Here is a 144179-nt window from a genome sequence, read left to right on the forward strand (position 1 = left end):
AAACTCTAGGGAAAGAAAAAGAGAATTTTCCAGTTTAGATCCCAGTGATGTTTCTCGTCTAGAGCTGTATCTAGAAGCCCTTGCACAAGTTCATGAACAAAAGTGAGGAAGCTTGTTGCAGCACTGCCTGAAGAGCACACTCTTCTAAAACAGTCCAACTCTCCACGCCCTGGAATGCAGTATTTCTAAGACATTTTGCTGTAGCAGACATTTCAGTTGGGTTGATTCAACTCTTGCAGCAAGGGGATCACCGTATGACACAATTCTGGCCAATCTTATGTATAAGGAGGTCTACTGGGATGGGGCCATGGGATATGTTCTGGGGGGATTTTTCTTTTCTAATAAAAGGGAACTGGCCCTGGCCGGTTGGCTCAGCGGTAGAGCGTCAGCCTAGCGTGCAGAGGAACCGGGTTCGATTCCCGGCCAGGGCACACAGGAGAAGCGCCCATTTGCTTCTCCACCCCTCCGCCGCGCTTTCCTCTCTGTCTCTCTCTTCCCCTCCCGCAGCCAAGGCTCCATTGGAGCAAAGATGGCCCGGGCGCTGGGGATGGCTCTGTGGCCTCTGCCCCAGGCGCTAGAGTGGCTCTGGTCGCAACATGGCGACGCCCAGGATGGGCAGAGCATCGCCCCCTGGTGGGCAGAGCATCGCCCCCTGGTGGGCAGAGCATCGCCCCTGGTGGGCGTGCCGGGTGGATCCTGGTCGGGTGCATGCGGAAGTCTGTCTGACTGTCTCTCCCTGTTTCCAGCTTCAGAAAAATGAAAAAAAATAAATAAAAAAAAAAAATAAAAGGGAACTGATGTAGTTGGAGCTGCCCTTTCTCTCCTGCGCAGGTCTTCAGGATGGGCTGGACATTCAGAGCTGTGCCCATGAAGTGACAAGCACGGCAACAAAACCAGCACCGAGGATCACAGGCAGAGAAGAGACAGAGGTCCTTAACGGAACCTTTGAACAATTAAATGAATGCGAGCAGCCACCTCCAAGTGCACTTGAAAAACTGGGAGAAAAATCTCCACGTATTTAAATTACTCTGAGTTTTCTATTACTTGCGGCTAAACACACTTTGATTTAAATAACTGTCAAAGGAAAAAATCAAACTGCAGAGCAACTGTGCATATTTTATTTTGTAAGATGAAATTGTATATGTATATATAATAGTTATATATACATCAAAAAATTGGAAGCGCAGTAATAGCTAAGCATTGAGCACCTATCATGTGCCAAGCGCATCTTATCCCTTTAATCCTCCCATCCACTCTATAAGGCAAATATCCAATATTGTACTCCCAATTTACAGGTGAGGAAACCAAGGCTTTGTACAAGTAGCAGATAACTAGCTGTCTGTCCCTAGAGAAAGTGCTTCGACCATCCTATGCAGACCCCCACTCATGTCTATCACCAGTACAGACTCCCACCAGCTGCGAGGGCAGCTATTTCTAGGGATGGGCTGGTTGTGGGGACTTCTGTTTTTTTCTTTACATACTTCTGCACTGTTTTCTTTTCCATAAGCAGATATTACTTCTGTTAAAAAAGTGCAAATCTAGAGAAACTGATAAAAGTAACCTTGATGCTACTAGGCACTGCGCTAGAAATAGAATTTATTTCTTACAAATTTTCATATCCAGTTGGTCACACATGCCTTTTGGAAATAAAAAGCTTCCTTCAAACTTACATGGAAGAACCCTGGCTAAGAGGTCCCAGGGCTGCCGTTACTTTATTATATCACCTACACCCCAGATAAGATATTTGCCAATATGCTTTCTACAAACCACCGGGGAATTGGGTTCTCCAGTAGATGAATGTGAAGAATCCTTCTCAGTCCTTGAATAAGAGGGTTTCATGGATCATTTCTTAGTGGTTGGATTTCTCATCTCCTACTAGTACTAAATGGCTACTTCTTAGGATCTTTAACACAAGGCGCTCACTAGAGAAAGGAGGTATGTATCTCTGGGCTTCCCGGGTCTATTTACAGCTTGCCTGTGGCGGCTTGGCAGCCTGCAGACCAGCCACGACAGAGAGGGATCCTTGAGGGCTTGCCCAGTTACCTCCGTCACGTGGGCCGGCACTTTTCCTTAAAGGTCCTGGGCCAGCCCTGATTCCACGGAGCGACAGCCCTTAGAAATAAGCAAGGCTTTCTGCAGGGAGAAAAGAAGGATTTGAAAAATTACCCGCCACAATGACGGACAGAAGCCCCTTCGAAACAGACATGCTCACGCTGACCCGCTATGTTATGGAAAGGGGGCGTCAGGCAAAAGGGACAGGGGAGCTCACCCAGCTGCTGAACTCGATGCTGACGGCCATCAAAGCCATCTCCTCTGCAGTGCGCAAGGCCGGCCTGGCCAACCTGTGAGTCCCGGGCGCAGGTGCGGGGCACAAGACGCCCTGACACGCGGGGATAGGGCCAAGGTCGGGTGTGGGCAAAGCTGTGGGCACTCGGCAGTAAATCTGGTCAAAGCGCTTTGCCTGCGTGCCCTGCATGAAAGTTGTGTTTAAATTTTCTAACGTGTGTGCTTTGATAAAGGGGACACTGACTTGTTTCAAGAAGGGAACAAAATACTTGGAGACATGATCTGGAGAAAATATATACATATTATTTTTCCAGTTGCCATGTATTATAATGATAACAAGCTCAGAGGCTTGTTACATGAAAACATACTGAATAATCATGTCTTGTATTTGCATTCTCAGCAGCAAAGGAAACAGGCAGGACACTTGAGAGGACTCATTCCACCCTTGACAGACAGGAGCGCTTTATTATCATGATCTTTGCCAGTACATTAGGAGCTAGGAATCATAGACAAAATAACTTCCCGGGATCCCAACCCACATGTCCGTTCTTATCACTAAAAGGAGTCTTTTGCTTTTAAAACAACTTTTTACTTTCTTCTCTGTGACTCTGTTCATCTTGTCCACTTAGTGGGCAGGAAGCTGGGAGGTACTGAGCCTGAGTGGATGGAATGCAGAATGTTCTAGACTTGGTTCTCTTGGGTGCTTTACCCAAGCCCAGAACGAAGCCAAGTTCAGGCTGTGGCCACTGGTCAGCACAGCTACGTGTCCGTTTCAGTTTGTAATAAAAGGGAGCAGTCTTCTTTGGACCTCCCTTTCCCTGTGGAGGTCTTATCAGAAGTTGAAGGAATCTATTGTTATTATTATAATAATGATGCTAATTACTATACTCATAATTATTATCATCATTATTACTCCAAAAATGAAGAAATAACAAAGTCTAATATTGCAAATATTTATTATTAACAATTTAGTGTGTTTAACACAAAAATGCAATAGCATTAAAAGACAAGTTATAATTATCACAAAATAATTACAGAATTATTTATACAAGGTTTTGTGACCCGGTAATGGGATTCAGGCATTAAGCAGCTTTTTCCCCACTCTGTGTCTTGCTATCATTTGGAAATAATGGCTAAGCTCTACTTAAGGACTTTCACAAATGTGAGGTGCAGCCATTTGCCTCTGTCCTGTTCCTGCCAGGTGAGGACACCTGCTGAGTGACACCAACTACTCTGCCACCACTTCCTGTGTGTGGACCCTGCCTTGCTGAGTGCTCTTTCCTGCTGACATCTTAGTGTTATTTACCCAAGTCCATTAACTTCTGCTCTGGGAAGGACACTCGGCTAGGCAGCTGCCGAACTGACTCTGTGGCCATTGACTGTCCAGATGAAGTGGACTCAGAAATTGGATCATTAAAGTGCTCATCTGACTTGGCTTTTCCTTCCATGTGATCATAGGCATGATTTAGTCTCACTAGGACCTCAGGTTCCCCATATATAAAATGAAGAGGACACTAATAGCTTCTAAGCTGTAGGGGCTATTATAAGGATTAATAAGTTTATGTGATGATGATTTCGACAGTGCCAATCCTCAATGCTCTGTAAATACTTTTTATTACCTTAGTTCAAAGCCCAGACCTAGGGAACTTTGCCAGCAGGCTGGCCAATGTTGCAAACTTGCCACTAGGTGGCAGGCACAGCCCATGGAAACAAAACGTCAGCGTTCCACATTTTCTGAAGAGCTGAATTTTCCTTGTTCTGGCCAGGGCTCCACATTCTGCCCATCCAGACAGCATCCATCCCATCTTATCTGTAAAAGACACTTAAAGTGGCAGCAGGAGAAGCCAATTAGTTGGAAATTTTTTCTTTCTAGCAAGATGCTGAGATTATTTTAAGAGTCCCCTGGAATTGTTTCTGAAAGAGCTAAACGTTTGCACTGTCTCTGGGGAATTCTGCTCAAGAGAGTGGAACTTTCAAACGTTCCTGCCACTTCCCATTTAGGGGCCTCAAGTCCCTCATCCTTAGCTTCTTCTTTGTGGGAAGACATTTCTGGGCACAGGCTCTTTAATAATGCAACATAAAGTGATTAGAAATTTTCATGTTTTCCTTGCTATAAGAAGAAAGGAATGCTAGAATGCCTTCCTTGAAAACCTCTCCATGGCTTTTACTGTCCAAATGATTGAACATCCTACTTAAAAATGGTCAGGAAAGCTTTAGTGCTGGTTAAAATGCTAGAAGGTACTGTCCTGTGGATTCTAAAACACCCCTTCACCCGTGTTCTGACTCGAAGCAGCTGTCAGGCAGTTAGGCCTGGAAGCAGGGGAGTGGGTGTGGGTTGACCCAGCAGGATGCCCAGCACCTGGAGAGAGGGTGAGAGGGCCTGTAGAGGGGTAGGTAAGGGTGTGGTTTGTGTGGCACTGGAAGGGGCAGTTTGCAAGCAGAAGACAGAGAACCTGTTTCTCAACCCTGCCTACCACAGGCCTTGGGAACCCGAACTCATCTTTCTCCGAGAATCCACATTTAAACAAGAGGTTGGGTTCGTGGTGCCTTTATATTCCGATGCAAAATAACCTAGCTTTGCTATTGCTGTTGTTTATTTGCTTTATTTTGAACCAGAAGCTATACTTTTTGGGCTCAGGCTACTGGATTTGTTTTCCAAGGCAGCTGGCTCAGCAACATCATATCACAGCAGACATCAAGTGATTGGTGGGGGGCTGCAGGGGCGGGGCGGGGCTGTGAGTCAGGGAAAGGGGTGGGAAGTGACTTGTCCCTGCTGAGGGCAAATCCCAGCTTCTCTGTCCTGGCTACCTGTTAGACCACCTGAGGAGAGTGTTAAAAAGGGGAAAGAAAGAGAAGTTACTGCCTTGCCATCCTTTCATCATTCCGTGAACATGTCCTGAGCATCTCCTGTGTCTCGGGATGCTGGGAAAATAAGTATAGTAGCTGTACTCTTTGCCTCAATGGGCAGATAACCTAGCAAGAAAGACATTCCCGTGAACAAACTGTGAGCTGCTGGGGATGGGGTGGCCGAGGTGTGACTGCTGTGTGGTGGGAATGTGAAGGGGGCTGGGGAAGCTCCCAGAGCAGGTCCGGAGGGCCAGTAAGGAAAAGCTGACCGTGTGCAGGGAGTATTCCTGTGGGGGGAGCACCATGAGTGAAGGTGACAAGGAGAGGAGCTGCTTGCTGGTGTTGGTGGCCACAAGACCTGCGCAGCTGTCTCAGTGCAAAAGGCTCCAGTGGGTAGTAGCCATGTGGCTCTTGGAGGGAAGAGCATGGGGGCAGGGCAGCAAACCCAGGGATTGATCATGAGGCAGGGGTGTGTCTAGTGGGTCCAGAGGCTGAGACTGGCCAAGTGAACGTGAGAAGCATGAGACACGATGCCGGTGTGGAAACAGGCATTGCCAGAGGGGCCTGAAGTGTTCTCCTTCTACTGGGGGGACTTGGGAACTCTGGGTGGATGAGTGATCTGACTCAACTATTAGAAGAATCCCTCCCATGATGGTGGAAGGTGTGAGATTTTTGCATATTAGCACTCTAGAACACAAAGACTCTAGCTCTGGCCAAGGGGCTCAGTTGGTTAGATTGTTGTCCTAATATGCCGAGCTTGCATGTTTGATCCCTAGGTCAGGGCACATAAAAGAATCAACCAATGAGGCCCTGGCCAGTTGCATCAGTGGACAGAAAGCATCAGCCCAGCATGCAGACATCCCAGGTTTGAATCCTGATAAAGGCACACATGAGAAGCAACCATCTGATTTCCTTCCCTTCTTGCTCCCCTTCTTTCTCTCTTCCCCTCTCATAGTCAGTGGCGCGGTTGGTTTGAGCATTGGCCTCAGGCTCTGAGGATAGCTCAGTTGATTTGAGCATCAGCCCCAGATGGGGATTGCCAGGCAGATCCTAGTTGGGGTGCATGTGAGAGTCTGTGTATCTCCTCTCCTCTCACTTAAAAAGAAATCAACTAATGAATGTGTAAATAAACTGGAACAACAAATCAATGTTCCTCTCTCCTTCCTTTCTCTCTAAAAACCAAAAAAAAAAAAAAAAAAAATTAAAACAAAAAGACCCTAGATAGTATTTTATAGTAATGCTCTTTCTGATAATGCTTGAAAAAAGATAGTGAAAACCCCTATTAATTAGTTGAGACTGTCTCCAAATTTTTTTCTTATTCAAGTAACACCATCCTATAGCAAGGCAGTTTTAATTCAGCACAGCAGGCCACTATTTGAGAACATATAACAAATATTGAAATTCTAGGGCTAGGAAGTCATGGTTCTTTACTTTTTTGGGAGTAAAAAATTATAGCATTGACTTTATAATGCTAATTCTTAACCTCCTGGTGCCCAGGGCAGGTTTGTCATTTAGTAAGACTGAATTCTGGTTGGCATGTTTGGAGAACAGGGGGCTGTTCTCCCTGAGATGTAAAGAAACAAAGTTGAGAGTCATTGCTGTGAGACATGACATACTATGTCTGCATTTATAATTTGGAGACTCCGGAGCCATGAAGGGAGATACACTAGTGGTTTGTTAGTGTCTGGACTTATTTGTTGGAGTTCAGGATCCTTTTAGTGGTGTCATTAAACTTTTTTTTTTTTTTTTTTTTTTTTTGGTCTACTTAGGTTTGGAATTGCGGGAAGTGTGAACGTGACCGGGGATGAGGTAAAGAAACTGGACGTGTTATCCAATTCCCTGGTGATCAACATGCTGCAGTCCTCCTACAGCACCTGTGTGCTGGTCTCAGAAGAGAATAAAGAAGCGATCATCACCGCCAAGGACAAGAGGGTGCGTGCGGGAGGCGGGGTGCAGTCCCGCTAATCACCACTAGATGGTGGTACTGGAGTTGAGAAGATGGTTGCCTTCCCTTTCTTTTGTTTCTGGTATTTTCCTCTATTTCTTTAACCTATGCTTTCCGGAAACAATTGCATACTTCTTTAGTTGGATGTCGTATGCTGTATAGTTAAAAAAAAAAAAAAAAAAAAAGACAACTCCATCAGGGCTGTGATTCATTTGGGAAATGAATCAGAATGGTTTACTGAGATGCCTCAGTGGTGGGGTTCCTGGATTTTCAGTTAACGTAACTGTCGGTAATACATGCTGGGACTCTGGTTTCAGAAACCGTTTACTAAAGAGAGGTTTGCTGGTGGCCCCCAAATTCAAACATGTCCAGCTGTGATACAATTATACAAAATACATGCTAGGACTATTGGTCCTTGATTTATACATTGCTTTTGAGGACAAAGTGCCATTTCTTTATGATTAAACAGTAGGATGGAAAAGGTAAAACCAAGTTTATTAAGCACCTACTCTATGCCTGGAGCTGTGCAAAGCACTTTACTCTTCGTGTCTCACATAACTTAGATAAATCCCATTTATTCTTCCCAGCTTTCAATTTCCACTGATGTGACCCTCCATTCTCTCTCCAATCTTATCTATAATATTTCTTCCCTGGCTTGTCTGAGATACACAGGTCCTTATGCTACTTCTTCAGTACTCCTTGCCTGTTCCCATATAAATTCCTTAAATACTTTCCAACACATTCTAGATGCCCAACAAATATCTGTTGAGTGAATATATGAATGGATGAACAGGCTAGGTTAGATTATCCACAGGGAGGATGGCAAATTTCCAAGTTTATGAATTACCCCCTTTTCTGTGCCTTTGCCCCCCCCACCTCTGACCATCCCTGTTGAGCAAGGGGAGGGGAGAAATACAGTAAAGCTCAACTTAAGCATCATCCATCAGAGAGTCAGGGAAAAATAATTTAGTGATAATAGAAGGGACTCCGTTTTACTTCAAGTTTTATCATCATGATTAATTAGCTAGGAGACTCCAGTCCCCATCACTAAGGCTCCCATAGGTCCTTGCACAGAGGAGACTTGTAATGTTGGCTGGAGCTGCCTGTGACAACGGTGTGAGGTGTAAAGGACACAGTATCACAAGACTCCATCTGCTCTGACCTCTAGCCTTCACATCGGACAGGTGGATCAGATGCAGCAAAATGCAGAACAGTATTTTTATTCTTCTGAGCTATATCTGTGCATACTAGCTCTCTTACCCAGAGGCCCTGGAACACTGTTCTGAGATTTTCTGATTTTTTGGAAGGGAGGGAAGAATTTTCCAAAATGATAAAAGCTTTTCTGGGAGAGAATCAGAATCATCAATAAACCCATAACTGACTTTACTGTGGGTGTGGGTGGAATGTCCAAGTTTACCTTCAGCTTCCCTACCTCTTCCCTGCAAGATGCCTGTTTCAGACCTTGTTTCCTCTCACACCCTCAGCAGCTCCAAATCCCCCCCTCCTCCCTGCAAGGGCCCCTGCTAGGAGGGCAGGGTGGAGCCAGAGTAGGCAGGAGGAAAGCTTTTAGGAAGGGGAGGGACTTCTATCACTCTATGTGGTCTCAACTAATCTGTTGTGGGCAAGTTGGCCCTGAACCGCACAATTCATGACGCTGCCCTCATTAAGCAATTGAATTTTTTGATAAGATTATCCCTTTGCTCTCTATCTCTTTTTGGTGTGTTATCTGCCCCTGCCCAACTACTGACACAGACTGTGTTGATCAGAAGTGGTTCTTCTCTCTGTGCATTTAGGGGAAATATGTGGTCTGCTTTGACCCACTGGATGGATCTTCCAACATCGACTGTCTGGCTTCCATTGGAACCATATTTGCCATCTACAGAAAAGTGAGTAGACAGTCTGATCTTTAATGCCTCTTTCCTCTGGTAGTTTCCAGAAAGTTCCTGCCTGGGAGCCACAAGTCTAGCGTCCTAATCTCTGTCCTCTTACTAAGCAGACAGGTCACTGTAGGCAAATCGTGAGCCTCACTCTGCCACGGACTCCTTATTGAAGGAACTGAATTGATCATTTCCCCTGTGCCTGCCTCACTGCACTGGTGGGAAGGGAAAGTGACTGGACCAGATGGGGCGCCTTGTTTTGAAAACCTGGAAGAGACACAAATGTCAGACATGGTGTTAGGTTCCAGGCGGCATCTGTTTCTAATTTTGTATCTCAGATATAACTGCATCACACTTCTCCCAATGCCATAACAATTTACCACACACTGAGAGCTTAAAATGACACTCGCAGACGAGCTCCTGGTTCTCCAGGTCAGAAGTGTGGTGGGCATGGCTGGGTCCTCTGCTTAGGGTCTCCTAAAGCCAAAATTTGGGGGTCGGCCAGCCGGCCTCCTCTTGAGAGGCAGGGCTATGTGTGTAGAATTAGCTTGCAGGCTCATTTAGGTTGCTGGCAGAATTCAGTTCCATTCTGTTGTGGGGTGGAGGTCCCTGCTTCTTGGCTGGCCAATGCTTGGGATCATTCTCAGTTTCTATAGGCTTCCTGCATTCTCTGGCTGGTGACTCTTATGTCCTTACAGCCAGCAAAGGCAGTACAAGTCATTCTCACACTTCTGGTCTTTGATAACATCCACTTTGCCTCATTGCCCTGCCTCCAGCCACAGGAAGTTCTCTGTGTTGAAGGGTTAATCTAATTAGATTTGGGCTCACTGGATAATCCAGGATAAACTGCTTATTCTAAATACATCTAATTACATCTACAAAGTCCTTTTTGCCATGTAATGCTAAATAGTCACAGATTTTGGGGGTTAAGGTACCTTGGGATAATTTCATGTACCCCACATACCTAACAATAGACAGGATCACATGGTTTGGTTTGTGACCATTCAGAAACTTCATGACAAACCAGATAATCCACACCAATTTTTAAGGCCCATCTCTGGCTCCACAGTACACACTCCTCCCACTAAACTACTTATGATCAAACAAATATGGAGGAAGATTGGATATTCCTGTGTCTCTAATATGCTGTCTATAGATATTGATAATGGAATAGGTATTTCTGCTTGGCTGAAATCTATTCCATTATCAAAAAAGGAGGGGCAAGAGTTTGATTTTCAGAGCAAAAGCTTAGCAGAAAACTAAACTTAGCAGAATATATGTATTAGCTTAAACCTTCTTTCTGAGAAGAAAAGCAAGAAGCAAATAAGTGGTCTATTCCCCCCATCCTGGAGAACAAAATGGAAGCCACGCCGGCTTGGGCTAGAGGAGACTTCTGAGGATGTTGCTTTCCCAGTTGGTGTGTATCCCCACTTTTTTTCTGAAGAGAGATGAGACAATTTTGTTGAGGGAGCAGGAAAGAAGGCCACAAAGCACTTTCTCTGGTATCTGAGAAAGTTAAAGACTAAAATGATGCTTCAAATTTAAGCCAAAATGAGCTATGTGAGTAAAGGATCTTTGTTTCTCCTACTGAGGTACAGCTTACAGATACAGCTGGGCTGGAGCCCTGCCCAGTTAGCTCAGTGGTAGAGCATCAACCCAGTGTGTGGATGTCCTAAGTTCAATTCCTGGTCAGGGCACACAGGGAAAGTGCCTATCTGCTTCTCCACCCCTCCCCCTCTCGCTTCTCTCTCTCTCTTCCCTTCATGCAGTCATGGCTCAATTGGAGCAAGTTGGCCCCTGGCACTGAGGATGGCTCCATGGCTTCCGCCTCAGGCACTAAGAAGAGCTCGGTTGCTGAGCAACAGAGCAATGCCCCAGATAGACAGACCATCACCCCCTAGTGGTCTTGCCAAGTGGATCCCAGTTGGGGCACAGGAGGAATCTGTCTCTGCCTCTCCTCCTCTCACTGAATGAAAAAGAGAGAGAGAGAGAGCTGAAGTGACATTAATGAGATTCTGAAAAAAGACACCTAGTTGTATCTTTGAGGTGATTAATATTGGTGTTTTCATCATGCTATTGTTCTTGACTGCTGAGAACAAGTCAGCTGTCACTCTACACATCCACCAGCACAGAGCTCCTGGGTCTGTCCTCACCTCAGCCCCCAAGACAGGTACACATGCTATAGTCACTTATTTTTTTACTAGTGAACAAATTGATACTCAGAGAAGGTACAAGGATTCAAATGGGCATCCTGACTTCACCATCACAGCTCTGAATGACTCCCTTTTTCTAGTTTTTGTGAAGTATAATTGACATATAACATTGTATTCATTTTAGGTGTGCAACATAACGATTTGGTATATCTATATACAGGGGGTCCTTGGGTTATGACATAGTTTCGTTCCTATGACAGTGACATAACCCAAATTTTGGTGTAAGTCGAAACACACCCTAGCCTAAGTCAATTACCTATCCTAACACAGTTGTAAAATTATAATCTAGAACATAAAAACACAACTAAGTCACAGAAAAAGGAAAATGACATAAATATACTGTACTGTACACTGTACTGTATTAACAGAAAAAGGGACAAAAAATGAGTATAAAAAAAGTCCTTACCTTTATTCCTGCGGTTGGCTTGCACACTGGAAGGGGCATTGCAAGATGGGAGAGAGTGACCTATTGGGAGGAGGAAGCTGGAGAGGCAGGAGAACCTGTAGAAGGTTCTGGAGATACTGGGTCAGGTGAATCAGGATTGCCTAAGGAACATGCAAGAGATGCTGGAGATGATTCTACCTGTACTACAGGTGTTTCATCTCAAGAAGCAGCTGATGTAGAGGGTACAGGGTCTGTTGCAGGCCTCTCTCCCTTCTTAAAGAATTGTTCCAGGCTAGTCTGGAAGGTTGATGATCTCTCTTCCAAAATCTGCCTATAGCATTGCAAAGCATCCATACCAGCTCTGTAGATCTTACTGAATCTGTCATCGCTGGGGTCCTCAACCTGAAATTTTGCCAACCCATCCTCTACCATAGGAAAACCTTCTGCCAAACCCTTGGTAGTAAATCTCTTGGGTTCTGGGGTTCCTATCTCTTCCTCTTCAATCAGCCACTTCTCCAGCTGAATGAGGTCCTCAGCAGACAGCTCCTCTCCATGTGACGCCAGTAGCTCTGTGACATCCTCAGCCTCCACCTACAAATTAAGCTGTTTACCCATGGCAACAACCTTCTCTGTTACAGCCTCCATTGATTCCTCAAAGCCATGGAAGTCATACACAAATTGGGTACACAGTTTTTCCACACACCATTTAAGTTTGTTTGCCTCATTTCATCCCAGGCAAAAGCAATATTCACCAAACTAGTTCACCCACGTAATCCATAAATACAATGCCAATGGCGTAAACCAGTGGTAGTCAACCTGGTTCTACTGCCCACTAGTGGGCATTCCAGCTTTCATGGTGGGCGGTAGCAGAGCAACCAAAGTATAAATAAAAAGATAGATTTAACTATAGTAAGTTGTTTTATATAGATTTATTCTGCCAAACTTAGCAAAAACCCGACATAAAGTACTTGGTAAGTAATTATTATTATATGTTTTAACTTGCTGTAACTCTGCTTTATAAATTTTATAAAGTAAAGTTACTTTCCTACTGTATAAATCACCATTACTGTGGAACCAGTGGGTGGTTAGAAAATTTTAGTACTAACAGAGATACAAAAGTGGGTGGTAGGTATATAAAGGTTGACTACCTCATAAACTGAAAAACTCACGTCTCAATTTTTAAAAGTTTTTATGGGAATGAATGTTGTAAACTCAAAGCTTCGTAGGTCAAGATGGTCATAACCTGAGGATTTCCTGTATTGATATGATCATGTGATTTTTATCCATTTTTTATGTGCTGAGTCATGTTTATTGATTTGCAAGTATACTAGCCTTGCCTCCCGAGAATAATCCTATTTAATCATGGTGTATGATCCTTTTTTTCTTTCTTTTTCTTTTTTAGGTTAGAGGAGGAGAGATAGTTGAGGCAGACTCCTGCATGTGCCCTGACCAGGATCCACCCAGAACCCCATCTGGGGCCAATTCTCAAACACCAAGCTCTTTTTTAGTGCCTGAGGCTGATGCGCTCCAAGGGAGCTATCCTCAGCGCCCGGGACCACCCTTGAACCAATTGAGCTACTGGCTGTAGGAGGAGAAGAGGTAGAGAAGGGGGTGGGGGGAGAAGCAGATGGTCCCCTCTCTTGTGTGCCCTGACCAGGAATCAAACCTGGGACGTTATTTGTCAGGCCAAAGCTCTATCCACTGAGCCACTGGCCAGGGCAGTGTATTATCTTTTTAATGTATTGCTGGATGTAGTTTGCTAATATTTTATTGAGAATTTTTGCATGTTTGTTCATCAGGGATATCAACCTATAGTTTTCTATCTTTGTAGTGTCTTTACCTGGTTTTGGAATTAAGAAAATGCATGCCTTGTAAAATGAGCTTGGATGTGTTCCCTCCTCTTGAATTTTTTGAAATAGCTTGAGAAGGGTAAGTGTTACTTCTTTGAATGTTTGGTAAAATTCACCTGTGAAGCCATCTGGTCCAGGACTTCTGTTTGCTGGAAGTTTTTCAATAACTGTTTCCATTTCATTTGTTGTAACCGATCTGCTCAGGTTTTCTGATTCTTCCAGATTCAGTTTTGGAAGGTTGTATGTTTATCCATTTCACCCAGGTTGTCCAATTTTTGGCATATAGTTCTTCATAGTATATTTTTATAATGCTTGTATTTCTGTGATGTCAGTTGTTATTTCTTCTCTTTTACTTCTAATTTTATTTACAGTCATACCTCAGTTTTCATTGACTTCTGTTATAGTAGGTTTAGGTTTTTGTCAATTTTTTCTGCAAAAAATTTGTCACAGATTTTGTTGGCATGCCCACGTGACATCACTGCTAATTTTGCAAAAACAAAGGGTGACCCACATGTTCTCCTGCTCAGTGTGGCATTGTTTCTCGTGTGAGCATCACCCCGCACATCTAGCCAAACAATTCCATTGCTTTCCAGTGTTTTTGTGCTTTCTTTTATTGATTGCAGGTGCTAATACTATAATTACATATAAGCGATTACTGTGTACAGTAATTAAACTTACATTGACTCATATGGAAATAATTGCCTCAGTTTTTATGGGTTTCAGATTTCATCAATTGTTTTCGAATGGATTATCTATGAAAGCTGAGGTATCACTGTATTTCGGTTCTCTCTCTTTTTTTCTTGATGAATCTGGTTAAAGGCTCATCAATTTTGTTTACCTTTTCAAAGAACCAACTCTTGGTTTTATTGATCTTTTTATTGTTTTTTAGCTTCTATGTCATTTATTTATTGATCTTTTTATTGTTTTTTAGCTTCTATGTCTTTATTATTCCCTTCCTTCTACTTCTTCTGGGCTTTGTTTGTTGTTCTTTTTCTAGCTGTTTTAGTGCAGGACTAGGTTGTTTATTTAAGATTTTTCTTGCTTATTGAGGTATGCCTGTAATGTTATGAACTTCCCTCTCAGTACTGCTTTGGCTGTGTTCCATAGATTTGGGGTTGTTGTATGTTTATTTTAATTTCAAGAAAATTTTTTATTTCTTCCTTGATATAATTGTTAATTCATTTGTTATTTAATAACATGCTATTTAGCTTGCAGGTGTTTGAATGTTTTCCAGTTTTTCTATTGTAGTTGATTTCTAGTTTTATGCCATTGTGGTCAGAGATAATGCTTGATGTGATTTCAATCTTCTTAAATTTATTGAGACTTGTTTTGTGTCCTAACATGTGGTCTATCCTAAAAAATGTACCATGTGCACTTGGAAAAATTATATATTTTGCTGCTTTGGGATGAAATGTTCTGAAGATATCAGTTAAATCCAGTTGATCTAGTGTTTTTTTTTTTTTTGTTTTTTTTTTGTGTTTTTTTTTACAGAGAGAGAGTCAGAGAGAGAGATAGATAGGGACAGACAGACAGGAATGGAGAGAGATGAGAAGCATCAATCATCAATTTTTCATTGTGACACTCTAGTTGTTCACTGATTGCTTTCTCATATGTACCTTGACCATGGGCCTTCAGCAGACTGAGTTACCCCTTGCTTGAGCCAGTGACCTTGGGTCCAAGCTGGTGAGCCTTGCTCAAACCAGATGAGCCCGCGCTTAAGCTGGCGACCTCAGGGGTCTCGAACCTGGGTCCTCCACATCCCAGTCCGATGCTCCATCCACTGTGCCACCGCCTGGTCAGGCTAGTGTGTCATTTAAGGCCACTGTTTCTTGTTAATTTTCTGTCTGGAGGATCTATCCATTGATATTAGTGTATAACTGTATTGCTGTTGATCTCTCCCTTAATGTCCATCAAAATCTGCCTTATATATTCAAGTGTTCCAATGTAGGATGCATAAATATTTACAGTGGTTATATCCTCTTCTTGAGTTGCTCTTTTGATCATTATGTAACCTTTGTTTTAAAGACTATTTTGTCGGATATGAGTATTGTTACCCTAGCATTTTTTTTCATTTCCATTTGCAAGGAGTATCTTTTTTCCATCCCTTTAGTTTATGTAGCTTTTGTTCTGAGGTGGATCTTTTATAGACAGCATATATATGGGTCATGTTTTCTTATCCATTCAACTACCCTGTGTCTTTTGATTGGAGTAATTTATCTACTTACATTTAAGATTATTATTGATATGTACTTATTTATTGCCATTTTATTCTTTAAACCTATAATCTTCTTTATCTCTATTTCCTTCTTCCTCTCTTATAGTAGGCCCTTTAACATTTCTTGCAGCACTGGTTTGGTGGTAATGAACTCCATGAGCCTTTTTTTTTCTTTTGGTCTGGGAAGTGCTTTGTTTTTCACTCAATTTTAAATGACAGCTTTGCTGGATAGAGTAATTTTGGTTGTAGGTTCTTGTTTTGCATCATTTTGAATATTTCTTGCCAAGTCTTTCTGGTCTGAAGTGTTTCTGTTGAGAAGTCAGAATGTCAGACTGATGGGGGCTCCTCTGTAGGTAATTAATTGCTTTTGTCTTGTAGCTTTTAGTATTCTTTCTTTGTCTCTTATCTTTGGCATTTTAATTATGATGTGTCTTGGTGTGGGTCTCTTTAGGTTCATCTCTAATAGGACTCTCTGTGCTTCTTAAACTTTTATAACTTTTTTCTTTATAAATTTAAGGAAGTTTTCAGTTATAATTTCTTCAAATAAGTTCTCTACCCCTTGTCTGTTCTGTTCTCTGAACAGTTCTGTGTTCAGAGGGGATGTGGAGGACCCAGGTTCGAGACCCCTGAGGTTGCCAGCTTAAGCGCGGGCTCATCTGGTTTGAGCAAGGCTCACCAGCTTGGACCCAAGGTCACTGGCTCAAGCAAGGGGTAACTCAGTCTGCTGAAGGCCCATGGTCAAGGCACATATGAGAAAGCAATCAGTGAACAACTAGAGTGTCACAATGAAACTGTTCTGTTCTGTGAATGTTGTTCCACTTTATGTTGTTGCAGAGATCTCTTAGAATTTCCTCAGCCTTCTTGAGCCTCTTTCTGTTTTGCTGCTCTGCTTCTGTGCTTTCATTTATCTTGTTCTCTAAATTGCTGATTCGATCCTCTACTTCTTCCAGCCTGCTGTAGATTCTTTCTACTGCAGGCTTCATTTCAGATATTTTAGTTGCCATTCTCGCTGGTTGGTTTTTTTGTGTGTGTGGTTTCATCGTCCTTTTCAATGCTTCCTATCTCTTTGTTTAAGTTCTCACTGAGTTCATCCATTTCTACTCTTAAGATTCATGAACATCCTAATAACCATTATTTTAAACTCTGCTTCTAGTTAGTTCTATTTCATTTAATTCCTTTTCTGGGGTTTTCTCTTGTTGATAAACTGGGAACAGTTATCAGCAGTTTCTTAGTCTGCCCATTTTGTCTGTGTATTAGGTAGCTCTGCTCTGACTCTCAATTTTGTTGTGATATCTTTAAGAGGAAGGTGGGCTCGGGGGTATAAACCTCCAAGCCACCTGAACTCCTTGCTCTAGGAATGTTTCTTGAAGGTTATATTTACCCTTCTATTGTATGTGGGTCTTGAATACTGTTGGCCCTTTCATGAGTAGAGTTAACTCTCAGGCTGGTTGGCTCTAAGGGTAAACCTTGAACATATATAGACGCTGTATAGTGTCTGTCCTCTGGAGCAGAGTTATTCTCAGCAGGGTCTGGTGCCTGTTGGACTCCTCCTTTGAGTGTGCCACTTGTGTGGTTATTTGAGTCTAGCATTGGTGTGGTCTGCAACCCACTACTGGTTGTGTTGGTTCTGGGTCCTCTAGGCCAGGATTCAGGTACGAGTTGATGTGAGACATTGTTTGTAACTCGCCACAGGCTACCTTTCTGGAGCTACCACTCTGTTCACTGTGTCTGCGTTTTCTGTGCCTGGGTGTGTGTGGGAGGGGCCAACCTGTGTATAAGGATCAACTTCCTCTGGGTTAGAGCTAAACAGCTTCATAAAAGGGCCCAAGTTCCAAGATTTGCCTCCATTTTTTAGGTGCTCCACCTCCTCTTGCAGCTGCCTGGTCTTCCTAGAGTTTTCCTGTAGAAAGACTGTAGAGTGGGCTCAGACTGGCCTCACTCCACCATCCCCTCCACAAATTTCAAGCTTAGTGGGTTAGAGCAACTGAATTGGGGAGTACAACATTAGCGGGACCCCCTACTTGGGGGGTCTTTTGGTCAGGAGCTCAGTATGGGGAAAGTGACCCTTACTTCACAGCCTAATCCCTCAATCACTGCTGGATACTCCAATTCTATTTCTCCCTAGAGAGGTGAGTTGCAGTTTCAGGTTGGGTGGGGCCAACAGTCACCTCTGCAGAAGTTCTTTCAGGTGGGGAGCTCCTAGTCTCAGGGAGGAAGACTGAAAGAGTCTTCCATGGGTGCTGTTTGGGACTTTACCCCCAGGAGGTGGCTAAGCCCCTCAACCTGTCTCAACAACAGACTCCAGTGAACTCAGTCTTTGAATGTCTGATTCTCTAAGCCTCTTTCCCATCCCCCTGTGGAACTTAGCCCAGCAGGTCAGTGTATCCGGGACTTGGGCTGGCTGAGTGTGAAGCTCTACCTCATCAACTGCATGCAGGCAGCTGTGCAGGTGCTAAGCAAAGAAAGTGGAATTTACCTCAGTGGGGTTTGGTGCCTGGCAAGCTCTCCCTTTGGATATGCTGCTAGTGATGTTAGTTGGATCCTTTTCTGATGACTGTAGCTAGCCACTGGATATGTTGGTTCTGGGCCTCTTAGGAGGGCCAGACCAGTGTAAAACACTGATTGTAACTGCCCCTCTGCAACAGTTTTTGAGGTATCCTGAGTTTGTGGCTGCTTCTGCTGGGCTTAGGTGCACATAAAGGACCAAGGTGCACATCTTGGCTCTCTTTTGCCAGCACTGGGCCTGGGGTCAAGTCAGCAAAAGACTCAAGGTTTCCTGAGATTTGCCTTTTGCTGCCTCTGTCTACTAGTTGCTTGTTAGGCTTGGCACCTGAAGCAACCCTGGTAAATTATAGAAATTGGGACTAATGAGGCATCAGGAAAGGTGATGGGTATGGCTCCCAACTCAAGGTCCCAGTTGTCTGTCCTGAATTTTTTCTCAGCCCTCAGTAGGGTGTGGCCACTAAGAGTTCAGTGAGTGTAGCCTCTGAAACCCAGAGATTTGGTCTTCCCACAGTCCAGACAGTATCTACTATATCTCCCATGAGGCAGAACCACCAGTCATGTTCTAGGGAATGTAAAGGGAAAAGCTCTGGCCTCAATGCCAGACAGCTGGGTCACTGTCATACTCCCTGATTTCTGGCTAAGGCTGCTTACTTTCAGCAGGGCCCAATCTCCATAAGGTAGAGCAAGAGAGATTCTCGAGGGTGGGGCAGTTGCCTTCCCCCAGGCTGATGTTGTGTGGAGGGGACTGCTCCACCCAAGAAAGATGGAGACTGTGGTATTGGAGAATGACTCAGCACAGGGGTTCCCTACCATGTCCTTCCCCAGGCTGCCAATTTCACACTCTCCTCATTTGACTTTAGTCATCTCAGCCTTCCCTTTGCAGGAGCCCCCAGGTAAGTGGCTATGAATGAGATTTTCTGCATTAGCCCTTTAAGATGGTACCTGCGTCTCCAAGAGCTCCTGTCTCTTTCTTGCAGACAGCACCCTCACCTCTTTTCACTGCCAAATGCTACATGGGCCCCTCCTTTAGCGTCTGGTGCTCTAGGCTGGGGTGACTGGCCTGGGGCTTAAGACCCCCCACTTCTCGGGGCAAACCTCCCCACAGGTGAGAGTCTCTCCAGACCCTCGGCCACTGCTCACTCCTAAGAGTGGGGCAGCCCTTTCCACATCTCTGCCCTTCCTACCAGTCTAAGTGTGGCTTCCTTGGTTATTGACTTCTCTTCATTTAGCCCTATTTGGGTTTTTCAGGATGATTGTTCTTAAATTTAGTTATAACTCCAGTTTAGTCCTGGCAGGAGGCAAGTGGAACATCTGTCTACCTACCCCACCACCATCTTTGAACGAAGTATCAGAATGTGCCATTTTTAAGTAAATTAACTTGTAGCCCTAAAAAAAAAACTAAAATAATAAAAATATTAAAAGGAAAGTGACATATTTAAGATATCTTTAAAGAAGGATTAGATTTGGTTTTAAAATAAGTTGTTAGGGTCCTGGCCAGTTAGCTCAGTTGGCTAAGAGCGTCAACCCAAAATGACAAGGTTGTGGGTTCGATCCCAGGTCAGGGCACACATGGGAAACAACCAGGGAATGCACGGCTGAGTGGAACAGCAAATAAATGCTTCCCTTCTCCCTCCCCTTTACCTCCTTTCCTCTTTCAGTCTCTCTAAAAACCCACAAAAATTAAGCCTTGGCCAGATAGCTCGGTTGGTTGGAGCGTCATCCCAGAGCACGGAGGTTGCTAGTTCGATTCCCTGGTCAGGGCACATACTGAAGCAGCTCAATGTCTGCGTGCTTGTCTCTCAAAATAATAAATAAATAAATAAATGGTTAGGTTGTTACTAGCAGAGGCCAAAATGGCCCATGTTTCATTAGTTGTTGAGAACGACACTGGCTTAGCCCCAGGAGCCAACTTCATCGCTCACTGACTTCAAAATGTTGTATGAGCACCTTTCTGACCTCTTCTCTTTCAAAAGAGGGTTATAAAGCCTCTCTATTGTTTTACAAAAACATAATGTGAAAGCATCTTGAAAAATATAGAGTCCCATCTCAACACAAATTATTATTTTACCCTTCAAAGTTATTTTTCAGGAGAAACCCACACCTTGGCAGAGGGTCCTCTCCAGAGACGTTAATGCACCATGCTTCTCTCCCCTCTTCCTCAGACCTCAGAGGACGAGCCTTCTGAAAAGGACGCCCTGCAGCCAGGCCGCAGTATCGTGGCAGCGGGCTATGCCCTCTATGGCAGCGCAACCCTGGTGGCTCTTTCCACTGGACAAGGAGTGGACCTCTTCATGCTTGACCCAGTGAGTATCCAGTATGGCAGTATCAGCACTTGGGCCTCCATGAGGCTCTGTACTTCAATTCTATTCCCCTGGGATAACTTCCTGATCATTCTTAATACTAGCTTCTGAGGCCAGAGAGTCTAGTTTAGGGAGCCAGTAGCATCATCAAAAAATATGAAGGACTTTTGTCAAAGTAAGGGAACTTGAGGGCTTCTGCAGGTTCAGTCAACTCAGTCCCTGTCCTTAAAGAGTGTATTCTGGCCCTGGCCAGTTGGCTCAGCGGTAGAGCGTCAGCCTGGCGTGCGGGGGACCCGGGTTCGATTCCCGGCCAGGGCACATAGGAGAAGCGCCCATTTGCTTCTCCACCCCCTCCCCCTCCCTCCTCTCTGTCTCTCTCTTTCCCTCCCGCAGCCAAGGCTCCATTGGAGCAAAGATGGCCAAGGCACTGGGGATGGCTCCTTGGCCTCTGCCCCAGGCGCTAGAGTGGCTCTGGTCGCGGCAGAGCGACGCCCCAGAGGGGCAGAGCATCGCCCTCTGGTGGGCAGAGCATCGCCCCTGGTGGGCGTGCCGGGTGGATCCCGGTCGGGCGCATACGGGAGTCTGTCTGACTGTCTCTCCCCGTTTCCAGCTTCAGAAAAATACCAAAAAAAAAAAAAAGAGTGTATTCCTCTTTGGTTTATAGGAACACCGTGATTTAAGTATCCCAATGCTGCCAATTTCCAGATAGACACATGAACTCTTTAGAGCAGCACGAGCCAACAGAACTTTCTGTGTCGGTGGATATGTTCTGCACTAACATGGTAGCCACTAGCCTCATATGATTATTGAACACTTGTGATGAAGCTAATGAAACAGCCACACATGACTACCCTACTGGACAGCACAGGCTTGGAGGACTTCCCCTAATCTACATGTCCTTCCCAATAGGACAATCAACTGATAGGAAACTGTAATCAGGCTCTGTGCTGTGCTCCATATTTCTCACAATGAGAAAATGCTCAGTAGTAGATAGGGGATGAAGCACAGGGGCTTCAGGGTAGATGAAAAACCTGATATAATTGGATAGGGATGCAAGAGTTCAAAAAATAAAGCTAGTTTTCCTGGCAAATGTACATTAACAATGTTCAGCAGAAATATTGGAAAATATTTGTACCTTACAGAATTTCTCTTTAAAATGCTGGGTGGCTTGCCTGTTACTTGTGAACTACTTTGCCAAATATAATCATGTTTTGTGAAAGTTCAAATAATTCTGACTAAAGGTTATTTCAAAGTTTCTAGTATTCAGTAAGTCAAGAGTACTTGTTCAGTATTTTAATTTAATTTGAACTTACAAATATTTACTGAGCATCTGATATGTCCCAAAGCACCGTTCTAGGTAGAGAACAGCCCCGATCTAGCCGACAAACACTCCAGTCCTGTTGAAGTTTATATGTTGATACATGTGCGTGGAGGGCAGGCAGTCACAAAATTTCAAACCAGAGTTAAACTAAACTTTATAGTATGAAAACTGAATATCTCTTTCTTTTTTTTAATTTATTGAATTTTAGACTTAGAGAGAGAGGAAGGAAGAGAGAAACATTGATGTTTTTTCCCACTTATTTATGCATTCCTTGGTTGATTCTTGTATGTGCCCTGACGAGAGACCAAACCTACAACCTTGGTCATCTGAATGACCAAATATATTTTTTAATTATAAACCACAATATTGCAGCCTGAGTGTAACTCTTGACTCCGGGGCTATGAGTATGACCTTGGGCAAGTTATTTACCTTCTCTGTGCCTCACTTTCCTCATCTGAAAATGGGAATAATAGTAGAACCTACCTTACAGGGCAGCTGTGAGGTGCAAATGCATTCATATATATAAATTGCTTGGAACAGATGTCTGCTCACCACCTAATAAGCACTGAATAACTGTTAGATAACTGTTAGCTATTATTCCAGAACAATTTTAGAAAAGGTATTTTTTTACTTTTTATTTTATTTTATGTTTTGTCTCAGAGTTGTATTTATGAACTTCTAATGGTTTTCAAAATTGAATCATTAAGATAAAATAATTGGACCATAAATTAGTGGTTGAAGTACATCACCCACCTTTATAAATAAAAGCCCATCTGTATAACTTTCTCTGTTTGTTGGTGACCCACGTCTTCCAGAAAACATTAGGAATTAACTGAGGGTGATAACTTGGGGGATCAATACAGCTGGGTTCCTTATAAGTGAGTAGCCTAGCTGACAGTAAAAGTTACAAAGGAAACTTTCCCTCTTCCCTTTGAATTATTTTATCTCCTGTTAAATAACTGATTATGCTTCCTGGGCAGGCTTAATATTGCCACTGTTCTTAATACAACTCATAAAAATGTCACGGGGCAGATTGCCGAAGAACTTGGCAATCCCCAGGGTCCTTCCAGGAGGCCCATATCTTTGAATGTTGTCTGAAGGTTGGGCTGTTGGCTTGTTTCCTGGTATCTCTCTCCTTACTGGTATTTTCCTTCAACTTTCCAGGCTCTTGGTGAATTTGTGCTGGTGGAAAAAGATGTCAAAATTAAAAAGAAAGGAAAGATTTATAGCCTCAATGAGGGTTATGCCAAGTATTTTGATGCTGCCACCACGGAATATGTGCAGAAAAAGAAATTTCCTGAGGTGAGTGAAGAAAGCCTAAGGCAGAACGCAGTCTCAGTGGGTTCCTGTTTTGATGGTGGCTCTGAGGGCTGCCTGAAAGCAGCTGGCGCCACTGCCCGAGGCTCTGATCAGTATGACAGTGGCAGACTCTGCCTTCATGAGCAATCAGTGCCTGGTACAGCTGAAGTTCACCTGCTAAAGACAATACTCCCCAGTTGAGTTTCCCCAGAAGAAATTGTTTATAATGAGCCCACATTGTCAAAATTTGAGTTACTTGTTTTCTGGACTACTACCTGTATAAGCTCTGGTCACTCAGTTATATTTACTGTTAGATGAAATAACTCTATTGGAAAGTCCCACTCATATGCTCTGGTAGTGAAGCCTTGTGTTTAACTCAAGATTTCGGAAGCTCTTGGATTCTCGATGTGATCACCAAGTTCTGGACATCACGTGGCTATTCATACAGCCCAAACAATCCATTAAGCACGCTCACCATACAGAGAGAGCTTTTAGGCAAGAATGGGAACATAATCAAAGAATTTCCAGATCAAGTGTAAAGTTTGTCCTAAATTGGGAATAGGACAAAAGCTGGTTTACAAGTGGGACCCTCTCTCTTTAAACTCGGGTGGGGGGGTGGGGGGGTAAGAGTGGTTCCTCTCCACACAGTGGAAAGGCGTTGGTATGGGATGCTAACCTAGTTGTCCCTGGAAGGTCCTTGTGGGATTCCATGGGACCAGGTGACACTTGGTCAACAGGATGCTGGCACCTCACTTTGCTGCCTCAGAATGAAATGTTAGAGATTTTTCTTCTCTTTTTTGTGTCTGTTTTTTTAAGTGATATTCTCAAAAGTGCAGTTCCCTGGACCTCTCCTCTGTGAGGCAGTGTTTTGCCTACACAAACCCGTCATGTCTCCAGGGCAAAATAACAGAACATAAACTGTGAGGTTGATGAACTCAAACTTATTTACAAGTTCCCAGTCTTAGAGATGGTATCATAGAGATTCCAATTGTAAGCTAAAAAGTGCCTTTAAAAAAAAATTCAGTGCAATGAGGGGAGGCAGAGCCAGACTCCCACATGGCCCAGACCAGGATTAACCTGGCAAACCCACAGATGGGCGATGCTCTGCCCATCTGGGGCATTGCTCTATTGCTTAGCCACCGAGCTTAGCACCTGAGGCAAGGCCATGGAGCCATCGTTAATGCCTGGGGCTAATTCATTCCAATTGAGCCATGGCTATGGGAGGAGAAGGAAGAGGGAGATGGAGAAGCAGATGGGCTCTTCTTCTGTGTGCCTTGAGGGAGAATTGAACCCGAGACATTCACACGCAGGGCCAATGCTCTATCATGGAGCCAACTGGCCACTCTATAAAAAGTGCCTTTTTAGGACATAAGGAAAAATGTTTATTTTACCACCAAAACAATAAAACTTCTAGGCAAAATAAAACAAACAAACAAATAAAACCATAAATCTGCCTGACCAGGCGGTGGCGCAGTGGATAAAGGGTCGGGCTGGGATGTGAAAGACCCAGGTTCAAGACCCCAAGGTCTCCAGCTTGAGCGAGGGCTCATCTGGTTTGAGCAAAAGCTCACCAGCTTGAGCCCAAGATCACTGGCTCAAGCAAGGGCTTACTCGGTATGCTGAAGGCCCATGGTCAAGGCATATATGAGAAAGCAATCAATGAACAACTAAGGTGTTGCAATGCGCAACAAAAAACTAATGATTGATGCTTCTCATCTCTCTGTTCCTGTCTGTCTGTCTGTCCCTGTCTATCCCTCTCTCTGACTCTCTCTCTGTCTCTGTAAAAAAACAAAACAAAAAAAAAAACCCCATAAATCTTTTTGAAGGAAAAATTTTAAACTGAAAAAAAAAATCACCCCATGTATGACCGACAACAGGGAATAGTCTGACTATATGAGGACCCTGTAAATCAGGGGTCCTTAAACTTTTTACACAGGGGGCCAGTTCACTGTCCCTCAGACCGTTGGAGGGCCGGACTATAAAAAAAACTATGAACAAATTCCTATGCACACTGCACATATCTTATTTTAAAGTAAAAAAACAAAACGGGAACAAATACAATATTTAAAATAAAGAACAAGAAAATTTAAATCAACAAACTGACCAATATTTCAATGGGAACTATGCTCCTCTCACTGACTACCAATGAAAGAAGTGCCCTTCCAGAAGTGTGGCGGGGGCCGGATAAATGGCCTCAGGGGGCCGCATGTGGCCCGCAGGGGCCGTAGTTTGGGGACCCCTGCTGTAAATCATAACATAAGGATAAGCAAGCTCCAAATAGTCATAGAAGACACATAAATGTCCAGTCAACAAATGGGAACGTGTTAATAAAAAATGCAAAGTAAAACATGATATCGTTTTTACATATGAGACTGGCAAAGACTTACAAAGATGAATAGTGTTCAGTGATGTGGACAAATAAGCCTCTCATACATTGTTAATGAAAACAAACATCACAGCCCTTCTGGAGGTCAGTCCAGCAATATGGTTTTGAATACTAACTATCTATATAGTTTGACTCAGCAGTTTATCCTAAACTCCCCCAGTAGTTTATTTGAAGAAACTAAAAGAGATAAATGAAAAGAGGTACATACAGAAAGACATCTCATTGCAGCATTGTTCATAACAACAACAAAAGAAATAACCAAAGCATCCGTTCGTTAGGGTGGGTTAATATATTATGGACATGCACAGTATCCTAGTGAATATTTTGTGACACATCTATTCATCCATTAGTAGGTAAGCTATGCTTTATACATTGATGTTGAAATATGTCCACAAAATATTCAGTAAAAGAGATGAGGTATAGAACTAAATACAATTTCTTGTATATAAGCATATATGTGTGTGTACTTATTTTTGCATACAAATACACATAGATAGTATGTATATACTGTGTGTATAAAATGTCTTTAAAGAATGTGCCATTTTGTTAATAGGGTTTTCTGGAAGTTGAGATTATAGGGTTCTGTACTGTGTGATTATGTGCAATAATTATGTGCTACTGAATAGCAATTCTCTCTATAGAAATTATTATAAAACCATGTCATTTGAAGAGGCCAAAGAGTATGTAACCAAAAAAAGTCAAAGGGGATTAACTAGTGTCACCCCAATAAAATTTAGTTTTAAGAAGTTAAAGGGAAAAGGTTTAGCAGATCTTTTGGGGGATTTTATGATGTTTAATATAACTTGATATAATATAATATAGCTTTTAAATATTTGTAATATGTTGTAATTCATTTTTTATTTTAAAATAAATGCTGATAGAACCAGGATTAAAATCTAGACTGCCTGGACTCAGAGCCCATGGTTGCTGTGCAACCCATTAGTGGGATGAGATTAGTGTGCAGAGTTGTGACCAGCATTTATCTTTTTTTTTTTTTTTAAAGATTTTATTTATTGACCTTAGAAAGAAGATGGAGAAAAAGAGAAGGAGTGTAAGGAGTGGGAAGCCCCAACTCAACAGTAGTTGCTTCTTATAGGTGCCTTGACCAGGCAAGCCTGGGGTTTCAAACTGGCAACCTCAGCATTCCAGGGTGAGGCTTTATGCACTGCACCACCAAAGGTCAAGCTTATTTTTAGATGAAATAGAACAGCACAGAACCAAATGAAACAGAATGGAATGAGTAGAATAGAACACAATAAAATTAGTAAATAAAATAATTATTTTTGCAAAATACTTGTTTAATTTCAGCCATGTATATGTGTTTGAGTGCACACTGTATTTTGCCATAAAATGAATTGCTTCTTTTAAAAAAGGTTGAAAACTGCTGTGCTATGTGGCCTCTCCATGACTTTCATCAAAACTGTAACATGTGACTCAGTAGCTCTCTCCACTCTGACTTCTGCCACCATCTGGAGTGGTTTTAGGGTCCATGGGTCCATCCAGTAGCTGGTTTTTATAGCGCCTTTATTCCAGACATATCCATCTCCATTTCAATTCACCTAGCTGGGTCTATGGCTAGATCCTAGGGATCATCAGTTCTTAGGAATTGCTCAATTATGAAACTGTAAACTATGTTTATTCTTCAAACAGGCCCTTAGCCTTTCATACTTCTTACACTGTGTCTTGGTCCATTTGGGTTGCTATAACGGAATACCATTAATGCAGCTTATAAGCAACAGAAGTTCTGGAGGCTAGAAGTTCAAGATCAAGGTGCTGGCAGATCAGGGGTCTGGTGAGAGATATCTTCCTTGTTCACTGATGGCCATCTTCACACTGTGTCCTCACATGGTGGAAGGAGTGAGGGAGCTCTCTGGGGTTTCTTTTAGAAGGAGCTAGTACTGTTCGTGAGGGCTCCACCCTCATGATGTAATCACTTCTCGAAGGCCCACTTCCTATCACTGTAACATTGGGGTTAGGATTTCAACATATGAATTTCGTGGGGGACACAAATGCTTGGTCCATAGCACAGTGTACTGTCCCCAGTTTGATTTGGAGTTTATCATGTCCCTTGATTCTTCCCTTGTTCTTATGTATTGTTTGTGTCTGGTTGTCCCTGTCCTTTGTTCTTCTTCTAACCTCATTGACACCCCAACAGCCTATATCCAGTGGTTAATAGAAACGTCTCTTCCATCTGGATACTCTACTCTTTTACCTCCATCTACACTCTCCTGTCCCTGGGTCTATCTCCGGTTGACCCTCCACTCCAATGCTTGCACCCAAGAGTGCCACCAAGCAGCAGTGGCATTGCAAATGCTGTCACCACGTTTACTGGTCTGTTAGTGCCCCTCAGCATCTTACATCGGACCTTGCTCCTACCTGACAAAGAAAACACCTTCCATCAGCTCTCCCTCTCACACCTGCAGACACAGGACAATCTCTTTCTTTTTAAATAACCTCAGGCCCAAGCTTCATCCTCCCACCTGTGCTCTCAGCCCCACCTTTTGCCCTTGCTCCTTTCTTCTCCTGCATTTTCATCCTGTTGCTCACTACTAGTTATTTCCTTTCAGCCTGTGAACATATGTCTTTTTCATCCAAAAACTCCCCGTCTCACCTAATTTTGCAGCTACAGCCAATGCTCAAACCTTCTCCATTATATTGCATTGAATGTACTCTCACTCTCTCTCCCCCTCTCACACACACACATATACATGAGTCATTCAGTCTCTTTCTTTTTTTCTATCACTCAGTCCTTTGAGATTGGCCTTTTACCCTTACAATTCCATGGAAATTGTTCTTATCAAGGTTACCAATGACTTCCTTATGGCCAAGTCCATTGAAACTTTTCTATGTAGTATTCATTCTTTCTGAACATTTGGAATTATTGCTCACCGCCATTGTCTTCAATCTTCTCTAACTTCTGTGACTCGACTCTTCTCTTTTTTTTTTTTTTGCCTCTCATCTCAGAGATCTTTCTTCATCATTAGTTTCCCACTGTTAAGAATACTTCAAAAGTAAAGTTTGAAGTGTCATTTAGTTTGAAAATGGGAGGCAATAACTCATGCGTGTTGAACTGACCAATGAAAAGTTAAGTTTTCTCAGTAAAAAATATTATCAAGATTTTTTTTGTCAGCTAGACAAGCTGATTTTTATATGGAATAAAAATGAATAAATAAGAATAAGTTGTACAAGAAAATCTTTAAAAAGGGGACAACAGCCCTGGCTGATTGGCTCAGTGGTAGAGCATGGCCCGGCGTGTGGAAGTCCCAGGTTCAATTCCCAGTCAGGGAACACAGGAGAAACACCCATTTGCTTCTCCACCCTTCTTCCTCTCCTTCTTCTCTCTCTCTCTTCCCCACCCACAGGCAAGGCTCCAATGGAGCAAAGTTGGCCTGGGCACTGAGGACAGCTTCATAGCCTCCGCCTCAGGCACTGGAATGGCTCCAGCCAGAGAAGAGCGGCGCCCCAGATGTTCAAAGCATCATCCCCAGTGGGCATTCAGGGTAGATCCCCGTTGGGCACATGAAGGAGTTTGTCTGACTGCCTCCTCACTTCTAACTTAAGAAAAATACAAAGAAAAGGGGGGGACGACAACATGATAGAAATAGAGGTGCTATCAGATGTTACAATCATGTTATAAAGCCTCAATTACAACAACAGGGCACGAGCATGTGACTGGTCAGAGTAATGGGTCAGATGGGAAGTCTGGGAGCAAATACAAATATACAAGGGAATTCGTCTGTGATAAGGAGAGAGCCAAACCAATGGGTGAGGATGGACTGCTCTCAAATTTTTAACATCCCCTTTCTGTATTTTTTATCTCATCCAATTTTTTGTCTTCTTTCCTTGGCCTATAAATACATTTAAGTGTCTCTTATTAAAAATCAGAAAACAAACAATCCTCCCTTTTTTTTCCTGTGTCACCGTAGTTAACCACTCTTTCCTACACTTAGCACCTAAGTTCTCTTGAAAAAATAGTTTTTATACATTATTTCTACTTCTTTCATTTGAAATTTTTTTAACTGTATTGGTTTATTTTTAGTTATAAAAAGACAGTACAGAATAGTATGCATTTTAACAGCCTTTGAAATATGAGAAGAAATAGGTTATAGTTAAATCAGCCACTAGCCACATGGGGATATTGACTATGTGAACTGTGGCTGGTCTGAACGAAAATGTGCTGTAATTTTGAAAGCTTAGTGGAAGAAATGAATGTGAAATAACTCTTGAATTATCTTTCCTATAAATTACACATTGAAATTATAACATTTGGATATGTTATTTTGAATGAAAAATGTCTTTTAAAGCTGTCTAAAATTTTGCCATTGGTAAACACTGCTTGGAGTAAGTGCAAATGTTGTCATTGTTCACGGAGATCTGGATCTCAAAAAGCTAAAAAGGACTCTGAAACTTGGAGTTACAAGGCATTCCCAAGCACTGGTTTGAATTTTAGAGGAGGAAAACTTTTCTCTTTTTCCCTTTTAGGTTATTTGGCTGGCCTAATAATTTAATAGACAAGAGACAGGCTAACAAGGGAAAAACAATTTCATTTTGTAATTATAGGAGCCCCATTAAACACATGAGACTCAAAAGAAGTGACTAAAGTAGGCAGATTTTATAACTTTTAGACAAAGAAATCATAAATGTGAAGAATTGACAAGATGAAGTTATGTCTAGGGATAGTAAATTAGTGAGGAAATAATAAGCTTTGTTGATATAGCCTTCTGAGTCCTAAATTCCCTGTCTCCCAGTCTAGGTAGGTTACCTTTCACCTGGGAGATTTATTTTCTGCTTCCAGGGGAACAGAGGAGGGTAAGAGTGTCCTTCTCGCACCGGCTATTTCTCAAGTAACTTTAATTTAAAATAATCAAAATACTAAAGTGACATAATTGGGGGGCATATTCTGCTCTCCTTCAGTATGTAGGACAGCATACTGCTCTCTTAAGTTTGTTTCAGGCTATAGTATCTTTAAGTAGTCCTACATTTAACAAGTTAATCAGCCTGACCAGGCAGTGGTGCAGTACATAGAGCATCAGCCTGGGTTGCAGAAGACTCAGGTTCAAAACCCCAGGTTGCTGGCTTGAGTGTGGGATCATAGACATGACCCCATGGTCACTGGCTTGGGCACCGGCTTGAAACCCAAGGTTGCTGGCTTGAGCAAGGGGTCACTTGCTTTGCTGTATCTCCCCGGTCAAGGCACATATGAGAAAGCAATCAATGAACAACTAAGGTGCTGCAATGAAGAATTGATGCTTCTCATCTCTCTCCCTTCCTGCCTGTCTGTCCCTGTCTATCCCTCTCTCTGTCTGTCTCTCTCTCTGTGTCTCTTGCTATAAAAAAAAAAAAAAAAAAAAAAAAAAAAAAAAAAGTTAATCACTGGTAGAGATACAGGGGTTCCTAATAAATGAAATGCTTAATTATATAATGTTTTCAATTCCAAAGCTCCTGGGTGGAGGATGAAGGACCTGGAACTCAGAGGCCACAACAACTGGACACATGACCCTGAGCTGGTGCTGGCTAATCGCAGAACTCACTGCATCTTGTCTCTTCCCTCTCTGCTTTATCTAGGACGACAGTGCTCCCTACGGGGCCAGGTACGTGGGCTCCATGGTGGCCGATGTGCACCGCACCCTGGTCTATGGAGGGATTTTCCTATACCCAGCGAACCAGAAAAATCCTAAGGGCAAGGTAATTCTCCTTTGTCCATTGGCTGTGTCCAGTCGGAGTTCCTTTCCTCTTTACACCTGCTTTTCGACTAGTGCCTTGTCCTTGGCATATCTTTCTGTGAATGGGCAGGTAGAAAAGAAATGAGGCATATTTGCCATTAGTGAATCTGGAGGGTATTGTAGATTTGGAGGAGAAAGTTAAAGTTGTTATCGGTGATTTTTCTAGCCCTCCCTTCCTCTGGCCTCAGGCCCGTCCTTCTCCAGGAGTCAGCTGTGTCCATCTCCCAGTTTTCAAATGCTGGGTCTGACTTTTAGTTTCAGCACCAACTGATTGCAGGTCACAGACTCCTTTGAGAATCTATGGATCCTACTTCCCAGAAAAATAAATGCATGTAAACATAGACGATACATACATTCAGGGGATTCACAGATGACCTGAAGGCCATCCACGATCCCCTAGAAAGTTTCCAAACTCCAGAATAAGAACTTCTGCTTGGAACTCATTCAGTATTTCTGGAAATGTAGCTCCTGAAAGATCCTAAGCTATTTTATGACACAAAACTGAAAATATTGGTATTGTCAAGTAAGAATCTTATGACCCAAATGCATCTATCTTGAATAAATCCTTCCATGGAAAAGTGTCTGATTTCTAGCCAACCACAGAAAGCATAGCTAAGTAGGCAAGTCAGAACAAAGAACCGTCTTATTTTTAAGAGAAAACTCTTAAATAGAACTATTCTCCTCACTTACTTAGTTCCAACAAGGAGAACATTAAGACTAGTAATTACTAATTATTAAAATGATTTAAAATTAGTCAGAAAATACCCACATATAATTATATAAACATTATTATAAGGAGGTATAATTCTATACATAGACTTATATTAACAGCACCATAACCACCACCCATATATAAAGTACCACTGGTTTCTGACCTCCATGGTTTAGCTTTCATGATCTCTGTGACCACATCTCTGTGTGGGTGGGGGCAGAGGCGACTTTTCTTCTATGTGTGTTTGTCTCTGTGAAGCATGTAGATTTTAACTACAGGAAAAAAATAGACTACGTGGCCTGCAGGCCAAGGCACCATGAAGACCTGGGTATTGCATTTTAAGATGAGCTTACTACAACAGTGGGATCTTAAGGTTAGAACAAGCCTTGGCCCCAAGACACGCTTTATGTGAGGATACTGTGCTCTTTTTATTTTACTTTTTTTGAAGCAGCTGAATCAACATGGCACAAACAAAGGTCAGTTGGATATAACCTGAGACATTTTTGTCTGGCAGCCCCAACCCCCTGCCCTCACACCTCCAGGGCCTTGGAAAGAGGAACCAAGGTCTACGTATGTGCCCTGATCAGGAATCTGCACTGTGGGACAGTGCTCTAACCAACCAAGCTATCTGGCCAGAGCCACAATCACTTTTTTTAAAAATTGGTCAAAAAGCATAAAAGACCATTCATTGAAACCTTATTCTACTTTTAGGATGTCAGTCTAAGAGAACAGTACAGAACACAAAATTACTTGAACCAAGGGTTTTTTCCAGTTTTAATTTCCAGGTTTTTTCCAGTTTAATTTCCATGTTTGCCAGGTTAGAGTTTACCTGGAGACTTGTCTGGGACATTGTGGCCTCCACTGTCCCTCCTCTGGACAAGCAGGGACCAAACTGGCTGACTCAAGTATGTCCACATGCACCGGGCTTCTTTGTGCCTCGCCCGGCTGCCCATCACTCTAAGGGCAAGAGGTCTAGGGTGAGGGCATTGTACACTGTTTTACCAAAATGGCAAGTAAATGCCCTGGAGTCCTAACTTACTCTCTCCTGGGTGCCTTAGCTCTCCTGCCAAGACCAGAGATCTTTATTCCTCTCCATGCAATAACAACATTTAAAAATCAGCCCCACATATGACTGTTTCTCTAAGTAGTTTTATTATGTCTCCAAAATGCATTTGAAGAAGAAAAAGAAAAAAAGGGCTGCACACAGCTGGGTCAACCACTTTCTGAGCTGACTACAGAAAACAGACTTTAAAAAAAAATACAGATTTTGCACCTATGGGTGAAGGAGAAAATAGTAGGATATTGAGTCAGAATGCAGCTAGAATGTCTGCCACCTTGAATCTAAGGCAATGTAATGTGTGTGAGTGTCTGGGGGGTGGAATCTGGGGACAGATTCACAACATAATCACAGAAGTAGATCCAAAAGGACATTCATTCCAGCCCATCTCAGTTCAATTCACCATACGCATACTCACACGGGGAGGCTGCCTGCTAGTCGCATAGTGCCTTCTGTAAAAGGTATTCCTTGTTCAAAACAGGCTCAGCCCTGGGCCCATGTGCACAGCGTGGCAAGTAGGCATGGGCCAGTTTTAGTCCCCGTTTCTGCCCTCTGCTTGGAGCCCTTGCGCAAGGGACATGGTGGCCGTGTTTGGACACTTTCTTTGTGTCAGGCAGTACTGGGGATGGAGATGCCACAGTGACCAACCAAGGTAGACACTGACCCCGACCTTGAGAGGGAAAGCATATGTTAAATAAACCACACCGCCACAACTGTATGAAAACAGAAGTGCAAGATGCAATGGGAATTGACAGTCTAACGGCAGCGGGGGCGGAGGGAGGGAATTAAATACCTTAAACTACTTAGCCAACTTGACACTTGAGATGTGAACTTCTTTGCCACTATCTGGGACACTAGTCGTCCTGAGAGACCACCTAACTTCACTCCTCACAGACAGAACCCCTACCTAGTCTGCATTTTCAGTTTTCCTCGTTATGAAACCAGCAAGAAAAGGGCACCACGATCTCAACCTCCTAAGCAAGAAGGCAGGTCTCCCAGAAAGGTCACAGGTCAGGCAGCTACTGACCAGAGGCGCATGCAAAGGCAAATGTGGTGTTTCCCCCACTGGTGCTCCCAGCCTCTGGGGGTCTGCATCTTGGGAGCTCCATCTGCCAAGGCACACAGCCTGCTCGCACTAACAGGATAGAAGTTCAGCAGTAGAATTCCTTGCCGAGCTTCAAGGGCATGGTTTGAGATTTTTGGCAACTTGCAAACTCGTCTGCCTGACTCTTTTTCTGCAGCTCCGGCTCCTGTATGAGTGCAATCCCGTGGCCTACATCATTGAGCAGGCAGGAGGCTTGGCGACCACAGGCACCCAGCCCGTGCTGGACGTGAAGCCTGAGAGCCTTCACCAACGAGTCCCCCTTATTCTGGGGTCCCCAGATGATGTGCAAGAATATCTCACCTGTGTACAGAAAACCCAGACAGGCAAGAAGTGAGCTTAACCCTGCAAGCCCTCTTCTTTTTGTTTTGTACCTTGTATTAAGGATTCTAAATGAAAGTTAAGTAGAGACAGTGGTGATGAGTAACAAAAGGCCAATCCATCCAATGACAAACAGCAGGGCAGCAGCAAACTGCTCATGACAGGTCTAGAGACCAGAGGCACTCTGGTTTAAAAATAAAAACCCACATTGAAATGAACAATTTTGATTTGTCTTTTGTCATGAACAGTGGCAAAAAGGGTTGTTATTCTAAGTCTGTCAGCTCAAGCAATCAGCAACTATGTACTTGAGGGCAAAAAAATACAGAGATCTGTTAAGAATTTATCTTGACTGGCTTAAATTAGAACCTAGTGTCTTATCCCAGAGTGATCCATTAATACATATATTGAATATATGCATACTTGATGTATACATTTAAATGGATGATTTGATTTCTTAGCAGAGCTTTTTGTCTTATTTTAGATCAGTTTTAAGTTAGAAACCTCATGGCTATTAAATTCTAAAATTTCAGATTGATTCTTTTTTGGGAACAGTAACTTGGATGACTAGTAACAGTTTGAATGGAAAAATGAGGTCACCTATTGAGAAAACATCTTAAGCAAAGTTAATACTTAAAAATTAGGCCCTGGCCGGTTGGCTCAGCGGTAGAGCGTCGGCCTGGCGTGCAGGGGACCCGGGTTCGATTCCCAGCCAGGGCACATAGGAGAAGCGCCCATTTGCTTCTCCACCCCCGCTCCCCCTCCTTCCTCTCTGTCTCTCTCTTCCCCTCCCGCAGTCAAGGCTCCATTGGAGCAAAGATGGCCCGGGCACTGGGTATGGCTCCTTGGCCTCTGCCCCAGGCGCTAGAGTGGCTCTGGTCGGGGCAGAGCGACCCCCAGGAGAGGCAGAGCATTGCCCCCTGGTGGGCAGAGCGTCGCCCCTGGTGGGTGTGCCAGGTGGATCCCGGTCGGGCGCATGCAGGAGTCTGTCTGACTGTTTCTCCCCGTTTCCAGCTTCAGAAAAATACAAAAAATAAAATTAATTAAATAAATAAAAATTAAAACCTAGTTTTTCCAACCCCTTGACTTTGCAGTTTTGTGTTTTTTAGGAAAAGTATTTTAATCAATACTAGGGCCAGTGTGCACTGAGTAAAGGACTCTCTGTCCAAATTACGTCAACATTGGGATGTGATGGCGATGCATCAGAAATCTAAGCTCATTTTAGGAAGAATTGCTATATATGTGTATGAACTTGGAGGCCAAAACTCCTTAATAGAATATTGACAAATCAAACCCTGAAGTAAAACAAAGATGCATTAGGATGATGTCAGGCTTAACTCAGAAAATCAAGAATGATTTACATTAGAAAATTTATTAAAGTAATGCAATAGGTGAAGGTAAAATGCAGCAGTGTGGAGGTGGGGACCAGGAGAAGCAAGGCTCTTCTTTCCCACTTTAGTTTGGCATGTGTTGCATACAATTCAAAGGCAGATTTCTACTTGACTCTGATTCAAGACTCAACTTTGTTCTTCAGTCCACTATGCAGTGGACTGAATTTGGCTGCAGTAATAGAGGCAGCCAAATTTTAATACGTAAATAAAAAAATTTTATTTTTCTGAAAAGGAACAAAGAATTTCTCTAAAAAAAAAAATCTTGATTCGAATTAATGAGCTGCAAATGCTTTATTAGACACTCCACTCCATTTAAAATGTCTGTCTCAAAGATTCACACTGAAATCTTCACTTTGAAATTTCTCATGAATACGTTGATTTGCTGAGTTTACAGCCCATAGTCTAAGGACTAAGGAGTCAGGAAGAGGTTTTCTTGGAAACAAAGCTAAGAGCACTTTCAGTATGGTAAATGTTTCGCTGAGTGGTAGTGGACATTCAGGGAAACATCTACTCGCCATTCATATGCATCCTTCTTCAATCTGAGACTCTGGGTCCCTTCACATCGAGTCCAAGAACAAGGAACGAGGGAAGAATGTGGGGCTCTCATTCCATTCTCAGAGGCTACAGATCAAAGATGCCAGGACCATGGGGTAATGGCGCCTGGGTGACTGGTGCTTCCACAGACAGGGCCCAGAAAGACCACTGATCGGGCTCTGTGGCGTGAGTTGAGAACCCCCTTGCACTCTCGGTTCCTCATTTCCTCTTGATTGGCTTCTCAGGGGAGATGCATGTGTCTGTCTCATGAAGAAACCCACCATTCTTTCCATTTTTAAGCACTCTCATAAGTACACCATATAGGTGGGTGTATATTCCCCACTTGGGGAAGGTGGGGCCTTTTATCAGTTTCCATTATACTTTGGACAGATAAGCTTTGGCAACAGAGAAGTAGACACATTAACATCTCAAAAGGAGAAAACTCATGTGGTCATTTTAACAGAGGTTTTTTAAAAAATAAGTAGAAAACATGCTGTTTCAAACTAGTGGGGAAAGAATGACTGGTGTTTAAGTAATTAGCTACCATTTGGGGAAAAAAGATAGAACCAGATTCCCCAAAACATGTTACAGATGAATTTCAGAATTAAATATATAAAAAATTATATATATATAATATATGTGTGTACATATATAAATAAGTATATATAATTATATATATATAAAGGTATCACAAAAAGATAAAGGGGATTATATTTATTACTTTAAATGGGATCAAAAGACAAAGCAAAAGGTATAAAGGAAAGATAGATGTGATAACATCAAAACAAAATCACACACCTCAAAGTTAAAAGACAACTGATAGTTTAGGAGAAAATATTTGTAACATATAACAAAAGTGAATATCAAGAATATTATGTATTAAGAATCATACATATTAAGAGGAAAAATATAAATTACCTATAGAGACATAAACTAAAGCTCTAAAACTGCAATCAATTTGCAGAAGAGAAAACACAAATAGTCAATAACCTCTGAGCCACCTGGTCAAGGCATGTATGAGAAGCAATCAATGATCAACTAAAGTGATGCAACTATGAGTTGATACTTTTCATCTTTTTCCCTTCTGTCTGTTCATCTCTTTCTCTGTTTCTCTCACTAAAAACAAATAAATAAAAATAACCTCTGAAAAGGTGGTAGCCTCCTTGGTATCCATTTGAGTTAATTTTTGTGTATGGTGTAAGATAGTGGTAGTGTTTCATTTTTTTGTTGTTGTTGTTTTTGGGTGTCCAGTTTCCCTCTTTCCTTGAAAACAAGTGATTGTAAATGTTTATCACTTCATAGCAACCTCTAGAGTGGTGTTTGACCAAGTAACTGGGCATTATAGCCTAGCCAAGTTGACACTTAAAATTTACCATCTCAGTCTGAAGTACAAACAAGGATAGATGACCAAGCTATAATGGTAGGTGATAAGGGCATTTTGCAAATAGATATGATACAATGCCATTTTTATCAATTTTTTTAAAAGCATATAACAAAACTACATATGTTTGGGGGCAAAGACAAAGAAAAAAAATATTAATATCACTGAATTAGCCTGACAGGTGGGGGCACAATGGCATCAATCTGGAATGCTGAGGACCCAGATTCAAAACCCTGAGATCACCGGCTTGAGCATGGGATCACCAGCTTGAGCATGGGATCACGGACATGATCCTGGGATCACTGGCTTAAGCCCTAAGGTCATTGGTTTGAAGCCCAAGGTCACTGGCTCGGCTGGAGCCACCTAGTCAAGGCAGGTATGAGAAGCAATCAATGATCAACTAAAGTGATGCAACTATAAGTTGATGTTTCTCATCTTTTTCCCTTCTGTCTGTCCATCTCTTTCTCTGTTTCTCTCGCTAAAAATAATAATAATAATAATTAATTAAAAACATTTTTAATTGAAAGAAATAAAAAAATTTTAAATTGCTGAATTAACAATTATGGTTACTTCTTAAGAAAGAGGAATGTGTGTTTGGGAAAGAGAATACTAAAAAGGGTCTATGCTTTATGTTTACCACTTGATTCTTAAAACTATGACAGTTGCCTCACCTGTGGTGGCGCAGTGGATAAGGCGTCTACCTGGAATCTTGAGGTCACCAATTCAAAATCCTGGGCTTGCCTAGTCAAGGCACATATGAGAAGTGAGTACTATGAGTTGATGCTTCCCACTCTTCCTCCACCATTCTCTGTCTCTCCCCCCCCCAATAAAATCTTTAAAAGAAAAACTGTGATAGTATATTCATACATAACTTAGGTGTATCATTTCATTTGAATAGTGGATTTCATTGTATGCCTACTGTTTGCCAGGTCCTGTCCTTAGTGCCAAGGATAGAGAGCTGAATACAACAAAACTCTTTTGATCTCTGAATGTATTCAATGCTAATTGGTGTGCAGAGACACAATAAAAACCCAACAAATAGCCTGAACTGTGGTGGTGCAGTGGATAAAGCATCGACCTGGAATGCTGAGGTTGCTGGTTAGAAACCCTGGGCTTGCCTGGTCAAGGCACATACGGGAAACAACTACTAGGAGTTGATGCTTCCTGCTCCTCACCCCACCTCTCTCTCTATCCTCTCTAAGATCAATAAATAAAATCTTCTTTTAAGAAACCCCAACAAATAAAATGAAATAGTATGTCAGATTATATAAATACTATGGGAAAAATAAAGCAGGGAAGGTGAGAGCTGTGCTAGGAAAAGTTATTAATTTTAGTTCCAGGCAGTGACAGACTTTGTGGAAAGGGTGAAACTCCAGCCACATTCAGATGGGAGGGAGAAGCCTTGTACACACCTGGGAGAAAACCTATAGCAAGGGTCAGGAACCTATGGCTCACGAGCCAGATGTGGCTCTTTTGATGGCTGCATCTGGCTTGCAGACAAATCTTTAATAAAAAAATAATAACGTTAAAAATATAAAACATTCTCATGTATTACAATCCATTCATTTCCTACCACTCATGTTCATGGTTGCAAGTGGCTGGAGCCAATCACAGCTGTTCTCCGGGACAACACCAAATTTTTATTGGATAATGCATAATATACATGGGTTGTTGTGAGGTCAGGAAGTAAACTTCCCTCCTTTTTTTTATTGTTTTATTTTTATTTTTTCAGAAGCCGGAAACGGGGAGAGACAGTCAGACAGCCTCCCGCATGCGCCCGACCGGGATCCACCCGGCACGCACGCCCACCAGGGCGACGCTCTGCCCACCAGGGGGCGATGCTCTGCCCCTCCAGGGCGTCGCTCTGCCGAGACCAGAGCCACTCTAGCGCCAGGGGCAGAGGCCAAGGAGCCATCCCCAGAGCCCAGGCCATCTTTGCTCCAATGGAGCTTTGGCTGCGGGAGGGGAAGAGAGAGACAGAGAGGAAGGAGGGGGTGAGGGAGGAGAAGCAAATGGGTGCTTCTCCTATGTGCCCTGGCCGGGAATCGAACCCAGGTCCCCCGCACGCCAGGCTGACGCTCTACCGCTGAGCCCACCGGCCAGGGCCCTTCCCTCCTTTTAATCAAGTAGTCAGCTAGCTAATTGCAGAAACCCTTTTGACAAAGAAGATGGCTAAAAGAAAAAAAGATGAGGAGGATCATACTTTTCAGTAGGAATGGACAGAGGAATTCGCCTTTGTGGAGAGAGCAGGTTCTGCAGTGTGTCTAATATGCAATGATAAAATTGCATCGATGAAATGGTCAAATATAAAGCGGCACTTCGACACACACCATACTACATTTGCATCAAAATATCCAGTGAGGGACAGCAGGAAGAAAGCATGTCAAGAGCTACTGCACAGAGTGCAAGCTAGTCAGCAGCAACTCCATGTTTGGACCCAATGAGGTGACCAGAATTCAGCTAGCTTTGCTGGTGCTTTAGCAATTGTGAGAAACGGAAAGCCATTCACAGATGGGGAGTATGTCAAAACATTCATACTTGATGTTGCCAATGAACTTTTTGACGACTTTTTAGATAAAGACAAGATGATCAAATGAATAAAAGACATGCCGCCTGACCTATGGTGGCACAGTGGATAAAGCGTTGACCTGAAATGCTGAGGTCGCCGGTTCTAGACCATGGGCTTGCCTGGTCAAGGCACATATGGCAGTTGATGCTTCCTGCTCCTTCTCCCCCTTCTCTTTCTCTATCTCTCATGACTCTTCTCTCTAAAATGAATAAATAAAATCTTTTTTAAAAAAAAGACATGCCTCTGTCGGCAAGAACTGTTCACGATCGTACCATCATGATGGCAAATCAAATTGAGGCAACACAAGTGAAGGACATAAATGCAGCACCATTCTTTTCTCTTACTTTGGATGAGTTAACAGACGTAAGCCATTTATTCCAGTTCTGCATGATTGCAAGGTATGCTGTCAGTGACACACTATGTGAGGAAAGTCTTGCTGTTTTGCCTATGAAAGAGACAACAAGAGGGGAGGATTTATTCAAGTCTTTCACGGAATTTGCTAAAGAAAAAAATCTACCGATGGATAAACTTATTTCGGTGTGTATTGATGGTGCTCTGTGCATGGTGGCGAAAAACAGAGGATTCATAGTGCTTCTTTGTGAACATGAAAAGAGACCCATCCTAAGTTTTCACTGCATCCTACATCAGGAGGCGCTTTGTGCTCAGATGTGTGGTGAGCAGCTTGGTGAGGTGATGTCACTGGTCATTCGGGTGGTCAACTTTATTGTTGCCTGAGCTTTAAATGATCACCAGTTTAAAACACTGCTGGATGAAGTTGGGAATAATTATCCTGGCCTGCTTCTGCACAGCAATGTGCGTTGGATGTCAAGAGCGAAGGTGCTCAGCTGTTTCATGGCTTGTCTGAGTGAAATCCAAACTTTTCTTGAAATGAAAAACATCGAGCATCCTGAGTTCGCTAACACTGAGTGGCTCCTGAAGTTTTACTATCTTGTGGACATGACTGAACATCTAAACTAGCTCAATGTGAAAATGCAAGGTGTTGGAAATACAGTCTTATCCCTTCAAAAAGCAGTGTTTGCATTTGAAAACAAGCTGGAACTCTTCATCACCGACATTGAAACAGGTCGTTTACTACACTTTGAAATACTGGGAGAGTTTAAAGATGCATGCACAGCAAGTGACCCTGCTCAACATCTTGATCTCCAGCAGCTAGCGGGCTTCGCATCTAATCTCCTGTTGTCATTCAAAGCGCGCTTTGGAGAATTTTGTGAGCTCACTCATCTTTTTAAGTTCATCACCCATCCACGAGCATGCAGTGGACAGTGTCAACCTGAGTTACATCCCGGTGTCTCTGTCAGAGATTTTGAGCTACAAGCTGCTGACCTGAAGGCCTCAGACATGTGGGTGAATAAGTTCAAGTCACTGAATGAAGATTTGGAAAGACTTGCATGACAGCAAGCAGAGTTTGCGAGCAAACACTAGTGGGGAGAAATGAAAAAACTTCTATCCGTGGACCAGCTGATTGTCAAAACTTGGAACGCGTTTCCCATCACGTACCACACACTGCAGCATGTGAGTATTGCTGTACTGACAATGTTTGGCTCTACATATGCATGTGAGCAGTCTTTCTCACATCTAAAGAATGTTAAGACCAACCTACGATCACATTTAACGAATGGAATTCTCAACGCCTGCATGAAGCTTAACCTCACCACATATCAACCAGACTACAAAGCCATCAGCAAAACCATGCAGCACCAGAAGTTGCATTAATGGTAAGAAGTACTTTATTCATCATTGATTAGCAACAGCATAACAACGTTATTTAAAAGAATTCAGAGCCCTGGCCGGTTGGCTCAGCGGTAGAGCATCGGCCTGGCGTGCAGAAGTCCCGGGTTCGATTCCCGGCCAGGGCACACAGGAGAAGCGCCCATCTGCTTCTCCACTCCTCCCCCTCTCCTTCGTCTCTGTCTCTCTCTTCCCCTCCCGCAGCCGAGGCTCCACTGGAGCAAAAGATGGCCCGGGCGCTGGGGATGGCTCCTTGGCCTTTGCCCTAGGCGCTAGAGTGGCTCTGGTCACAACAGAGTGACGCCCCGAAGGGGCAGAGCATCACCCCCTAGTAGGCAGAGCGTCGCCCCCTGGTGGGTGTGCCGGGTGGATCTCGGTCGGGTGCATGCAGGAGTCTGTCTGACTGTCTCTCCCCGTTTCCGGCTTCAGAAAAATACAGAAAAAATAAATAAAAAAAATAAAAAAAATAAAAGAATTCAGAGACTTATTGTACTTTAAAAGTGTTGGTCTTACATAAAATGCACACATTTACTTGTATTTAGTGTTAAACATATTGTATGGCTCTCATGGAGTTACATTTTAAAATATGTGGTGTTCATGGCTTTCTGAGCCAAAAAGGTTCCCGACCCCTGGCCTATAGGGAAGGGAACAGAAAACACACACAAAGACAAACTAAGAGAATATTTCAAAACATTAAAAAATTACTGTATCAAGTTTTTAGGCATCCTTATTCCATGATGTCCCTCTCACCACCTCTCAGGACTGGCCTCATCCACATCTGATAGCTGGGAAAGTGAGTGGGAAGAAAAGAAATGAAGGGTCCCAGTAGGGCAATGCTTACCTCTACCAGAGACTGTGTTTCCTGGCCTGCTCCTTAACAAAGGAGTTTCTCGGGCACAAGAGGGCTTTCTGTTGGGAAATGCAGCTCAGTCCAGGAAGCTATCCTTCTTCTTTGGAAGTTAGATTGGCACTCAGGACAGTATGACAATCATGTGACAAAGGCTTCCAAGACTTCCAGGGAGAATGGTGGTGTAAGCTCGGAAGGGCAGACCTGGATTCCTATCTCCCTGCAGTTGAGCTCCGAAAAACCCAAAACTCACTCAGGGGCAGAGCACAAAATCTCAGAGGCAGCGTTTTCAGAAGAGGACTTGTTGTCAGAGGTCAGGACTTCAGTGTCAAAATGACTAGCAATTGCCTTGGCCAGTTTGCTTAGTGGATAGAGCATTAGCCAGGTGTGCGGACATCCCAGGTTTGATTCACCGTCAGGGCACACAAAAGAAGCGACCATCTGCTTCTCTTCCACTCCTCCCCCTTCTTTTCCTCTTTCCTTCCCACAGCCAGTGGCTCAGTTGGTCTGAACATTGGCTCCAGGCGCTGAGGGTAGTTTAGCTGATTTGAGCATTGTCCCCAGACAGGTGGTTGCCAGGTGAATCCCGGTCGGGGTGTATGCGGGAGTCTTTCTGCTTTTCACTTAAGAAAAAAAAAAAGAACAGCAATATTCTCTGTTATGAGGTAGGCTGTCTTGGGTCACAACTGCTTTTTGAGGAGCATATAGAATAAGTTTTATTTCCATCATTTCCCATGTTTCCTTCATATCTTTCTTGTGATCTTTTCTCCCTCACAAAGAAAGAACACATTTGATTGCCATTCAGTGAACGTGGCACCAGAGAGTACAGAACACATGAATTATTATCAAGTTAAATAAAAAAAGAAGGAAGCAAAGTGTGTTTTAAATGCATTTTGATGTGTGAGAATGCTTTTATATAAGATTCCTATGGCCTCTGGTACGGACCCCTGGCCAGTGCTGGATTTAGATGAGAGAAGACATGTGAGGAGGAAAAAGATTCCCAAACCTTCCTGTGGCTTTTCTCTGCTTAGCAAATCCCTAAATTCACTGCTACCAGTGATGCCCATGCTAAACCACACTGAGTCGCTTAAACTTCTTTCTTAGGTAGCTGATTCCTTTGTGGATTGTATAGCATTTTGTGGAGCTCAGCGGAATCCTAAGAAACTAGATGAAAACTTCTGAAAATAAAACTTGGTCTTGCATATAATGAATGAGTGAGACCCATTTAGAGTTGACAGATTTCTTATCTGTCTTGCTTGGATGTTCAGCAAGTCTGACCTGTCTTGCTGGTCTTGACCAGATGGGTCCAGTTATGCCCTCTGGGGTGCTCAGGAGAACATGAGGCTAGTTGTGTAGAACAGGTGAATTAGTACCCCACAGCTGGCATTCCATATTCCTACAAAATTATTCGCTTAATTATCAGTCTGGAGACTAGATTCCAAGCCAGAGTATCTGCTGGGCGATATTCCCCATGAGGGCTGTGGGGGCTGAGTCTTTTGTTGCCTCTTCCAGCTTCTGACAGTGAGTTAATGTTTCAGACAAGACTAGTAGAATTGAAATTTGGGCTTTCAGCTTTATTTCATTTATGTTCATTGGCTTATTATTATTTTTTTTTTTTGTATTTTTTTGAAGTTGGAAACGGGGAGGCAGTCAGACAGACTCTCTCATGCGCCCGACCTGGATCCACCCGGCACGCCCACCAGGAGGCGATGCTCTGCCCATCTGGGGCATCGCTCTGTTGCAACCAGAACCATTCTAGCGTCTGAGGCAGAGGCCACAGAGCCATCCTCAGCACCCGGGCCAACTTTGCTCCAATGGAACTTTGGCTGCGGGAGGGGAAGAGAGAGACAGAGAGGAAGGAGAGGGGGAGGGGTGGAGAAACAGATGGGCGCTTCTCCTGTGTACCCTGGCTGGGAATCGAACCCGGGACTCCTGCACACCAGGCCGACACTCTACCACTGAGCCAACTGGCCAGGGCTCATTGGCTTATTTTTTAAATGATAGCTATGGCTTGGAATTTTTCACAAGCTTAAGATTATTATGTCTTTGAAAGCTACAGAGACTTCTAATACATGTCCAATCGTTTAGAAATCATTTAACTTAAAGCTTTTCCCAAGTTTAAAAATAAATGTCTTTAAAAATTATGAAAACTTCGGCCTAGCGTGCGGAGGACCCGGGTTCGATTCCCGGCCAGGGCACACAGGAGAAGCGCCCATTTGCTTCTCCACCCCTCCGCCGCGCTTTCCTCTCTGTCTCTCTCTTCCCCTCCCGCAGCCAAGGCTCCATTGGAGCAAAGATGGCCCGGGCGCTGGGGATGGCTCTGTGGCCTCTGCCTCAGGCGCTAGAGTGGCTCTGGTCGCAACATGGCGACGCCCAGGATGGGCAGAGCATCGTCCCCTGGTGGGCAGAGCGTCGCCCCTGGTGGGCGTGCCGGGTGGATCCCGGTCGGGCGCATGCGGGAGTCTGTCTCACTGTCTCTCCCTGTTTCCAGCTTCAGAAAAATGCAAAAAAAAAAAAAAAAAAAAAATTATGAAAACTTTTAAAGTGTTTAATCATTTAGACATCTGAGAGCTCTTCACACTTCCGTTCACGTTAGCACCTGGGCAATCTCTCAGCGTCTCTCCCGACTTCCAGGTTCCACGGACAGCAGCCTGAGCAGGCCTGCTATGGTGAAGCAAGGTGACAGTCACAAAGAAATTCTTTCTGTGGATTTTCAAAGGCAAAATGTAAGTTTGCATTTTCCAAAGATGGCCACAACCATATCTTCTGTCACATGCTCTTCCGCTAAGTGACCTTGCCTCTTCTAGTCACAAGGTGGATTCTCAGTTTCCTTCCCTGGAACTGGGCTCTCTCCAGTGATATCCTCCAAATATGATACAGCAGCAGCGATTTCACTGGGGACTAAGATAAGGTCATGGATGCCTCATTATGGCACACTGTCTCTATGGACATTCATCTTAGAGCCAGTCCTCATGCTGTGGGATCCCAAGCCATGGAGGGGCCCAAGCAGGTGTTGTGGTCGGCTGTGCAGGCTGAATTCTCTGTCCACAGTAGCACCTAGGACAGCCATGTGAGCAAGTCCACTCGGACATGAGCCCAGTGACACTGCACCCCCTAGTGGTTCCCCAGTATATCCTAAATGCCCACTTCTAGACCCAGCCTCATGTCCCACATGTCAGCTCACTCAATTCCCACTTTCTCTAAATGTGGTTTCTCCTTTCTCAGGGATTCTGACCTCGAGTCTCTGCTCAGACACCACCTTTTATGCTAATTGACTGGCTCCCCTGGGTGCATGTCAGATTTCTCTGCCTCCTGGTGTTCCCAGCTACCTCCCTCTCCCTAACAGCACCAGCTCCTACCTGAGGGTGGGAGTGTCTCTCCACACGGTGATGGCTGGGACAGTGTATGTGTGTGTCTGGGGGGAGGTACGTCAATCTTAGATGTTTCAGTATAGGTCCAAACTGACAAAACTGATTCCTCTCAGGAGCCACCCAAACCTTCCTGTGGCGACGCTTGATAATACAATCAGAGAACACACTGAACACATTTGTTTTTTTAGGTCAAAAGGTTGTATATTTAAGGACCTATGACAAAAGGCCACGTTGAGGGTGCAGCATGGCACACAGTCCAGGACAGAAGGACTCGACCAGAGGCTGCTGGAGGCTTTGGGGGCAGAGAGCCCAGCTGTGCTACCCTTCACTCCTCATAAGGAATTACAGGGTCTATTAACTTAAATCTTTCACCTCCTCTATTTCCTTGAGATACAACATTAGAATTTTAAACACACAGAATGGAACAATCCACTAAGTCTGGTCCTTTCTCAACTGCAAAGTAGCTACATGGTCTTCATGAGCAGTTAAGAGAAGATGCTTCAGAAACTGGCACTGAGACATTTGTCCTGAAACTCAGCTGGGTTGTAACCATCTTCAGTCAAATGACCATGAACTCTAGGCCCCTTCCTAGGCTGGAAATCCTATGTATGTGTAATCATTTATTTTATGTAAATTTTTCCTTATTAAAATAATTTACCTTTGTCCTTAAGGATCGTTTGTCAAATTTTGTTTCATTCAAGGGTTGGGTCAGGCCCTGGCCATGTAGCTCAGTTGCTTAGATCATCATCCCCATACTCCAAGGTTGTGAGTTCAATCCCCAGGACACATACAAGAATTAATCAATGAATGCATATATATATATAAGTGGGACAACAAATCAATATTTCTCTCTATCTCTTGTCCTTTCTCTCTAAAGTCAATAAAATTTAAAAAACATTATAAAAAGGGTTTGGTCAGATATAGCCAATGGGCAACTAACAGAAGATCTGCATATTTATAAGCAGAAGAGCCATTCTCCCATGAACCACTGGTACATTCAGTTATGTCTTTAGAGCCCAATTACATTTTTCACTATACAAAAAGTGAATGTTTTCAAAACAAAGAGACGTCCACCTCTATTTTGAAATTGTTTTTAAAAGATAAAACTTTATACATCCTTTTAAAATACAAAAACGCAAGTTATTAAACAAGTCAATCATACAAAACTTTATACAATAATTAAAGAAGTATAAAATGTCACACAATTCAAAGCACAGCTTAGATCTTCAGTGACTGAAGTGTTTTATCCTACACAATAAGGTCTAGTCAGTTTTAGGATAGAATTCCTCCTCTGGATATTCTGTCTCTTTCGAGTCTCTCTGTCACTGTCTCACACAATAGGATAGCTGGCCGCGGTGGCGATACCACAGTGGTTGTTCCGGTCTTTGGCCATCTTTATGTAGCCATCCATGCCCCAAGCTGGACCCCAGCTGAAAAGAGAGGGTTTTCCATTTCATACAAGTAATCAAACACATTTCTGTTTATTCACAATAACACCTGATGCTGAAACAGTGCACCTGAGGCCCAGACAGTTTCAGAAAGAATCAGGAGAGTCAGTTGTTCTTGTTCTTGGCTGAGGTCCAAACCTGCCCACAACTTCTATCCACAAATCTTTCACAGAACTTCAAAATTAGAGTTTGAAAAATAAAACTCTTGGGGGGTCACATGTGTTTCAGAATTAAGAACATTTTCAAACTCAGAAATGCAATAACTATCAATGCCTTAGCAAGCTGAGACATTGTCTGAATGTTATAATCAAACATTCATCTCTGTGTGCTCTAAAGTTTGAGGACCTGTATTCAAATACTGATTCCAAAAAGGATTCTCTTTCCAATATTTTTGGCCTTTTTTACCTGTTCTTGACAAGCCAGTATTTATTGTTATCCAATTCTGCTCCTTCAGAGCCGTAACCAACCACCAGAACGCCGTGATCTAGGTCTTTGCTGCTGCAGTCTGGCTCATAATAAATGCCTTGGAAAATAAAAGTCAATGCTGGGGTAAAGACCTCCAAGTAAGACATGACAATAATGCAGCTATCAGTCACAGTAAGGAAGGCATTTCAAAATTCAATTAGATGACATAAATCCAGGTAAAATTTATTGTTTTGTTTTGTTTTCCCCAAAGTTAGAAGCAGGGAGGCAGTCAGACTCCCACATGTGCCCAACCAGGATCTACCCAGCATGCTCAACAGGGGGTGATGCTCTGCCCATCTGGAGCGTTGCTCTGTTGCCACAGGAGCCATTCAAGCAACTGAAGTGGAGGCCATGGAGCCATCCTCAGTGCCTGGGCCAACTTTGCTCCAATGGAGCCTTGTTTGTGGGAGAGAAAGAGAGAGATAGAGAGGAAGGCGAGGGGGAAGGGTGGAGAAGCAGGTGGGCGCTTTTCCTATGTGCACTGACTAGGAATCAAACCCGGGACTTCCACACGCTGGGGTGACGCTCTACCCCTGCGCCAATAGGCCAGGGCCCAGGTAAGATTAAAAAATATGATTTTGTTTTTAAATCTAAACTAATGAGTCAGGCCCTCCTGTAATACTAACAGAAATATAAATTGCCACTATCGCTTTTTTTTTTAATTGATTGATTTCAGCGAGGGAGGGAGGAGAGGAAGGGAGGGAGGGAGGGAGGGAGGGAGGGAGGGAGAGAGAGAGAGAGAGAGAGAGAGGAAGGGGGAGAGAGAGAGAGAGAGAGAGAGAGAGAGGAAAAGAGAGGAAGAGAGAGGAAAAGAGAGAAACATCGAGCTGTTCCTCTACGTGTCCTGATCAGGAATCTGCACTTTGGGACGATGCTCTAACGCTATCTGGCCAAAGCCACAATCACTTTTTTTAAAAATTGGTCAAAAAGCATAAAAGACCACTCGTTGAAACCTTATTCTACTTTTAGGATGTCAGTCTAAGAGAACAGTACAGAACACAAAATTACTTGAACCAAGGGTTTTTTCCAGTTTTAATTTCAGTAGTAAAATTCTCTGAACGTTTTAAAGGTCTAACAAGTTTTAAAAAGTAAATTAAGCTGTATCAATCAAATTCTGTAGCCATCTGATACATTTCCAATGTACTTAAAAGTCATGGTGATACAGTTTAATTAATGTCAAATAGATTACATCTGGCACAAATAGTCTATGTTCAGAGAGCACAAGGATGCTAAATCCACACACCCAGAAATTCTACACTGAATTCCACATACCGAACAGTCAGTCTTGCTGTATGTCAGGGTGGTTTTATAATTTTTCTGCCTAAATGCACAGAAAGACAAATGCTTACCTTTTTTATAGAACTGGAAGGATGCACGGCTTGCATCTATAGCAACAGAAATGGGCCCCACACTTGCCACTGCCTTCATGAGGGACTTTTCCTGCTTACGGATGTCCACAAAACCAGTGTCATTGGCAGCAGAAAACTCGGACTTGTATTTGCAAGATTCATCCTTTTAAAGGTGAAAGGGGAGAGACTTGATTATAACCTACCTTCTCGGGAACATGAGTTCAAGACAGTTTTCAGTTTAAGGATATCTGAGTCAAGTTTTTTATAAAGCATCCCAAGAAGTGAAGTGCTGCTGGTTGCTTTGAAACGGAAGAACTAGCTGGTGTGTCTACTCAATGCAGTACTCCTTGGGTCTACCTGTCCATAAGAAATTTTTTCCTTTGAAAAAATATGTACTATATATAGAATGGTATGTAAATTTCCATGTAACGTAGAAGCAGAAATTGCTCTGTGTTAACCATCTAAACAAGAGAATTGTACAGTTATGATCCTTTGCAGATATAGATTCTACAGTCTAAATGTGAACTCTAAATATGATATCAATATGTATCTGTTTTAAGTGTTCAAAAGCAGAGCCAGAATGATAAGATAACAAGCACCTTTTACCTTTGCATGATAGGGATAAGATTTCTCTGAGTCCAGGCCTCCATTGTCCTCAACATACTGGAAGGCATTATCCATTAGGCCACCATTGCAGCCGTCATTGCCTTGAGGCTGAGAGCAGTCCACCAGGTTCTGCTCACTCAGGGAAACAAGGTTGCCAGTTTTCCGGAACATCTGTCCTTCAAGGGCACCAGTTGCACTAAAAGCCCAACAAGAACCACACTGACCCTGAAAAATTCAAAAGTGCTTAGTCTGCAAAACAAATAGAAGACTTTGACAATAGCCAATATATCTGGAAACTCTTAAAAAAAAATCAGCAACAAACTGCACATTGTTCCATGGTCTACCAATTCACACAGAGCTACTGCTTTATGGCTTTAGTCTTGGAGAGAGACCTGCTGAGTTCTGTCATACCTGATCCTTCACAGGAGTTACATAGCCTTTCTTTCTCCAATCCACAAAACGAGGGATCTCAGCAAAGAGAGGTTCCTGGAACACTTTCCCCTTCCTGTGCTTTTGGTATTGAAGACCGTTCATCACCTGCCTGAATTCTTCATTGGTCTTCAAGGAAAAGAAAAGAGAATGTTGTAAAGCAGTGGTAGTCAACCTGGTCCCTACCGCCCATTAGTGGGCGTTCCAGCTTTCATGGTGGGTGGTAGCAGAGCAACCAAAGTATAAATAAAAGATAGATTTAACTATAGTAAGTTGTTTTATAAAGATTTATTCTGCCAAACTTAGCGAAAATCCAACATAAAGTACTTGGTAAGTAATTGTTATTATATGCTTTAACTTGCTATAACTCTGCTTTATAAATTTCATAAAGTAAAGTTACTTCCCTACTTTATAAATCACCATTACAGTGGAACTGGTGGGCTGTTAGAAAATTTTACTACTAACAGAGATACAAAAGTGGGCAGTAGGTATAAAAAGGTTGACTACCCCTGTTGTAAAGGAAGAGATTATTCTAGTAAAGTACTAGGGAATGAAGCACAAAAGGTGAAGCCTCCCATACCACACTCACCATGTCACCAAAGGCATTCATTGCCATGGTGAAGCTATGTTTCCCTTGGCTGTGTTCCTGATTGTGCAGTTCAATCATTTTCATATTCTTCTCCCACACTGCTCTCCTCCATTCTTCTTCATTCTAGAGGCAAAGAGATAAGTTATGATCTTCTTTATTTCTATTTAAACCAACTCACCTTCACCAGGTGGATTTGCAAACAGAGAGGAAGACAAACCACTGTCAGGGGTGGCTTTACACTTCTGGGAGCTGTTCCCCAGCATCCACACAGCAAGGATGGATGCCCTACACTGTGTCAGTGATGGGGCCAGGAAGTTATGCCTTGGTAAAAGCCAGCCCCAAGAAGCTGCTCTCTGCTATAAACTCCCAACAGCAAGGACCATTTTCGGGGGTGAGGGAGAGGGTTCTGGATAGTTTCAGATGCTATCAACCTCATTATATAGTTTCTTATGCGTTGTCTTCCACAGGTTCCATTGTGCACCTAAACTGTGATCAAGTTTTGGAGCAGCCGAGGCTATTCCCAACCAAAGGGCGGTCAGCAAGAGTAAAGGATTCATGTTTCAAAAACCTAGGAAGAGAAAAAGAAGGAGTCTCTGATTAGAGCAATCATTTCAAAAAGTCATCCTATTTTCTCCCGAGACGTTACAGCCACCGCGGAGTCAACATTCAATTTACCCTCCCAAAGACTGTTGAGAAAAGCTAAGAAAACAACCCCGAGACCCCCATCCCAACGCCGAGACAGGGTCAGGCTCCCAGGGATCAGAGAACCAGAGCGGGGCCAGGCGACGCGGGTGCTGCAGGCCGGACCGGCCGAGGCGCGCCGCCCGCTCCGGCCCCCGCCCGCCGCTCCCGGAGGATGTGGGCGCGCCGCAGGGGGGCGCCCTCGACAGCCCAGCGGTCGGCTCCGTCAGACCTGGGTACTAGGACCCGCGAATCCTCAACTCCCAACTGGCGGCCGCCCTAGTTCCCGGGGTAGTCCGGCCGTGCGGGACCAGACTGGGGCGCAGGGTGCGGAGCTCACCGCGGAGCGCGCGGCTGCACAAACGCTGTCAGCTCCGCGGGTCCAGGGGTTTCCGAGGCCAGGCTCTGCCCCCAGGCTGCCTATCTATAGCTCCGAGGGGGCCCTCCTGGCCCCGCCCCCACCGCCACCCCGCGCCGACATTGGCTGCGCCGGCCTGTGGGCGGGGTCTTCGGGTGCGTGAACTGCTGGTGGGTAACGAGGCTGGGTCCCAACTTGGCTCCGGGCGGGTGGTACCTATCCGAGTGGACACTGGGGGCGCCGAACTGGAGACCTCGGGCAGCGCTGAGGAGGGGCCCGCGCCTCCCTGGGACCTGGAGCAACTCAGTACCCCGAATACATGCGCTTGACGTGTGGTTTACCGGAAAAAATTGACTGGACGCCCCGAGTGGATTTTCCGTGTAACCCTGCCTGTCCTAGAGTTTGGGTTGAAATCTCCGAAACACTGCGAGCATGTAAATCTAGTCTAGTTTATTCAGCAGCAAACTGTGGGGCTGGCCGCAAGAAGGAAGAGTTCTCAGACAGATGTGAGCTCGCTGTTTCCGGGCAGCTGCAGCTGGGCGGAACCTGGAGTGGAACAACAATGCCCAGAACAGGGCGTGATGGTCGAGGCCCAAATCCCTGCAAGGCAAGGGGACAACGTAGGTGGGTGTCCAGGGAGGGCTGGCATTCGTACTGCTCCTTTCCTGTATGCCCCAGGCAGAGAGTCGTTTTCCCTCTTAAGCCATTCTCAAAACCAACAGAGGGAGTTATTTACAGAAAAAATGTAGTTTAATAAAAGGAGGAAAGTAGAAACTTCTTTTACCGCCCCGCTGTCTGCGTTACAGACTATGTCTTCTTCAACATTCTTTTCTTGAGATTTAATTCAAGAAATCTGCTTAAGTGAATTTTACTTCAATGATTTTTTTAAATTTTTATTTAGAAAATTAAATTTAATTGAATGACATTGATCAATAAGAGTACATAGATTCCAGTTAGATTTAATGTCAGGATTTAAATGACAACTTGTGAAAACGTTTTAAATGAAGGAAAAATATATTTATATTGATATATTAAATAGTAATGTACATAATTAAGACTTTAAGGAACACAAACTGGAAACATTGTACATTGTACAAAAAAATTCATTTTTGAAAATTTCTAGAAAAAAATATTACCAGTACCTCATTTCCTTTCCTACTTCACCATTTTCTATGTATTGATATATTTTGAATATTTTGATTAAAATGGTGTCATGTTTCATGTGGACTTGTAAACTAATTCCTACTTAGGACTAAAATGATAAACTTTCCTGAAGCACTGTCAGACGCATAGGTTTCTTTTTTATTTTTTTATTGTCTTGATGTGTATACATAACACAAAAATGTGTGTTTTAACCATTTTTAAGTGTACAGTTAGTGGCATTAAATCCATTCATATTGTTGTGCAACCATCACCACCATCCGTCTTCAGAACTTTTTCATCTTCTCAGACTGAAACTTGGTAACTACTACACAATAACTGCATTTTTCTCTCCCTCAAGCCCCTGGCAACCACTATTCTATCGTTTCAATCTATGAATTTGACAATTCTAGCCACCTCCCACAGGTGGAATCATGTAATTTTTGTCCTTTTGTGCCTGGCTGTTTTCACTTAACATAGCATCTTTAAGGTTCATCCATGTTGTAGCATGTGTCAGAATTTCCCTTTCTGAAAGGTGAATAATAATAGTCTATTGTGTGATAAGGTGAAAAGTATTCTATTGTGTGATTGTACCACCTTTTGTTTCTTCAGTCATCCCTGGATGGACAAGTGGGCTATTTAAAAACAGCTGCTTTACATAGTTGCATAACTGTTTGAGTTCCTGGTTTCAATTTTTAGGGTATATACACAGAGGTAGATTTGCTGAATATGGAAATTCTATGTTTGATTGTTTTCTGTGTTTTCCACAGTAGCTGCACCACTTTACATTTCTTCCAGAATTGTACAGGGAGGGTTACAATCTGATATGATTTGCAAGCATTTTCTCGGATTTTATGAGTTGTTTTTCATTAAGCTGATAGTGTCCTTTGATGCACAAAAGTTTCTAATTTTGAAGTTTGATTTGTCTATTTTTTTCTTTGGCTGCCTGTTCTTTTGTGTGTCATGACCAAAAATTTATCCTAGGCTCAATATTATGATGTTATTTTTTAGCATTTTCATCTAGAGTTTCATAGTTTTAACTTTTATGTTTGGATCTTTGGTCCATTTTGTGTTAATGTTTGTATATGGTATAAGCTGGTAAGGGTCCAACTGTATTCTTTTGAATGTGGAGCCCCCATTTTTCCAGCATCATTTATTGAAATTGCCCATCCTTTCCTTTTGAATTGTCCTGACAATGCCATACAATTTTTAAATTCAATTCATTAAATTTTTTATTTTAAGGCCTTTGAGGAAACAAAAGCTCAAACACAACTGGAGGTTGAAGCTTTTAGATGATTACAAAATTATGTTGTATTGTAAATGACTGGAGGTTAAAAAAGTTTTGTGGGTTTTTTTTGCGAGAAAGAGAAGAAGGGATAGAAATGAGAAGTATCAACTTGTTGTTGCAGCATTTCGTTGTTCATTGATTACTTCTCATATGTGCCTTGACTGGTGGGGAGGCCTTCAGCTGAACCAATGACCCCTTGTTCAAGCCAGTGACGTTGGGCTCAAACCAGTGACCTTGGGCTTCAAGCCAGAGACCATAGGATCATGCCTATGATCCCACACTCAAGCCAGAGACCCCACGCTCAAACTGGCAAGCCTGTGCTCAAGCCAGCAACCTCAGGGTTTCAAAACTGGAACCTCAGTGGACCAGGTTGACACTCTATCCACTGCGCCATCACTGCTCATGTCAAGAATTTTAATACACCATGGAGTTCAACACAATCATTCAAGAAATCTAAGTACATATTCTAATATATGGTTTACACTCACCCTTGGGTCACAGATTGATAAGATTACACAGGTCGGGGAAAACCTGCTACTACAGGAATGCCTGCACCTTAGGCAATAGCCTGACAGGAGACTGTGCTACAGGTGCCGCTCCAAAGAATGGCATCCCTCTATTTCTGGAATGTGATACAATGCACGGGAGAAAGCACGGACTCTTTTCATACCAAATGTGTCCCAAATGTAGGACACCAAGAACTATCTAAATGCCTGAAAAACACAGGAAAAGACCATTTAGGCAAGAAATTGTTATCAACTGTTTATACAAAATCTACTAAGTAGCATTTTACAGAAAGACATGGTAGCTAATCATTCTGTTCTTTTTATTTATTTATTTTTATTGATTGATTTTACAGAGAGAGGAAGGGGAGAGTGAGAAGTATCAACTCATATTTGCATCATTTTAGTGATTCATTGATTGTTTCTCATATGTGCCTTGACCCAGCAAGCCCAGGCTTTTGAACTAGCAATCGACATGCTTTATCCACTGTGCCATCACAGGTCAGGCGAAGTCATTCACTTTGTTCTTATTTTTACTCTTCTATCTATTGTACATTTCTTTGTCAGATAACTTAGATGAGCACTATTATTAAAACGGACACATTTTAGTCAAATGACCAATTCTTAGCTCTGCCTTTGATAAAATGCAGTTGGCAGACTTCCAATTCCTATTTAAAATGTAACATCTGTGAAAGTATATTCTTGCTTGTATCCATCTAGATTTCTTTTGCTTACTAGGAACACAGGACATAATTCTTTACCCATCTCTGGAAGTTTTAAAGTGTAGGTGAATGCATAAATCTAGTGTGGTGGTGTTCAAGAGCCCAAGGCCACTTAACACCTCTTCTCAATATAACACTACCCTCCAATTTGTTTAAATTCATTGAACCAAGAATTACTATTTTTAAGTTATCCATTTGTAAAGTGGTTTATTACCATTTATAATTTTATGGAAAAGAGCCTCGATGTGCCCTGGCTGGAAAGCTCGATTGGTTAGAGCATCATCCCAAAGCACAGAGGTTGCCAGTTTGATTCCTGGTCAGGGTACATACAGGAGCAGCTTGATGTTCCTGTCTCTCTACCTCTCTCAGTTCCTCTCTCACTAAAGTTAATAAATAAATAACTAAATTTTAATTAAAAATAATGGAATCTTGATGTTTGTATGAAGTCACTTATAAAATAACTGACTTTTCTGAGTTATTTACAGAAACATGTGGTTTAATAACAGGAGGAAAGTAGAAACTGCTTTTACCTCCCCACTCTTGAGTTACAGATTATATCTTCCTTAAAGTGCTTTTCTTGAGATTTAATTTAAGAAAATTGCATTAGTGACATTTACGTCAATGATTTTTACTTTAATGTCAGGGTTTAAATGACAGTTCGTGAAGTGTTTTAAATGGAATAAAATATATTTACATATTAAATATTAATGTACCTAATTAAGAATTTAAGGAACACAAACCAGAAACTTTGTACAATTTATCTTTTTTCATTTACAAAAATAAAATTGTACTTTTTCTGTAGGATTGAACAGTCAGCCCATTCATTAAGTAAATCAATCAACAAGACTTAATTAAGCTCTGAGTTGTGCTCATTATCCTCTGCATGGTGTTCTTTCAGTATTCTTTAGAAAACATCTACATGTCCCTTTCTTAATGGTTACTCGGGCTCAGCTTTTCCATTTAAAATCTAAGCTTACCACAGTAATATTGATTTTATAGCAGTGGACACAGAACATTATAGATTTGTGCCATTAAAATCAAGGCAAGCATCTTGGAGCAGTAGGTAACAAGGGAGAGGGAGCCGACCTGTGGCACTTCCCCCACATTCCTCACCCCCACCCCTAAGTCTATAATCCACAAATTCTCCTTTGGAGGCCGGACCATCTCTTCTGCGAATCTGACCTGTGCGTTCTGCTGTCCTCTTGTCTTCTCCTCCCAGAGTGGAGGCCACCATCCGGGCCCAGGATGCTGTTAGTAATGAAGTCCTTTCAGGTAATAGTTGTTGCTTCCTTGGATCAGAACTGTGTCCTATACTGGGCTCTCACATGCTATTTCATCTGGCCGTGTTGGCAGGGACCCAGAAGACAGATCAGATTCCATATTCAGAGGGTGGGTCACTCTCAAAAGTGGAAGTGGAGCCTATGGGTTTGAGGATAACATGTAGATGTGTTTGACCCACAGCCACAGGTCTTCTGTGAGGACAATGAAACCAGGATAGGGAGGCAGCACCACTGGGGGTTATGGGGACACAAAGAACATGAGGGGAAAAAGAAACAAAATTCACCAGAGTAGAAACAGTAAAATTTCAAAGTTTATATTGAGAAGATTTCCTGGTTTTAGTTTTTGAGGTGAACAGGTAGGGAATGGGGATGCTTGTTGATATAGTTCTATTTCCTTTGTGTGTTCTCATATTTTTTAAAAGAATGTTTATATGTGTCTTTAGGATTGGTGGACGAGTGAACCTCATTTTTTATACCTGAGATAGTCATTGAGGCAAAACCACTGGAAGGAGGCTTGCAGTGTGACCTTAAGTGATCACAGGTAAAATGCTGCAGTCTTTGTCTCTGAGAAATGATCAAGCAGGTGCTAACCGCCCTCCTGGAAGCCGGTGATGGTGGGAGGGGGGTGGGGAGACGAGGAGGCCCTGCCCTGTGGCGGCAGCGTGCCTTCTGTGTGGCTCACCTGTCTTCCTCCTTTCAGCATGACGCCAGGACACAGGCATCGAAGTCGAGAGCCTGGCCTTGTGGAGCTTTGGTGCTTTATCTCAGGATGGTCTCAGTGCTCACATTTCATCCCTCCTGGTGCCCTCTAGCACCCAGAGTCCTGCTTTCCAAGTAAGCCCTGTTGGCCTAAAGCACGTGTAAGTTACTTCTTCACTGGAGAGAGGAACCTGGCACCACCCTCGTGTGTTTTTTTTTAAGGCCCCACAGCTAGGACCATCCTGATCTGTAAAATGGGCATACAGGAGTACCCATTTCCTAGGGGTGTGGTTCTCAAAGTGGGCCCCCCAGTAGCACCAGCAACTCTTGGGAACTTGTTAGAAAAGCCAGTTCAGGAACGCTATCCCAGACACTCTGTGGATACAGGTCAGCAATCTCTTCCCATGAGCCTTCCAGTGGTCCTGATGTACCCTCAAGTCTGAGAACTGTGGTCGTAGGGTTGTTGTGGAGAGTAAATGAAGAACCGTGTGTAACGTGCTCAGAATAGTGCCCAGCACCTGAGTGTTATTTAGCTACTAGTATCATCATCATCATCACAGAAATCCTTCTAATATTGCTATAATTTCCATAGTACCAGGTACTATGCCACGGATGGAAATGCCTTCCTCTGGCACACACTTCTGGCACATATACATGCAAGCGCCCTTTCTTAACAGCACAAAGGGCTTTCCTTTGTTGACCATCTGCCATAATAGAGACTGATTTTTACTTTTACCATGCTTCTTACATATATAGAGATATAAAATTATTGTTATTGACATATACTTTACATCACATTAAATTCACCATTTTAAACAAATATTTTAGTGGAGTTTTTTTTTCAGTATTTTATGCAACCATCAGCACTAAGTACAGAACATATCCATAGGTAGGAGACAAAGCTTTTGTCCTCCAAAGAAACCTCGTACTCATTTGTCCCAGTTAGTCCCAATTCTCTCCTGCCTCCATTCCCATAACCCACTTTCTTTCTTTATGGATTAATCCAGGGGTAGTCAACCTTTTTATACCTACCACCCACTTTTGTATCTCTGTTAGTAGTAAAAATTCTAACCGCCCACTGGTTCCACAGTAATGGTGATTTATAAAGTAGGGAAGTAACTTTACTTTATAAAATTTATAAAGCAGAGTTACAGCAAGTTAAAGCATATAATAATAATAACTTACCAAGTACTTTATGTCAGATTTTCGCTAAGTTTGGCAGAATAAATCTTTATAAAACAACTTACTATAGTTAAATCTATCTTTTTATTTATACTTTGGTTGCTCCGCTACCGCCCACCATGAAAGCTGGAACGCCCACTAGTGGGCTGTAGGGACCAGGTTGACTACCACTAGATTAATCTATTCTGATATTTCATATAAATGCAATCATAAAATATGTGACTGTTTCTGTCTGGTTTCTGTCACTTTGCATAATGTCCTCAGGCTTTATTCATATCATAGCACATACCAGTACTTTGTTTCTTTTTATTTCTGAGTAATATTTCAATGCATGAATCACCATTTCTTACTCATTCATTAATTAATGGACATTTGTTTTGCTTCCACTATTTTGGCTAATATAAATAATATTTTGACTACTATGAACATCTGTGTACAAGTTTTTTGCATGAAGGAATGTTTTTATTTCTTTGGGCATAAACATATGCCCAAAGGAATTGGTATGTAGCACTTTGGGAGGAAAAAGCAGAACGGTTTCCACACGGCTACACCATTTGTCAGCACATTACAAGAGTTGTGATTTCTGCACATCCTCACTAATGCATCTTATTGTCCATTTAAAAATTGTGCTTGTGCTAATAGGTAGAAGTGATGTGATAAGGTACCAAAGAATTGCAAAAATTAATATTAATATTTTAGAAGGAAGGGTCAGGTTTCTTGCTCCCTCCTTTCTGAGGAGAATGGAGGGAGAAGAAAGTGGGAGCTTCCTGGCTTACAAGGACGTACTATGTACTGAGATAAGAGATTTAAAAGGCATTTTATGATTTAGGCCAAGCATTCAGAGAGATTTTGTAAATATGATTTTTATACTTGTGTGTGATTTACACCAGCTCAAGATGGCCGATCACATTCATGCTTAGAAAGGGCTATTATATTGTAAATAGAGACATTTTTGTACTAGGTTTTGAATGGAAGGAGGAAGGAGACTGGGACCCCCTCTCTTCCCCACACCTGTGAGGAAGAAGGTAAACAGCTAGCCAGGTGAGGGAGAAGGAAGAAAGATTTAAGTAGCCCTTTCCTCTCCCCTTTCTTTCTCCTTAGGCAATTTAAAAACGCTTATTCTCTGACATCATGCAAGGCCCCTCCTTTTCCCCTAACCTGTTTGTGATCAAGTGTATATAACTAGCTTCAGAGCTATATTCAAGGCTGCACAATTTGGGTCAGCTATACCCCATGTAAGTCATATGCAGCTGGCTTATTAATAAATCTCCTCTTAAAAATTCTTCTGTATCCTGCCTTGGTGTCTCTACATAACCCATAGAATTAAGGTACACTACTTTACAACAGTGACATCTCATTGTGGATTTGATTTGCATTTTCCTAATGAATGATGATGTTGCATACCTTTTCATGTGTTTATTGGCTATGTGTATAAGTCGTTTGGAGAAATATCTATTCAAATAATCTATTTGTAAATTGTGTTATTTGTCCTTTTATTGTTGAGTTGTAAGAGTTCTTTATATATTCTGGATGTTTTATATTTATGAGATATATGATTGCAATTTCCCCCCCACTCTGTTGGTTGGCTTTTCACTCTTTTAGTAGTATTGTTATATAAATTGTGTTGAAATACACAACATAAAATTTACCATTTAACCATTTTAAGTGTACAGTTCAGTGTCAATTACACTCGCATTTTTTTTTGTACCCATCACCACTATCAGTCTCCAGATTTCTTCTCATTTTCCAAAACTGAAACTTTGTACCCCTTAAAGGATAACTCTCCATTCCTTCCTGCCCCCAGCCACTGGCAACCTTTATTCCATGTTCTGTGAATGTACTGAAAACCACTGAATTGCACATTTTAATATGGTGAAATTTCTGATACATGATTCTCAACAAAGAAGAGAGAAGGGGCCTGACCCATGGTGGTGGAATGGATAGTCAAAACCCTGGACTTGCCTGGTCAGGGCACATTTTAGAAGCATCTACAAGTTGATGCTTCCCACTCCTCCCCTATGCCTTTCTCTCTCTCTCTCTCTCCTCTCTATAAAATCAATAAATAAAATCTTTTTTAAAAAAAGGAGAGAGAGGGAGGATTGATTCAAGTCATTGGCTATTCTAGGATGTCTCATAACAGTGCTATAGTCCCACAGGTTGATAACAAATGTCTGACTCTTCACCAAAAAAGACTTCCAGCAAAATTCAGGAGAAAGAGAAAGAGTTGTGGAAAAATGGTAACATGGGGTAAAGACTCAACCAAGTGTCTCATATGGTCATTTCCAAGAGTACCAGCACAACAGAATCACATGGGGTAATAGTCTTGCATTCCCCGCTGTTGAGCACTCTGAGGACCTCAGCATTGCACCCAACAGGCAACAAAACCTTTCTGTAAGTTTTCACACAGTGGGGAGTTGGCACCTCGGCAAGGATAGTTTGGTCATTTTGCCCAATTGATGAAAGGGGAGGAAATGAGTGTGGACAAGGCCTGCTGGGGGTGAGGATGATGGAGACGCAGAGATCCAACTCCAGGGACCAGGTTCAGTGACACATCCGCTTTATTCAGGAAGTAAGCTAGCTTATATACACAAGTTCAGCCTATAGGGTGTTACAGCATGTTCTTTAAAACTAATGGCTAAAAAGATCAGGGAGCTGCCTGGTTGGCGCTGAGTCACTTCCTTATAGCAGGTGAGCTCCCTCCTGGGTGTGCCTAGGAGGGTTTCAGGTGTGGAGTATTCTCACAGCATTGCATCAGCCACAGCTGCTAGGAATGCGCTCTGCACTCCACCCACATTTTCCCCTTCTCTTTTAATTAGGGCCAATTGGACTTGATGAATGATAGCTTACTGCTGTTGTCTCTACAGGCAGGGCAATGCCCAGGTGGGGTCCACCTGCGTCTGGGAGTCAGCAGTCACTATAGCACACACAAGCAGGAACAGAACACCAGGGCCTGGGGGCCCATCAGGGGTCATTCTCTGGGCCCACTCCGCCAAAGCCTCCACATCCCCCCAGGTGATGGGGCATGCATGCCAGCCACGAGGTCTTCTTCTGAAGCACAGAGGACCTCCTCCCCTCAGGCATAGTTGGAGTGGAGGAGGCCAGGGCTGTGGCTTTGGATGGGTGAAGACTGAACCACTTAGTGGGTGCCCAAGAAACTCTGTCAAGCAGGTTGGGGGGTTCCTGGGATCCAAATTGGCTGAAAAACACAAGCATAACCTCTCCCTTGCATTAGAAGAGGGTGTGATCCCTGCCACTATGCCATGGTTGTGTCCTTCCAGCGTCATTTCAGAGAGAGGGGAGGGAGAGAGAGAGAGAGAGAAATATAGAAAAATAGACAAACAAGAGGGGAAAAGAAAAAAGACACATGGGGGTGTATAGGCTGGCCCATGGGTCTACAGTGGGAACATGGGTTAGGTTTATAGTCTGAGGAATTGGGGTGGGGCCTTGAGCCCCAACAGGGACTGCAGAAGTAGCGGCTTCCACTTTCTCAGGTGGCAGAGCTGATGGCGCAGTTAGCAATTCGGTTGGTTTTATTTCTGCATGCTCAGCTGCAATTTTGTCAAACTCGGAGGCTAAACTACTTTCCTCCTCAGTGGAGGGGGGTAAATAGGAAGGTAGGGGCTCCCCAGAGAGGTGGGTAGCCTGTAATATTTTTGGCACCAGTGGAGGGTCCCCAGCAGGAGCACCCATCTGGCAGGCATGTATCGCTAGCAGGGCAGAAATGAGGGCAAGAAGGAAGGTTTGTCTTTCATGTACTTTGGCCGAACGGATGTGCCGGAAAGCTCAGGCCCAAGTATCAGGGTCCCAAAGAGGCGCCTCCTGGAGCCAAGGGTTGAAACCTGAGAGGATTTCCCAGTAGGTACAAAGATCCTTTTCACTAACTTTAACTCACCTACTCTGCAATAGGGCATAGAGGGCTCGAGCCTGCGGGGCTCGGGAGTGAGGGAGAAGGTTTCCCATTTCAGAGGGTCACTCACCCGTCCCTTGGATGTTGGTTGGGTCCCTGTTCAGGTGCCAGAATGTGGACAAGGCCCACCCGGGGGGTGAGGACAATGGTGACACAGAGACCCAACTCCAGGGACCAGGTTCAGTGATGCAGATCCACTTTATTCAGGAAGCAAGTTGGCTTATACACAGGTTCAGCCTATAGGGTATTACAGTGTGTTCTTCAAAACTAATGGCTAAAAAGATCAGGGAGCTGCCTGGTTAGCGCTGAGTTACTTCCTTACAGTGGACGAGCTCCCTCCTGGGTGTGCCTAGGAGGGTTTCAGGAGCTGGAGTATTCTTACAGCATTGCATCAGCCACAGCTGCTAAGAATGTGCTCTGTGCTCTACCCACAAATGAGGGCTTTTCTGAACTGTGAACTGTCATTTCTGTTTCATGTTTTTGGTTTTCCTTTTGGATTGCAGAAGCAGTAAAGATAATGTATGCTTTTTCCCATTTATTTTGATTCAGGTAGAAGAGAGCACTAAAAAACAATTATGTTTTGCTACAATTAAACATGACTACCAAACTTACAGAATACTGAAAGTTTCCATTTAACTTTTTTTCTATGATATTACCGTGTGTGCATTTAAACAGTCAGTGGGAAAATGACAAACCAAGAGATACGATTTTTGTACCTTGACTTCATGCTTTTACCACCCAATTGTGCTGGCTTTGAAATGTATGTATTCAATCTCATGCTTTGTAGGGATAAAGTTTGGGCCAACAACTTACCCTCTTGAAGCCTCAGTTTCACTCACTATAAGTGTGGATAATTAAAATAACCTCATACGGTTGTGTTAAAATTAAGGTAACACCAGTGTTGATAGAACCAGCCATCTCCAGAATTTCTCCCTTGAAAATAGACATGTCCTTGATTAAATGACAATTAATCCAAAGGCAGACTAATATTGCAGGGACTACTGAGGCCATTGAGATATTGCCTACTGACCACATTTATTGCATTTACCATTCATCTAGATTCTAGAATCCAACTGTCAGGCATTAAAGAAGATTTTAAGTTGATTGAGGAAAAGCATCCCTCGATGATCTTAAAACCATGGGAGCAGCATCCCTCCCTTTCAGGATAGTCTTTTGTGGGATTTCTTCTATTGCTTCACCTAATGTCCTAGGAAGGTCTCCCCTGCAGGGATTCTCTTGGACCTCTGAATGGATTTGAAAACTTCTAAGAAGGGCAATGGCATTGTACAATTTCCTTTCGATTCCCTTTAAGGAAAATTGGTGGGTGTGAGACAAAAGGTCTTGTGGAACTTAGGCCTAATTCACACAGCCCTGGCCCTGAGTGCCAGGTCTGAGCCCAAGTGATAGGGGTGACTGGGCCCTGCCCTCCCACCAGCTGTCAGCCACATCTGTGGGGATGGGTTTGCTCCATTTCTTTCTTTGCAAATGATATCCACTCTGTTCCTCTGACAATACTGGGTGAGGCATTGGAGTGGGAAGGGCAGGGGGCTTGGGATAATGACAGCACAATGGCCTGACTCAGGGATTGATGTTTTGCCATTCATTCATTCTACAGATCATTACTGAGTCCCTTTTAAGGCAGACCCTGTGCTGAGGAATCGTTGATGAACTAACACTGATATAGGCCCTATGCTGGGAGCTTACATCCAATGGAGCAATCAGCATGAATCAAATATTCCTTTCGAAGACATGTAGACTAGTGCTTCCTCCTTCCCCACTGACCTAACAGTCTTGGCAGTTTCTCATTTTGGATGTCCCCCAAGTGGTGAGGTTCACATGTAGCCATCCCATCCCCCTGACAAAGGGAGCCTCAGATAATAAGCAGCCTCCTCTTCTTCAGATTTTATCAGGAAACGGAGAAGTCCCGAAGGATATTAAATAAAAGGCATTCCAACCAAGGCTACTTAGTGCCCTTCCTCATGGACCAAACATGCCCCGTTGATTCAGGTTTTTCTGCCCTAATAACAAGTCCAAAGTCTGCTGACTGGCTCTGCTCCAGCTCACCCAGCTGTAACCTGTGTTGGTCTCAATCTTCAAGGGCTTGTCTCACTGCACCATTGACCTTAGTTTCCCCCCACAAATCCCTATGCTGACCTCACCATTACATTTTGCAGGTCCCTTGTGTTAACAGAAAAATCAAAGGCAGATATTCTGATCAGAGAAGTCAGGTACTGGCAGAATGGAGCAGCCTCTGAAGTTTAACCAAAGCACCTTTAACACCTTAGAGTTCTTGCTCAGCGGACAAAATGTTAACTTGAACAGAGTAAGTACAGATCCCATCACCTGTACACCGGCAAATTATTAGCAAACTGTCTAGGATTGTAGCCCTGGCTGGAGGGCTCAGTTGGTTAGAGCATTGCTCTGGTACTCAAAGTTTGCTGAGTACCAGATTTGGTCCCCGATCAGGGCACATACAGGAACAGGTTGATGTTTCTGTCTCACTCTCACTTTGTCTCTCTAAAATCAATCAATAAATTTTTTAAGTGTCTAGGATTATAAATGTCATCAAATAATACAAATTCTTGTATTTAGATCCAACACTAACAATAAACATCTTTCCTTGTCAATACATACAACATTTCATTGTTCAACCATTTCATAATTCCTTTAACATTAACAATCTTCTTTTTACCTACTGATGAATATTTAGATTCTTTTCTTTTTTTACAGAGACAGAGAGAAAGTCAGAGAGAGGGATAGATAGGGATAGACAGACAGGAACAGAGAGAGATGAGAAGCATCAATCATCAGTTTTTCGTTGCGACATCTTATTTGTTCATTGATTGCTTTCTGATATGTGCCTTGACCGGGAGCCTTCAGTAGACTGAGTAACTCCTTGCTCAAGCCAGCGACCTTAGATCCAAGCTGGTGAGTTTTTTGCTAAGCCAGATGAGCCCACGCTCAAGTTGGCAACCTCGGGGTCTCGAACCTGGGTCCTCCGCATCCTAGTCTGACACTCTATTCACTGCGCCACTGCCTAGTCAAGCATATTATGATTTTTTTCATCTGCAGCACTGCAGTGAACATGTTGGTATATGTATCTTTATAAATGTTTATAAACATTATTGTAAAATTAATTCTTGGAAATGGAACTACTTTCTGAAAACGTTACTCAAAATTGTATTCCCACCTCCAGTGAATGGGAATTTTCATTTCTTCACAAACTCATAAATCAACTCATTTTATAGGTAAAATGTGATTTAATTTGCACTTCTTTTGGGTGTCTTCATTTCAAGTGAGTTATTATGAAGCCAAAGTACTATGTTCACCATCATGTTTATCATTGTCATAATCATTACTATAAATAACTGATGTGAACTGTATTTGCCATGTGTTGAGAAGCTATGCACCAACTGTTGGAATCCATGGGAGTCCAAAAGACCAGAGTAACAGGCTTTATTGAAAAAAAGAAAGGAACCCTGCTGGGCACTTCTCCTGGGGGAGAAGAGTGCGGGTTACAGACTAGAGGTGAGTTATATAGTGTTTGGGAGAGCCTGAGGGGATACTTAGGCAAAAGTCCTGGTATGTTCAGAGCCCCTCCTTGGGGCAGCTTCTCACCTTTTTGGAATTCCTTTGTCTCTAGTAAGGGTGAGGTCTGACAGATAAGCGGAACATCAAGAGGGCAGTTTGGAATTTACATATCTATCATTTCTCAACTCTGTGGTTACATATAAAAGAAAGGCAGTTATTAATTTTATAATATATGGTGAGGGGTGATGAGAAAGAGGAGAAAAAATTGGAAAATTATTGCTTCTTCTGGAGAAAACCCAAGAAGGGAATCTTGCCAAGCTGTAAAGCCAGAAGTCAGGGCCAGGGCCAGAATCACAGCAGCCTGGCTCATGCAGGTTCGCATTGGATTCAGACAGTCGGTAAAGAAACAACGGAGCCACAAACTGGTGAGCCATAGTCTTTAATCTAGCTTGCACCCGGCAGGCAAGTAAAAATACACACTGGGCTCCAAAACCCCAGTCACATTCAGTGCTCACAAAGCTACTGATTTATCCGAGTTTCCTAGAATCAAAGGTTTCTAGCTCAACAGCCTTATTCTCCTCAGTTCCCCATTTCCTTCCTTATCCCAGATACAAACTCTACACAAACTGGCATCTCACTCAGCACTGCGCCATCTTGGCTGCTTTCCTGGCCTCCTCCACGGGGCCTCCTTCTGCTCTCTGCTCTGCTCTCTCCTCTAATCATCCTAGGAACCAAGAGCCCAAGCTCCCGCTCCGTCCCCATTTTATACTGTAGCTTCACAACCTCTAATCCAATATACAAAATAGGGAAGTCTCTAATACAAAGTCACTTCTCTGAGGCATGATTGGATTGTACCACCCCACATCAAAAAGGGTGGGAAAGGCTTAATCCCAAAACCAAGCCCCAGGCTACAAGGATTCTCAACACACATTAATATCACCTGGGCGATGGCCTCACGTGGGCAGCACCATTTTTAACAAAGTGAGCATAATACATTTTATCTGCCCAACACAAGCGAAGTCCCTCATCCAGTTAAGGAGGTCGTCAATTTCCGAAATGTGAGGTCTGAACCAGGCGATGTCTCCGAAAACCTGAGTGAGGAAGTAAAAAAATTTTGTGAGGTAATAATTGTTAGTTGCTTGCTGTGAGTGCCAAGTGGACAGAGTGACATGGTGATACATGTTCTCCTGGTTGAGCCTCATGAGACATGCTGGTCTGGTTCCTCTCGAATGGGAGGACGTGTGGAGATTTGTAGAGACAGGGAACCTGTTGGTGTAAGTTTTTAGAAGGACTGATGTTGGGCAGATAAAATGTATTATGCTCACTTTGTTAAAGATAACAGGAGGAGGCTGTCGCCCAGGTGATATTAATGTGTGTTGGGGTGGGCTAAAGGCAGGCAGAATCCTTTAGCCTGGGGCTTGGTTTTGGGATTAAGCCTTTCCTACCCTTTTTGATGTAGGGCGGTACAATCCTATCATGCCTCAGAGGGTGACTTTGTATTAGAGACTTCCCTATTTTGGTATATTGGATTAGAGGTTGTGAAGCTACAGTATAAAATGGGGGCGGAAAGAGAGTTTGAGTCTTGGTTCCTGAGATTAGAGGAGAAAGCAGAGAGGAGAGCAGAGAAAGGCCACGTGGAGGAGGCCAGGAGAAGCAGCCAAGATGGTGGAGTGCTGAGTGAGATGCCAGTTTGTGTAGAGCTTGTATTTGGGATAAGGAAGGAGATGGGGAACTGAGGAGAATAAGGCTGGTGAGCTAGAAACCTTTGATTCTAGGAAACTCGGATAAGTCAGTAGCTTTGTGAGCACTGAATGTGACTGGGTTTTGGAGCCCAGTGTATGTTTTTACTTGCCGGCCGGGTGCAAGCTAGAATTAAAGACTATGGCCCATCAGTTTTTGGCTCCGCTGTTTCTTTGCCGACTGTTCGAATCCAATGCGAACCTGTACTGGCCGGGCTGCTGTGATAGTGGCCGTGGCCGTGGCCGTGGCTCCTGGCTTTACAACTGAATATTAAAAGGAAGGGGGTTTGGAGAACATTCAGGAGGGAACTTCTCGGGCTGAGGGGCGGCTTCTTCCTGCTGTCATCCCTACCTATTTGATATTTCCCTCGTGAAGTTCTCCTGGGGGTATTGGGGATAGGAGTGTAGGAGCATTTGATTGTAGGTAATCCTAGAGATTTCTCTCATCCAGGCCTGTAAGAACTTGATAAAAAAGGGGGCAAGTATTTGGAGATTAGGAATGTAGAGATAAGGAGGGTTATATAGCAGGGGTGAAAGTTTTTCCATGATAAAGAGTTAGAGATATTTTTCCTGGCAGCCCTAGAGAGAGCAGTTAGCTTGAGCTAAAAGAAATGTTTCATGTTCGTTTGTAGGCTCTTTTTCAGCCAAGAAGACCCAGCAATCTTGTCCTCTTACTATGTGAAGGGTAAAAGACTGAAAAGCATTAAGAGGTGAATGCTATTCATTCTAGTTCTTCAAGGATATGGGAGAGCTTTAGGGTTAGGGAACCTGTAGGGGTTGAAAGATAGGATTTAGGAGGTTTGCTGATAGAGGGTTTCAGGTTTTTCTGATTCATGAGGGCAGGTGTTGGTCAAATAAGTTTGTAAATATGATATATATGTTTGCTTGCTTGTGACTTATATTGGGTGTGGGGGACAGGCTATAAGCAGGCCAGGTCGTTGTAGCCTAAGGTTTGGTTTTAGGACTAAGCTTTTCCCCACACCCTTGACTGATTGTATGATCTGGGTGGTGCACTCTCATGAGGAATGCAATTATGCCTTGGATAAGTGACTTTGTATCAGAGACTTCCTTGTTTGTATATTGGATTAAAGGATTTTGGTTTTCTACACTATAAAGTGGGACAGACCAGGAGCTTGCACACACAGTTCCTGCTATCACAATTGCAGGGGCTTCCCTGATCCCTTGCCTGTTGGGCAGATAAAATATATTATGCTCACTTTGTTAAAGACGGCGCTGCCCACGTGGAGGCCGCCGCCCAGGTGATGTTAATGTGTGTCTCTGTAGGCAGGTAGAATCCTTGTAGCCTGGGGCTTGGTTTTGGGATTAGGCCTTTCCCACCCGTTTTGATGTGGGGTGGTACAATCCAATCATGCCTCAGAGAAGTGTCTTTGTATTAGAGACTTCCCTGTTTTGTATATTGGATTAAAGGTTGTGAAGCTACACTATAAAATGGGGGCAGAATGAGAGCTTGCCCTCTTGGTTCCTGGGATGACTAGCATGAGAGAGAGCAGAAAGAGGCCATGTGGCCAGGAGAAGCAGCCAAGATGGCAGAGTGCTGAGTGAGATGCCAGTTTGTGCAGTTTGACGCTGGAGAAGGAAGGAGATGGGGAACAGAGGAGAATAAGGCTGGTGAGCTAGAAACCTTTGATTCTAGGAAACTCAGATAATTCAGTGGCTTTGTGAGCACTGAATGTGAGTGGGCTTTGGAACCCAGTGTGTATTTTTACTTGCCCGCCGGGTGCAAGGTAGAATTAAAGACTATGGCCCACCAGTTTGTGGCTCCGTTGTTTCTTTACCGACTGTCCGAATCCAATGCGAACCTGCATAGGCCGGGCTGCTGTGATGGTGGCCCTGGCCGTGGCCACTGGCTTTACACCTTGCCCTTCATGGGAAAAGCTGGTTTTCTGCTTTTCCCTTGTCTTCTTTTGTGGTTTGCCTGTCTTGGTGAGACACCAATAAATAGGATGGCCCGCCATCCTCCGACTCCGCCATTTCTTTATCATCTGCCTGAATCCAATGGGAACCTGCATGTGAATGGCCACGATGGAGGTTCCTGGCCTTACAGCAGGTTTCAGGGTTGATGTGTAGGGTTAGGTAGATTTTTCCAATTTTCTGATTGGTGAAGATCTGCATGCGGTTCTGTAAGAAACTAGTAAACAAACGTAAGAGGCAGGGTCTAAAAGTTAGAAAAATAAATAGGAGAATGAGTGGACCAATGAAGGGTAATAGTCAAGACACCTAGTTTGTGTGAAACTACTGATTCCATGTATACAAATTCACTAGGCTTCCTAAAGCAACAAGAAGAGAAATTACCTGTATAGCTCATTTGGTCCTTAGATTGATGGATAGTGTATTAGGAACTGGAAGAGGCTCATGGGGTGGGATTAGGTTGATATTTGGGGTGAGACAGATTAGGGTACAGATTTCTGTACAATTAGTAAGGAGATACATATACTCGTGGTCCAACATGAGTAGAAAGCACCTGATTGGGTGAGGCAAGCTGAGAGGTGAATAGAGAACAGAAGGACAAGGGGTCGGTTTTGTTTCTCTGTTTCTGAGCTCCAGATGGTCAGGGCAGAGGAAAGAGTCGCCCCAATAAGTGGGGAGAGTAGAGGATTGGTAGCTAGGGTGACTGATTAAACATTCTTTGAAAACCAGTTTTCTGACTGTACAAATGCTTTTTTCTCGGTACAAACCTCCTACAACCTGCACAAACCTTCTACAACTTACCTAAACCTTCAGCTTTCATGCACTTTCTTATCCAGAAATAACTGGCCTTCATAACAACTTGCTTTTCCTTTTTCTTTCAAAAGTATTTCCATACCTTATACCTTCTATTATCAAAACCATACAATTCCTTTCTAGTCAGAACTGTTGATTTAAAATTTTTTAACCTCTAGTGACAATCAAGCTGACTTTCTTTTTATCCTAGTTTCCCCTTTCCCAAAGCCTGACTAAAGGAGTCTGTTGGGTAGATAAAATGTATTATGCTCACTTTGTAAAAGATAACGCTGCCCACGTGGAGGCCGTTGCCCAGGTGATATTAATGTGTGTTGGGGGCAGGCAGGATCGTTGTAACCTGGGGCTTGGTTTTGGGATTAAGCCTTTCCCACCCTTTTTGATGTGGGGTGGTACAATCCAATCATGCCTCAGAGAAGTGACTTTGTATTAGAGAGTTCCCTATTTTGTATATTGGATTAAAGGTTTGGATTTCTACACTATAAAATAGGGGCAGAATGGGAGCTTGCCCTCTCTTGGTTCCTGGGATGATTAGCATGAGAGAGCAGAGGGAGCAGAGCAGAGAGTAGAAAGAGGCCACGTGGCCAGGAGAAGCAGCCAAGATGGCAGAGTGCTGAGTGAAAGGCCAGTTTGTGTAGAGAGAAAGAAGGAGATGGGGAACTGAGGAGAATAAGGCTGGTGAGCTAGAAACCTTTGATTCTAGGAAACTCGGATAAGTCAGTGGCTTTGTGAGCACTGAATGTGAGTGGGTTTTGGAGCCCAGTGTGTGTTTTTTGCTTGCCCGCCGGGTGCAAGCTTGAATTAAAGAAAATGGCCTATCAGTTTTTGGCTCCGTTGTTTCTTTACTGACTGTTCAAATCCAATGCCAACCTGCATGGGCCAGGCTGCTGTGCCAGTGGCCGTGGCCGTGGATACTGGCTTTACAGAGTCCTTAGTTTTTTCATATATTTGCCATACGTATACCAACCAGCTTCAGGTTTGTGATTGGAGTAAGGCATGCCATTTTTCTACTTTAGCAGCAGTGGGAGTTGTCGGGATCATGATGTGTGGACCTGTCCATGTGAAAGTCAGTCCTTGGGTAATGTACTGCTGGAAGTGCCTCTTGGACAGTCTTTGAACAGTTTGCTGAGTAACCTGTAAATGCTGCAAGTACTTAGGGAAAGGGTGGTTACATTTCTACACTTTGCAGTTAGAGTTTAAGTCCTAGTGACTACTGCTTCTAGCTGGAATTAGCAGGTCCCAGCCTACAATAGGCATGGGCATTGAGACAAGAGGAATAAAGGAGATATTATACATTAAATAAAGTAACAAACTCAGACTGTCAATACCCACAGTAGAGATCTTTGAGGGATAAATAAAACTTAAATATTCAAGCAAGGCATAGTAGATGGCCCTTGTGTTTACAAGAAATGAGACTAGCTTATCTGCTACTTGGAGAAAAACCTTAGGCTCCTGAACGATGTCCTTGGGCCTTCAGTGGCAATTCCCAGCCTGCTGGGCAAAGTCAGGTCACAGGTAGCTGGAGCAGGGCTAGAAGAGACTGAACCCTCCCTCTATAGAGCAAGGGGGCAGCTTACCTTCTCATGTCCCTCTTTCCACAGCACAGGTGTGTCCCTTGATGGGGCCAGGAAGACTAGCAGGCTTCAGTTCAATGACATTTCTTTCCACTCTTGAAGTAGGGCCCTGATAGAATCCTCTGAAACCCTTTAGGGCGCTGGAGCCAAAAGCTGGTATTTCCTGACCTCTTTTGGGCCTTATTTGCCTTTTCTGTTACTTCTTTGGTCATTATAGACCTTAAAAGTCATGCTCAGAAGATCTCACTGAGGGGCTTGACTAAGAGCAAAATTGGGAATTCAGTGTTTAAAGAAGCCTATTAGACCGAGGAAAGAAAAGATTCGAGCTGTGGTGGTAGGTGGTTGGAGACTGTGGAGGGTCTGAGTTTGATCTAGGGTGAGACTTCAGGTGGTGGGGGTTAAGGCGATGTCTAGATAGAGTACAGACTGAGAGTGAAGTTGAGCCTTAGCAGAGAAGACACGATATTACTTCATAGCGAGGAAGTTAAGGATGTGTGTCCTTGAGGCAGGCAGGGAGGGGATGCAGAGGAGTAGGTCATCTACATATTGTAAGAGAGTACTAGTTTTGAGATTGCATGCTGTTAAATCCTGAGCTAGTGCCTGCCGAAACAGGTGTGGGCTGTTTCTGATCCCCTGGGGTAAGACAATCCAGGTAAATTGCTGGGCTGCATTAGTGTCTGGGTAAAGGCAAACAGAAAGTAAGAGTCAGGTTGTAGAGGAATGGTAAAGAAGACATTCTTGAGGTCTAGGACCATGAAGTGAGTGGTGTTTGAGAAAATGTGTGACAGTAACTTGTAGAGATTAGGGACTACTGGATGGAGGGGAATTACTGCCTCATTGATTAGGTGTAAGGCTTGTACAAGGTGATAAACTCCTGAAAGTTCTCGAACAGGAAGGATGGGGGTATTGCAGGAAGAGTCTGTGGGGATGAGTAAACCTGGTTTAAGAGGTGGGTAATTATTGGTTTAAGGTCTTAGAAACAGACAGTTACACATTAAACAAAGATTTACATAAAAGTTATGAATTAAGGAATTTAAATGAGCACGCTTTACTTGTTCCAATTCAAATTATACTAGAGATATTTTCTGACAAAGAGACAAGACAGATTCCTTACTCACATAGCTTAATATAATTCTGCTTTTTAAGTTTTTTGAGATGGCAGAGAGTTGCCAGCATAGAGGGGAGGAAGAGAGAAAGCAGATGGATGGACAGTGTGAGCAGCTGGATGGAAAGAAGGAGGGTCAGAATCTGCAGGAGGAGGAGGAGGAGGAGGTTAAAGTATTGGTGTGATGCCACATGGTCAGAGGAGTCAAAAGGATTTAGAGCTCTGAGGAGAGGGGAGAGGACCAGGAGGAAAGAGGCACAGTCACAGTTTGTAAAGAGGGAGGAGGGGTTGGAGAAGAGACAGACAGAACTGCAGTTTGTAAGGAGGGAAGAGAGGTGTTGGGCGGATAAAATGTATTATGCTCACTTTGTTAAAGTTAACGCTGCCCACGTGGAGGCCGTTGCCCAGGTGATATTAATGTGTGTCTCTGGGCAGGCAGAATCCTTGTAGCCTGGGGCTTGGTTTTGGGATTAAGCCTTTCCCACCCTTTTTTGATGTGGGGTGGTACAATCCAATCATGCCTCAGAGAAGTGACTTTGTATTAGAGACTTCCCTATTTTGTATATTGGATTAAGGGTTTGGATTTCTACACTATAAAATGGGGACGGAGCGGGAGCTTGTGCTCTTGGTTCCTGAGATTATCATTAGAAGAGAGAGCAGAGGAGAGCAGAGAAAGGCCACGTGGAGGAGGCCAGGAGAAGCAGCCAAGATGGCGGAGTGCTGAGTGAGATGCCAGGTTGTACAGAGTTTGTATCTGGGGTAAGGAAGGAGATGGGGAACAGAAGAGAGTAAGTCTGGTGAGCTAGAAACCTTTGATTCTAGGAAACTCGGATAAGTCAGTAGCTTTGTGAGCACTGAATGTGACTGGGTTTTGGAGCCCAGTGTATGTTTTTACTTGCCCGCCGGGTGCAAGCTAGAATTAAAGACTATGGCCCATCAGTTTTTGGCTCCGCTGTTTCTTTGCCGACTGTCCGAATCCAATGCGAACCTGCATGGGCCAGGCTGCTCTGATGGTGGCCCTGGCCCTGGCCCTGGCTCCTGGCTTTACAAGAGGTCAGAGATGAGACAGGCACCACAGCCAGAGCCACAGCTTCTAAGGAGGGGGGAGGGGATGAAGAACACAGTGGAGAAGGGAGAGGCTCCTGGCCAGCAGGGGAGGAGAAAGAGAGACTGGTGAATGAGAAAACAGAATTTAGTGAAGGGAAGGGGTTTTCTGGAGGGAAGAGACTCCAGAAAAAAGATTTGCTGAGGGAGTAGAGAGGGGTCCCGAGAGAGGGGTTCCCTCAGGGGTCAGGCAGGACGGAGAGAGTTGGGAGTCCACGGAGAAGGAAAGATTAGGAGCAGAGGTTTTAGGTGAGGTTTCTTTGGCCAAAAACGGCCTGCATGTAGAACAGAAGGTACAGAAATTAAGGACAGGAGAGAAGGGAGAAGAAAAGCCTGCACATAAGGAATTTCTGATGCCCTCCCCATCCAGTGGCAGAAATTGTCAAGATCTCTTAGGATATTGTTGTAATCGAATGTCTTGTTTTCAGGCCAATGGGAGTCATTGTCTAGTCTGTACTGAGGCCATGCCGTGTTACAGAAGAAGATTAATTTCTTCGGTTTGAGGTCTGAGAGACCAAGTTTGGTGAGGAATTTTATTAAACATCCTAGAGGGGTCTGGTCAGAAGGCTTAAACTCTGAAGAGCCCATAGTAGAGACAGGTGAGCAAGAAGGGGCGTCCCCGCCTTTTGTCACTGTCCCAAGAGGAGAGAATCTCCGTGTGGGGGAGTCGTCCCTGACAGAGGTCGTCACCACCTGTCAGGCAGCTCCGAGGACGAGAAGTCCGAGAGAGTGGAGAGGTTTGGCTAGGCGCCTAGTCTTCCGTGCAGTCCACTGAGACTGAAAGTCAAACCCCTCAAAAATGTGAGGCGTGTCAGAAAACTGTCTGACCAGGAAGGGGTGTTTTTAGAGAGAAATTTAGAAGCCAACCAGGGAAGGGGAAAGGAGAAACTCCTTACTTTTCTGGTCCAGCAGGGGTTCAAGACAGGGTTAGACTGCCAGCCAATCAACCTACAATTACACATCCAAACAGAATCAGGGAGTAAGCCCGGGACGAGCTGCCGCTGCCCATTGCTTCCCTGGTTGTAAGTTTGGACGGCAAAGAGGGATCGTCCAGGCAGTTAGTACCCTGTCCGGGGGTTTCAGCACCAAATGTTGGAATCCATGGGAGTCTGAAAGACAAGAGTAACAGGCTTTGTTGAAAGGAAGAAAGGAACCCTGCCGGGCACTTCTCCTGGGGGAGAGGAGTGCTGGTTACAGACTAGAGGTGAGTTATATAGTGTTTGGGAGAGCCTGAGGGGATACTTAGGCAAAAGTCCTGGTATGTCCAGAGCCCCTCCTTGGGGTGGCTTCTCAGCTTTTTGGAATTCCTTTGTCCAGTAAGGGTGAGGTCTGACTGATAAGCGGAACATCAAGAGGGCAGTTTGGAATTTACATATCTATCACCAACTACTGTACATACAGACATGATTTTTTTTAATTTTTTAAAACTTTATTCTTTTTTTTTTTTTTAATTTTTTATTCATTTTAGAAAGGAGAGAGAAAGAGAAGGGGGGAGGAGCAGGAAGCATCAACTCCCATATGTGCCTTGACCAGGCAAGCCCAGGGGTTTTTTTTGAACCGGTGACCTCAGCACTTCCAGGTCGACGCTTTATCCACTGCGCCACCACAGGTCAGGCCTAAAAATTTATTCATTTTTTTAGAGAGGAGAGGGAGAGAGAGAGAGGAGAGATAGAGAGAGAGAAGGGGGGGAGGAGCTGGAAGCATCAACTCCTATATGTGCCTTGACCAGGCAAGCATACAGACATGATTTAATTTAACTCACTCCTCACAAGAACCCTATGAGGTAGAAATTACTCATTGACTGTACAATCGAAAAACAAAATGTGAGTTTATTGTGTGCCGTTAGGCAAGTAATTTGATTCTCTGTGCTTCCTCATTTCAATAGAAAAATGAAAATAATGTAGATAAGGATGTGCCAAAAAAGTACCATGTATCTGCAAGATATTTTATAAGACCTGTGAATTATTAGAGTGATAACATAAGACATGATACATTTATGACTTAAATGTTCTGAGAAGATGACAAAATAGAAAGGAAACTGAAGGTCACAAGGTCTGGGTGCTTGGATGCAGTTTGACCACCAGCAAGCTGCGAGATTTTCAGTTAAGTCACATAATTGCTTCCTGGGCCCTTTTTCTTCATTTCTAAAAGGTCAAATATAAAAGGAATAAGTTGGACCAGATGGGGCTCAACCCTACCAGTGTTAAACTTGTGGACAAAAAAATTAAAAGATGGAGCCACGAACTAAACCTGACAAGCTCAGATGAGCCCTGCTGCATGGTGACTTTACAAACTCAGGGACCTAAAGTAAACACACAGGATGGTCTAATTTAAATCTTTCTAACTAAAAGCAGTTTGTGGTGGGTAGTCATGCCCTAAGGAGGTAGGCTCTCTAAACAAAGATCAGTGCTTACTTTTACTCACCCCTGTCTTTTGTCTTTTGCCTTTTGCATCTTCGATGTGGTACCTGATAACATGCCTTTGAAATGTAAGGGTCATTTTGTTTCCTCCATCAAGCCAGACATCCCACCAGAGCAAGAACCAACAAACCCCCTCATTGTTATTGTTATGTGAACCATTAGCTGTTAACTGTCTTGTTCCTACCTATGTAAGAGTTTCAACACCTTGCACATTTTCACTTTTTACCCAATCCCAGAGCTCCCCCCCTTTGCTTTCTCCTGCCCCCATAATCTATCACCAATCAATCTCATGTAACCACCTCTTTGATTCTTTTTTTTTTTTTTTTTTTTTTATTTATTTATTCATTTTAGAGAGGAGACAGAGAGGGACAGAGAGAGACAGAGAGAGAGGAGCTGGAAGCATCAACTCCCATATGTGCCTTGACCAGGCAAGCCCAGGGTTTCAAACCAGCGACCTCAGCATTTCCAGGTCGATGCTTTTATCCACTGTGCTACCACAGGTCAGGCCTCTTTGATTCTAATATACAAAATAAGTGGTGAAACCGCCATTCTCTGCACTTTTTCAATCTGCTGAGACTTTGCTTCCCGGCAACTGTCAACGGTTTGGCTCAAATAAACGCATACAAAATTCTTACAGGTTTGGAAGTTGTTTTACATTGACAAACTATTTAGAATTATTAGTTTGCTTAAGTCCACAATTAGGCTTCAAAGTCATTTTTATTGTCAGCTTTATTGCAGTATCCTTTAGATAAAATAGAATTCACTAAGTTTAAGTGTACTTTAAGTGTACAGGCGAGTGAATTCTGAAAAATACACTCAGTGGTGTCACCACCACCGGCACACTCACTTCGACTCTTCACAGAGTCCTCTGCTGCCCCTCTGTAGCCCTGCGCGCCCCCAGGCCTGGCGCCTGGCAATCATCAATCTGCTTTTTGTTACTGTATCTTTGCCTTTATTCTGGACTATGGCAGGGATCCCAGGGGTGATGATCCGCCCAGATCATTTAGGTTTCTAAAAGCTTGCAGGGGAAGAATGCCTTATGGGGAGGCAGCTTCTATTGTCCTTGTGGAAAATTAGTTTCTTAGGAATTGGACACATTGAAAGTATTCTGAGATGAATTGTGTCAGACAGGAACACTGAAAGCCTGACGGTGTGTGATTTTTGTAATGGTATCATCCAATAAAAAGTGCTTGCGGCCCTGGCCGGTTGGCTCAGTGGTAGAGCATCGGCCTGGCATGTGGAAGTCCCAGGTTCGAATCCTGGCCAGAGCACACAGGAGAAGCGCCCATCTGCTTCTCCACCCCTCCCCCTCTCCTTCCTCTCTCTCTCTCTTCCCCTCCCGCAGCGAGGCTTCATTGGAGCAGGGATGGCCCGGGCACTGGGGATGGCTCCTTGGCCTCTGCCCCAGGCGCTAGAGTGGCTCTGGTCGCAACAGAGCGACGCCCCTGGAGGGGCAGAGCATCACCCCATGGTGGGCGTGCCGGGTGGATCCCGGTCGGACGCATGCGGGAGTCTGTCTGACTGTCTCTCCTGTTTCCAGCTTCAGAAAAATACCAAAAAAAAAAAAAAAAAAAAAAAAAAAAAGTGCTTGCAAAAACCTGATGTGTCTGTGGTGGGAGGAGGACCTCCCACACAGCTGTCACACTGAGGGTGTCTCCTTTAACCCTAAATTACTCTCTTGTTTTATTATGAGCCATGTCTTGTTTCAGGAACACAGATCACTACTTTGACTTTTAGTAGTACTGTAGGGGAACTCACGGTAGAGATGCAATATGACTCCAGCAGCAGAGGTGGCTGGGAAGCCCTGTCACTCTCTGCAACCTCACACTGGGCTGACTGCTCAGAACGCTGGGATGCTGCCTTCCGAAGACAAACATCATGTCCCAGGAAGGAGGTGAATGAGTGTACAGAGTGTAACAATGGCCTGGTCTTTTACCTTAGAAATGCGTTGTTCTTTCTGGTGGTCTATGTGACTACTCAGCACATGGTCTTGCTATGAGCCCCCTATAACAAGGGACCCCGTTCTGAGAGGGGTGTGGATTTTACCTGGCCTGCCACCACTGGAGCAGCTGCCTCCCCCATGTATGTAAGTTTCTCCTACTAAAGCTCTTATAAATTTGGGTAAGGCAACATGCCAGTTCTTCAGAATCAATCATGAATTTAGACTTTTGGGGCTTTCCTAAAAAAAAGCACTAATAAAATAGATAGCGATGATAGTTATTACTTTCTGATCACTAACTCAGCATCAGACATTGTTTTAACTGACTGACAGAGATTACTTCAGGAAACATTCCCTAAAAAAAAGAACTAGAGTCAATAACAATCATTATCTACCATTTCACAGAGAAGGAAACAAGTTTACGGGTACGATGTGACCGGTGCACAACCACACAGCCCTTATGGGAAGGAGACCAGGAAGAAGCAGCCACATAAGGTCAACGAGCAATTTAGTAAATTCAGAATTGATTCTGCTTCATTTAGGACAAAATGAGGTCCTAAAATTTATCTATATCATTTTTTGTTTAAATTTTAAACATTTTCCATATACTTGAATGAGTTTTGAAAATTTATACAGATGTATAATCTTTACTGCAATCTAGATTTAGACCTTCCCATCATCCTAAAGGACTTCCTATTTCCCTATTTGGTCAATCTTCCCCAACCCCCAGGAAGCCACTTCTGTTTTTGAACCCTCTAGGTCAGGGGTCAGGAACCTTTTGGGGTGAGAGAGCCATGAATACTACACATTTTAAAATGTAATTCCGTGAGAGCCATACAATATGTTTAACACTAAATTCAAGTAAATGTGTGCATTTTATGCAAGACCAACACTTTTAAAGTACAATAAGTCTCTGAATTCTTTTTAATAACGTTGTTATGCTGTTGCTAACCAATGATGAATAAAGTACTTCTTACCATTAATGTGACTTCTGGTGCTGCATGGTTTTGCTGATGGCTTTGTAGTCTGGTTGATACGTGGTAAGGTTAAACTTCATGCAGGCAATGAGACTTCCATCTGTTAAACGTGATTGTAGGTTGGTTTAACGTTGTTTAGATGTGAGAAAGACTGCTCACATATATTCATAGAGCCAAACATTGTCAGCACAGCAATACTCACACGCAGCAGTGTGTGGTATGTGACGGGAAGCGCATTCCAAGTTTTGACAATCAGCTGGTCCACGGGTTGAAGTTTTTTCATTTCTCCCCACTTGTGTTTGCTCGCCAACTCTGCTTGCTATCATGCAAGTCTTTCCAAATCTTCATTCAGTGACTTGAACTTATTCACTCACATGTCTGGGGTCTTCAGGTCAGCAGCTTGTAGCTCAAAATCTCTGACAGAGACACCGGGGATGTAACTCAGGTCGGCGCTGTCCACTGCACACTTGTGTGGATGGGTGATGAACTTAAACAGACGAATGAGCTCACAAAATTCTCCAAAGCGCACTTTGAATGACTGTAGGAGATTAAATGTGAAGCCTGCTAGCTGCTGGAGATCAAGATGTTGAGCAGGGTCACTTGCTGTACATGCATCTTTAAACTCTCCCAGTATTTCAAAGTGTAGTAAACGACCTGTTTCAATGTCGGCGATGAAGAGTTCCAGCTTGTTTTCAAATGCAAACACTTCTTTTTGAAGGGATAAAACTGTATTTCCAATGCCTTGCATTTTCACATTGAGCTGGTTCAGATGTTCAGTCATGTCCACGAGATAGCAGAACTTCAAGAGCCACTCAGTGTTAGCTAACTCGGGATGCTCGACGTTTTCATTTCAAGAAAAGTCCAGATTTTGCTCAGACAAGCCATGAAATGGCTGAGCACCTTCCCTCTTGACAACCAACGCACATTGCTGTGCAGAAGCAGACCAGGATAATTATTCTCAACTTCATCCAGCAGTGTTTTAAACTGGTGATCATTTAAAGCTCGGGCAACAATAAAGTTGACCACCTGAATGACCAGCGACATCACCTCACCAAGCTGCTCGCCACACATCTGAGCACAAAGAGCACCTCCTGATGTAGGATGCAGTGAAAACTTAGGATGGATCTTTTTATCATGTTCATGAAGAAGCGCTACGAATCCTCTGTTTTTCCCCACCATGCACAGAGCACCATCAATACACACTGAAATAAGTTTATCCATCAGTAGATTTCTTTCTTTAGCGAACTCAGTGAAAGACTTGAATAAATCCTCCCCTCTTGTTGTCTCTTTTATAGGCAAAACAGCAAGACTTTCCTCACATAGTGTGTCCCCAACAGCATACCTTGCAATCACGCTGAACTGGGATAAATGGCTTACGTCTGTTCATTCATCCAAAGTGAGAGAAAAGAATGGTGCTGCATTTATGTCTTTCACTTGTGTTGCCTCAATTTGATTTGCCATCATGATGGTATGATCGTGAACAGTTCTTGCCAACAGAAGCATGTCTTTTATTCGTTTGATTATCTTGCCTTTATCCAAAAAGTCGTCAAAAAGTTCATTGGTAACATCAAGCATGAATGTTTTGGCATACTCCCCATCTGTGAATGGCTTTCCGTTTCTCACAATTGCTAAAGCACCAGCAAAGCTAGCCGAATTCCAGTCACCTTGTTGGGTCCAAACATGGAGTTGCTGCTGACTAGCTTGCACTCTGCACAGTAGCTCTTGACATGCTTTCTTCCTGCTGCCTCCCAGTGGATATTTCTATGCAAATGTAGTATGGCGTGTGTCAAAGTGCCGCTTTATATTTGATCGTTTCATCAATGCAATTTTATCATTGCATATTAGACACACTGCAGAACCTGCTCTCTCCACAAAGGCGAACTTCTCTATACATTCCTGTTGAAAAGCACGATACTCCTCATCTTTTTTTCTTTTAGCCATCTTCTTTGTCAAAAGGGTTTCTGTAATTAGCTAGCTGACTACTTGATTAAAAGGAGGGAAATTTACTTCCTGACCTCACAACTACCCATGTACATTATGCATTATCCAATAAAAATTTGGTGTTGTCCCGGAGAACAGCTGTGATTGGCTCCAGCCACCCACAACCATGAACATGAGTAGTAGGAAATGAATGGATTGTAATACATGAGAATGTTTTATATTTTCAACGTTATTTTTTTTTATTAAAGATTTGTCTGAAAAAAAAAAAAAAAAAAATTTGTCTGTGAGCCAGATGGAGCCATCCAAAGAGCCACATCTGGCTCATGAGTCATAGGTTCCTGACCCCTGCTCTAGATTAGATTTTTCTTTCCTAGAATTTCATATAAGTAGAACACAGAGTTGCACTCTCTTACATCTGGCTTCTTTTTCTCAACATAATGTTATTGAGACTTTTATCAATACTGTTATGTGTGTTAGTAGTTCCTTTTTATTGCTATATGCTACTCCTTTCATGGTTACATAATTTATTCATTTTAGGAGGCTAACATTACCTCTAATAAAACCAGACAAAGATATTACAAGAAATAAAACTCAAGAACAAAACCCCCTGTGATATATACAAAAATTCTCAACCAAATATTAGCAAGTGGAATACAGAAATATATATAAAAAAAGGATCGTACATGGTGACTGAATGAGGCTCATCTGAAGAATTCAAGGCTGATTTAACATTTGAAAATCAATGTGATTCACCACAGTAAGAGATTAAATAAGAAAAAGGATATGATCATCTCAATAGATAAAGAAAAAACATTTGACAGAATTTAATATTCATTCATGATAAAAAATAACTCTCAGCAAACCACAAATAGAAAAGAAAAAAGATTTGACAGAATTCAATATTCATTCATGATAAAAATAACTCTCAGCAAACTACAAATATAACAGAAATCTCTTTAACTTACTCTCATAAATATCGATAGCTAATATCACAGTCCCATAAGATTATTAAATAAGCAAGCAACTCTTACTCAACATTGCACTGGAAGCCCTGGCTAGTATAAGAAGGCAAGAAAAAGGAAAGAAAGATAATCATACAGATTAGAAAGATAACTCTCTATAGACTTAATTGCCTACAGAGAAAACCCCAACACATCTCTGCAAAACAGCTCCTAGAACTAATAAGTTTTTTTCCCGAAATTAGATGACATAGGTACACATACGAAAGTCTACTCTATTTGTATAGAACAGCAATAGACAATTGGAATTTAGAAAGGTCTGCTTATAAGATTGTCCCTTGGCTGGCAACAAATTACCATAGGCTGGCTGGTTTAAACAGCAAATATTTATTTCTCACAGTCTGGAGGCTGGGAAGTCCATGATCAGGGTGCCAGCAAAACTGGTGACTAGTGGGCTTCTGCCTCCTGTTTGCAGATGGCCATCTTCCCACTGCCTGCTGATGTAGAGAGCAGAAGCAAGTTCTATCATGTCTCTTATTGTATGCGCACTAATCCCATCATAAGGGCCCCCTCCTCAAAATCTAATTAAGTCATCTCTAAATACTTTCATATTGGGGGTTAGTGTTTCAACATATGAATTTGGAGGGGAACTCAAACATTCAGTCCATAGCAGGAACTGAATCTCTAATGAGCTACCCTGGCTGGCAACACCCTGAGTGTGCTGTCACTCACCAGTGCAGGAGGAATCGAGCATGTCCTGTGCAACTGCCCTTTGAGAGCTGTTGGAAGCTTGCAGCTGCATCCTTCAGCCTTTCCCTATGTGCTTTTCCCCTTTGCCATTTTCCTAAGCATGAGTATAATTTCTATGTCCTGGGAGTCCTTGTAGGGTACATTTACATCTGAGAACAGTGTTGGGAACCCAAGAATTACACTCTTAGTTATGTAGCCAAAAGAACTGAAACTAGTAACTCAGATACTGTTACAGACATGTTCATGGTAGCATTATTCACAATAGGAAAAATGTGGAAACAAACCAAGTGTCCATCATCACAAGAATGGATAAACAAAACGTGTGATAGGCATTAGACAGACATGAGCAGAGCAAGGATGAAGGGCCAGATACCGAAGGCCCACAGGGCTGAAAGCCCGGGGTACACAGCAATGGGCAAAAGTGGGAAAACAAGGACATCGCCCTAGGATAACCTTCCTTCCATTAGCATATTGCTAGTCATGTGGGTTTAGACCAGGGGTCCCCAAACTACAGCCCCTGGGCAGCATGCGGCCCCCTGAGGCCATTTATCCGGCGCCCGCAGCACTTCTGGAAGGGGCACCTTTTTCATTGGTGGTCGGTGAGAGGAGCATAGTTCCCATTGAAATACTGGTCAATTTGTTGATTTAAATTTACTTGTTCTTTATTTTAAATATTGGATTTGTTCCCATTTTGTTTTTTTACTTTAAAATAAGATATGTGCAGTGTGCATAGGGATTTGTTCATAGTTTTTTTAATACTCCTGCCCTCAAATGGTCTAAGGGACAGTGAACTAACCCCCTGTGTAATAAGTTTGGGGACCCCTGGTTTAGACTCTCCCCTGACCTTTCTTCCCCTGGCATGTTGCTAATCATGTGGTTAGATCACCCAGAAGAGGAAATAACAGAGGTCCGGAGAACAGCCGCTCAGCATTAAGCCGCCAGGATAATACGGTTCTGATCCACATTCAGACCTCAGTTGTGTTTTAGCTCCAGGTCCAGTAAAGCAGCAAAACCAGACAAGCAGTGACCAGATGCAGGGGGTCATTGACTAATGACCAACCCATCAGTGAAAGAACACACCTGGAAAGCTGATCAGTATTCTGTTGGGGTCCTTTGGCCCTTGGACCCATGGAGCTTTCCTGCCTGGGAGAACTTCCGTGCCTTTCCCCTCCCCTCTGCTTCCTGCCCCCAGACTTGTTACCTTCACTTTCCTAAGCTGCTGCAAGAGCCCTTCTTTTGCCTCTGAAACTTGTTTCCTGAGCTCATTTCTTCTAACTCTGTGACTTTCTAAGTAGACTTTGTTTTATAGTTTGGGTCTTGCCTCTGAATTCTTTCTTAGCCAGCATTCAAGTACTGAGCTTGCTGAACTGAGGTCCCACCAGTCTAACACCTGGTGCCGTTTTTGTTCTCACTGCCGTCAACAAATGGAATATTTTCACTTAAAAAAAAGACTGAAGTTCTGACACATGCTACAAATGGATGAACCTGAAAGCATTATGCTAAACATACATGAAAAGTCACATAATATATGATCCTGCTTATATGAAATACCTAGAATGGATAAGTCATAGAGACAGAACGTAGTAGAATAGAGGTTACCAGGGACTCAGGGAAAGAAAGAACGGGAATTACTGCCTAATGGGTACAGAGTTTCTATTCGGGATGATGAAAAAATTTTGGAAGTAGATAGTGGTGATGGTTGCCCAACATTGTGAATGTAGTTAACGTCACTGAATTATATATACTTACAAATGATGGAAATGGCAAACTGATGTTATGTCTATTTTACCACAGTTTTTAAAAAACATAAAATATTACGCAGTGTAGAGTCAAATTCTCAAAGAGCTAAAACACAACTGAGGTCTGGATGTGGATCAGAACCTTATTATCCTGACGGCTTAATGCTGAACGGCTGTTCTCCGACCTCTGTTATTTCCTCTTCTGGGTGATCTAACCACATGATTAGCAACATGCCAGGGGAAGAAAGGTCAGGGGAGAGTCTAAACCAGGGGTCCCCAAACTTATTACACAGGGGCCAGTTCACTGTCCCTACAGCCTAGTCTCCAACTGGTCAGGAACGCTTGCCTCAAAGGTTCAGTTCTCTCAAATACTGCTGGTACAAGGATAAGTTGGTAAAACCTTTCAGTAGGGCCCAAAACAAAACAAAACCAGATAAAAAACACAGCCCTGGTATTGCCTTTGTTTTTTATTCTTTCCTCCAGGCGGGAGGAGAAAGGGCCCAACATTCCTGAAGATTGAGCTCTATGTGCGCCAAAAATGTTAAAAGTTTGTGTTGCTCTCTCCTATAAGAAAATTTAATCAGGTTTCAAGGCTGGACCAAAGCTTTAGATAAACTAGGGGGGGGGGAGGGGAATAAGGGAGGGATCCCACTTCAGGTGCTACTTCATTGTGGTTCATTGATTGATTTCTCACATGTGCCTTGACCGGGGAAGGGCAGGGGGCTACAGCAGACCGAGTGACCCCTTGTTTGAGCCAGCGACCTTGGACTCAAGCTGGTGAGCCTTGCTCAAGCCCAATGAGCCCGGCCTCAAGCTAGCGAGCTCGGGGTCTCAAGCCTGGGTCTTCCACATCCCAGTCATCAGGTGCTACTTCAACACCCTCCCCATTCCTAGTATTACCTAGCGGTTAGCATGTTAACCCTGTATATGCTAACCTTTAGACATTTAATTAAGAATTTACAATGAGGAGGCCCTGGCTGGTTGGCTCAGTGGTAAAGCGTCGGCCTGGCGTGCGGGGGACCCGGGTTCGATTCCCGGCCAGGGCACACAGGAGAAGCGCCCATTTGCTTCTCCACCCACCCCCTCCTTCCTCTCTGTCTCTCTTTCCCCTCCCGCAGCGGAGGCTCCATTGGAGCAAGGATGGCCCGGGCACTGGGGATGGCTTCTTGGCCTCTGCCCCAGGCGCTAGAGTGGCTCTGGTCGCGGCAGAGCGACGCCCCAGAGGGGCAGAGCATCGCCCCCTGGTGGGCAGAGCGTTGCCCCTGGTGGGCGTGCGGGGTGGATCCTGGTCGGGCGCATGCGGGAGTCTGTCTGACTGTCTCTCCCCATTTCCAGTTTCAGAAAAATACAAAAAAAAAAAAAAAAAAAAAGAATTTACAATGAGGAGAAAAGGAGAATTTTTACAATGACTTCGTATTTTGTGTCTTATGGCTATTGCATCTGGATATATGATAAAAAACTAATATAAAATATTTTATGTTCATAATTTCATAAATGATTTTCTGATTAATAAAACTAAAAACAAAACAAAAAACCGAGGCCCTGGCCAGTGACTCAGTGGATAGAGCATCAACCGGGTGTATGGATGTCCAGGTTCAATTCCTGTCAGGGCCCACAGGAGAAGCGACCATCTGCTTCTCTCCCTCTTCCCCTCCTGCAGCCAGTGGCTCCGTTGGTTCCAGTGTGGCCCGGGGCGGGCGCTGAGAATAGTTTGGTTGATTTGAGCATCAGCCCCCTGTCAGGGTTACCGGGATCCCTATCCTGATGGGGCACATGGGGGAGTCTGTCTCACTATCTCCCCTCCTCTTACCTAAAAAAAAAAAGAGAAAGAAAAAAACACCCCAAATGTTACACAACCTCCTTGCTTTTTGTTGCTGGTGAGTCAATTGCAAAGTAAAGTTATGGATATTAAAAATAAGTTTAAGTTTCCATAAGCGATGCTTTTTACCATAACTTTTTTGCCTATTGGAGCCTCTGAAAACAAGGGAAACAGCATGACAAGGGAGGTGATCTCTACTTTTGGAGTTTTAAAAAGCAGTGTTTAGATACTAATGAGCTCTTGTAAAATCAGACATTTGATAGAGGCTGATAAATACTTTGGCCTCTGCATATTTTTGAACTTAGGTCAACTTGGACCCTAATAATAACAAGATTAACAGGGTTTAGGAAAGTCTGGCTTGCCGCTTGGACTTAGAACACTGCTCCTGGCTGTGTAGGGATTTTGTTTTGCCACAGCTGAACAAAAGTGCTGTTTTTCCTGGAATACTGATTTACAGATCTTAGTTGCCTGCGCTGGACTCTAAACTGAAATCTGATACTATCAGCTGTGAGCTATTTCACCCTTGGTGCAAGTGGTGCTGGAAAAAAAAACCACACAGGATTCAGACTGTGTTGTCATGGTAGATTCAGGACACCCCTGGGTGGGGCCACTGGCTCTGAACATACAGATGCCAGCTGGACTGCTTGGGTCACAGAAGGACATCTGCAGGAAAGCGCTTGTTCTCTGAGGAGGTCATCTGACACTGGGCTGCTGATCAGCTTTATATTTCTGACACAAAAACTGATTGCATTCCTAACTTGTGATTTCTGCCCTCTATTACAAGTTCCCAGAGAACATAAAACGGGCACTGTGAACTCTGTGCCTATTTCTGGAGGAGTAGACTCTTGACCTCTTCCACCAGGGGCGTCTCACTGCTGTTGATGATTACACAGTGTTTGGTTTTCCGATTAGTTGCAGTTTGCAACAATAGATTGATGAACGGTCCCGACTTTCCTCCCGTTTCTCCTGGTACCTACACTTCAGAAGAAGCAAATTGATTATTAAGTGGAGCTACCCACAACAAGGAATTAATCTTTTCTAGGTGCTCACTGGATACATCTTCAGGATGAAAGCTGTTGGTGGTTATGAAAACCCATTTTGAAATTTTTTAAAAATTCAGATTTTCTCTGGACAGAATCTTGAACATGAGGTGTCTTGCCAGTTAAGTTGTATAAATATGTTTTTTTCTGTGAAAATATTGTATTCCTCTTGCATACAATCCTTCCTGACAAAAGTCTGTATGATAGCAGGGGATGGTTTTTGAAAGTTAGAGTTATGATCGCTGAAAAGGACGAGTTGATTTTGCAACAATGGGGCAGGAGGAAGGGTGATGACAAAACCCCAGTATCCGAAATGCATGGGGCGGGGGAATGAATGATTGTTGCTTTGCAAAGCTGTTCCTGGAAGCTTCCCCTTCTCCGGAAAAGAAAACTTCCTGAGCTTCCTTTTTGAGCTGTTGAGAAGCTCTGATTCAGACTGATTGCTGAGGCTTATCACACGCACAGTGCTGGGAAAGCCTGGGCGGCCCCTCCCAGCTCTTGCACTCATCATGCAAAACACACTCACGACTCACGAGGTGGGTGAACTGCTGTGACAGCCAAACTAAACTGGACTGACTTCTCGCAGTCCCTCAGAAACCAAGGACTTGACTTGGTTTTTCCAACTGAGCTGGCGATCCTGTCGGGGGCTCTGTTAGCCTGAGGCCTGCTGGGCGCCCTGCTTGGGGTGCACTAACAATGAGTGTGTGCCCTTGAGGACAGTACTTCTTTCCTAATGGTCCTCTGACCATTATGACACTGCCTCAGCTGGAAGGTGTTTAGGTTACTTTCAACTGACTGGCCAGGGCTATTCTGTGCCTAAACTGATGTCTCAGGTCACATAAAAAAGATTCATACGGAAAACACCTGGCTTCTTTAGAGCTTTATAATTAATGGGATTTGTTTTAAATCTCAAGGGGCATGACTGAGATCACTAAGGCAGGTTGGTATTATCCTGCTGTATAGAATTGTTTTATTTTATTTTATTTATTTATTTATTTATTTATTTTTGTATTTTTCTGAAGCTGGAAACGGGGAGAGACAGTCAGACAGACTCCCGCATGCGCCCGACCGGGATCCACCCGGCACGCCCACCAGGGGGTGACGCTCTGCCCACCAGGGGGTGTCGCTCTGTTGAGACCAGAGCCACTCCAGTGCCTGGGGCAGAAGCCAAGGAGCCATCCCCAGCGCCCGGGCCATCTTTGCTCCAATGGAGCCTCGCTGTGGGAGGGGAAGAGAGAGACAGAGAGGAAGGAGAGGGGGAGGGGTGGAGAAGCAGATGGGCGCTTCTCCTGTGTGCCCTGGCCGGGAATCGAACCCGGGACTTCTGCACGCCAGGCCGACGCTCTACCACTGAGCCAACTGGCCAGGGCGACTAGAATTGTTTTTTTAAAGTATTTTATTTACTGATTTTCAGAGAGAGGAGAAAGAGAGAAGGGGGGGGTGAAGCCAGAGCATCAACTCGTTAGTAGTAGTTGCTTCTAGTATGTGCCTTGACTGGGGAAGCCTGGGAATTTGAACCAGCAATCTCAGCATTTCAGGTCAATGCTTTATTTCCTGGGTCATCACAGGTCAGGCAATGGGATCTTAGCTGATAATTATTTTATTATAAAGACAGTTTGTCCAAGGGCTAACAGGATGGACTATGGTAAAAAGAGCTAATATATCAGGCTTGAGACATCATCCTTAGAAAGCTCTACTCGCAAGGATGGCCCTTCGGTTGGCATCTGAGAATTTAGATTTTGCAGCAATTCTTCCTAAATCTAACTGGTGGCTCACTGTTCCCAAACTCTTTGTAAAAACAATGTGGTTTAGTCTAACCAGTGGTGGCACAGTGCAGAAAACACTGATCTGTGTAACGCCAGTGGCCATGGCCAGGCAGGCTCACGTTGGATTCAGGCAGATGGTAGAGGGACTGCAGAGCTGGAAAGCGGTGGGCCATTCCCATTTATTAGATTCTCCCAACAGCAGGCGAGCAAAGAGGCAGGGGGAAACCTCTTCTCGCAGCAGCAGCAGCAGCAGCAGCAGCAGCAGCAGCAGCAGCAGGGAAGCAATCAGGAAAACACTCCCTCACAGTGGCGGGCCAGCAAACTGTGCCAAGGAGAAGCACCCATAGCTTTACATAGGCTATGCACACTTGGCTCTGCCAGGTGCTTGTGCTCATGCACTAATCATGCAAAGTGCAAGAGAGCAAGCCTAAAACAGCTGTTTTCCAATAACCTTGAAGTCTGAGGTTGCTGGCTCAAAACTTCCAAGTTACTGGCTCTGAGCATGGGCTCGTCAGCACAGGATCACTGGCTTGAGCCAGAGAGCTTCCATATGATCCCAAAACTTGCCAGCTTGAGCCCAAAGGTCACTGGTATGAAATGCCCAAGGTTGCTGGCTTAAGCAAGGGGACGCTGGCTCAGCCCTGGTCAAGGCACATACAAAAAGCAATTAACGCACAACTAAAGTGAAAGCAACATGAGTTGATGCTTCTCACCCTTTCTTTCCCTTTCTCTTTCTCTCTCTCAGAAACGAAAAACAAACAAAAGAAATATGTGTTTGTAAAGCCAGCAGTCGCGACCACTGTCGCTGCCAGGCAAGTACAGGTTCCCATTAGATTCGAGCAGACGGTAAAGAAACTGCAGAGCCAAAACCTGGTGGGCCATTCCTTTATTCTAGCCTCGCACAGGCAGGCAAGTAAAAACACACAGGGCACCAAAACCCACTCACACATTCTTTGGTTCCACAACCAGTAGACTCTTTTCTGTGTTTTCCTAGAATCAAAAGCCCCCACCAGTCTAAGTCACCTCTGGTTCCCCATCTGCCAACATGGCTTCTTACTCTGCAAAACTGGCTTTTCTCTCCTTCCCTTCCATCTTGGCTTCTTCTTCTTCTTTACAAACTTTTCTTGGCATGAAAACCCCTCCTCCCGCAAACATTAGCATAACAATGGCCCTTGCCAAGCCGGAAGGTAATTAGTAGTTTCACAGACCACATACCTGGGCAGTAGACATTTTTAACAATAAAAGTGGTCAACATAAAAATCACATTTTACAAACTTATTTGCTCAACAGTGGTTTATGCTGAATTCCTGCTTTCCCACTGGGAGTCTGGACTTTTGATACATGGTAGGCTGAGGGTAACTATGTGACCAGCACCTGACCTTGGGCACTGAGTTTCTAATGAGCTACCTTGGTTGGCAACACTCTGCACATGTTGTCACTCATCAGTGCAAAAGAAAATGAGCATGTCCTGTGCAACTGCACTTGGAGAGAACTCTTGGAAGCCTGCACCTAGATTCCTCCAGACTTCTCCCCATGTGCTTTTTCCTTTGGCTCATTTTCCTCTGGAGCCTTTCACTGTAATAAACAGTAATCATGGAGTATAATAACTTCTGGGGCCTGTGTGTCCTTTAAGTCAGTGTTTTCAATCACTGGTCCATAGACCAATGCCAGTTCTCCAGAAATTTCATACCAGTGTGCAAGAGTTAACCACCCTGATACTGTATGGAGATTATAGACCCAATGATTACAGACTGTATAATACTCAGAAAACATCAGGGTGCTTCTCACGGACCAGCACAAAATTTCTGGTAGACCGGTGGACTGGCAGTTGAAAACCACTGCTGTGAGTGAATCACTGAGCTTGAACATAATCTTGGGAACTCTGACACAGAGGCCTTGCTCTAAACCTATTCTTTTTGGGGAAATACAGGGAATTTGTGATGTTCCCAAAGCATTTAAAATATCTTTCAATAATATCGTGCTTTCGTGATCTCATAAATACCTGAAGAGGATATCCCTATCTCTTCCAAATTAAGGTGTCAGCAAGACCATGTTCCCTCTGACGGCTCTGGGTAGAATCTCTCTTTGAGTCTTCTAGCTTTTGGTTTTTGTGGGCAACCCTTGGCATTCTTTGACTCATAGATATATCACTACAGTCACATGGCCACCTTCTCCCTGCGTGTCTTCATATTGTCTCCTTAGTGTATTTGTCACTGTGTCCAAATTTTTACTTCCTTAGAACAATACCAGTTGTAACCTCATTTTAACTTGATTAACTTGATAAAGACCCTATTTCAAAATATGGTCACATTTTGAGGTACTGGTAGTTAGGACTTTGATTTTTTTGAGGTATACCATTCAACTCAAGAGAAACTCCTAAACCTATTTCTACTAGAAGCCTATAAATAAAATTTTCACTCATCTGACTTTCTCATATGGCTGCTGTAATTTCTAGGAACACCCCAGGGAAAATATTCTCTTTTGAAATCAAACATGTTTCAGGTAGAAGGACAGTGCATAAGACAGAGCTGAAAATGTAGGTTGGGCCAACTAAGGGTAGTGACAAGGCATGTGCATAAGGAGCTATAAGAGAATTGGAGAAGCTGTACTTAAAATGGTAAAACTTGTATTTGAATAGGTTATTATCTTAGCAAAGTAAACACTGATTTGGAGAAACAACATCCTGGAGGTTAACTAGAAGGCAACTGCAACAACCCAGGCAGGTGGTAATAAGGCCCTTGACTAGGTATAAGTAGTTGAAATAGATAAGAAGGAAAAAGGGGTCACAGATTGATCTGGGGATAAACCTGGAACTATGTTCGATGCAGGTATTCGGGAAGAGTCAAAGACCACTGTGATGTTTTAAGCCCCAAAGTGCTGCCATTAATAAAAACTTATAACCCCCACCCACCAAATCCAAATCAAAACAACAACAGAATTCAAAAAAGCAGGTTTTGAAACAGCAATTCTAAAGGGGATGAAAAATTACCATCTAATTCCTGGCCTGCCCCTAACATGATGCTGACTTCCACCACAGTGAGAGCTGTAGGCTGAGCCCAGGGACCATGACCACAGACAGAACTAAAATCTAAGTGGTGGGTATGTCTTGTGGATGAAAACATATTGTGCTGTGTTTAATATGGTGATTGTCTTCAGGTGCCACTCATTTGCTGTGGCCCACATGGCAAGTAGACACTTCCAGTGTCCATCTCCCAAGGGAGCAAGAGTCCATCAGGAAAGGAAGCTGGGGTTCATCAGGGGGTCTACAAGCAGGTCACTGCAGCTCTCTCTCCAGGACATTTCTCTCTGGGCCCAGATCTCTGGAGTTAGCTGTTGGGAAGAGAAGATATCTAGCTGTAGTCTAATTTATTAGCAGGGGCAAATGCTAAGTTGGTCTGCACTGCATAGAACCTGAATGGGGGCTCAAATGAATTTGGCCTGCAGGATCCGGAGCACCCCCATCATGCCATGTCCTGAAACTGATTCTTTCCTCTTTCTTTATGTTTTTTGTGTATTTTCATTTGGTATGTCTTTCAGTTGTTAAAATCATACTTAAATGTTTCAGTGTTTTACCAGGTACTCCACAGTAAGGGCCAATAAGAGGGCCCTTCTCTTATGTCTACTAGAATATAGTGTGGACTTTCTTTTCCACAGCTCAGCTGAGAAGTTTGGTTCATTTTAATTCAGAAAGTGATAGTATCGTGTCTAGTCCTGGTCAGTGTTCTCCTCCTCCTTTGGAATAGAGTAGCAAATCTCACCTGTTGTATAAGCAAATATGTGACTTTCTATAAAATGTAAGTTCTGGCCCTGGCTAGGTAGCTCAGTTGGTTAGAACATCATCCCAATATGCCAAGGTTGCAGGTTCAATCCTGGGTCAGGACACATACAGAAGTCAACCAACAAATGCATAAGTGGGTGGAAAAACAAGTCATTGTTTCTGTGTTTGTGTATGTGTGTGTTTCTCATTCTCTCTTTTCCTTCCTCTCACTCTCAAAAATCAATAAATAAAAATTTTTTAAAGAAAAGAAAATACAAGGGATATTAGGAAGTTATATCTCCAAGATACTGAAGGGTCCTTGGCTTTTCTGTGGCCCTATAAGCAGAACAGGAGGCTGATACATAGAAGGCCCTCCCATAAAGTCTTCTGCATCTAGCCTGACCAGGTGGTGGCGCAGTGGATAGAGCATCGGACTGGGATGCAGAAGGACCCAGGTTCGAGACCCCGAGGTCGCCAGCTTGAGTGCGGGCTCATCTGGCATGAGCAAAGAGCTCACCAGCTTGGACCCAAGGTCGCTGGCTCCAGCAGGGGGTTACTTGGTCTGCTGAAGGCCCACAGTCAAGGCATATGTGAGAAAGCAATCAATGAACAACTAAGAAGTCGCAACGCGCAAAGAGAAACTGATGATTGATGCTTCTCATCTCTCTCCATTCCTGTCTGTCCCTGTCTATCTCTGCCTCTGTAAAAAAAAAAAAAAAAAAAAAAAAGAGTTCTCTCCCTTCCTGCCTTTCTGTCCCTATCTGTCTCTGTCACAAAAAATAAATTTAGAACCTCTAGGATAATTTAAAAAAAAAAAAAAAGTCTTCTGCATCTAAAAATAGACTTGGAAGATGGGATTGGTGTGGTCCTCAGAATTAAGGCCTGTGTATATGAAGTGGTCTACTCTGTCTTTCTCAGTATATTATTTGAGACAAAATGTCATCACTGATAATAAGGCTTCTTGACATACACTTAACACTTTTACTTCCCAAGAGACAGGCGGATACTGTTTCTGGGGAGAAAAAGTGCTAACTAGCAGATGTGGTTGGGTCACCCCATAAACAGCCAATCTACATAGTAGCTTTGCCTTCATAGAATAAACACTATTGAACACAATTTCATTATTTTACTGGCTATTGATTAAGAAACTGTCAGTGAAATGTGCCATAAAACAGCATATGAGAGTATATTTGAATATCCAAAACCCAGAGGCTAATAATACAAGAATAGACATCTTGAAATTAATTACACTGTAGTCAAGAGTCTCTAAAATTTTAATCTTTAGAAAAGTTTTTAGCCTGACCATGTGGTTGTGCTGTGGATAGAGCATTGGCCTGGGATGCTGAGGACCCAGGTTTCAAACTGTGAGGTCGTCAGCTTGAGCATGGGATCATAGACATGACTCCATGATTGCTGGCTTGAAGCCCAAGGTCACTGGCTTGAGCAAGGAGTCATTGGCTCAACTAGAGCTCCTGGTCAAGGCATGTATGGGAAAGCAATCAATGAATGACTAAGGTGTTACAACAAAGAATTGATGCTTCTCATCTCTCTTCTTCCTGTCTGTCCCTATCTGTCCCTCTCTCTTTCTCTCTCTTGCTAAAAAGAAAAAAAAGAAAAAATTTCAGATTTCCTATGGTCTATAGTTATAGTCTTTGTAAATGTTCTACATGCATTTGAAAAGAATGTTTAGATCAACTTACTCGAAAGTATTTTTTTTTTTTTTTGTATTTTTCTGAAGCTGGAAACGGGGAGAGACAGTCAGACAGACTCCCGCATGCGCCCGACCAGGATCCACCCGGCACGCCCACCAGGGGCGATGCTCTGCCCACCAGGGGGCGATGCTCTGCCCACCAGGGGGCGTCGCTCTGTTGCGAGCAGAGCCACTCCAGCGCCTGGAGCAGAGGCCAAGGAGCCATCCCCAGCGCCCGGGCCATCCCCGCTCCAATGGAGCCTCGGCTGCAGGAGGGGAAGAGAGAGACAGAGAGGAAGGAGAGGGGGAGGAGTGGAGAAGCAAATGAGCGCCTCTCCCATGTGCCCTGGCCGGGAATCGAACCCAGGTCCCCGCACGCCAGGCCGACGCTCCACCGCTGAGCCAACCGGCCAGGGCCTATTTTTTTAATCTTTAATATCTTTATGGACTTTTTATCTAGTTGTTCTATGTATTACTAAGAGAGGGGTGCTGTATTAGTCAGGGTTCTCAAAAGAAATAAAGTGTATATTTTAAGGAACTGGGACATGTGATTATAGGGGTTGGTAAATCTGAAATTTGTAGGGCTGGCTGGAAGACTAGAAAGTCTGTCAAGAGTGAATGTTCAGTCTTGTGTCTGAGGACAGTATGGATTGATGAAATCCACACACATTATGGAGAGTAATCTGCTTTACTCAAAATCTGCTGATTTAAATGTCAATCACATGTTCAAAAAAATATCTTCACACAACATCTAGACTGATGTTTGACCTAGCAACTGGGCACTATAGTTTAGACAAGTTGACACATAAAATTAATCATCATTGTCTACCTCTTATAAACTTGGCACCCATATACATCTCTTTAAACTATGCTTAATCTCCAAATAAAAACAATAATAAGCCTGACCAGGCAGTGGCGCAGTGGATAGAGAGCCGGACTGGGATGTAGAGAACCTAGGTTCGAGACCCCGAGGTTGCCAGCTTGAGCTCCGGCTCATCTGGTTTGAGCACAGCTCACCAGCTTGAGCCCAAGGTCGCTGGCTCTAGCAAGGGGTCACTCAGTCTGCTGTAGCCCCCTGGTCAAGGCACATATGAGAAATCAATCAATGAACAACTAAGGAACTGCAACAAAGAATTGATGTTTCTCATCTCTCTCCCTTCCTGTCTGTCTGTCCCTGTCTGTCCCTCTCTCTTATTCTCTCTGTCTCTCCCACAAAAAAACAAACAAACAAACAAAAACCAATAATAAGGTCATACTTCTGCTAACATAACTGTCCTACATCCAACCAAAAATGCACTAACCCTTTCCCTAGAAACAAATACAAAATCCTTGGGTGATGTTCACTCTTCTCTTTGATATCCTATAACTACAATACTATTATTTTGCATCTTACTTGATTGGGGATGAGAGAGGTTAGAAAACAAAACACACACACACATATACATATACACATATTCATAACAAAATAAGGAAAAAATACTCTTTATAATATAGTCCTTATTTCAGTAGCTCGTATTTATAAACTAGATTACCACCCACTTTTCATTCTCTTTGCCCACAGAAAGCACCTCAGTTGGTTGTGGATCCTTACTTTGTAGGATGACCCAAACCTTAATTCCTGAACGGTCTGGGTGATGAGTAGTCCTGCCTGAATTGGGTTGCTGTAGTTTTCCTCTGACTTTAATCACAAGGCATAGTCGTACTAAAAGACAACCTAAAGCAGGGGTCTCAAACTCGCGGCCCACGGGCCGCATGCGGCCCGCCGAACAATTTTGTGCGGCCCGCAGACTAATCCATGAAGTTCAAAATATTTTGGATAAAATTAAGTAAGCCTAGGGGCCTACTTGTATTTTTCATTTCTCTAGCATCCTAGCTAGATATTAGCTTAGTTAACAGCAGTTGTGATGCGAACTACAGTTTCTGGTCGTTTTGTGACACTGAGTAAACTGCATGTACGATTGTGCTTGTTGTACTGATTTTTTTTTGTTTTCAACTGCAGTGAGAAAAGTGTTGCATAACAGTTGCCTTTTGTAGACCTAGTGCGGCCCTCCGAACGGCTGTGATCTTGCTCTGCGGCCCACATGCTGAGTTGAGTTTGAGACCCCTGACCTAAAGGATCTCTTGTATTCCATATATACACTGACTCAGAGCATACACAGCAGCTCGAAGAGCCTTGTTCCAGCCCTGCATGGTTATTGCCAGCTATTTGGTGCTGTAACAGATTATTCAAAGAGCTGTTCCACTGTTATAACAAGCCAGATGATTCAGGATGGTAGGGCATATGGTAAGAACTATGAATTCCCTGAACATGGGCCTATTGCCATACTTCCCCTGATGTAAGGTGAGTTCCTTGATCCATAGAAGCAATATGGTGATGGTAGATGTTGCATTCTTTAAGAAGGCTGCATGCAGGCAAATTTGTATATGGAGTGTCTATTTCAGTGTAATTGTCTCTTCCATAATGGAAGCAGTTCAGTTTAATCAACCTGCCTTTGTACAGTTGGCTGATCACCCCTGGAAATGCTATCATACCTGGACTCAGCAATGGCCAGGTAGGACTTGGTGACTGGAAGTTCACATTGCAGAGCAAGTGCCTGACCACTTTCCCTGACATCACGGATATTTGTCCATTGCCTGCTGAGCAATGACAGGACTTGCTGGAGTAAAAGGCTGGCTGGTATCCACAGAACAGGTCATCAGTCCCCTTGATTATGAAAATCCTCCTTTGCTGAGGTTATTGTTTAGGGAGCATTCACATGGATCTTAACTATCTCTACAGCTTTGCTCCCATCTATTCACATACCATTCTCCAGAACTCCTTGTCACTAATTTTCCAGTCATGTTCCTTCCAAGTCTTCCTTACCAGGTCACATCCAGGTCCTGATGGGCAGCTCAGATCTCTTGGCTCATGATTAGATGTTCAGTCTCTACGAAAGCACAGTAGCAAACCACTCAAAAAAAGAGTTGTTATCCATAGAGAATGAAAGGGCTTTACTTGGAAATCCTGAGGGTCTGTGCTGTAAGGGCCGCCCAAAACTCCAGAAAGCATCTCTATCTGCCACTGCCATTTCAAACACCATTGGATCAACTAGACCATATGGTAGAGCAGCTTGAACAGTAGCTGGACCTGTTGCAGAGCCTTTTCTTGTTCTGGGTCTCACTCAAAACTAACAGCTTTTTACGTCACTTGTTAAGTGGGCCTGGCCAGAGTAGCACACAAGTGAGAGACATCGCCTCCTACATCTAAAACTATCCAGAGGGTGTTTTGCCTTGTTTTTGCTTGTAGAAAAGGCCAGGTGTAAAAGCTTATCCTTTACCTCAGGAGGGTTATCATGGGCCCTGGCTGGTTGGCTCAGTGGATAGAGCATCAGCCCAGCCTACAGAAGTCCTGGGTTCGATTCCCAGTCAGTGGACACCAGAGAAGCAACCATCTGCTTCTCTCTCCCCTCCCTCTTTCCCTTTTCTCCCTCTTTTCCTCCTGCAGCCAATGGCTTGATTGGTTCAAGCGTCAGCCCTGGGCTCTGAGGATAGCTTGATCAGTCCAAGTGCATCAACCTCAGGCACTAAATATAGCTTGATTGATTCAAGTATCACCCCAGATGGGGGTTGCTAGGTGGATCTCAGTTGGGGTGCATGTGGGAGTCTCTCTATCTCCCCTCCTCTCACTTTAAAAAAAAAAAAAAGAACAGCTAGACTACTTTGGCAGGTCCACATTTTATGTACATCCTACAGATGTAGAGTTACACAAAGAAGGTAACCTTGGATGTTTATAGTAGCTTTATGCATAATTGCCCAAAATTGGAAATAACTCAAATGTCTATCAGTTGGTAAATATTAAAATTATGGCTTATCCCTACAATGGAACACTAATCAGTAATTTTTCTTGGGATGAACCACTGATACCTGCAACAAAGCGGGACTCTCAGAAGCTCAGTGAAATAGCCAGACACAAAATGTTACAGACTGTATGACTCCATTTAGAAAACATTCTAGAGAAGACAAAATGATAGAGACACAAACCAGTGTCTGCAGTAGTTATGAAGGAAGGAAGAGGGAAATAAGGAAAAAGGAGCACGACGCAAGGTTCTTGGGTGATGGAAATGGATTGCAAAATTTAAAGAAGATGAAAGAGACTAAACATAAAAAAAATGTAAAGAGCAGTACAAAATTAGACTAACATTACCTGATTTCAAAAGTTAATGTGAAGCAACAGTATGATATTAGCATATGCCAGACCCAGACTGATGGAAGAGAACAGACTTCAAATATAGACCCAGAAGGCCATTTAATGAAGAAGAAATATTCTTCTTGCCTGACCTGTGGTGGCGCAGTGGATAAAGCATCAGCCTGGAATGCTGAGGTCGCTGGATCGAAACCCTGGGATTACCTGGTCAAGGCACATATGGGATTTGATGCTTCCTGCTCCTCCCCCTTCTCTCTCTCTGTCTCTCTCTGTTCTCTTTAAAATGAATAAATTTTTTAAAATCTTAATAATAAAACACTCCTGAATCAGGCACCTATACCATCCTCATGGAGGTGCCCATGTCAGCCTAACTCCCCATTCCAGCACCCACCTCAAGCACCTGCTAAGTGTCACTGTACATTGTGCCCAGACCACTTCTCATGCCACTCTGGGAGCTGACTAGCCCAAAAAAGCTACTCCTGATTAATGCAACAGCAAGTGTGCCCAAGGACAGCTTTCAACTAAGGACAGAAACAGTAGGACAAATAGTCTACCTCCTCTGCCCGTTGGAACCCTCTGTGGGACATGTCCTGAACTTCCATGGGGGGTTTTCAGAGAGACAACCCACTGGGATTATGGGCTCCATACACTGCTCTTAGTCTAACTATTCTCTCTTCTTTCTTGTTTCAATATTCCTTGTACTCTCAAGCCTCTTTTCTGAGCATTTGTTCCAACATAAACCACTTGCACTCAAGTTATGGTCTCAGGGTCTAGGAAATCCATGTCACGTCACCTTCCACAATGACTGGTGCAAGACTTCACACCAGCTGAAACCAAGCTTCTTTCAATGACCTTCAAGGCCCTACATGTCCCATCTCTTTAGATCTGTTTTGTTACTTTCCCCTCACTTATTCTGCCCTAGTCCTGCATTCTGTCCTGGAACCCTTTTAAAACTACCCTGTCTCAGGTCATTTGCTCAGGTTACTTCCTCAAGCTAAAATATTCTCTAGATATCTAAGCAGCTTACTCCTTCATTTTCTTTAAAGTTTGTCTCAAATATATTCTAATGGAAGCCTTTCTGACTACTTTATTTAAAATTAAAAGCTGTCTTTCCAAACCCTCAACATTTAACTATGTAGCCTTACTTTTTTTTCAGCAGTTCTTAAACTTCTGATATACCATGATATATATATATATATATATATATATATATATATATATATATATATATTTTTTTTTTTTGGATTTTTCTGAAGCTGGAAACGGGGAGGCAGTCAGACAGACTCCCGCATGCGCCCGACCGGGATCCACCTGGCACGCCCACCAGGGGGCGATGCTCTGCCTATCCGGGGCATCGCTCTGTCGCGACCAGAGCCACTCTAGCGCCTGGGGCAGAGGCCAAGGAGCCATCCCCAGCACCCGGGCCATCTTTTGCTCCAATGGAGCCTGGGCTGCAGGAGGGGAAGAGAGAGACAGAGAGGAAGGAGAGAGGGAGGGGTGGAGAAGCAGATGGGCGCCTCTCCTGTGTGCCCTGGCCAGGAATTGAACCCGGGACTTCCGCATGCCAGGCCAACGCTCTACCACTGAGCCAACCTGCCAGGGCCCCATGATATATTTTTAAAAGTTCATATTGTTTGCTTTTCTTTAATCAAATGTCAAAATGATCTGGAGATGTTTTCTCTGAATCTATGTACTCTGGTTGATCAATGTCACCCAATTAATTACTTAAATTAAATAAAATAAAAAGTTCATCTTGTTTTCTTTTCCTTACCTCAAAGCATGCTAAATGAAGACAAGTGTCTATTGTTTTTTGTTGTTGTTGTTTTTAATTTTTTTTTTAATTTAAAAAAAATTTTTTTTAATTTTATTCATTTTTAGAGAGGAGAGAGAGAGACAGAGAGACAAAGAGGGAGATAGAGGAGAGAGAGACAGAGAGAAGGGAGAGGAGCTGGAAGCATCAACTCCCATATGTGCTTTGACCAGGCAAGCCCAGGGTTTCAAACCGGCAACCTCAGCATTTCCAGGTCGATGCTTTATCCACTGCGCCACCACAGGTCAGACCTGACAAGTGTCTATTGTATTCACTACTGTCTCACCATTGACTTAAGGGTGACTGGTGCATAGTAGATGCTCAAGTAAATGAATGATGAATGAACACTTTGTTAATTTTTTGTAAAAATTTCATTATTTTATTTTATTTTTTTTGTAAAAGAGACAGGAACATCAAGCTGCTCCTGTGTGTGCCCTGACTGGGGAATTGAACCCACAACTTCCATGCTCCAGGACCTCGCTCCAACCTACTGAATATTTTTTTTTAGTGAGAGGAGGGGAGATAGAGACAGACTCCTGCATGTGCCCTGATCTGGGATCCACCCAGCAAGCCCCTTCTGGGGCCAATGCTCTAATCAACCAACCTATCCTCAGTGCACAGGGCCAGGCTCAAACCAATTGAGCCACTGGCTGAGAGAGGGGAAGAGAGACAGAAGAGGGAGAGGAAGGGGGAGAGAAGGAGAAGGTCGCTTTTTATTCATGTGTGCCCTGACCAGGGATTGAACCCAATATCCGCATGCTGGGCTGCTGCTCAATTCACTGAGCAAACTGGCCCGGGCCCTGATTTTTTTTAAGATTTTATTTATTGATTTTAGAGAGAGGAGAGAGAGAGAAGAGGAGGAGCAGGAAGCATCAACTCGTATATGTGCCTTGACCAGGCAAGCCCAGGGTTTTGAACTGGTGACCTCAGCATTCCAGGTAGATGTTTTATCCACTGCGTCACCACAGGTCAGGTGCTTTTATTTATTTATTTTTAATTTTAATGAACAAACACTTGTATGCATAAATGCAAAATGTTACAACCACTATAGGACAATTGTGCGATATTTATCAAAATTAAAAATGCAATTAATATCTAAATGAGTTAATTTCTAACATTTAACTAAAAATTCCCCTTATATTTATATAAAGTCATTTGTTATAAATAACTTAAGTGCCTTTCCTAAGAAATTGATTGAATAAGAAGCACAAATGACCAGTTATAAAAATAATCATGAGGATGTAAAGCACAGCATAGGGAATATAGTCAATAATACTGTAATAACTATGTATGGTATCAGATGGGTACCAGACTTACTGAGGTGATCATTTTGTAAGTTGTATAAATGTCTAATCACTGTTGTACTACTGAAACTAATAATATCATATTGTTAAGGTAGGACAAGGGTCTCAAGGTCTGGCAATTCTCATTAAATGCTGTTCTTGCTAAATGTTAAAATGTAGGGCAGTATTTTGCAGATCAGCAGTAAACAGGATGAGCTGACAGGAACCCAACCTGATAAGTGTAGTCAATTGCACAGAAGAAATAAACATGTATTTGACCAAATACATATAAAAGCAATGGCTAAGCAACCCCAAGGGGTGAACCCCTTGAGTTTGGTAACAATATTGTATGTCAATTGAAATTGAAAAGAAAACTTAAAAGAAATTGATTGAAAAAATCAATAGTACTTTCACATAATGGAATACAATACAGCTACAAAAGAAATGAGGAAGTTTACCAAGTACTAATATGGAAAAACATCTAGAATATATTGTTAAATGAATAAAAACCAATGAATAAAACAGGATATATACTGTACCAGGGGTCCCCAAACTACAGCCCGCAGGCCGCATGCGGCCCCCTGAGGCCATTTATCTGGCCCCTGCCACACTTCTGGAAGGGGCACCTCTTTCATTGGTGGTCAGTGAGAGGAGCATAGTTCCCATTGAAATACTGGTCAGTTGATTTAAATTTACTTGTTATTTATTTTAAATATTGTATTTGTTCCCGTTTTGTTTTTTTATTTTAAAATAAGATATGTGCAGTGTGCATAGGGATTTGTTCATAGTTTTTTTTTATAGTCCGGCCCTCCAACGGTCTGAGGGACAGTGAACTGGCCCCCTGTGTAAAAAGTTTGGGGACCCCTGTACTGTACAAACTGTTGGCTAGGAATAAGAATAAAAGTATCCATATTTGCTTGCCTATTTATAATTACACAATGGATGGATATATAAAACACTTACAAAGAAAGTAGTTTCCTACAGGAGGCAGAGGATACTGGGATAGATGAAGGGAGGGATGACCCTTGGAATGTCCTGCCTGCTAAGACTCTCTTTGCCTGGAGGGCCTTGGTCTATGCCAGATAGTCTATGTTAACAGTGTGATTTATGGTGGGGGCCTTGGGTCATGAGCTATCAGTTTGATCTCTGTAGACTAAGGTTAGCCATTCAAGAGCTCAGCTATGGCTATAAGATTGACTGGCCAATAAAATCTGTAGAGTGGAGAACAAGGAGACTGGGGACCATTTAGGAGAAGGGAGATGGAACTTCCTCCCTCTGGTTACCCCTTACTTCCAGACCTTACCCTCACAAGCTCTCCAATCACGTGGCCTTTCCTGAGCAGCCTGGCCCTGGATCACCAGCTCACTTTACTCTTCTCAAGGTTGGCTCAAACCCTCCAATGTCTTGGGCAGGGGCACAAGAGCTGCATGTGGCCATGAAAATCTAGGGTCTGCTTTCTGGGCTCTTATTGCTCTGTTGTAAAGCTCTGCAAAGAGGTCAAAGGTCAGAGGGGAGAGGTGATCTCTTCATGGTAAGACTCCTGTTTACAGAGGCCCCTTCTTCTAACCTCACAAAGCATGGCTTTGTTTCATGGGAGCTAGACCTAGGCCTGGAAAACTCTCGGAATACCAGACTTAAAACAGAAACAGCCTGCAGCAGCAAGGGTCAGGATTCTCTATGCAACTGAAAGGGATCTGAAGAGACATGGGAAGTTCCAGAATACAGTTGTCATGTGTAAGATTCCATCCAGTCACTTAGAATTTTACCCCTGGGCATCTGGGGATAGTTCAGTCTACTCAATGCTGTGAAGATACTAGAAAGAGATTGAGTTTGGGAGCAAAACACACTAGTCTGAATATAAAGTAAGTTTCATTGTTGGCTAGCCTTTGACCTACCATATTGTTTCCCCAACCTGAGTCTTTGTTTTTCTTTTCTTTTCTTTTCTTTTTTTAGTGAGAGATTAAAAGAGAGAGAGAGAAATGGACAGGCTGACAGGAAGGGAGAGAAATGAGAAGCATCAACTCATAGTTGCGGTACCTTAGTTGCTCATTGATTGCTTTCTCACATGTGCCTTGACTGGAGGTCTCTAGCCGAGCCAGTGACCCCTCTTGCTCAAGCCAGTGACCTTGGGCTTCAAGCCAGCAACCATGGGGTCATGTCTATGAAGCCGTGCTCAAGTCAGCAACCTGGTGCTCAAGCTGGCAACTTTGGGGTTTTGAACCTGGCATCCCAGGCCGACACTGTATCCACAGCGCCACCATCTGGTTGGCCTGTTTTTCAAATAATTCATTGTTTTTTTTAATTAAATTTTCTTTTGGCATTTTTAATTTATTTTTTTATTGAGATAACATGAGTTAATAACATTACATAAATCTCAGTGTACAACATTATAATTTGATATCCGTAAATTCTATTATATGCATAGCAGGAATTTGAATCCAATGGAAAGGAAACAACAAAAGAAGCACATGGGACTACATCAAACTAAAATCTTCTGCACCGCAAAGGAAACCATCAGCAACACAAAAAGGCAGCCAACCAAATGGAATATTTCAAAACAGTCCATTATTTTTAAAAACACAGATAATTGTATCTACGTCCTGGATGCTTGTAAGATTTAGCAACAACTCAGCAAAAGGAAAAGCAGTTCTCGTTTATTCTTAGTGACGGCACTCTGCTACATGCTTTACAGGTGCCAAGAAATAGTCATAAAATTCTCATTTTCAGGTAATGAACCTGACTCTTACCTCGATTCCTTCTCTCTCTGTAGCTCTGTCCCCCTGCTCACAAGAGACAGACTTATGATTTACCTGGGTCTTTCTGGCTGCAGACTCACTGTCTGCGGTTTCTGGCATTTCTACAAAAAGTGTTACAAAATTTTGTACTACAAATTGTCTTTCAAAATTAAAAAGAAAAAAAAAGAAAGGATTTTCCTCCGTCCCTAGAACTCCCCTAAACTCCAAACCATCAAGGGAAGTCACAGTGCACATCTCTTGGGTATGAAGTAGTAGAAAATGAAGCACTACATTATGCTAAGGGAATGGTGTCTGTGAGCAACACGTCTGCCTCAAGGAAGAAAGAAAAAAGCAAGACAGCTTTTCAGAGATAAAGAATAAGCAAAAATACATGCAGTGAAAATAAGAAAATGATTGTGTAAACCACGCATCTTCCACAGGTGGATATTTATATATATAAATATAAGAACATCTTCTTACTAAATTTCATACACTGAATATGTTGTGACAATGCTGTTTTTCAACATTAATCACTTCTTTTATGACGATGACAGATTTAAAAACAAAACAAAACTGGATCCTATCCACACTGGGGTTAGAAAGGAATTGAGAGATCAAGAAGGTAGTGTCATCTTTGTGAATACAAGCTTAAAACCTACACTCGGCAGCTTTCCTAGGAGACGCTGGCCCTTGCCTGCGCTTGGGACCTCGCCCCTAAGCCGCTTTGGGCGCCCAGGGGCCCGGCCTAGGGGTGCAGAGAGCGGCGGGGCCTCAGCCTCCCCCGCCAAAGGCAAATCAGGAAGGTGGGGGCGGCGACCAAGGCGGCTGCCTCCCTCCCTGCTCGCGGTGCTGCCTCGCTCCGTTGGGACCGAGCGAGTCCCCAAGCATCTCCGAAAGCGTCCCCGCGGGCCCGACCCAGAGCGGGTGACTCCGAGACCGCTTCCCGCGCCACGGTGAATGGAGTCTCGGTCAAACCCAGCTGGGAACCGTGTCCTCTGTGCCAGGGGAATCCCGAAAGTCGTGGATTTGCCCTCTTAATAGGGTTGAATCTTCCGTGTTTGCAAATATGGACCCTATTCGGTAAAATGTGCGCTTCCTTTAGGAAAGACAAAAGCATGAACTTTTCACGTAAAAGGTAAATGTGACTGACCGTGGTGGTAGTTTAATAAACCTTCAATCTGGCTGCACTTACTCATTTTATGCAGAAGGGATGCTCTTCGTTTTTATGTACTCTCAGAAAAGCAAGTAAATTTTGCAATTTGGTTCTTTCCCATCCCCCTTGAAATTCTATGCTGAACAAGTCTGTTAATGACCCGTTACTCCTTAAACACTTGGTAGATGTTTCCGGTTTCCCTTATTTTATGCAAATACATTTAAACATTTATTTTTAGGCCCTGGCCTGGTGACTCACTGAATAGAAGGTCCTCCTGGCAGGTCGCTGGTTGATCCCGGGTCAGGGCACATAGGAGAAGCAACCAATGAGTGCACGACTAAGTGGAACCAGAAATTGATGACTCTCTCTCTCTTTTTCTCTCTCCTCCCTCCTCTCTTCTTCGCTCTCTCTCAAATCAATGCAAAAATTTTATTTTAAAATTATAAAACATGCTCAGTTGATCAAAGTTCTTTACGGCAAAATGGGATAATGGAAGCTCCCCCAACCCCACTCTCCATCCCCCTTCCCAAACATAACCAATATCAACTAGACTTTGTTCAGGGCAGACTCTAATAACCACATTTACCAAAAAGCACTGTGCCTACTAGGTCTCTTATTCCACATTTCACATTGTTTTGTGGTCCAGATGTCTGGTCATGCTTTGTGGAACATTTTTTTCCCCTAGCTGCATATTATTTCATGTAGAGGTGTGTGTGTCATATTTATCTAACTAAACACTTTTTGATGAATACTTAATTCCTTTGCGATTATCATCGTAAAAACAACATGCAATGAGTACCTTTGTCCATATATCTTTGCATATTTGTGTGATTTCTGTGGTACAAATGCCAAAAATATAGGATTTTCCCATTGAAATGTGTACAGATATAAAAATTGGGAAAGTGTTAACAAACAGCCTTTAAAGAGGATGTGCTAGTTTGTGTTGTTCCCATCATCCCTGCCAACACTGGATGTCATTGGAGAGGCTAAATAAACTTACTATTTATGTTGTCCATTCCTATTTCTATTGGGTTGTATCACTTTTTACTTAAGAAAAAAATTTTAAATTAATTTTAGACAGAGGGAGGGAGAGAGACAGAGAGACAGAAACATCAATCCGTTCCTGTAGATGCCCTGATCGGGGATTGGACCCACAACCTTTGTACGTTGGGATGATGCTCCAACCAACAGAGCTATCCAGCCAGGGCACTCTTTACTTTATAAATAAACTCTTCCTCATATGGGTTGCAGTTGGTCTGCACTCTATCTTTGACCTTTGTCTTGGGACATTATTTATAACTTCTTACTGGGGTTGTTGTTGGCCAAGTAAAGGTGTAAAGTTTTTAAATAGTGAGTCTTTTTCACTATTGTGATGTGTTGAAAGGCCATCCAGATTCAAGATATATATATACAATTTCATCTATTATTTTTTCTAGTATTAGTGTTCTGTTTATGTCTTTGGATAGATTTAATTTATTTTGGAATACGAATTGAAGGAATAATGCATGTTTTCCCCTCCAAAATTAATGTTAATACAGTGTCATAATTTAATAATCCATAATTATTTCTTTATTAACTTGAAAACTCATTTTTATTACATACCAAAGTCCATATGAACTTGGATCTGTTTGTGGGCTCTGTAATCTTGTTCCTTGATCTGTCTATCATTGCAACATTTCTTTATTTTCTGAGTTTTTCCTGGATATATTCTGATGTGCTATCAATCAAGATAAACTTTAGAATAAGTTTTTAGGGTACAACCCATAAGATAATTGCTAGATTCTGATTAGCATTCTATTAACTTAATAATAATTGGTGAGAAATGACGACTTTAGAGAAGTAAAGACATTTTTCTAAGAACTACATGGTGCCTCCACTTACTCAGGTCTTCATTAAATCTTTCCATATAGGTTAATCATGTTCTACATACAGATTCACATGTAGAGAACATTTATTGTTAGGATTCTTCTATTCAATTTGATTCTTACTGTTATCAATAGAATTTTAAAACAATTCTTGGCCCTGGCCGGTTGGCTCAGCGGTAGAGCATCGGCCTGGCGTGCGGGGGACCCGGGTTCGATTCCTGGCCAGGGCACATAGGAGAAGCATCCATTTGCTTCTCCACACCCTCCCCTCCTTCCTCTCTGTCTCTCTCTTCCCCTCCCGCAGCCAAGGCTCCATTGGAGCAAAGATGGCCCGGGCGCTGGGGATGGCTCCTTGGCCTCTGCCCCAGGAGCTAGAGTGGCTCTGGTCCTGGCAGAGCAACGCCCCCGAGGGGCAGAGCCGAGCCTCGCCCCTGGTGGGCGAGCTGGGTGGATCCCGGTCGGGCGCATGCGGGAGTCTGTCTGACTATCTCTCCCCATTTCCAGCTTCAGAAAAATACAAAAAAAAAAGAAAAGAAAAAAAACCCAAAACAATTCTTATTTGCATGTAAGAGAACTGTTCCTTTCAATACACTAACATTTTTCTTGCTGAATTGTCTTATTGTTTCAACGAATTTTTGTGTTATCTTGGATTCCAATGTCCATATGATGTTTGCCTTTTTAAAAATAATATCTATAATTTTTAAAATTATTAAATGAATAAAATACAATATAAGCTTATAAAAGTTTGATGGTGTTATATTAAATTAGTTTTAATACAGTAAAATACATTCTTAAAATTAATTTTCAAGATCAGAGAGACTTAGGACTCTGACAATGTGAAGAGGTGAGTGAATTCTCTCACCAAAAACAAGTATAGCCCGGGAGCTGGGGATGGCTTCTTGGCCACTGCCCTAGGCGCTAGAGTGGCTCTGGTCGCGGCAGAGCAACGCCCCGGAGGGGCAGAGCATTGCCCCCTGGTGGGCAGAGCGTCACCCCTGGTGGGCATGCCGGGTGGATCCCGGTTGGGCGCATGTGGGAGTCTGTCTGACTGTCTCTCCCCATTTCCAGCTTCAGAAAAATACAGAAAAAAAAGAAAACAAAACAAAAAAACACACAAAAAACAAGTATAAAGGTGGACAGAATTGTCAAACTCAAGCATTCAGAGGCCTCTAGAACCTGAGCAAAGGAAAACAGTACGTGAGAAGTCTTTATTCATGAAAAAGTGCTAGAAATTCAGGTAAAGTGCTATAAATTCTGAGGTTTTTGTTTGGGGCTGCTCCCATCATTACTTCCAGTGCTGTCAGAAGGAACTGTTGTTTTTCCAGAATGGATGTACAACTTAGGATCTGGTCAGGAGAGAAAAGCCACACAGTAATTTGATCAGGAAAACTTTATTAAAAAGAATTATTAGCTATAAGAAATGATTGAGGTAACAAGGTATTGGCTAATGAAAAGTTAAGAGAATTCTAAAGACTGTCAGAACCAAGTTTCCAGTTAACACCTTTCTACCACGGTCCCCCAGGCTGAAATCCAAACTTGCTGGAGACAGCACAGCTACAGCCGAATGAATGACAGAGAAATCACAGTGGTGCCACACCAATGGAACTTGCTGAGATAAAAGTCTACCCTCTGGAACTTTCTGAAAATCTGCCTATTTAAAGAGTGGGGGGCAGCTATTTATGAAGAGGCACTGACCATAGATCATCCTGTAGAGGTGCCAGGAGAGGCTGCTGGTCCCTGGGTGCTGCTGCCGCTCTACACTGCAGGCGCTGGATGCTGGAGAAGCCGCCCCTGCTACAGGTGCCTGGCTCTGTGGAAGATGCATGCGTTGCAGGTATGAGTGCTGGAGAAGCTATGAATACTTCAGGGCAGTGGTCCACAACCCCCGGGCCTCAGACCGGTACCGGTCCGTAGGTCATTTGGTACCGGTCCGCAGAGAAAGAATAAATAACTTACATTATTTCCGTTTTATTTATATTTAAGTCTGAACGATGTTTTATTTTTTAAAAAATTACCAGACTCCCTCTGTTACATCTGTCTAAGACTCACTCTTGACACTTGTCTCGTAAGTTCGACAATTATATTTTAAAATACCACAGTTTTACACCGGTCACATAATTTTTATTTTGTGCATTTATCCATCCCACCCTAAAGGCCGGTCCATGAAAATATTTTCTGACATTAAACCAGTCCGTGGCCCAAAAAAGGTTGGGGACCACTGCTTTAGGGGCTGCATGCTGGTATGCTGCTAGCTGAGCGGGGAACCTGGAGGAAAACCCTTTCCTTCTGCAATGTGTCACTGATGCCCTCTACTGACGAAGTTGCAACATCATGCCAAAAGACAACGGAAAACTATTTTAAAGGCCTAGATCTTGTTTACAGATCACACAATGAAGAATGAATATGAAGCAAAGAGGTAATACATTGATCATGGGCACAGTGGGATTGGACCTGAAAATCAATAACATTGCAGCTAGAGGGACAGGCATGATTTGGTGCTGAGGGCAAAATCTGACACCTGCAGATTTGTCAGCAAAAGTAGCAAACTTTATAGGAAGCAAATGGAAAAAACCCACAGCTTTACTTACCTGAGGCCACAGACCCTGTTGGGGAAAGGGATGAAATGGGAATTTTCGTGGGGTGATCCTGAACGATAGACTTACAGGAGAGCTAGATAGGACATATCCGTGGCTACCTGTAAGTCTACACATTTGCCCCAGGGCAGAACCAGGAGTGCTGAATGTGGAGTGAAACTCAAGGCTGAGTTGGGAACTGGCAGAGCTCTGAATGCACTCTGAACCCCACACAGACCCTTGGGCAGAGGGTAGAAGCCTTGAAGACTCAAGTCATTAAATCATAGCCTCTGTCCAGTGACAACTGGCTGACCACTAAGTTAGGCAGATACCTGTGCACCTTCAAGGAAGCCACACTGAAAAATAAAACTAAGAATTTAAAAGATAAGCAGAAGTATCAGCAGCTAAACATGACCAGGGATACAAACTCTGTAGTTTAAATGCAGATAAGTAGCTAAAGAGAAATAAGAGCAACAATAAGGGGGTCAATACGAACACAGACGCGCTACAACAGATTATGTAAAATGCCCAGCTTTCAACAAAAAATTTTAAGATATGAAAAGATACAATAAAGTAATACTGAAATGCAAAGGGGAAAAGCAGTCAGTAGAAATGACCTTGAGTGGGTCAAGATGTTGAATTTAACAAACAATGACTTCAAAACAGCTATTATAATATGTTCAAATAATTAAAATGACAGAGTAGGTCCCTCCAAGGGCCTGTTCCTCTGTGCACATGTCGAAATATCAAGAAAAAAACTGTAGAATCTACTTTATCAAAATTCTAAAAAACAATCAGAGGTTTACAGCAACCAGAAAAGCCAAACCAAACCAAAACAAAAATGCCAAATCAAGAAAAAGGCAACTTAAAAGTGGTAGGAAAACTGGCATTTTAAACTGCCCTTGCTGCAACCCCTCCCTTGTTTGGTGGCACTTGTGAAGACAGTGTTCCCAGTGAGGGACCTCGCCTGATCTTTGGTTTGGAGGGAGCAGAATAGACCTTATTCTCAAAGAATTGTGTTGTTTATTCTAACCTGCTGGGAGCTATCTGAGGGACCGATGGAAGGTGCTTCCTTTTGTTTCCCCTAACTTGGAACTCTCTTAGGATGGGAAACTCATAGCAACCCTTGAGAACATTGCACAGCAAACATCCTGAGGCAGCCTGCAGCTCAGCTGAGGCAAAGAGTGCTGAAAGCCTGAGCAGAGGCTCTGCGGAGTTTCTTTGGAAAACCAGGACATTCAGAAGTGCCAGTGTGTACTAGGGAAGTTGGAAAGCTATTGTATGTACTGGGCCTGATGTATTCTCAGGAAAGGACCTGAGAAGGTCTCAAGTTTTCACTTCTAGCTGACGTCTTGGCTCAGTGGAGCATGAAGTGAAGATTAAAGCAGAGTAGTAACTGTCTGCACAAGTGTTGAAGGGGCGGTATAGCACAGAGCCAATCTGCAAAGACTGGGAGAGGTTCCATCTCTCTCTCTCTCTCTCTCTCTCTCTCTCTCTCTCTCTCATCTATGTCTATCTCTATCTCTATCATCTCTATCTCTATCTCTGTCTCTGTCTACCTGTCAGTCTCCTAGTATTCAAAGAAATCTGTCTAAACACTAGTTGAACACAAGGTAAAGGAACAAACTTCAGAGATAACATATTATAAGAAAATATAGACTTTACTAAAATAGTTTAGAAGAGTCATTAGACAAATAGCTACAGCCTAACGTGAGCAACAAAAAACAAATCCTGAAGAGGAGGAATACCTGGGCTTCTAATGTTACCACCTTATAATATTATAATTTCCAATGTTACCATGTTATAAAATATCTCAGTTTCAACAAAAAAAGTATGAAACATGCAGAGGAACACCGAGGAACAATCTGAAAAGGAATTTAAGAAAGCACTTCCATTTACAATAAGCATCCAAAACAATAAAAAGAAGACTGCACTGAATCTGTGGGCCATTTTGGCTAATATTGCCATTTTAACAATATTAGGTCTTCTAATTCATGAGTATGGGAAGTCTTTCCATTTATTTGTGTCTTCTATAATTTCTTTCAGTAGTATGTTGTAGTTTCCAAGATGCAATTCTTTTACCTTCCTAGTTAAATTCAGATCATAGGAATGCTTATGAGAAAGATATATTCACAGAGACAGAAAGTAAATTGTGGTTTTAGGAGGAAGTTAGGGTTGAGGGGAGTGGGGAACAATTGCTTAATGGGTACTGGGTTTCCTTTTGGGGTGATGAAAATGTTTTAGAGTTAGAAGTAGTGGTTTACACTACTTTGAATTTATTAAATACCACTGAACTGTTCTCTTTAAAATGGTTAGTTTTGCCCTGGTCGGTTGGCTCAGTGGTAGAGCGTCGGCCTGGCGTTCAGGAATCCCGGGTTCGATTCCCGGCCAGGGCACACAGGAGAGGCGCCTATCTGCTTCTCCACCCCTCCCACCTCCTTCCTCTCTGTCTCTCTCTTCCCCTCCTGCAGTCAAGGCTCCATTGGAGCAAGGATGGCCCAGGCGCTGAGGATGGCTCTATGGCCTCTGCCTCAGGCACTAGGATGGCTCTGGTTGCAACAGAGCGATGCCCCAGATGGGCAGAGCATCCCCCCTGGTGGGCATGCTGGGTGGATCCCGGTTAGGCGCATGTGGGGGTCTGACTGCCTCCTTGTTTCCAGCTTCAGAAAAATACAAAAAAATAAAATAAAATAAAAATAAAATGGTTAATTTTGTTGTATGAATTTCTCCTCAATTGAAAAAAATTTTAAAGCATAAAAGCAAATTATGTTTAAATTATAGGAAAATAAAATGACAAATTCAATAAAGAATCTCAACAGAGAAGTATTCAGATAAAAAGTACAAATGACAAAAAATTTAGCAAAGTGGTTCAATAGCAGACTAAAGAAGGCAGAAGAATGAATCAGCAAACCTTAAATAGCTAATTGAAATTTAAGTATTTACCCATTTCTTTTTTAAAGTGAGAGAGAAAAAGAGAGAGAGGAAGGGAGAGAGATGAAGCAGCATCAACTCATAGTTGTGGCACATTAGTTGTTCATTGATTGCTTTCTCATATGTTCCTTGACTGGGGGAGGGGGCTGCAGCCAAACCAGTGACCCCTTGCTCAAGCCAGCGACTTTGGGTTCAAGCCAGGGACCTTGGGCTCAAGCCAGTGACCGTGGTCTCAGACAGCAACGTTGGGCTTTAAGCCAGCAACCTTTGGGCTCAAGCCAGTGACCTCAGGTTTTCGGACCTGAGACTTCAGCATCCCAGGTTGATGCTCTATCTGCTGTGCCACCACTGGTCAGGCAAGTCTAGAATTATTATAAAATAATGTTAAATAAAATAAAAATTTTAATGCTCAAGTCATTTATATGGCTATCACCTTAAATCATTTTTTATTCCACTCTTTCTTTCTTTTTTTTTGTATTTTTCTGAAGCTGGAAACGGGGAGAGACAGTCAGACAGACTCCTGCACGCGCCCGACTGGGATCCACCCAGCACGCCCACCAGGGGGTGACGCTCTGTCCCTCTGGGGCGTCGCTCTGCTGCGACCAGAGCCACTCCAGCACCTGGGGAAGAGGCCAAGGAGCCATCCCCAGTGCCCGGGCCATCTTTGCTCCAATGGAGCCTCGGCTGCGGGAGGGGAAGAGAGAAACAGAGAGGAAGGAGAGGGGGAGGGGTGGAGAAGCAGATGGGCGCTTCTCCTGTGTGCCCTGGCTGGGAATCGAACCAGGGACTTCTGCACGCCAGGCCGACGCTCTACCATTGAGCCAACCGGCCAGGGCTATTCCACTCTTTCTTAGCCTTACGTGCCAAAAAAAGGAAAAAAATATTTTTCTGTTCTCTTTTTTGTGTGTGTCTTTTCTCTTAACCAATTTTCTACTCACTTCAGTCTATTATCAACCCACTAATGTAGCTTTTACTATGGCCACAAATGAATATTTTTACTCTACAATGGACATTAGTTAATATCTGCTCACAAATGACCCACATATTTTTACTCTAGACAGAACTTTTCTTATGAAAGCCTGATGCAGATATACAACTGCTTATCTGGCATTAGATTCAACAAAGCAATTTAGTGGTTTTTACTTTTCTCCTCCAAATCTATTCTTTGGTTTTTCCAACCAGTATCCAGTTAAAAGTGTAGATCTCTCCTCTGTGGAAAGGGTGAGAGGCATTGAGGAACAGCAATGGGAGTTTCTAAGACACTGTAAATACACTGTTTCATAACTGGAGTAGTATGTAAATATGCTCATTTTAACTTAAAAAGAAAATAGTTGAGAAGAATCAACATGAATTCATCTAAAAATATTTGGTAGAATTTATCTGTGAAACCACCTGGTATTGGGCTTTTTTTTTGTTTAGAGGCTTTTGATTACTGATTTAATCCCCTTAACTAGTTATAGATCTACTTATAATTTTAATTTTTTACTTAGTCTTTGCAGGTTCCTAGGAATATATCCATTTCTTCTAGGTTATCTGATTTCATAGCATATAATTGATTATCCCTTACAATCCTTTTTGTCTTGTGCAATCTGTTATAATGTTTTCTATTTCATTTCAATTTGATTTATTGTAATTTATCTCTTTTGTTACTAGCTAAAGTTTTGTCAATTTTGTTTATCTTTTAAAAAACCAACTTTTGCCCTGGCCAGTTGGCTCACTGGTAGAGCACTGGCCCAGCATGTGGATATCCAGGTTCAATTCCCAATCAGGGAATACAGGAGAAGCGCCTATCTGCTTCCCACCCCTCCCCCTCTCATTTCTCTCTCTGTCTCTCTCTCTTTCACTCTTTCTCTCCTGCAGCCATGGCTCAATTGGAGTGAGTTGGTCCCAGGCACTAAGGATGGCCCATGGCCTTGCCTCAGGCACTCAGAAAAGCTCAGTTGCTAAGCAATGGAGCAATGCCCCAGATGGGCAGAGAATAGCCCTCCTTGTGGGCTTGCTGGGTGGATCCTGGCCTGGGCACATGTGGAAGTCTGTCTACCTTTCCTCTTCTCACTGAATAATAAAAATAAATTAATTAATTAATAAATAAATAACCAACTCTTAGTTTCATTGATGTCTATCCTTTTTCTGGTTTCTATTTCTGCACTGTTTATTTCCTTTCCTTTGCTAACTTTGGACTAGTTTGTTCTTTTCTAGTTTCTTGAGATGTGAAGTTAGGTTATATATGTCAGATCTTTCTCTTAATGTAAGAATTAACTGAGATAAACTTCCTATATAGAACAGCTTTTGATGCATTCCATAAGTTATGGTACATTTAAATTTTTCTCAAAATATCTTCTAATTTCACTTTCATTTTTCATCTTTGACCCATTAGTTTCTCAATAGTGTATTATTTATTTTACACATATTTGTGAATTTTCCAGGTTTTTTTAATTTTTAGTTTCATTCCACTGCAGACATAAGAGATACTTTGTATGAGTTAGTCCTCCTAAATTTATTAAGGCTTGTTTTGTGACCAAAATATGTGATTTATCTTGGAGAAAGCTTCATGGGTGTTCGAGAACAATGTATCATGCTGCGATTGGGTAGAATTTTCTCTATGTATTTATTAGATTCATTTGGTATATAGTGTTGTTCTTGTTAACTGTTTCTCTATTGATTTTCTGTGTGGATATTCTATCCACTGTTGAAAGATGTTCTTTTCACACAAATTCCTAACAGGGACTTCTCAATGACTTTGTGCTGGCCCACAAGGAAACTAAAGACAGTTTTTCCTCAAGTGTCCTTTGTCTTTAAACCGAAATGCAAAGGGACAGAATGACAGGTATTTCCCTTTAGTTACTTAGATTTTGGTCTCCCTTTTATTTCTGTTCTAAGCATTGGCCACCAAATAGGACACAATGCTGGTCAATGAGACATCAGCTGAGGGTTTCTGGGAAAGTACTTGTTTTCTTTTCTATTTTTTTTTGTTCGTTTTTTTACAGAGACAGAGAGAGAGTCCCAGAGAGGGATATACAGACAGGAATGGAGAGATGAGAAGCATCAATTATTAGTTTTTTGTTGCGCATTGTGACACCTTAGTTGTTCATTGATTGCTTTCTCATATGTGCCTTGACCGCGTGCCTTCAGCAGACCAAGTAACCCCTTGCTTGAGCCAGCGACCTTGGGTCCAAGCTGGTGAGCTTTTGCTCAAACCAGATGTGCCCGTGCTCAAACTGGCAACCTCGGGGTCTTGAACCTGGGTCCTCCACATCCCAGTCCGACTCTCTATCCACTGCGTCACCGCCTGGTCAGGCAGTACTTGTTTTCTGATTCAGTCAGGGCTGCTTCCAAATTTTGTTGTCCTTTTCAGGTCAATCATGTATACACAAAGCAAAAAAAAAAAAAAAATCACTTTCCAAATATGATGGAGCAGAATGATAAAAAGTTAGTTGGGTCTTTCATCACACGAGTGAGCTGCAGTCTCTCCAACACTGGATGTCTTGTTAGGTGATAAAATAATCTCTGATGTGTTTAAGTTGCAACCATATTTTTCTGCATTCCTGATAAAGAATGACTTGCCTGAGAATGAAATTGCAAGATGCATATTCTAATATTTAAAATTGAGTGAATGGAGGAAGTAGGAGGGGATATCCAATTATTCCAGGCAATAAAATTAGAGATCTTTATTATAAGGCAATGAAATATGTGATCAAAGAGCTATCTACTTATCTGGGGATTCAAAATATAGGATAAGGAGAAGTGACAGGAAAACATCTGAAATGTTAACCTTGTGATTATGTTTTGGTATTGTCAATTTAGTCCGTGAAAACAGAGATGATTTCAGAGTTGATCCAACCAGTTTGCATGAAGACATGGAATAAATGGAACTTTGCTAAAAGAACATTCTCTAACTGCATCCTGTAATTTATATTACTCAAGGGTCATGATCTGGAGTTCTATGAGCTGAAATAACAGCTAACATTTATTTAGCACTTCCTCTGTGCTAGACAGTAAGCACTTTACATTTATTAACATATTTAATCCACAGTCCTATGGTGACTATTTTCAGTCTTTGTTCTATTGAGGCTTTCAACTGATTTGATGAAGACCACACAGATTATGAAGAGTAATCTGCTTTACTCAAATTCCAACAATTTCCAAGACCAAGGATATACAGTAAAATACTATAGCCTGACCAGGTGGTGGTGCAGTGGACAGAGCATTGGACTGGGACACAAAGGTTTCAGGTTCGAAACCCCAAGATCACCAGCTTGAGTGTGGGGTTGCTGGCTTGAGCATGGTATCATAGACACAACCCCATGGTTGCTGACTTGAAGCCCAAGGTCACTGCCTTGAGCCCAAGGTCACTGGCTGGAGCAAGAGATCACTTGCTCTGCTGTAGCCCTCCCCCCATCCCCATCAAGGCACATATGAGAAAGCAATCAAATCAATAAACTAAGGAAACAAAAGAGTCGCAATGAAGAATTGATGCTTCTCATCTCTCTCCCTTCCTGTCTGTACCTATCTGTCCCTCTCTCTTTCTCCCTCTGTCACCAAAATAAACAAACAAATTAATTAATTAATAAAATACTATACTCATTATTTTCCCTTCTTTCTTAAAAAGGTAACTCATTGTATATGCTTATGGCACTTGGCTCTTTTCCTTTAGTAACATTCCCTCCGTAGCATCTTCCTCAGTGTTTTTCTCAGCCGCATTTGACTCCATTGTGCATATGCTTCAGTTCATATGCTTAAATATACAAGCCAGATTCAACATTTTGGAACTATAAGTAATGCTATGAAAAATAGGTAGGTGCATGGGTATATTCATAAAACTGCCGGTAACCCTTCAGGATAGATTCTTAGAGGCGTGCTTGCTGTGTTGCCAGGCACATGTAAACAGTTTAAATATTGCCACATTGCCCTCTAAAAAGCTTTAGCATTCTGTATTCCCACCAACAAAGGATGAAAATGGCTGTTTCCTCATGGCCCAATGAACACATAGTACTGCTGTTAAATTTCCACCTAGCTGATGAGTGAGAAATAGTCTCAGTGAAGCTGTAATTTATGTTTCTCTTATCCTGAGTGAAGTTAAACATCATTCTACTTATTTATGCCTCTTTTGGTAAACTGAGCATGTTTCTTGCTCAATTTTATACAGAACTTTTGGTCTTTTCCTCTTGATTTTTAAAAGTTTCTATAAAGTGGGGATTTAACCCTTTGCTGTGAAATATGTTGATATGTTATACATTTTTCTTTCAGTCATTTGTCTTTTGATATTATTCATGGTATTTTGTGCCATGCAAAATGTTGTTTTTGGCCTGACCAGGCAGTGGCACAGTGGATAGAGTGTTGGACTGGGATGCAGAGGACCTAGGTTCAAACCCTGAGGTTGCCAGCTTGAGTGCGGCTCATCCAGCTTGAGCATGGGCTCACCAGCTTGAGTGCAAGGTCACTAGCTTGAGTGTGGGATCACAGACATGACCCCATGGTCACTGGTTTGAAGCCCAGGGTCACTGGCTTGAGCAAGGGGTCACTGGCTCGGCTGGAGCCCCCAGTCAAGGCACATATAAGAAAGCAATCACTGAATGACTAAGGTGCTACAACAAAGAATTGATGCTTCTCATCTTTATCTTTCTCCCTTCCTGTTTGTCCCTATCTGTCCCTCTCTCTGTCAAAAAAAAATTGCTTTTGTGTTAAACTTTACTAATAATCTTTTATCATCTCTGGGTTTTAAGCCAGGAGAGCATATGGGCATGGGGGAAAGTACTGTACTGGTAATGACTGCTCAGTGCTCAAAGCAACAGGACACGGCCACCTGGCTGGGTGACTGTTAGGCTCTGAGGATTAGAGAGCAAAAGGGGCAGTGGCTAAAGGGGCAGTGCCTTGCCTGGACATAAAGGTGTGTGCTCTGGACTCTTAAGACCAGGAAGGGTTGTGGCTGAAAGCCCTGAGTCCTTGTGCTCAGTCACTGACATGTAGTCGGAGCTGGCGGGATGGGGCCTCGGGCTGCCAGGACAGGTATTAATAGATAACTTCCAAGCTGCCACTGGGGTAGGCTGAGTGTGTGGCTTGGGGATCTCACAAGACTGTTGGAGGACTTAGAATGGGGTGAGGATGAGTGCCATTATAATACTTGCCTTTATAGGGCCAGAGTCCAGAACAAATAGAGTGATTTTCCCATGTCTCTCAAAAGGTTGAATATCTTGAGGTTTTTGACAGAATGAGGTACACAGACAGGTGTGCAGCTTTGTAAAGGAGTTTATTAAAATAAAAGGAAATATAATACAGAGGACTGCTGCTTAAAGAGTAAACCATAAACGAACTTTCTCATTAACCCTGAAAGCAACACAGTGTTTCCTGCATTGCAGTTCAGGAGAGCAGAACACGTACTTCGTAGTGATTTCTGCCATCTTCACACTCACGGGGAAAGGAAAGGTCAGAACATGTTTACAGCAGGAGTTCATTACTGGCCATGTCAGTTTTGGAAATCCAGAGGGCAAAAGTGACAAATATTAGGTGAGGAGATTACTAAACAGGGTATTGAAGGTGCAGGCTGGTTTCTTCTTGCTTCTTATAGTGAAATGTGAGAGTAGAGAGATGAACTGAAGGAACTCTTAAACAAAAAGGAACCAAAACTTTAAGATTTGGGAATTCTCAGCCTATCCGTATTGCAAAAAATAAGACAGCACGTTCTGGAAAGAACACCACCGTGTTGCTAGATAATCATTTGATAACAAGATTAATTTGGGACACATCAACTATCTCAGCAGAAACTCTGGCAGGCTGGGTTAATGGTGACGCACATGTGGAAAAAATGAAGGCATTCTACGGGAATGAGAATATCTCTATCCAACTGAAAACATGTGTTACCCATCAAGAAGAAGGATGAATGACCCCAAAGGTAAAACAGAGATGAGCAGGTCTGCTAGTCCCACAGTCAGCCCAGAGAGTAAAAGTCTGGGGGCCAGTGTGTCTCTTCATAGTCCTGGTGGGTCTAGCACACCGCCACCACCCCAGTGGGGCCAAGGGCAGAGGAGCCAACCAAAGATTGTTCTTGAGCCTCAAATATAACAGAATCTGCCTTGGAAGGTTTGTAACCTGTTTGGGACCATCATTCCTTTCTTTTCTCCACTTTTGGAATGGGAATGGGAATTCTAGGCCTGTCCCACCTTTTATTTTAGAAACAAATAACTCGTCTGGTTTACAGGTTCACAACTGAAGAGTAATTCTGCCTAAGGGTGAAACATATTTCTAGTCTCATTCATGCTTGATTTGGGTGAGATCCTGTCATGAGTTGATATTGGAATGTGTTAAGATTTGGAGGGTTTTAAGATGGGTGAATGTAATTTGCATGTGAGAAGAATGTGCATTTAGGGGGACTAGATATCCAGAGAGCTGAGTGTTATGGGCTGAGTTCTTCCCCTAAATTCATATGTTGAAGCCATAACCTACAATGGGATTTATTTGATGACAGGGTCTTTAAAAAGTGAATGTTATAAGGTGCCTAATGCAATATGGCTGGTGCCAGGATGAGAGGGAGAGATACCAGGAAGGCACACATACAGAAACAAGGCCTCAGGAGAACACAGCAAGAAGGCAGTCATACCTGCAAGCTTTCCAGCAGAAGCCAAACTGCTCACACATTGATCTTGGACTTGTAGTCTCAAAAATGGAAAAAAAAAGAAGTTTCTGTTCTTTAAGGTACCAAGTCTGTAGTACTTTATTATGGCAGGCCTAGCAAATTATAACTTATTTCTACTGCAGGAGATAAACCATAAATCAACTATCTTATCACTGAAAGAATGCAATATTTTTTTTCCACTACATTTGAGAAAAGGGAAATATTTCCTAGTGGTTTCTGCCATTTTCAGACTCATGGTGAAAGGAAAAGAAAGGTCAGGAGAACAGCTCTTGTGGCAGGGGGTGGTGGCCAGACTTGGTCCTCCTGTGTCTGTGGAGGTGAGACTTCTGGCTAAAGCCACGGCCACACTCCCTGCACACATATGGCTTCTCTCCCGAGTGGGTCCGCTGGTGTCGGATCAGCGCTGACTTGAAGCCAAAGCCACGCCCACACTCAGCACACACACATGGCTTCTCTCCTGAGTGTGTCCTCTGGTCAGAGGTGAGGTTAGATTTCTGGCTGAGTCTTTGCTCACACACTCCATACCCATCAGACTTTTCCCTTAAATGTGTCCTCTGGTGTCTGGTGAGGAGTGACTTGAAGCCAAAGTTGCGGCCACACTCAGAGCACATGTAAGGTTTCTCTCCTGTGTGTGTCCTCTGGTGTCTGATGAGGGTGACCTTGTGACCGAAGCCCTGCCCACACTCAAGGCATATGTAGGGCTTCTCCCCTGTGTGAGTCCTCTGGTGTCCCATGAGGGCGACCTTCTGACGAAAGCCACGCCCACACTCAGAGCACAGGTAAGGCTTCTCTCCTGTGTGCGTCCTCTGGTGTCTGATGAGGGTGGCATTCTGGCCAAAGCTGTGCCCACAGTCAGCACAGACGTAAGGCTTCTCCCCTGAGTGTGTGACTTGGTGGATGAGGAGCAGGGACTGCTGCCTGAAGCCACGCCCACACTCTAGACACAAGAAAGGCCTCTCACCAGAATGTGAGCTCTGGTGTTGCAGGAGGGATGCCTTCTGGCAGAAGCCTCTCCCACACTCAGGACACACGAAAGGCTTCTCTTGCAAGTGTGTCCTCTGGTGCAGGACCAGGGCGATCTTCTGGCGAAAGCCGCGCCCACACTCCTGACACACAAAGGGCCTCTCTCCGGAATGTATCCTCTTGTGGTTGGTGAGTGAGGATGTATACCTGAAGTGTCGCCCACATTCCCTGCAGACGTACGGCTTCTCCCCGGAGTGTTTCCTCTGGTGTATAGTGAGGGAGGACTTCCGGCCAAAGCCACGCCCACACTCCCCACAACTATAAGGCTTTTCCCCTGTGTGCATCCTCTGGTGCTTGAGGAGGTCAGACCGCTGGCAGAAACCTCTGCCACACTCAGGACACACATGATGCTTCTGGAGGCTTGAGTTTGTGCTATGTCCTAGTCTATATTTTTCACACACAACTGCTCCAGATTCTGAGCAGTCTTCCCCCACAGGATCCATCCTCTGGTCTATTTTTCCACCTCTGTTGCCTTCCACCCTGTCCACTGGCTGACCTTGAAACAGGCCAAGGAACACACCTGAAGTTCCACTCAGCTGCAGCCTCCTGAACACGGTGTCAGTGCCGCCTCTCTCTCCATCTTCTGCTACTTCACTCAAGCAGCGTGAAGCTTCCCATGGGGAGTGGCTTCCTACAGATGAGCTTGGGAATATCTGAGGGGGGTGACCACATGGCACATATTGTCTGAGGAACTGTGGACCAGAAGAAAAGGCCACCAGGCTGGAGAGACTGGGCTGGAATTCTGTCCTTGATTCTGCTGGAGAGACAGTCACTGTCAGAATCACCACAGGCCCGTTGTGGACAGTTAAACTTACCCAGCAGTCCTTCCTCAGATGTTCACAACAAGAGTCCTTCCCAAACCTATGGAAAGAGCTAGATCCTCAAATCCAAGAAGCAAACAGAACACCTAACCACCACAACCCAAAAAGGCCTTCTCCAAGGCACGTTGTATTAAAACTGTCAAAAATTAAGGCCCTGGCCGGTTGGCTCAGTGGTAGAGCGTCGGCCTGGCATGCAGAAGTCCTGGGTTCGATTCCCGGCCAGGGCACACAGGAGAGGCGCCCATCTGCTTCTCCACCCCCCCCTCCTTCCTCTCTGTCTCTCTCTTCCCCTCCTGCAGCGAGGCTCCATTGGAGCAAAGATGGCCCAGGCACTGGGGATGACTCCTTGGCCTCTGCCCCAGGCACTAGAGTGGCTCTGGTCGCGACAGAGCGAAGCCCCAGAGGGGCAGAGCATCGCCCCCTGTGGGCAGAGCGTTGCCCCCTGGTGGGCGTGCCGGGTGGATCCCGGTCGGGCGCATGCGGGAGTCTGTCTGTCTATCCCCATTTTCAGCTTCATAAAAATACAAAAAAAAAAAAAAAATTAAAACTGTCAAAAATTAATGAAAAGAAAGAATTCTCAATGCAGCCAGGGAAATGAAGAAAGTAACCTGTAAAGGAAAGCATATTAGGTTATCAGAATTTTCAGCAGAAACTCTACAAACTAGAAGAGAATGGAACCAAATATTCAAAGTACTGAAAGAGAGAAATAACCAGTCAAGAATAATATCTACAGCAAAGCTATCCTTTAGATATGAAGGAGAAATAGACTTTTCCAGATATACAGAAGCTGATGAAATTTATCACCAGAAGGCCTCTATTTCAGGAAATACTTAAGAGGGTTATTCTACCTAAAACAAAGAATAATAGGTCACAAAACTCTGAGTAAGATCACCAACAAACCTATAGCGTTAACAGGGATACTTTGTGCAAAAAAAAGGGCTGGGGTGGGAATTAAAGTATGAAATTGCAAAGAAGGATGGAGATCAGATGCATTCAAAAGCTAAAGTAATACTAAATATATGCTTTTTCATAAACGTAATGGTAACCATAAACAATAAACCCGAAACTGAGACATATCTTAAAAACAGGGGAAACAGGAAAAGAGGATGGAATACACCAAACAAAAACAACAAAGAGAAACACAAAGGAAAAGAACCAATGGAGACACAGAGCTACCAGAAAAAAAACAAAACATAAAATGGCTATAGGGAATCTCATACATCAACAATGGTCTGAATTCACCAATAAAGAGGCAGAGTAGCAGACTGGATCAAAAAACAACATCCAACTATATGGCTGCCTTCAGGAGACACATCTAACCTGCAAAGACAAAGGTAGACTCAAAGTGAAAGGATGGAAAATGATTCTCCAAGCAAATAGTGCCCACAGAAAAGCAGGTATAGCATACTTATATCTGACAAAATAGATTTAAAGATAACAACTGTAATGAGACAAAGAGGGACACTACATCAACAAGATAACACTTCTCAATATATATGCACCCAATCAGGAAGCGCATATATATATATATATATATATATATATATATATATATATATATAAAGCAACTATACTGCTCACAAAAATTAGGGGATATTTAATCACTTCATATCCATTTTGAAATATCCCCTAATTCTGATTAAAAAATTAGGGTATATTTTATCACTTCATATTTATTTTGAAATATCCCCTAATTCTGATTAAAAAATTAGGGTATATTTTATCACTTCATATTTATTTTGAAATATCCCCTAATTCTGATCACAAAAATTACAGCTTCATATTCGTTTTGAATTATCTCCTAATTTTTGTGAACAGTATACTAATAGAACTAAAGGGGAAAAATGACAAAAAAAAAATCATAGTCAGAGATCTAAGTACTTTACTGACAAAGACAGCTCGAGATAGATCATCCAAACAGAGAATCAATAAAAAAATATCAGCCTTAAGCGACACATTAGATCAAATAGACATAACTGATATTTCCAGAGTTTTTCCTCTCAACATCAAATAATACATTCTTCTCCAGTGCAGATGAAACATTTTCAAGAATAGACTACACACTGGTCTCAAAACTCACTTCAACAAATTTAAGAAGACTGAAATCATACCAACCATATTCTCTGACCACAATGCTTTCAAATTAAAAATCAATTGCAAAATAATAATAAAACAACTCATAAATAAACCCACAAATATGTGGAGATTAAACAACATACTACTAAAAAATGACTGGGTCAAAGAAGAAATGAAAGCAGAGATCAAAAGATATATAGACAAATGACAATGACAACACGACATATCAAAACTTCTAGGATGCAGCGAAAGCAGTAATAAAAGGGAAACATATTACAGGTTTATTTCAAGAAATGAGAAATCCCAATTACACAACCTAACATTACATCTTCAAGAACTAGAAAAGAAGAAAAGCAATCCAAAATCATTAGAAGAAAATAATAAAAATTAGAGAACTGAATGAAACAGAGAGCAAAAAGATATACAAACAATTAATACAATAAAGAGTTGGTTCGTTGAAAAGATTAATAAAATTGACAAACTACTGGCTAGATTGACTAAGGTAAAAAGAGAAAAGACTCATATAAACAAAATCAGAAATAAAAGAGGATAAATTATCACAGATATCAGAGATACACAAAGGATCATACTAGAATACTATGAAAGACTATACTGAAAAAGAGGCAATCCTCCCTAAAACATTTTATTAAATTTTTATTTATTTATTCATTTTAGAGAGGAGAGGGAGAGACAGAGGGAGAGAGAGAGAGGAGAGACAGAGAGAGAGAAGGGGGGAAAGGAGCTGGAAGCATCAACTCCCATATGTGCCTTGACCAGGCAAGCCCAGGGTTTCGAACCAGTGACCTCAGCATTTCCAGGTCGACGCTTTATCCACTGCACCACCACAGGTCAGGCCTCCCTAAAACATTTTATGAGGCCAACGTAAGCCTGGTACCCAAACCTGGCAAGGACAACACTAAAAAAAAAAACCACTACAGGCCATGGCTGGGTCACTCAGCTATTTAAAGCATCGTCCCTATACACCAAGGTTGCAGGTTCCATCCCTGGTCAGGGCACACAGAAGAGGCAATCAATGAATGCACAACTAATGCAAAACTAAGCAGAATAACAAATAGGTAAATGGATGCCCCCCCGTGCCTGTTTCTTGTCTCTGATTAATACTGATGCAAAAATCCAACAAAATACAAATCAAATCAACAATACATTAAAAACATAATATACTGCTCACAAAAATTAGGGGATATTTCAAAATGAATGTGAAGTGATAAAATATCCCCTAATTTTTGTGAGCAGAATTAGGGAATATTTCAAAATGAATATGAAGCTATAAAATATCCCCTAATTTTTGTGAGCAGTGCACATCAAGAAAAACTAGGATTCATTCCAGGGGCATAAGGATAGTTCATCATAGAAAAATTGATCAATGTAATACATCACATTAACAAAACAATGAATAAAAATATGATCTTATCAAGAAATACAAAAAATTTTTGATAAGGTACTACATCTATTTATGATTAAAACACTCAAAATGGGTATAGAAGGAATGTACTTCAACATAATAAAGGCCATATATGACAAACCATCGGCCACTATCATACTAAATGGTGAAAAACTGGAAGCTTTTCATCTAAAATCAGGAACAAGACAAGGATGCCCAATTCTCTCCACTCTTATTCAACATAGTTCAGGAATTCCTAGCCAGAGCAATCAGGCAAGAGAAAGAAATAAAAGGTATCCATAATGGGAATAAAGAAGTAAAAGAACTTTACTTCATTTTGCAGATGAAATTATTCTATATATAGAAAATCCTAAAGACTTCACCAAAAAAACTATTAGAAACAATAAACAAATACAGTCAAGTTATAGATATAAAATCAATTTACAAAGATCAACTGCTTTCCTATATACTAATAATGAAATTTCAGAAAAATAAATGAAGAAAGCAATTCCTTTTGCAATTGCAACAAAAAGAATAAATTACCTAAGAATAAACTTAATGCCTGACCAGGTGGTGGCACAGTGGATAGAGGATTGAATTGGGATGCAGAGGACCCAGGTTTGAAACCCTGAGGTTGTTGGCTTGAGTGCGGGCTCATCTGGCTTGAGTGCAGGCTCACCAGCTTGAGTGTGGGGTCATTGGCTTGAGCATGGGATCATAGACATGACCCTATGGTCACTGGCTTAAGCCCAAAGGTCACTGGCTTGAAGCCCAAGGTCGCTGACTTGAGCCCAAGGTTTCTGGCTTGAGCAAGGGGTCACTCACTCTGCTACAGCCCCCTAGTCAAGGCACATATGAGAAAGCAGTCAATGAACAACTAAAGACCACAATGAAGAATTAATACTTCTCATCTTTCTCCATTCCTGCCTGTCTGTCCCTATCTGTCCCTCTCTCTGACTCCCGCTCTGTCTCTGTCACAATAAATAAATAAATAAATAAATAAATAAATAAACAAACAAACAAACAAACAAACTTAACAAGAGAAGTGAAGGAGCCATATACTGAAAACTATAAAACATATTAAAAGAGATTTAAAAAAAACAATGAAATATAAAGATAGTCCATGTTCATGGATTGCAAGAATCAATATACAGATATAATGCAATCCCCATCAAAATCCCAATGTAATTTTTTAAAGAAATAGAACAAAAACATCATCAGATTTTTATTTTTTGGAACCAGAAAAGATCCCAAATAACCAAAGCAATCCTGAGAAAAAAGAATGAAGCCAGGGGTATCACACTACCTGACTTCAAATTATACTACAGAGTAATAATAAAGAAAACAGCCTAGTATTGGCAGAAAAACACACACAGAGACCAATGGAATACAATTGAGAGACCAGAAATGAAACCACATGTATATGGGCAAATAGTTTTTGACAAAGGAGTCAAAACCATAAAATAGAGAAAAGAAAGCCTTTTCAATAAATGGTACCCTGGCCTGTGTAGCCAAGTAGAGCATCATCTTGATACACCAAGGTTGTGGGTTCTCCCATCCAAGTACTAACCAGACCTGACCCTGCTTAGCTTCTGAGATCAGACGAGATCGGGCACGTTCAGGATGGTATGGCCGTAGACGGTTGTGGGTTCAATATCCAGTCAGGGCACAACAAGAATCAACCAATGAATGCAAAAATAAGTGGAACAACAAATCAATGTTACTCCCCCTGAGCCCCCGGTCCTTTCTTTAAAATCAAATAAACAAAAAATTAAAAAATAAATGGGTGCCGGGAAAATTAGAAAGCCACATACAAAAGAATGAGACTTGAGTACACCTCATCCCCCTGAACAAAAATTAATTCAAAATGGATCAAATACCTAAATATAAGATCTGAAACAATAAATTACATAGAAGAAAACATAGATACTAAACTTATGGACTTTGGTTGTAGAGAACATGTTATGAATTTGACCCCATAGGCAAGGGAAGTAAAGGCAAAATAAATGAATGGGACTATCTCAAACTAAAAAGCTTTTGCACAGCAAAAGAAACCACCAACAAAATAAAAAGGCAACAAACCGAATGGGAGATATTTGCAAACAACTCCAGCAAGGGGTTAATATCCAATATATATAAAGAACTCATACACCTCAACTCCAAACAAGCAATCCAATTTAAAAATGGGTAGAGAACCTAAACAGACAGGAGGAGACTGTCACTTTCCTCTCAACGCTTGTTAGGTCACCTTTGCCAAAACCATTTGATGGTCAGATCAGATCTTAACACACAGTCACACCTTTTAACCACTCAGAGTTTGTGTGAGGAGAATGAGCAGATGCCCATTCATGGACATGCCGTGTTGATCGCACAGAAGGACAGCCAACAGCCACCCATGACAGGGCCCCTAAACTCTCTCCCCACTCACAGGGAGAACACCAGTGTCTTTCTCAAAGAGAGGAAAGCCTCAAAACACTGCCTGTACTCGGGTGTGCTCAGCTACCCAGTTCTCCCTGAGAAGAACTGTCTGCACTCACCTCAGTCTTACCAACTAAGGAGATACTGCTAGAAATCTGTCAGAATGGTCAAAATAAAAAACAATGCGAACACCAAATATTGACAAGAATGCAAAGAAATTGGAGAATGGAAACATTTGCTAGTAGAAATGTAAGATGGCAAAGCCATTCTACTGGTGGGCCTGGCGCTTTTTACAACACTAAACATGAATTTACTGTATGATGCAACAACTACACTCGTGGGCATTTAGCCCAGAAATGAAAACCTTATGTTCAAATAAAAAACTGCACACAAATGTCCATAACTGTAAATAATCCAAATGTCCCTAGGAGGGTGAAAGGTTTAACAAAATGATACATTCATACTCTGGAATACTACTCAGCAATAAAAGGAAGGAAACGTTGATGTTGATACATGCAACAGTTTGGATGAAATCTAAAGAGAATTATGCTGAATGAGAAAAGGCAATCCCAAAGGTAAGCACAAAGTGGTTTCTTTTATGTAACACTCCTGAAATGATTAAATTATATCTCATCAAGCAAGGCCTAAGAGAGACGTTTGGCAAGCTGATAGAGGGCAGCTATGCAACCTCTATCGAGGAGGAAAGCATTCCCCATGAGATCAGGAACAAGGAAAGGATGTCCACTCTCACCATGTAAATTCATCATTGCTCTGGATAACCTGACTGTGCAATGAGGCAAAAAAAAAAAAAAAAAAAAAAAAAAAGAAGTTAAAATATATACTGAGTGGAAAGAAAGAAGGAAACTATACTTATCCATAAATTAATTGTATTCCTATGTACTAGCAACAAACAATTGAAAAGTGGTATTTAAAAATAGCTTAATTTAAATAGCATCAAAAATATGAAACAGAGGTGTAAATCTAACAAGAGACGCATAAGACCTGTATACAAAAATTACAAAACAATGCTGAGAAAAATTAAGAAGTCTCATAAAAATGGAGCGATAAGACTGTGTTCATGAATAGGATGGCACAGTATTATTTACATGTAAATCCTCCCCATACTGATGCAGATTCAACTCAACCCCAATTAAATCCCAGCAGGCTTTTTGTGTGAAAATTAGCAGGCTCATTCTGAAATCCATAAGGAAAATGCAAAGAATTTTGAATAACTGAAGCAACTTGAAAGAAAAAAAAAGGTTGGAGGATTGATACTAAGTTCTAGACATATTATAAAGCTACAATATCCTGACCTGTGGTGGTGCAGTGGATAAAGCATCGACCTGGAACACTAAGGTCTCAGGTTCGAAACCCTGGGCTTGCCTGGTCAAGGCATGTATGGGAGTTGATGTTTCCTGCTCTCCTCCCCTCACTTTCTCTCTCTCTTCCCTCTCTCTCTAAAAATGAATAAATAAAATCTAAAAAAGAAAAAAAATTATAAAAAAGAAAGAAATGGCCTTTGGGGGGGAAAAAAGAGATAATAAAACTCAAGCCACAGAGCCCTGGCCGGTTGGCTCAGTGGTAGAGCGTCGGCCTGGCGTGCAGAAGTCCCAGGTTTGATTCCCGGCCAGGGCACACAGGAAAAGCGCCCATCTGCTTCTCCACCCCTCCCCCTCTCCTTCCTCTCTGTCTCTCTCTTCCCCTCCCGCAACCAGGCTCCATTGGAGCAAAAGATGGCCCGGGCGCTGGGGATGGCTCCTTGGCCTCTTCCCCAGGCGCTGGAGTGGCTCTGGTCGCAACAGAGCGACCCCAGGAGAGGCAGAGCATCGCCCCCTGGTGGGCAGAGCGTCGCCCCCTGGTGGGCATGCCGGGTGGATCCCGGTTGGGCACATGCGGGAGTCTGTCTGACTGTCTCTCCCTGTTTCCAGCTTCAGAAAAATACAAAAAAACACACACAAAAAAACCTCAAGCCACAGAGAAAATATTTGTAAATCAAATATCTGATCGTGGACTTCTCTATAGAATATATGAAGAATTTTCAAAATTCATTAAGAAAAAGATAAGAAATCAATTTTTTAAATGGGAGAAAATTTGAGAAGGCATTTCACCCAAGAAGATATAGAAATGGCAAATAAGCACATGGAAGGATCCTCAAAATCATCAGTCATTAGGAGAATGTCAAGTAAAACCACAGTAAGATGCCACCACGCAGCTATGAGAATGTCTAAAATTAAAATAACACCAAGTGTTGACAAAGATGTGGAGCATACGGGACTTGGGTACACTACTGCTGGGAACGTGAAATGGTGCAGCCACTTGGGAAAACAGTTTGTGAGGTTAGTAAAAAGTTACACACTATATCATACAACTCAGCCAGTCCAGTCCCAAGTATTATCCAAAAGAAATTAAAGCATATGTCCACACGAAGACTTGTCATGACATGCATACACCTTTATTTGCATTTGTCAGAACTGGAGATTACCCAGTCTTTAACAGGAATAAATAAATTGTGGTATCTATATAATGAAATATAGCTCAGCAATGAGAAGAAATGAACTATAGATGTACACACACTATGGATGAAATTCACAGTAATTATGTTGAGTGAAATAATCCACTATGTATTCTGCATGATTCAATTCACATGAATTCCAGAAAATGCAAACAAACCTGCAATGATACAAAGCAGATCATGGATGCCGGGCTATGGGGTGGGGGGAGGACAGTGAGGCACATGGAAACTCGGGGCGATAAGTATGCTTAGTTTTTTTGGATGGTGGCGACGTTAAATATATGTAGTTTATTATGCTTTGATAATATACCTTAGAATTATCCCTTAACTATTATACCATGATATATTTTTCTATTATACCATAATTATAGCTTACATAATAGTTGTTTTTAAAATTAGGCAAAAGCAGTGATTTGCTAAGTGTATGAGTCCAGATGCATGGCTGTATTTTAGAAGCAAAATAAATAAATAACAAAACAAGAATAAAATGTCAGGATATTGAAAATAAAACAATGAAATAAGATAAGCCATGGAAAATTTATCCTTAAGGGAAACACCTTGATCAGTCACATCACAGAATAGGAAACAGCAAGTGGCTAATGAATATAGGAAAAGATGCTCACGCTCACAGGAAAGCAAAAGCCCCTCAAGATTTCAACGCAGACCAGATACATGGGTAGAAACAAGGCCTGACACTACCTAGTATTGGTAAGGACATGGAGAGCTCTAAACAGTGCTGCTGGGGTATGGAGTGGCATCATAGCTTCAGAACACAATATGGCACAACATGAATCAGGTTAAGGTCACTCATGCCTATGAGTCAGCTACTGTTCCTTGGTAGGATCTGGAGAAACTCTTGCTCGTCTTTCCAAGGAAACACCAGTCAAAACTTAGAAATAAATTTTATCTCCAAAAGGAGGAATTGATACTTTAACAGCACTAAAATAGAATGTCATATCATGTAAGAGTTTTAAAAGGTACAGACTAAACCTACACATTGTAACAAGAATCTCAGGGTGAGTTGGTGAAACAGCATGTTCCAGAAGGATGTGTACATGATGATTCCATGTGAGAAGTTTACAGACATGCAAAACAACAATCTATATGGTTGGAGGACCATCAAATGGAAAAAAAGAATATGGACAGTCATGGGGGCGCTAATGCAGAAATAGGACCTTCCAAGGGCAGGATGGAGGAGCCATACACAACGTGGGATGGTACGCCAGGCTGTTACCTGGGCGTACAACGTTCTATTAGGCTCCAGGGAATACACATCGGCACTCACTGCTTAATTCTTCATGCCCTATTGTAATCTTTAAAAATCCACCATAAAATTAAAACACAGCCTGTATAGGCAGTGGCGCAGTGGATAGAGTGCCGGACTGGGATGCGGAAGGACCCAGGTTCGAGACCCCTGAGGTCCCAGCTTGAGCGCGGGCTCATCTGATTTGAGCAGAAGTTCACCAGCTTGGACCCAAGGTCGCTGGCTCGAGCAAGGGGTTGCTTGGTCTGCTAAGGGCCCACAGTCAAGGCACATATGAGAAAGCAATCAATGAACAACTAAGGTGTCGCAATGCACAACGAAAAACTAATGATTGATGCTTCTCATCTCTCCGTTCCTGTCTGTCTGTCCCTGTCTATCCCTCTCTCTGACTCTCTCTCTGTCTCTGGAAAAAAAAATAAAAAAACAAAGTTATGGGAATTGAAGGGCTAGAACCGATGCCCTTCATAAATATGTTAGCAGGTTAAGATAGAAACTGGACAGTATGGAGCAGGGGCAGATGACTTAGGCTTAGAGGATAAGTACTGTGTTGAAGATCAGGCCCACCAAAAGAACCCCAAGAATAGGGAGATCCTAGATGTGCTGGAGGAGGGACAGAGAGCAGAGTGAGGCTCCCCGGGGGAGGAGGACATGTGCCAGGAAGGCCCTCTATGGGGTGAGCAGGATGGCATGGAAGGAAGGCCTAGAGAAGAGCCACCCCCAGGAGCAGACAGATGCTTCCCCTCCCTCAACCTGCTGAACTGCTCATTTGCCTGTCTCTGTGTCCGCCTGGTACTTCCCACTCACCTCGACAAAGGTCCACAAGATATTCACTCTCCTCTCTCCAGGGCTCGTCCCCTTGCTCCAGTTGTGTGATGAGTTTTGGTTTGGAAAAGGCAAGTCCTACTCACAGGAAAAGAAACCAAGGTGACCTTGGGTTAGAGGACTAAAAGGCTATCAGAGACTCAGTCAGCCGGTGAATGCAATAACCCAGAAGGGGGAAGGAAGCACAGAGGAGGGCAAAGGTGCCCTCTGAATGCTAATTAGGAATGACTAGGGGAGGGGGCACTCCTGAACCTAAAGGCAGCACACTGCTTCTCCCTGTGCTTGAGTGAAGACAACATTCCCTCATTTGAAGCAGCCTTTGGGAGGAAGGGCCAGGTCTCAAAAAGGCCTGAAAATAGTCATGAAATGCAGTAAGACACCAATACAGACACATAAATAACTTCACTAGCTTTGAATCTATACAATCCAGACATTTTCGGAGGGACCTGGGGGGGTGGGGGAGGAAAAATTTTTTTTTTTTCAGCCAAAAGCCTGGAGATTGCTGCCTAAATCCTGAAATGCCCATAAGCAGAGTCCATGACCTGAGCAGGGCGGTCCTTACCCAGCGACACCAAGTGGCTGTAGTTCTCCAGCATTACGTCTCGGTACAGGGTCCTCTGGGCTGGGCTTAATAGCTTCCACTCCCTCTCGGTGAAGGCCACAGCTACATCTCCGAAGGCCATTAATGCCTGTAGCAGAAACACATCCCTGCTCAGCCAGGAGCCAGCACACCCACTAACCAACTTTACCAAAGCTGCTAACCCTGGTGGAGGCACAAGAAGGCTGGTGAGGGGCCCCTAGATGAAATCTACACGTCTTGCTTTTTTATCCTAAAGCCTGGGGCCAGCAGTTCAACACTATAAACCTCCTGCCCACATTGCTGGTCAGGCTACTTAGAAGTTCTCCGTTCTGCTCTGTTGATCTCTACGGCACTGTCAAAAGCACAGCTTGGCCTGACCAGGCGGTGGCGCAGTGGATAGAGTGTTGAACTGGGATGCAGAGGACCCAGGTTCGGGACCCTGAGGTTGCCAGCTTGAGCGCGAGCTCATCTGGTTTGAGCAAAAAGCTCACCAGCTGGGACCCAAGGTCGCTGGCTCCAGCAAGGGGTTGCTCACTCTGCTGAAGGCCCGCGATCAAGGCACATATGAGAAAGCAATCAATGTACAACTAAGGTGTTGCAACGAAAAACTAATGATTGATGCTTCTTGTCTCTCTCCATTCCTGTCTGTCTGTCCCTGTCTATCCCTCTCTCTGACTCTCTCTCTGTCTCTGAAAAAACAAAAACAAAAAACCACACAGCTTGATGACTGTAGCTCTATGGTAAGCCTAGAAATCAGCTAGGCTGATTCCTCCCACTTTATCCTTCATTTTAAAGGTATTTTAGCTATTCTAGGGCATGTGCCTTTCCATGTAATTGTAAGATAATCTTGTCCATAGCAAACAAAAGTAAGTGCTGAAATTCTGACGAGGTTCCATTAAACCTACATATCAATTGGGAAAGAACTTACATCTTTACTTTGTTGACTCTTCAAATCTCTATTTATTGAGACGTTCTTTGATTTCTTTCATCAGCTTTCAGGGTTTTGAGCACACAAATCCTGTGTTTGCTAAGAATTTCTTCTCTCTCTCTTTTTTAGTGATTTTTTTTTTTTTTTTTGTATTTTTCTGAAGCTGGAAATGGGGAGGCAGTCAGACTCCCGCATGAGGCCAACCGGGATCCACCCGGCACGCCCACCAGGGGGTGATGCTCTGCCCATCTGGGGCGTCGCTCTGTTGCGACCTGAGCCAGTCTAGCGCCTGAGGCAGAGGCCACGGAGCCATCCCCAGTGCCCAGGCCATCTTTGCTCCAATGGAGCCTTAGCTGCGGGAAGGGAAGAAAGAGACAGAGAGGAAGGAGAGGGGGAGAGGTGGAGAAGCAGATGGGTGCTTCTCTTGTGTGCCCTGGCCGGGAATCGAACCTGGGACTTCCGCACATCAGGCCGACGCTCTACCACTCAGCCAACTGGCCAGGGCCTTTTTTTAGTGATTTTTATGGTATTATATTTTTAGTTTCAGTGATCATATGTTCATTGCTCTGATACAGAAATACAATTGTCTGTCTCTCTTGAATCCTGCAATCTGGCTGAACTCACTTATTAGTTCCCAGAGTATTTTTTGTCCCTGGTCCCTCTACAGAGACAGTCACGGCATCTGCACATAGGGACAGGTTTATTTCTTCCCTTAGATCTGTATGCCTTTTATTTCCTCTTCTGCCTTTCCTGTAGCGCTCCTGGCAGTAATGACTAGGGGGAGTAAGCGCAGACATCCTTGCCTTGTTCCTAATGTAAGGAGGAAAGATTACATCTCACAGTATTGATACGGAAATACCACATCATACTCATTAACATACCTATTACCAGGGAAACAGAAAATTTTTTTTTCCAGGGTGGCAGGGTGTGGAGAAATTGGAACCTTTGGGCAATTGCTCTTGAGAAAGTAATACTGCTGTTTCTATAGAAAAGAGTTGGGTAGTTCCTCAAAAAGTTAATCATACAATTTACCATCGGATCCTGCAAAGAACTGAAAGCAGGAACACAAACAGATAGTGTCTGTCAATGTCTATGACAGCATTATTCACGTTAGCATACAGGGGAAAACAGCCTAAATGTCTGTCAGGCGATAGAGAAAATATAGTATATACAGACAATTGCATATTATTCAGCCTTGAAAAGGAAGGAAATTCTGATACATGCAACATCATGGATTAGCCTTGAAAACATTATGCCAAGTGAAATAAGCCAGTCACAAAAGATAAATATTGTTTCTTTCCACTTATAGTAGGTACCAAGAATAGGCAAATTCATAGAGACAGAAAGTAAAGTAGAAGTTACCAGTCTCTGGGGAGAATGGGAATGGGGAATTATTGTTTAATAAATATACTTTCAGTTTGGAGAGATGAAACTTCTGAAAATGGAGAATGGTGATGGTTGTACAACATTGTGAATGTACTTAATGCTACTGATGGTACGGTAATACCTCACATAACATTGTCCAAAGGTCCTATGACTTTAAGCAAAATGATGTATAATGAAACCCATTTTATCATTGGCTAATCAATATAAACAAGAGTTAAGTTCCTACAGTATCTCATCATTACAACGAAATAACATTGAGTGGAAAACACATTATTCAAGGACCCTATATACAGTTAAAAGTAGTTAAAATAGTAAGTTTTGTTATATAAACGTTAGCAATGATAAAAGTTTTATAGGTGTCTCTACCAAATAGAGGAGTTGCTCTGTTCCTACGGTTTTAAGATTTTTTTAAACAAATGGTTGTTGAATTTTGTCAAAAGCATCAACTGATGTAATTGTGTGCTTTTTCTTCTTTGGTCTATTAATATGGTGGAATACATGAACTGAGTTTCAAATATGGATCCTGTCTTGTAACCCTGGAATAAATGGTACTTGGTAAGGGTGTCTAGTTACTTTGATATATTGGTGAATTCAATTTAATAATTTAAGGATTTTCATGTCTATATTCATGAGAGATGTTCATCTTTAGTTTTACATTTTTCTATTGTCCTTGTCCACTTTTGTTATCAGTATAAGACTTGCCCCATAAAGTGAATTGGGAAGTGTGCCCTTCTGTTTTATTTTTGGAAAGAAATCACATAGCATTGGTGTTAAGCTTCCATTACACATTTGTCAAATTCCACAGTAAAATCACCTATGCCTAAAGATTTCTTCTGTGAGAGTTTTTAAATTACAAATTGAACTTCTTTAAACGTTATAGGGCTGTTCAGAGTATCTATTCCATTGGGCAAGTTAAGGTAGTTTTTGGTTTTCAAAGAATAGGTTCATTTCATCTAAGTTTTCAAATTTATGGGTGGATATTCTTTGGATGGCTACAGAGTTGTAGTAATATCCCTGTTTCATTCTTGATACTGGTCATTTCTGTCTACTCTCTTTTTCTTAGTCAATCTTGCTAGATGTTTGTCAATTTAGTTTTCTTTTTTTTTTCTTCTTTTTTTATTATTTATTTTTTTGTGTGTGTGAAGTTGGAAACGAGGAGGCAGTCAGACAGACTCCCGCATGCACCTGACCGGGATCCACCCGGCACGCCCACCAGGGGGCGATGCTTTGCGCATCTGGGGCATTGCTCTGTTGCAACCAGAGCCATTCTAGTGCCTGAGGCAGAGGCCACAGAGCCATCCTCAGCGCCCAGGCCAACTTTGCTCCAATGGAGCCTTGGCTGCGGGAGGGGAAGAGAGAGACAGAGAGGAAGGAGAGGGGGAGGGGTGGAGAAGCAGATGGGCACTTCTCTTGTGTGCCCTGGCCGGGAATCAAACCCAGGACTCCTGCACACCAGGCCGATGCTCTACCACTGAGCCAACTGGCCAGGGCCCAATTTAGTTTTCAAAGAAGCAGCTCTTTATTTCATTTTCCTCTATTTTTAACTTTCAATTTCATTGATTTCTGCCTTTATCACTATCATTTCATTTGTCTCCTCTGAGTTTATTTTGTTCTAATTTTTGTAGTTTCTTGAAGTAGAATTTTAGATGACTGACCTGAGATATTTTTTTGTTTTCTAACACACATATTTATTTAGTGCTATAGGTTTTCCCCTCAGGACTGCTTTAGCTGCATCTCACACACTCTGATATGTGATATTTCCTTTTCATTTATGTTTTATGTCTATTGAAACTTCATTTTTTATGCATAGATTATTCCTTTTAGTGTGTTATTTTCTAAGTGTTTAGAGGGTTTTTGTTAACATTCTCCTGTTGATTCCATTGTCATCAGAGAACACTCTTTTGTATGATTTCAATTATTTAAAATGTTTACGGTAAACAAATTTTTTGTTTTATGTGTTGTTTTACAGCCCAAGATATGTCTATGCTGGTATATGCTTTGAGGGCACTTGAAAAGTATATGTACTCTGTTGGGTACAATGTTCTATAAATGTTGTCTAAATTCTGTTGGTTGATGATGTTGATGAGTTCTCTCGATTTTGGGCCTAGTTATTCTATCTATCATTGAGAGTAAGGAGTTTAAGTCCCCAACTGTTGATCTGTTTCTTCTGTCAATTTTCTGTTCACATATATTGAAGCTCTATTATTTAATGCATATACATTAATGATCATAATATCATGTCTTCCAGGTGAACTGACCCTCTGTGTCTAGTAACTCTCTGTTTTGCGTTCTACCTAACCTGATATTCCTATAGCTAAATACTTTCTTTGTTTAATTGCATTAATGTTTGCATGATGCATCTTTTTTTTAACATGTCTATACGGTATTTGAAGTTTCATTTAGACAGCGCATAGGGTTTTTTTAATCTACCATGCAATTCTCTCCTTTAGTAGGTATATTTCAAGCATTCTAATATTGTTCTTTTTGTTTCTGTTTTCTTTTTACTGACTGCTGGTGGGTTACTTGAGCTTTTTAAAAACTTCTATTTTGATTTATCTATAGTGGTTTTTAGTGTATCTCTGTATACCATTTTTAGTGGTTGTTCTAGATGCTACATTATGTTAACATAACTTACCAGTCTACTGGCTGTGTCATTTTACCAGTTTGAATGAAGTATAAAAACCTTAACTCTCAAAACCTCTTCTCCTTCCTGCCTAAAATGTAACTTTCTTAAGTACTTTTTCTGTATACATTTAGAATCACATCACACCCTGTAATTATTTTTGTTTTAACTATCAGAATTAGTTTAGAAAATTTAAAGTAGGAGGAGTGCCTGCTGCACTTACTCATATTTTTCCTTACTGTTTATTTTCATCCTGATTGCATCAAGGGTTCCCAAGACCACCCTCAGTTTTGATGTTCACTAGAAGGACTCACAAGACTCACCATACAGTTGTATGCATGGCTACCATTACAATAAAAGGATACCAAGCAAAATCCACAAAAGGAAATGGCATGAGAAACAAAGTCCAAGGGAAACCAGGAACAAGGTTCCGAGAATCTCTCCCAGTGGAGACACACCTGACCCACTTAATTCCCCCGGCAAAGACTTGTGACAACATGTATTCAATGTTGCCTAATAATAAAGCTCAAGAGGCTCCAAATTCAAAATTTCTGGTGGAGGATGGTCACACAGGCACCCTCTCTGGCTAGCATGTATTAAAACTTGAGATCCCAGAAGGAGACCAGGTGTTCAGCATAAACTTTTCTACCTCCTTTTAGGCACAGTGAGCCATTCATATCAGTTCCGGGAATGGTGCCAACCCTGCTGAAATGTAAGATCCTGATACCAGCCAAAGGATATACTAGCAAAAAGGACTTTTTAAGGATAGCAGTGTCAAGCTGGCTATGTTAATTCTTTACTGCCCACAGATGTTCCAATGTTCCCTCTTTTATTGTTTCCTTTCTGTTTATAAAGTTGCTTTTACTCATTTTCCTGGAAACAAATTGTTTTCCTTCATCCAAGAATATCCTGATTACCCTCTTCATTCCTGAAAGTTACTTTCATTCTGTCTAGGACTTGGCATGAAAAGCTCCTTTCTTTCATCTCCCAAGAAACAGGGCATCCTTTCCATCTAACCTCTGTGGTTTCTCATCCACGACCATTCTCGTAGTTTACCCCATCAGAAAAATGTGTTATTTTTTTCTGGCTCCTTTCAAGATGTCTTCCTCATTTTTAGTCTTCAGAAGATTCATTATAATGTGTCTTGGTACAGATTTCATAGGGTTTATCATGTTTGACATATGCTCAGCTTTATGAATCTGAAGGTTTACATCTCTTGACACATTTGGGGAGTTTGCAGCCATTGATTCTACTAATACTTTTTCAACCCTGTCCTCCTTCACTTCTTCTCCACAATGACAATGACACAAATGTTAGATATTTTGCTATACTTCCACAGTTCTTGAGACTCTGTTCATTTTTTTCCCCCCAGCATATATCCTCCCTGTTGTACAGACTGGGCAATTTATAGTTTTATCTTCTAGTTCGCTGATTCTGTTATCTTTAAACTGCTAGTAAGCTCCAATGCAGAGCTTTTTGTTCAGGTGTGTATTTTTCAGCTCTGAAATTTCCATAAACTCATTCATTATAACTTTTATTTCTTTGCAGAGGCTTTCTAATGTTCCATATATTTTAAGTGTGTTCTTTTAGCTTTGGATATCCAGTTGTCCAAGAACCGTTTGTATAGACTGTCCTTCTCCGATTGAATGGTCTTGGTACCCTTGCCAAAAATCAATTGACCATATATATCTATATAGGGTGGGGCAAAAGTAGGTTTACAGTTGGGAGTACACAAAATACAGAGCTCATTCTTCTTCCTCTTATTATTAACTATTGTATTATTTTTCCATAATTACAACTATAAGCCTGCTTTTACCACCCTGTATGTGAAAAAAAAAATTCTGAGCTCTTAATTCTATCCCGTTGATCTATGTTTCTATGTTTTTATCCTATAGCAATACAACACTTTTCCCACTGTGTCTAGTTTGATACTAAGTATTGAAATCGGGCAGTATAAATATTCCAATTTCTTTTTCTTTTTTCAATTATTTATTTATTTATTAATTTTAGAGGAGAAAGAGAGAGAGAGAAAGAGAGAAAGAGAGAAAGAGAGAGAGAGAGAGAGAGAGAGAAGAGACTGGGGTAGGAGCAGGAAGTATCATCTCCCATATGTGCCTTGACTGGGCAAGGGTTTTGAACCGGCAACCTCAGTGTTCCAGATCGATGCTTTATCCACTGCGCCATCACAGTGGATAGGCTCTCCAATTTTTTTATCAATTGCTTTTGACTATTTCAGGGTCCTGTGAGATTCCAAATAAATTTGAGGATAGGTTTATTTATAGCTGTAAAACACACATGCACGCACATGAGATTTTGATAGGGATTGAAACTATAGATTCCTTTCACTAGTACTGTCATCAATATTAAGTCTTCCAATCCATTATCATAGTAAGTCTTTCCGGTTATTTATCTCATCTTTAATTTTAGCAATGTTTAGTAGTTTTTAGTGAACAAGTCATTTGCTTCCTTGGTTACATTCACTGCTGATTATTTTCTTCTTTTTGATGCTACTGTAAATGAAATTTTGAAAAATATTTTCTTTTTGGATAGTTCACTGGAAATGTACAGAAATAACAACTGACTTCTGCATGCTGATTTTGTATCTAGAGCTTTACATTTACTGTATTTATAAAGTTCTCTCTACCCCTGTGAATTTTCACCAGAGGATGCTCTGATGCTTAGTATGAATTTTGACTAAAGGCTTTTACACATTCATATTTATGGGGTGCTATAAGCTGAACTGTGTCCTCCAAAAATTTATATGTTGAAGCCCTAAGTCCCAATGTGTCTATATCTGGAGATGTGATCCCCAAGGAAGGTTAAATGAGGTCGGGGGGGGGGGGGCGGATATGATAGGATGGTGCCTTATAAGAGGAGGAAGGCCCCAGAGCTCACTTGCTCTCTGTCTCTGACAGGTAAGCATATAACAAGACAGACATTTGCAGGAAGAGAGCCCTCCCAGGAACTGCCTCAGGTGGCACCTTAATCTTAGACTTCCCAACCTCAGGAACTATGAGAAATAAATTTGTTGTTCAAGCCACCAGTTTGGTATTTTCTTATAGCAGCCCTAGGTGACCAACACTGATTTTGGTTCTGACAGCAGGTCACTACTATAACAAATACTAACAGCATGGAAGTAGCTTTGGCACTGTGTGATGGGTAGAGGCTGGAAGAGTTCTGAAGTGTTATGCTAGAAAAACCTAAAGGGACTGGTAATAGAAATAAAATATTCCAATTTCTCCTCCCAGGCAAAACCCTTAACAGAAATACCTAGGTGTCATGTATATTTTATATAATTCAGATCCGACACATACAAAGTACAGGGGCTCCTTGGGTTACGACACAGTTCCGTTCCTACAACAGTGACGTAACCTTAATTTTGGTGTAAGTCAAAACACATCTTAGCCTAAGTCACTTACCTATCCTAACACAGTTGTAAAATCATAATCTAGAACAGGGGTAGTCAACCTTTTTATACCTACCGCCCACTTTTGTATCTTTGTTAGTAGTAAAATTTTCTAACTGCCCACCGGTTCCACAGTAATGGTGATTTATAAAGTAGGGAAGTAACTTTACTTTATAAAATTTATAAAGCAGAGTTATAGCAAGTTAAAGCAAATAATAATAATTACTTACCAAGTACTTTATGTTGGATTTTCGCTAAGTTTGGCAGAATAAATCTTTATAAAACAACTTACTATAGTTAAATCTATCTTTTTATTTATACTTTGGCTGCTCCGCTACCGCCCACCATGAAAGCTGGAACGCCCATTAGTGGGCGGTAGGGACCAGGTTGACTACCACTGATCTAGAACATGCTTGACCAGGCAGTAGCGCACTGGATAAAGCGTCAGACTGGGATGCGAAGGACCCAGGTTCAAGACCCTGAGGTTGCTAGCTTGAGCGCGGGCTCATCTGGTTTGAGCAAAGCTCACCAGCTTGGACCCAAGGTCGCTGGCTTGAGCAAGGGGTTACTTGGTCTGCTGTAGCCCCAAGGTCAAGCCATATATGAGAAAGCAATCAATGAACAACTAAGGTGTCGCAACGAGAAACTAATGATTGATGTTTCTCATCTCTCTCCATTCCTGTTTGTCTGTCCCTATCTATCCCTCTCTCTGACTCATTCTCTGTCTCTGTAAAAAATAAAAAATAAATCTAGAACATAAAAACACAGTTAAGCCACAGAAAAAGGAAAAGGACATAAATAGACTGTACTATATACTGTACTATAGTAAAATGACAGAAAAAATGACAAAAATGAGTGTAAAAAAAAGTCCTTACTTTTATTCCTGTGGTTGGCTTGCACACTGGAAGGGACATGTCAAGGTGGGGGAGTTTGACCTATTGGGAGGAGGAAGCTGGAGAGGCAGGAGAACCTGCAGAAGGTTCTGGAGATACCGGGTCAAGTGAATCAGGATTGCCTAAGGAACATGCAGGAGACGCTGGAGATGATTCTACCTATACTACAGGTGTTCCATCTCAAGAAGCAGCTGATGGAGAGGTAGAGGATCTGTTGCAGGCCTTTCTACCTTCTTAAAGAATTGTTCCAGGCTAGTCTGTAAGTATGATGTAGTCTGTAAATCTGACACTAATGGCTTAAGTCAAAACACATCTCAATTTATTAAAGTTTTTATGGGAATGAGTGTCATAAACTTGAAATGTCATATGTTGTCATAACCTGAAGATTCCCTGTATCTGGAAATGCAATTTTAAGAATCCTATATTTGTAATTTAACTGCAATC

At 42.7% G+C, this 144179-nt stretch overlaps 3 protein-coding genes and 1 long non-coding RNA gene across 6 annotated transcripts in view; 2 read left to right on the forward strand and 2 right to left on the reverse strand.

Annotated features, from left to right (window-relative positions):
- The first annotated feature begins 2083 nt into the window (after window positions 1-2083).
- Window positions 2084-34641, forward strand: FBP2 (fructose-bisphosphatase 2). The gene is made up of 7 exons (XM_066254759.1): window positions 2084-2344; window positions 6903-7065; window positions 8872-8964; window positions 20286-20426; window positions 22909-23046; window positions 30995-31114; window positions 34163-34641. The coding sequence occupies exons 1-7, from the start codon at window positions 2175-2177 to the stop codon at window positions 34358-34360; spliced, it is 1023 nt and encodes a 340-aa protein (XP_066110856.1). The 5' UTR covers window positions 2084-2174; the 3' UTR covers window positions 34361-34641.
- Window positions 34642-47270: 12629 nt separating this feature from the next.
- Window positions 47271-52179, reverse strand: LOC136324490 (procathepsin L-like). The gene is made up of 8 exons (XM_066257434.1): window positions 52091-52179; window positions 51501-51637; window positions 51070-51192; window positions 50463-50609; window positions 50052-50276; window positions 49446-49608; window positions 48037-48154; window positions 47271-47613 (listed from the first exon to the last, which is right to left on the reverse strand). Exons 2-8 carry the CDS (start codon window positions 51624-51626, stop codon window positions 47514-47516), a joined length of 1002 nt encoding a protein of 333 aa, XP_066113531.1. The 5' UTR covers window positions 51627-51637; window positions 52091-52179; the 3' UTR covers window positions 47271-47513.
- A 113-nt stretch (window positions 52180-52292) lies between these two features.
- LOC136322893 (uncharacterized) lies at window positions 52293-57948 on the forward strand. The gene is made up of 3 exons (XR_010728874.1): window positions 52293-52732; window positions 57485-57582; window positions 57742-57948. It is a non-coding gene; the product is annotated as an uncharacterized lncRNA (long non-coding RNA).
- A 62231-nt stretch (window positions 57949-120179) lies between these two features.
- Window positions 120180-144179, reverse strand: part of ZNF169 (zinc finger protein 169) — a 39329-nt gene continuing 15329 nt past the window's right edge. For 2 of the 3 annotated variants that reach the window (XM_066257441.1, XM_066257442.1), the window contains exons 3-5: window positions 134482-134608; window positions 133902-133997; window positions 120180-123361 (exon numbers count right to left, since the gene is read on the reverse strand). In XM_066257441.1, coding sequence (XP_066113538.1) covers window positions 121836-123361; window positions 133902-133997; window positions 134482-134608 — 1749 coding nt within the window. In that variant the 3' untranslated portion in view covers window positions 120180-121835. The remainder of the gene's footprint in view (window positions 123362-133901; window positions 133998-134481; window positions 134609-144179) is intronic. The other variant, XM_066257443.1, reaches the window with a different exon arrangement.

This window comes from Saccopteryx bilineata, chromosome 2, assembly GCF_036850765.1.
Source record: "Saccopteryx bilineata isolate mSacBil1 chromosome 2, mSacBil1_pri_phased_curated, whole genome shotgun sequence".
NCBI classification, from domain to species: domain Eukaryota; kingdom Metazoa; phylum Chordata; class Mammalia; order Chiroptera; family Emballonuridae; genus Saccopteryx; species Saccopteryx bilineata.

Excerpts from the sequence above, each read along its gene's own strand:
- FBP2 (XM_066254759.1), top strand. The coding sequence starts at position 2,175 with ATGACGGACAGAAGCCCCTTCGAAACAGACATGCTCACGCTGACCCGC. Across the intron at positions 2,345-6,902 it reads AAGGCCGGCCTGGCCAACCT|GTTTGGAATTGCGGGAAGTG; the intron begins GTGAGTCCCGGG and ends TGGTCTACTTAG. Across the intron at positions 20,427-22,908 it reads ACCTCTTCATGCTTGACCCA|GCTCTTGGTGAATTTGTGCT; the intron begins GTGAGTATCCAG and ends TCAACTTTCCAG.
- LOC136324490 (XM_066257434.1), bottom strand. The coding sequence starts at position 51,626 with ATGAATCCTTTACTCTTGCTGACCGCCCTTTGGTTGGGAATAGCCTCG. Across the intron at positions 51,193-51,500 it reads ATAAGAAACTATATAATGAG|AATGAAGAAGAATGGAGGAG; the intron begins GTTGATAGCATC and ends CTTTGCCTCTAG. Across the intron at positions 47,614-48,036 it reads TACTGGCTTGTCAAGAACAG|CTGGGGTCCAGCTTGGGGCA; the intron begins GTAAAAAAGGCC and ends CTCTCTTTTCAG.